The 144179-nt window shown below is 41.0% G+C and overlaps 2 pseudogenes; both read right to left on the bottom strand.

The window, feature by feature from the left end:
- Positions 1–65681: 65681 nt before the first annotated feature.
- On the bottom strand, positions 65682–107894 carry LOC147915918 (uncharacterized; annotated as a pseudogene).
- A 5712-nt stretch (positions 107895–113606) lies between these two features.
- On the bottom strand, positions 113607–116290 carry LOC147915917 (glyceraldehyde-3-phosphate dehydrogenase pseudogene; annotated as a pseudogene).
- Positions 116291–144179: the final 27889 nt, after the last annotated feature.

The raw sequence follows: 144179 nt of genomic DNA, 5'->3' as shown, positions 1-144179 counted from the left end.
GGTTTCCGAAAGGAGAAGGGATAAATGCATGTGGTCAATATGTTGTATTTAACCTGATGTCTCTCTGTTAGGTATTTTAAAAATATTTTCTTCAGTTTGTGGTTTGTCTTTTAATTTTGTTATGCATAACGATGTTTGGGAATTTTTAATTTGATGTATTTACATCTATTTTTCTTTTGTGCTTTCTTTCATATCAGATATTATGTTAATAGTGTTCACCTAGGGATGTAATAAATATTCTTTTTTTTTATTTTTTTATTTTTTTAATTTTTTGTTTATTGCAGTAACATTGGTTTATAACATTGTAAAAATTTCAGGTGTACATCATTATACTTCTATTTCTGCATAGATTGTAAATATTCATTTCTATTTTATTCTTTTTGTGTGTGTGTGTGTGAGGAAGATCAGCCCTGTGCTAACATCTGCCAATCCTCCTCTTTTTTTTTTTTTTTTTTTGCTGAGGAAGACTGACCCTAAGCTAACATCCGTGCCCATCTTCCTCCACTTTATATGGGATGCCGCCACAGCATGGCTTGCCAAGCGATGCATCAGTGTGCGCCCGGGATCTGAACCGGCGAACCCTGGGCTGCCAAAGCGGAGCATGCGCACTTAACCGCTTGTGCCACCGGGCCGGTGCCCTCTATTTTATTCTTGCTTTTCCATTTTATTCACTAACATATAACTATTTTAAAAGTCTGAGGTTTATTTGGAGTTTCTGTGGATGACAAGGACCTGAAATTAATTTTCCGATGAGATAATCAATTGCTCCACCACATTTTATGAGTTCTTGTTTCTTTTCCTAACTACCAGCTATATGATCTTAACCAAATCACGTAACCTCTCTGAGTCACTTTCCTCATAACAGTTCTTACCTCACAAGGCTGTTGTGGGGATTTAATGAGTGAATATTGTGTTGCTATTTGTACAGTGACTAGCAATAAATAATCTATTAATAAACGTCACCACATGTCTATTTTTTTATTTGTTCCTCCACCATCAAGTGTACATGTAATAGGATGTTAAAATGGAACTTTTCCTTTTTTTGGAGTTTAAACTTACATCTTACACCTGGGAAAAATAGGTATCAATTGCCCCCTCATTCAAAAGCAAGTTAGTTGACGATCTCTGCAGGGCTTGCAGTAGGAAGACACAAAACTAATCCTGCCATCACTAGCTCCTCTCACCGCCCGGCTATATAAGAACAAACCAAGGATTCACCAAGATGTGGAGAGGCAGTCAATGGGCTAGGGTACTGCCCACCCACAGAGGAGGAGAGAAGAGCTCCTCAACAAGTCCAAAGATAAGAGCTTGTCTAACTGCTCGGTCGGCACAGAGAAGAGAGAAGCCTTCCTGACTTCCGCTGGATAAGAGTGTGTGTTTCTGTGGCGCAGATGGGGACTCTGAATTATCCTAGAAGCCAGCAGCTGAATGGGAGTCCTAAACGGCCTGTGGGGGAGGCACTGTGTATAACAGAGAACTGCAAATGGAGGTCTCCAGTTGGGGGGTCTGCAATCCTGGAGGAGCCAAATGAAGAGTTAGTGGGGAGGATGGACAGAAGATCAAGGGAGAGAGAAATAATGAAGGAGCCTCCACAGTCCCTTTCCCTACTGTCGATCTCAGAATCTGATTCAGACCAGAGCTTAGAAAGAAGGGAAGTTTGAGATTGGATAAAAGATTGAAGTTTTGGTATTTGATATTGAAGTTTTGGACTTTTAAATATATGGAAAAGTTCTGGAATTTGCCTGAGATTTCATCTAGTGCCGTAGAAGGAAGATCAGAGAGAGCCAGTTTACCAGGGGACAATAAAAATACTATGGCTTTCTGTTTATATCCTACTTAGTCCAGCTCAGTTATATATATTAGTATTATTGCTTATTTGTGGGTTTTCATTTATGCCCTATTATCTAGCTCTATATCCATGTTCCAGGACTAGACTGTGATATCCGTTGTAACTTTATGCAATGTTTTAATATTTGGTATATAAAAAATAATTTCCATTTGGTAAGGGTCTACTATGCATTAAATATTATCTTTAACAATCTTCACAGCAAGCACGGAAGGTTATTATTTCCACTATTTTAAGGCTGAAGTTTAAGGAATTTGCTCAAGATCACAAAACCATTATGGGGCTCTCAGATTCCAAACCTTCAGTCTTGACGTTGAAGACGAGCCCCTCATTCATCTTTTTGTAAAAACCTTCATAGGTGTTCTTGCCTGTTCATTTCTCCCTAGGAACCTAGGATGATTTTGCCAATGTATTTTTGCTGAATGAATAGTGTACCTGATCAAACACATCCTTTTCCCAGGTTCTCTCTGCTAGAGAAGACGCATCTTCTAAGGGACACAAAGTTTTTTACGTAATAGTCACTCCAGGTAGGCAGATCTTCAACCTATTGTTGAAAATTGCCTTGTGTATTTTCACACCTGGGTGTCTTCATTGGTTCCTTCCTATCTGGGTCATCGTCTCATAACGTTGGCCCTCCAAAGTGTACTATGTTTTTTCCCAACTTTCTGCACTGCTCATATTATTTTTCTCACACTAAACATTTGGAATTAACCACTTCCTTTCTCTCCCACTTTCGCTTCTTCAAATCACCCCTTTCTTTAAAGCACAATTCAAGTTTCAAATGCCCCTCAACGATCCCAGTTGACGGCAGCCATCTTTTAGTCTAAATTTATTGTATGCTGCTTTACAATGTTAGGAACCTTCCTGTGAGTTTACTTTCGCCATTAAAAGCATGGCCCTATCTCAAGGCTTACTGAGAATTCTTAGTTGTCAGGGGGAATGAAAGCTCATTCTATGGGGTGGGGGTGGAAGAGGTGGGATGGAGAGGTCAGCTTGTGTAATAGGCATGACCAGCCAGCTAGCTGTCCAAATGACCAACTCTAAAGGATGCTGCCAACGTGAGTCTGATTCCAGCCGGCATCTATCTCCAGGGGTCCTTGACTCAAGGATGGAGGTATTTAGGCTCTCAGGCATTCAGAAAATAGTATCAAATGGCTATTCTAGCCATGGGAGAAAGAAAAGTAAAGGGTCAGAAGTTTATGATTCACTCATGGACTCATAGATCAAGGAAGTCTTTCTGAGTCAATGCACAGATACAAGGGAGAGTCTAGAGGTGGACTTCTCAACTGAGGGTGATTTTGCCCCCCAGAGACATTTGGCAATGTCTGGAGGAGAAACTTTTGATTGTTATACCTGGGAGGGGAGGGGATAAGATCTAATGGCATCTAGTGACTAGAGGCCAGGATGCTGCTAAAACATCCTACAATGCACAGGACAGCCACGCACAACAAAGAATTATCCTGTCCTAAATGTTGTTAATGCCAAGGTAGAGAAACCAGGCTCTAATGCTAGGACAAAGAGGCTAAGGGCATCAGGCCTCTCAATGACTGGGCCGGGGTTCAGGGCTGAGATCCATTAATAATAGAAGCAGGAACAACCAAGCAAACAAAACAAAAACCTAGGAACTAGGGCAGAAGGCCAATTGGATGAATAGTCCATAAGCAGTGGTATAAGGGAAGGATGTGTCTCCATGCTAATGTAGTCTCATGCAGCTGTCACTCAGGGTAGCCTGGCCGTAGCAAATAATTCTCAGAGCCCTCTTGGGGAAAGGAGTGCCTAATGTGCCTGTCATGGGCTTGGAATGAAGCTATAGGTGGTGGAGAATATTGGTAGAGTGAGGTGGGGTCAATAGGACTGAAAATGGCCTTTCAGTATTTCCTACATAATTTAAGGACAGAGGCCAGTTCTAGGCATATTTAAATCCCCCATAATGCTTAACCCAGTGTTCTATAGTTGTTCGACTAGTGGTTATTAATTGATTAACTGATTGATGATTTCCCTAATTGGTCATGCCATTCGTATCTATCTATGCTCAGCACCACGAGGACAACTTGGACATATCCCGATGTATTGAGGAATTAAATCTCCCACTGAGGACCTTGGCAATCATATCACCATAAGACTGGGATTCAGCTCTGCATTTAAATAGAAATAAAACAAGCACACTCCAACTCTCTGGGTAGCAAGTAGCATAATCTGCTTACTTATGGCTAGGCCCCCATGAGAAATGAAGCTGATAGGCAGTAACTTCAGTGATGAATTACAGAACAGCTTCATTTAGCTCACCATACCTAGACAAAGCCTCCTGCCAGCCTCTGGAGAAATTAATGTACCTAATTTGAATTAGTGGATAATTTCAGGTCAGCTGTTTTACATATCTAGCTGCTGCTTCCTCCCTTCCTAGGCTCTCTCTTCCCCTCAACCTGCCTGTATCTGCTTCCTCCCTTCCTGGGCTCTCTCTTCCCCTCAACCTGCCTGTATCTGGCTCAACAACACGCCTTTGATCCTAGTTCTGGAAGCTAAATATTGAAGCTAAATATTCTGGAAGCTAAATACTGAAGTAGAAATCAGTGGACATGTGTTGTGTCCTTACCCTCCCAACAGAGGGCTAACCTTATTTCTTTCCCACAAAGTCTTGATTTCTGCTTGTTTTCAATATTGTTATGTTAGTTTCTGGGGGAAGTTGTTACCTCCTCCAGGGTAGTTCCATGATAATGCAGGACCCTAAAATTCAGAAAGATTTTGCAATCCAAAGAAAATTACTCTTTAGTGGTAGGATTTTAGGCCCCAAAAAGGCAACATTGACAGAGAAAGCCTCTGAATGCCCCTAAAAATCATACCACTTCTACAAGTAAATAATGATGCCATTGCTTGGCCATTAACTTACTGTGGGACCTTGACGGTGAAACTTCCTCCTTTTGTACCTCTATTTCTTCCTTCTTGATGATACTTGTTTCCGTTTACCAATCCATACTGATGAGGAGACATATTTCAATGTTCTGAGGAATTAAATCTCCCACTGAAGGGAGCCAAATCAGGACCTCTCTCTTTCTCATAGCAGTTCTACACATGGCGGTTCTGAGTTCCTGCCACAGAGCCCTGTTGGATGCTGAGTTGGCTTCACATGATTATGGTGAGCAAGTTTTCTTTCCTCTAATGTTGCTGCTCCTTACTGCTTTGATGACTTCTCTCATGACATGTTTGAAAAGACATTCAGGCAACCTAGTGTTGTGATAAAAAACAGCTAACCTAGTTTTTTGAGTTCAAAACAAGACTTCAGACAACCCTCAGCATCTTAGTAAAACTTTGTTTTCCCATACCGAGAGGATAAATTACTGTAGAAGCTGCCATTTCACTCTCCTCTGTGAAGTAAAACAAAGGTAGAGAGCATTTTCTCATTCTAGGGTAAGTAGACAAAAAGCAATAGTTGTATTCACTTTCTTTTGGAACACTCAGATTGGCCTAAAACCATCAACTATCTAGGTATATTGGTCTCGGAAAGGAAAAACAACCATAGGTGTTCAGAAGAGGAAGTGCCTACTTGCAAAGTGGAGCTAGAGAAGGTTTCACAGAGGAGTCATTTTCCCTGGTCATTGAATGCTGGAAAAGAACTTTCCTAGACATGCTAAGAATAGCAGGATATTACAACCGTCTCCTCAATAAATAGCCAACAAACCTGAATAGCTTAAAATGGCAAAGGTTTATTTCTTGTTCACACTGTATGTCCATTGTGGGTTAACAGGCACACTGTTTATGCTAGTCATCCAGGAACCAGGCTCCACAGTTGCTTGTTGCCATGCTAGAGAGAAAGTAAACACACTGGCTCTGAAAATGACACACACCACCTCCGCTCAACTTTCATCGGACAATCCAAGTCACGTGGCTATGCCTAACTTCAAGTGGGCAAGGAAGTCATTCTTCCATGTTCCAGAGAGTGGGAGTCAGAATGTTTGTGACTAGATTTAATAACTACCAAGAGGCATGTGGATAAGAACAAAGGCATGAAAGAACTCGGCGTGTTTGAGGCACAGTAAAAAGTTCCATAGAAGAGAACATGAAAACATAGGTTGGAAACCACTTACGAAAAACCTTTTATGTCATATTATTTGGAATTTATTCTCATGGTGTGGGACGCTAAAAAGGGATTTTAAGCTAAGGAATGTGTATTATATTTGTTTGAGCATGATAATCAGAGATTAAGATTCATGAAAGTAGCACAACTGTCCTCATTGCTGCCACTTCTAGAGAAATTCACAGATAACCTTCATGGGTTCCTACTTGTGGGCTCTTAAGAAGAAAGAGTGAGCCAGTGTTCACAATAATATAGCACAATTTGCTTTCCTGGTTTCCTAACAGGGAAAGCAAAGAATAGGGCAGTATGAAGTGAGCGCTTTGCATTGTAGCATACTTGTTAAAGTTCCCTCTGGTCCTAGTGGCATGACCATGCATGCCAGGAGCACTGCCCCATGTCCAGTGACCAGAAGTGCTGCTTCCAGGCTCTGGTAGAAAGCAGAGTCAGCAATTTATTTATAATTTACAATCTTAGCTCTTCACCCAGGAGCTGTTAAAACAACCCGAACCTAAGGGTATAATTCCAAAAGACTCAGGGATTTATATTTGAGGCTTTTTGTTCAAGAGCCTTCCCTAATTTGCTACTCTGAGCACAGAAATCCACAGCCTCACTGTCTTAAGGTGTCAGAGGACAAAGGTCAGACTGGCAGAGCAATCAGAAAGTTAGTGGTTTCCTTTGGCTCCTGTAACAAATTACCACAAACTGGGTGGTTTGAAACAACAGAAATTTATTCTTAAACAGTTCTGGAAACCAGAAGTCTGAAATCAAGATGTTGGCAGAGCCATACTCCCTCTGGAGGCTCTAGGGAAAATCTATTCCTTGCCTTTTATAATTTCTTGTGGCTCCAGGCATTCCTTGGCTTGTGGGCACACCACTTCAATCTCTACCTCCATAGTCACATTGTCTCCTCCTCTTCTGTCTGTCTTCTCTTCTGGGTGTCTGTCCCCAAACTCCCCCTGCCTCTTTCTTATAAGGATACATATGATTGCATTTAGGGTCCACCCGGACAATCAAGGATAAGTTCCTCCTTTCAAGGTCCTTAAGTCAATCACATCTTTTGCCATATAAGGTAATATTTACAGGTTCTGGAGATTAGGTTGGGGCATATCTTTTGGGGGGGTCACCATTCAACTCATTATTCCCAGGCTTGCCATTCTTTTATGTATATCTGCATTTCTAGCCCAGCCGCCTCCACTCAAGAGGCCTCCTTATGTGGGTGGCAGTGTTCAGCTGAGACACTCTGCAGGATCCTCTGCCAGGAGTTCCTTATCAAAGGTCCGTGAGGATACTTTTATCCACTCTGACTCAGTCTTTTTCACTCCTAGCCCTTCCTCTTCGCCCTTGCCCTAACCCCTGGGCTCAGAAAATGTCAGGAAACTTTTGTTCCCCAACTGCAGTGATTCACTTGATCCTTGCCTGGTGCAATGATTGGGAGATCCAATACAACTCTTCTCTTTTTGGTCTCTTGCCTATACTATCACAAAAAGTGAATAAAGTCTGAACTGTTACTTTCAGTTTGGCTGATGTCCTAATTGGCCACCTTGACACCTGGTAGCTAGCAACATCTACCATATATAGTTCATAATGTCCAGTTTTCAATAAAAACCATAAGACGTGAAGAAATGTGAAAACGATGGCCACACTGAAGAAGAAGGAGGAGGAGGAGGAGGAAGAGAAAAAATAAACCAATTCTAAGATTACCTAGATGCTGCAATTAGCAGACAAAGATTTTAAAGCAGCTATTATAAATATGTTCAAAGACAGAAGGGAAAATATATGAACAATGAATAAACAAATGGAAAATCTCAGCAGAGAAATAGAAACTATATTAAGAACCAAATATAAACACTAGAGCTGAAAAATAAAATTATTGAAATAAAAAATTTATTGGATTGACCTAACTGTAGTTTGGAAATAGCAGAAGAAAGATTCAGTGAATTTGAAAATAGATTAATAGAAAATATCTAATCTGAAGAACAGAGAGGAAAAAAAAGATTGACTTAAAATAAACAGAGCACCCTCAAGATCTGTGGAAATATTTATTAAGCAGCTTAATATATATACAGTTGGAGTTGGAGAAAAGAGAAAGAATGGAGCAAAAAAAGTACTTAAAGAAATAATGAGTGAAATTTATGAAAGACATCAACTTAGAGGGGCAGGCCCCATGGCCGAGTGGTTGAAGTTTCACGCACTCTGCTTCAGCAGCAGGGGTTCGTGAGTTCCAATCCTGGGCGTGGACCTACTCCACTCAGCAGCCATGCTGTGGAGGCATCCCACATACAAAATAGAGGAAGATCAGCATAGATGTTAGCTCAGGGCTAATCTTCCTCAAGCAAAAAAAGAGGAAGATTGCCAATGGATGTTAGCTCAAGACAAATCTTCCTCACAAAAAAAACAAAAACAATGATGTCAACTTAGAGATCCAAAGTACTCCTCAAACTCCAAGCAGTATAGGGGCTGGCCTGGTGGCATAGCAATTAAGGTCATGCACTTCACTTCAGTGGCCCAGGGTTTGCAGGTTTGGATCCCAGGCACAGACCGATGCACTGCTTGTCAAGCCACACTGTGGTGGTATCCCATATAAAGTAGGGGAAGATGGACACAGATGTTAGCCCAGGGCCAATCTTCTTCAGCAAAAAGAGGAGGATTGGCAACAGGTGTTAGCCTAGGGTTAATCTTGCTCACAAACAAAAAAACCTCCAAGCGGTATAAATGCAAAGAAAATCACTTCAAGGCACATCACAGTCAACTTGATAAAATCTAAAGACAAAGGCAAAATTTTGAAAGCAGTGAGAGAAAAATGATACATTACATATAGTGGAAAAATGATGTAAATCATGGCTGACTTCTTACCAGAAACACTAGGGGATAGAAGACAATAGCTTCCTTCCACTAGCTGAGTCTATGACTCATGTCTCAGTTATATTATAAGCTATAGCTAATAGACAGGAGTCTGTTTTAATCAACCCCACAAACTGTCATCATAGAGAACATATTTCTTACTCATTATGGAAATTTTGGGGCAAATAGGCAGTCTCCTAAAGATGGACAATAAAATATTAGGCTTGAAAAGGGGCATAATAACACCAGACCACTTTTAGGCAGGTAAGTCTAAAGAGGGATGTAATCCAGGGGACCAAATGGAGGAATAAGCTTAGAAATGGAGTGCAGTGATAGAAGAAAAGTCAGACAAATAATGATGACAACGTGTAACCCAGATGTTCTCAGGTCATCTATACTTCTGGGGTCATCCTTCCTTTAATTTTCAAATAAAATAGCTTAAGCCCCTGCCCCATTCTAAGGTTCTTCATTACGTCATGATCACTTTATGTTCCAAACTCCTGCTTTCACTGAATTATTGATATTTAATCACCCCTCCAGTAGCTGCTGTCCTCTCTCTTTCTCTCATAACTTCAAGGGTGGAAACAATCACTTGCTGTTCATTCCCCCAAAGTGACACTAGCTCAAGACTGTTGTAAGAAACAGCTTTACTCACGATAATAGAGAATAAACTTCATACAAACCAGTAAAACTGAATGACAGGTCATGTTCTTAGAAACTCGTTGGTCAATCCCATTGAGAAAGGCATTTCTCACTGGTCTTGTTCTCCCTTAAGCACCTTAATTTTGCCTTGTTGCTCAAGCTTCTCTTCTCTAGATTCTTCATCTTGCATCTAAATTCTCCGAGGTGCCCTCCATGTCTTTGTCTAGAGCTGCCTGGGGCAACATCTGAATTTCTTTATGGTTACTTTATAGCGCAGAATGATCTCATTCTTCCTTTGTTTCACTGTCACTTCCTTTCGAGACTGATTCAGGAGCTTCACTTTTTATAACAATAACAAAAACCATCAAGTCAATTTCCTAAAAACAAAAAGCAAATATTTCCTTGAAAGAATTCTTCCATCCCATAACAGTGTTTTTCAAGATGTGGACCTGGGATATTTTTAAATCAAAGATACAAAGATTATGCATTGCATTTAGTTGTTATGTCTCTAGTCTCCTTTCATCTAGAACAGTGCCTTTGCCTCTTACAATCTTGACATTTTTTGAAGGGTATTGGCCATTTGTTTTGTAGAATGTCCTTCCATTTGGATTTGTCTGCTGGTTTCCCTATGATCAGATTCAGGTTAACATTCTTGGCAGTCACACCACATAGGTGGTATTATGTCCTCTCAGATATCTCTTAGGCATACTCAACATTTGAGAACCACTGCCAACTAGCTCAAACTGCAGCCAGCTTTAAAATGACATTTCTTTCTTTATGCTACAAAAAGTGATTATTAAGCTTCTACAATAAGCAAAGATGTTTTCTAGACACTTTATATGTTGTCTCATTTAAGTTTCACAATAATGCTATAAAGTAGTTACTATTATTTCAGCTTCAAAAATGAAGAAACTGAAGAGAAGTAAGGGAGAATTCCACAAATCATACAGCCATTAAGCAGCAGAGACAGGAGTCAAACTCAAGTCTATAACTCCCAAATCCATGCTTAATCCACTGCTCTACACCAAAGCAAGGTCATCCTGGAAATCCATCTGCAGACAAGGCAGAAGAGGACAGGCAGGAGTCTAACCTTGGGGGAAAGGCTGGAAGGAGTAAAGCAGATACAAAGGTACATAGGTTGGGCAGGGCTCCTTCTCTGGACGTTAGTACACTTGGGACATGGTGAGGTGGGACAGAGATGCTTGAAAGCCCCAAATAGAAGTAAGCAAGCAAGGCCTGGCCTCACTAGGAATATATTCAGGGAGGATGGGTACTAGGCAAGTGTATTGTGGGAGTATCTGGCACTTCTGCACTCAGGCACAGATCAGGAAGAAGACTGTCTATGACCCTCACCAATATATGGGGCAAAAGTCTCAAATATGTTTAACAAGTGGCTTTTCTTTGGTTTCAGGAGAGCAGTGGATCAACCTTTAGATGGCTGGATGAGCCATCAGAGCAGCCAGGTGTAATCAGAACAGAATAGAGTGGGCTGCAACATAAAAGACTAGACTGACCAACACAGGTCTAGTTAGTGTGAGGGTCTATCAAGACCTTCCTTCTAGTAATCAGATACTTGCTTATGAAAAGAAGACTGAGAAATTTGGACCAGCTCTGGCCCAGTTCAAATAGTGGGAAGAATCGGGGAGGACATATGCAGGCTTCCTGGGGTCCTGACTAAAAGATACCATGGTACCAAGGCTGTTAGGAGCAGTTTCAAATTGAAGACCAGAGACATAGCTAAATTGAGTTGTCAAGGCTGTGGACGTAAAAAACCTAAAAACACAGTACCTGCAGTTCACAGCAGGCCTGCTGGCATCTCAACCCAACAGCAAGGCTTGGGCAGGCACATGGGATCAGGATCCGGTTTGTAAGATGAGGACGGCCGGTGTACGGCTGTAACCTCCGGGCTTAGGACCAGAAGTCACCTGAACAAGAGTAGGTGCTCCAACATATTGATTCTTTTCAAGAGGCCAACAATTGGGGGATTCAATTATTCGTTCAACAAATGCTTACTGTGTAAATAGTATATGTCAGGCAGTTCTATATTCTGGGAATATATCAGTAAATAAATCAGATAAATATTGCCCTATGCAGCTTACATTCTAGAGGAAAGAGATAGAAAATACTTATAATAAATAAGTAAATTATATGTTATGTTAGACAGTAGTAAGTGCTATGGGAAAAATAGAGGAAGATCGTGAGTGTTGGAGGGGTGCTGCCATTTTAAATGGGATAGTCAGATTAGGCTTCACTTAGAAGGTGACATTTGAGCAAAGACTTTAATGAAGAGTGAGCCATGTGGCTATCTAGGGAAAGAGCATTGCAGGCAGAGAGAGCAGCCAGTGCAAAGGCCCTGACGCAAGACTGTGCTTAGAAGTGGCTAGAGAGGAGTGAGCCAGAGACACAAAGTAATAGGAAATAAAGTTAGCAGGGAAATGGTTTTCGGCAGGAGTCAGGGAAGGAGTGAAGATTACGTAGGCCTCTGGAGGGTATTGTAAGACATTGGCTTTTACTCTGAGTGAGATGGGAAGTCATTGGGGGGTTTGAGCAGAGTGACATGATGTGATTTACATTTTAAAATGGCATCTAGGTCTATGAGTCGTAGAAGACCACAATGCAGGCTACTTGAGGGGTTAGCACACGGTAGCCAGCTACACAGAGCAATATGTAGCAAACAGGCAAGGGGCATGTTCTGCAACTAGATTTATCGGCTCTCCCAGATGAGGAGATAATGACTCTATAGATGGAGCCCAGATAATTCAGTCCTCCAAGCAAAACATGAAGTACATTACAGGTGTCAAGATAAAGCAGAGTGTGTCCCAGAAAACTGGTATAGTCCCGCTACAGGGAATCAAGGGGAAGCCATACCTAAAGACCCAGGTAGGGAAGTAGAACTTGCCAAGGTCTCGTGTGGGTGGCAGGGCCGTGGGCGTGACGGGAGTTTCCGTGCACAAGCAAGTAGGGCAGCAGTCCTGGGAGGAGCCTTGGGCCGAAGGACCTGGAACGGAGACAAGAGTCCACTTATATGAACTGAGACACATGGGGAGATGAGGCTGTGACAGGTAGGGGACTGGGCATTGGGAAAACTCAGTGCCTAGTGATCAGAAATGGGGCAGCATATCAGATTTGGGCTGAACAAGGGTTAGTTCACGTGAACAAGTAGGAGGATGGAACAGTTTGATGCCTTTCTCTTTGAGATGAGGATTGGTCCTGGGAACCGAAGTTGGGTCAAACCAGCAAGGCAGGAACCAATGTCCAGGACCTGTAAGGGGAAGAGGGGATGCCAAGGCTAAGAGGAACACCGGGCCTGAGAACAGTGGTAGACTGTCATTTCTCGCTCAAATTATTGTCTAGCTTTTCTTTTTTTCTCAGGTCTTTCTGTTTCTCCTGCCTAGTCGACACTTTATTTGAAAGCATCAGATCCACCTTTGCAAACTCTGTAATAATGTACAATGTTTGCACACTACCTTGCTAAAGAAACAATGATGAAATTTTAATTACTTGTTTTTATACCAAAATACTATATATTGAAACAACATTTAAATAGATCAATGTGTTTAGGGAAAGATGCGAAGTGGCTTCATCATAAGAATGGGGGGAATCTGGACTTTGCTTTGGGGTATAACTCCGGTTGCCTGTTTAGCATACCTTAACTCCTAAAAAAAAGGGGCCCCTGCTCACTCTAAGGCCTTGTATATCACAAACACAAAAAATGAATGTGATAAAGAACACATGATGCTTTTATTTTTTTATTTTATTTTTTTTAAAGCAACCAGAAAAATAATTTTATTGTTAAAAAAGGAAATGAGGTTTTTTTTATTGCGGTAACATTAGTTTATAACATTATATAAACTTCAGGTGTACGTCGTTATACTTCCATTTGTGTATAGAGATTACCTCATATTCACCACCCAAAGACTAATTACAATCCATCACCACACACATGTGCCTAATCACCACTTTCGCCCATACTTTTATTAACCAATCAGTGCTGGCTCACCACTACCCATAACTCTAACTGTTCACTCTTGTGATTAACATCGTTCAGGCCTTAAGGAAAGGCTTGCATACATTTCTTGTCCTGTGTGCTCAAAGTAAAAAGTGACTGCTTCCATCAAACTCTGAGGTTTCTGGGTTGTGCTGCTGGTAACACTGGAAACAGACTCTGCTTTGAAGTGCAAGAGAACTTGAGCAGTGAAAGCACTTAGTTAAGAGAAAAGACAGATTATCTGACTTGTCAAATCCTTACTCTCAGCACCAATGCAATGAATTCTTGTGTAACAAAGTGTCTTTTCTCCATAATGCTGAGTGTCTATTTTCTTGCTTCTCTTTGATTTCACATTTTTGGAGTTTCTCACAAACTAGTACAGAATCTCAACAATTGAAAATGGTAGCTGAGGAATATTTCATAATATCAAATAATTCATATCACTCAAATTTGCATAGTATAGATCTAGACATAAGGTTTTCATGTGGTGCATACCAATTCTTTACTTTGGCAACTAGACAGACATGGAATGGTAGAATTGCAAACACTTTTATCTAAGAAAAATTTAATAAGATTTACTTTTATTTTCAAAAAGTAAAATAAAAGTTGATATTCACTATTTATAGTTATATTTTGCCTTTTAATTTTAAGAATTTGCTTGTTTTAGGAGAAAAAACTATTTTGAAAACATAGAATAGTTTATTTGATTTTTTACGTTTACTTTAATTTATACTTTTAATGAAAATGTACACATTTTTGTTGAATTCAAATATAATTACATTTCATTTTTAAATTCTTAGATCATTTTTATCAATAGGACATGTGATTTTGCCAGAATGAGACAAGAAAAACGTATGTAATGAAATAGATACCTAGTGAATTGTGAATTTTATATGCCTTGATATTATTACTTATCTAAACATCACCAGCCCATTATCAGACACCCGGATACGTGCAATAATAATTAAATGTAATCACTTTTGATTTTTGTTGACCTTCAATGATATGAAAACCATACCTTTATACATATTTTTTGATTTTGTCTTTATGAAGATATATTTGTCAAGGTTGGAGGTAACATTGTATTTAATGATTGGCTTATAGCGTCTACATTTAGACAGAATGTATGTGCCTCCATTTAGACTCCTGCCCCACGCCCTCCAAATGCTGAGAGCAGCCTCTTCCTAGCCCTCTATCTACATGGGTCTTTCCAGCATGATGTTATAATTTAAAGTCCAGACCTCCAAAGATAATTTTTGAAGAGCTCATCCACAAACAAGTCATACCCTGGCAGTGAAATACATGTAATTTACATCCTAGAGAAACCGGGTTTGGGAGTTCCTTGTCACCTAGCAGCTCCTTGTTAGAACATGGGCCCTGTAATAGGATGGACCATTGACCTGGAGTTAGAAGACCCAAGTCCATATCCCAGCCTCGTTAGTTTTCCTTTGTGACCTTGGGCAAAGGAATTAATCACCTTGAACCTCAGTTTTTCATCTACACAGTGGGGATGATAATCAAGTGTGAACACTAAATAAGATGACATGTAAAAGCATACAGAACAGAATAAAATGTGGGATTTTGGTAGTTGGGTTAATAGGCTCAGAAGCAATTTGTGGCAAACATCCTGCATATTTGTTCACTTGATGGTATTTTCTGGATCATTGTGCTTTAGGGCTGAGACTGGAAAAAATATTTCAAACAAACACAAAGCATTAAAAATGGTATAATAATGGGGCTGGCCTGGTGGCGTAGTGGTTAAGTTTGTGCACTCTGCTTCGGTGGCCCAGCGTTCGCAGGTTCACAGGTTTGGGTCCCAGGTGCAGACCTAAGCGCTGCTCATCAAGCCATGCAGTAGCAGGGTCCCATATATAACATTTGACACAGATGTTATCTCACTGACAGTCTTCCTCAAGCAAAAAGAGGAGGATTGGCAACAGATGTTAGTTCAGGGCCAATCTTCCTCACCGAAAAAAAAAATAGTATAATAAGTCCTAAATTATCTACCTATGTCCCTTCCTACGCTCCTTTGCCCCCACGGATTATTTTGAAAGAAATTCAAAAGACATCATATCATTGAACTAATAAGCATACTTTTTATTTCCTTCAGGGAGTCTTTTTCTTAGATGGGAATAACATATTCCAGGGTTTGACTTTGGTGTAGATTTTAAGTCTGACGTTTGCCAGTTTTCAAGAGTCTTTATTTCTTCCCTGTCATCAGGTCCTCTAAAAATGGGTTGAGCAGGAAACTAATAGATTATTGCCTATGCCACCTAAACACCGAGTACTCGTGACAACACTCCTTGTGCATTCTGTAATTCCTAGTAATTTTCACTCTAGGGTTATTCTTCCATGGTAAGCATCGTCCAGAGAAACACCAAGAGTCAATTTCCCAGTACTCAAACCTACAAGGATACTAAAATTTTATATGTGGTTGGTCCTCTCTAATTACCAGCAGTAAAACTCATAAAAATGGAAAGTTTATTTGTGTGCCTGTGTGTTTCACCAACTGAAGCGTGCACAGCAAATCAAGACACTTTATCCTGCTTCCCAGAGATCCAGTGTATTAGTGTCCTCCAGCTGCTCTAACAAATTGTCACAAACTCAGAGGCTAAAAACAACACAAATTAAAATCTTACAGTTCTGAAGGTCAGAAGTTTAAAATGTGTTAGCAGGACTGTGTTGCTTCTGGAGGCTCTAGAGGAGAATCTGCCTTTTCTAGAGGCTGCTTGCCAGTCCTTGGTTTGTGGCCCCTTCCTCCATCTTCAAAGCCAGCAGCATAGCATCTCTCTCTGTCTCTGCCTCTCTCTGTTTCTGTGCTTACATTATCACATTGCTTTCTGTTTTTGACCCCTCTGCCCTCCTCTTATAAGGACCCTTAGGATTACATTGGCCCACTCAGATAATCCAGGATAATCTCTCTCTCACACAATCCTTAATTTAATCACATCTGCAAAGCCCCTTGTGTTATGTAAAGTAACATATTCACCGGTTCTGGAGATTAGGACATAGACATTTTTGGGGGACCATTATTCAGCCTACCACACCCGGTCAGCCTCAGGGTAGAAAAAGAGGGAAAAGGAAGGAGAAGCCAGGCAAGGAAAATAGAGGGAGGCAGCTGCTGAAGAGGCGACCATAGGTTTACAGCAGGACAGTTCTCACAAGCAGGAGAAGCATCCCTAGGTGTTTGACTTGTAGGAAGGTGATCTTCAACAGCTGGCAGCTTGATGGCTGGAAATGTGAAAGATGACATGAGTGGAGCAGCCACTCCAGAGGAATTGCCTTGCACATCTTGTTTTCTTTATCTTCCAAACTGGACCAGACCACCAACATTCCAAGAAGTCAGTAAGGACAAGAATATCCTGTTTGTAAGGACTGAAGAAACTAGACTTTGCTGATGACCAAATCGTTAACCAATCAATAAAGTACAAGTCTAGCTTTTTGCCTGGTGACCAAATCTCAAACCAGTCTGTGAAGTACAAACATAGCCTTACCTCATCTAGCACCAACGAACTCTTCTTTAATACAACTTACCTCATCTTCCTCCCTTTTCCCCATAGAAACCCTGAGCCCCTCACCTGTAATCGGAGCATATTTGAGTTTTTAAACTTTTAGCTTCTCTTGCAGTTTATGCCTCTTATTTGTTGACAGAACCGTCTATCTACAACCTGCTGAGGGCTCTAGCAGAGTGGTAAAAATGGCAGAGAAACAGGAATAAGGACTATTTTGGTGTTTTTTGCTGTGGGTACATACATAATTAATATTTATAAACATGTCTTTTTACATGAATCATTCTCATAATGCCTGTTTATTCTGAGTGTATGCATAAGTTTAGACCGTAAGAACCCTAAAATAAAAAGAAAAATATTGGCCAGTGTGATACTGTGATTTATAATAAGAAATATATATTTGGTCTTCCTCCTGTTTCTAATACAGAGCTTCTAAAACCCTTGGAATTTCCAAAATGGTGAGAGAGAGAGAGAAAAAAAGAAAAGGTGACTTTTGTTATGTTAATGAGGTTACTTTTGGAAAGCCTCTCGGTTACCTGAGGATGGCGGCTGGTTGCCTGGGGAACCAACTCTGTGATTAGAGAGTTGGAACGTCCAGTCCAGCCTTCCACCTCTAGGAGGGGAGAAGGGCGGGAGGTTGAATAGATTGCCAATGGCCAATGATCTAATCAATCATGCCTATGTAATGAAGCCTCCATAAAAACACAAAAGGAAAGGGCTGGAGAGCTTCCAGGTTGGTGAACACATGGAGATTTGGGGAGAGTGGTGCACTTTGAGATGGCATAGAAGCTCCGCGTCCCTTCCCATATAGCTTGCCCTGTGCATCTCTTCCATCTGGTTGTTCCTGAGTTATATCTTTTTATAACAAACTAGTAATCTAGTAAGTAAAATGTTTCTCGGAGTTCTGTGAGCTGCTATAGCAAATTAATTGAACCCAAGGAGGGGGTTGTGTGAACCTCCAATTTATAGCCAGTAGGTCAGAAGCACATGTGATAACTTGGACTTGCAACTGGCATCTGAAGTTGAGGGGGCAGTCTCGTGGGACTGAGCCCTTAACCTGTGGGATCTGATGCTATCTCAGGTAGATGGTGTCAGAATTGGGGTGAATTGTAGGACAACCAGCTGGTGTCAGAGAATTGCTTGTTGGTGTGGCGAACCCCCCTGTGTCTCACACACACATTGAAATTGGTGACCAGAACCTTTGGCCAAATATCAGAATATGCCAGATAAGACAATTTCCCAGATACTGCATCTGGTGCTTACCATGTGTATCAGATAGCACTGTAGTAGGTGTGGGGTTGGAAGAGAGGGTCCCCAAAACAGAGCAAATGATAAGGAAAGGGCATAACTCCAAACCAGTTAACAATCCCTCCATGCATAATCTGGCCACTGAACATTTGCCTAGGGCTGACCTGGCCTAAAAATGACAAAGAAAGGCAGATGCCAGGCACATCTTGAACAGTGCAGTATGTGTGTTCATGGTCCTAATGGTTCTGGCTTCAGGGTGCCATGATTTACTTGAGTTAGACCCTAACAGAGTTTCATAGATGGTAGATCAAGCTACACTCCATGCCTCCTCCAATAGGAAGAGGCTGACTCCATTTTATGTTTAATAACATAAACATCATTTATGTTTAATATTTCAAAAACGCCAGCTGGAATCTAAGTTTGAAAATTACAGTGGAGAGCTCTTTCCCCAAGATGTAGGGACCTATGATTGGGGATCACCAAAGACCAGATGAAATGTGTCAAGAGCATGGCAGAGATGACTTCAGTTCTTTAAAAAAAAAAAAAAAATCTATTCTCTATCTATCATCTATCTAAACTTAAAGAGCGGTATCGATGCTGCCAAAATATGGGACAGAAGTTATGTGAACTAGAAGATCTAAATTACCACACTGCCATCCTTCTCCTGATAAAGGGTAATGGGAAGAGGATGTGTTGCCAAGAATTTAATTTGGCCTAAGAGAAAGGCAAGGGTAATTCTAAAACCCAGCCTTTACTGGTTGAGCTGTAGCCAGTAAGAAGTTTAGTATTTGACAAGCAATCACTTAAAAATCATCTTTGAGTAAGAGTGTTCCAAGCAGAAGAGATAGCACAGGTAAAGGTCCTGGGGAGGTAAAAATGCTTAGAATGGTTGAGGAGCAGGAAGAAGAGTTAACTAACTAGAGCATGAGGACAAGAGGGAGGCTGGGGAGAAAAGTGTTGAGTAACAGCCAGGGATAGATCATGTGGGGCTTTGTAGGACATGGTAAGGACTTTGGATTTTATTTTAAGCCAAGAAGTGACAAAATTTTGTATCTGTGCCACTGTGTGGCAGATGGACTGGGGGTGGAAGGGGTAAGAGCAGACGGAAGGAGAGTGGCTAGGAGGCTATTGCATTTGTTCAGGTAGGAGAAGAAGTGGTTTTCACCAGAGTCAGCTGTGCGGTGATAGTAAAGGGCCATATTTGCAATGTATTTTGGAGGGGATCCTGATGGGGCTTACTGCTGATTAGATTTGGGGTGTGAAGAAGAAAAAGGAAGCGAGCTTGTGAAAGAGCCCTAGAGAACCCCAACATTTCAAGCACTGATTAGGTGGAAGATGCCCAAAGGAGACAATAATACAGGTGGCCACCTCCACTGAAGACAGGGCTGAAAACCATGGCCACCGGGCAGATGGTGGAGCAATTAGGAAAATAGTTCTCTTCCCCAATGTGAAATTAGAATGTGTCTTTCTCATTATATTTTAATCTTGAAGAGAAGGAGACTGGCTTTGATGTAAATTGAATTATGTCCCCCATAGCTGTGCAGCAATCGTATAGTTAAGCCCCAGCAAGACATATGACACGATCTCCTCTGATAACCTCATGGATAAAATGGAAAAGTATAGGGTAAATAAAGGGATTTGTAATTTATTGAAAGAATTTGCTCCAAATGGCAAATGGCTCAATTCCAGCGTGGAGGGATGTTTCTTATAACCATAGAAACCTGCCAGTAGCTAAGATAAATAAATAGAGGGCTTGCTCATTAAATTTGTGTATGACATAAAGCTGCAAAGAGACATGAATACATAAACAGAATTAGGATCCAAAACCATTTGCGTTTATATATAACAAGATTAATTTAATGAAGGTTCATGTAAGGTCCTACACATGGGTCCAAAAAGAACAAGTGAATAAATGCAAGTGTGGAGAGTCAGGAGTGGGCAGACACATCTACAGAGAGATATTGAAGTTTTAACATTCAGAGAGATCAATATTAGCCTGCAGTGTGATGTGACTGTCATGATATACTGTCCAGACTGAGATATTAGACCACATTTGGTCTCTTAGAAGTCACAACTTAGGGACATTGACAAATGGAAATAAGAGAGTTTAACCAAGAGAGAGACTAAAAAACCACATCTAAGATATGTACAACCTGAATGAATTATGTTTAATTCATTCAACAAAGATTGGCTCTGTAATAAGTTTGTATCAGGCACTGTCATAGGCACTGGAGCTACAGTAGGAAACAAATCTTTAGTCTTAAGACGATGAGGTCCCAGAAAGGAGTAATAGCTAACAACTGTTGACTAGAAGAGATAGAAGATGTATTCGGAACGGCCCAAAGGAGCAGAGGTTATAACGATTAGGAGCTTTAGGAAACCTGCTTTTCCTCAATATTAAAAAACAAAAAAAAGAAAACAGAACTTCTCGACAGTTTTCTGAAAAGGAGGAAGTGTTTTGACATTAGTAAGTTCTCTGTTACTAGAATTGTTAAGACAAATGGAAAGCTATGCGTACAATTCCTCTTTAAAGGCATCTTACATGCATATTCCAGAAAATTTGAAAAGTGGAGTGTTAAAAAAGAAAGAAAAATTGCCTATAATCCAATAACTTGGTATAGCCCTTTTCTCTAGGTATCTCTCTCTGTTTCCTTACTCACACACACACACACACACACACACACACACATACACACACACACACCACTAATCCTATCTATATATTAGAAAGTTGAGATCTTATTGTAATACAGCTTTATGTCCCTTTTACTGGTGGATAATGGAACAATATTTTATTGTATGGATGTACCATGACGTTTCAAACCATTTCTATGATACCGGAAATTTACGGAAGTTCCTTTTTTTGTTTTGGTCATGAGTGATTCTGTGGTGAGTATCATTGTGTTATCTGTGCTTTCATCTGATCATTTACTTGGGATAGAGTTCTGAAAAAGTGGAATTACTATGCAGAAAGCTATAAGAATTTTTAAGATTTTGGATGTATATTTTAAAATTAATTTCGGGAAGACTGAACTCATATACATGCCTATTAGCATAAGAATACCAATCTCACCTCACTTTTAGCCAATATTATTATTGTTTAAATCTTTTCTAATTTCGTGGGAAAAAATGCTGTTGTGTTTTAATTTGCATTTCTTAGATGACTAATGAGGTTGAACATGTATTTCAGATGCTGACTACTTGTCTTTCTGTAAGTTGGGTTTTATTTTGCTCTACTCAATTTGTCAAAGGTGTTGCACAGATTTCCTTATTGATTTGAACGTGCTCTCTAGACATTAAAAATATCACTTTTTAATATTTAGTATATCTTTATGGCAACTAATTTTTCCTCATTGTCTTTGTTCATTGGTTTTGTTGACTAATTTTATATAGCAGAGAAAAATATTGGTAAATTTGATTATACAATATTAAATTTTATGCATATTATAAAATAATATAAAAATGAAATGCATTAACCTAGGAAATATTTGTGTCAAATATTTCCAACAAGATATTAATCTGCTTAATATTTAACACCTCAAACAAATCCATTAAAAAAATCTAAAAATGCTGTAAATAGGTGCAAAAAAGACAAAAACACACAATAAATCCAAGAAACAGTTTAATCTCACTAGCAATAAAATGAATTGAAATAAAACATCAACGTTTACATTTCATCTATCGTATTAGCAAATGTTAATTAAAGTAAATGATAATGCTACTGTCTGTGTGGTGATACAAATACACACAAACTACTGGAAAGCAATTTGGTAATATGCTATGTATAAAGAATTTGGAAATTTCATATTCTTTGTCCCAGTAAGTCTACTTTTGGAAAATTGTATTGAATTCCTTAGAGATGTGGTCACAGATATAGGCACAAGTATGTTTATTGTCTCATTATCTATAAAAAAAATTTGTAAGCAATCTCAGTGTCCAATGTTAGAAGATTTAAGTAAATTATGTTCTATTCATAGAGTGAAGCATCACACTCCTAATGAGCAGTGCTATCATCTTGGAAATTAAAAATGCAACAGCTAAGAAGACATCCAGTAGAAGGTTCAGAAGACAAAACTGAGGCTGTTTTCTGAAAAACAGAAGACAAAGATGAGAGAGATAAGGCAATCAGAGAACTCATTTGGGAGGGCCAACATCCTATAGTAGGAGTTTCCAAAAGGGAAAATAGGTAAATTAGTGGAAAAGAAAAGGATCAAGGAAAAAAATGCAAGGACATTTTCTAGAACTAAAAGATGCTTGTTTCCAGATTGCACAGTCCAATGAGTGCCCAGCACAATGAATGGGGAAGAACAACACGCACACACCCCCCCCAACATAATCATGAAATTTCAGAACAGTCTGGAGATAAAGAGAGGATTCTATTTGCTTCTAGAGAGGAGAATCAGGTCTCAGACAAAGAACTAGAACAAGAATGGCAGCACACTTTCTCAACAGCAACACTAAAGGCGAGAAGACAAAAATGTCTTACAAAATCTGAAGGAAAATGATGTTCAGCCTTGAGTTCTTTATCCAGCCAAACTGTCGATCAAGTGGAAGAATAGAATAAAAGTATATCTGGCAAGCAAATTCTCAAAAAATATGCCTACATTTATCCTGCTCAAGTCCTCTCAAGAAACTACAGGAGGATGCTTTCTACCAAAGCAAGTAGTTAGAGTGAGAAGGAGAAAAGCATAGGATTAAGTAAGCCAGGGTCTCAGACAAGAGGAAGCCAAGAGAAATCCAAGGATGAGGTCAAGGGAGGCTCTAGGGACAGCTGGACAACAGGTCGAAAGGGAAATCTGTCTTAATAAAACCAGGTGGGCAGCAGACTCTGGTCGGCTATCTCCTCCAGTTTACTATAATCCCTACCACTCTCCTAAATCTCCCAACCCAGAAAGGCTGCCTGATAGATTTGAATGTGTGGGAAATTGTACTGAGGTGTTTTATAGAACTTTTGAAGGGTGTGAAAAAACTAAGAGATTCAAAGAAAATTAAGCAAAAATTTTATTGAGGCAATATTAACTCCAAAGTGAAGAATACATTGAGCAATAATTATAGCTAAATTCATTGAGCACTCCTTATATGTCATTTAATGTTTTAAGGCCTTTTACACATATTAACTCCTTATAATTTTATTCATTTATTTATTTTAATTTTTTCCCCCAAAGCCCCAGTAGATAGTTGTATGTCATAGCTGCACATCCTTCTAATTGCTGTATGTGGGACGCGGCCCCAGCATGGCCAGAGAAGCGGTGCGTCGGTGCACGCCCGGGCTCCGAACCCCGGGGTGCCAGCAGCGGAGCACGCACACCCAACTGCCAAGCCACGGGGCCGGCCCCCATATTAACTCCTTTAATTTTTACAACCAACCTAGCAAGTTGGTACTCTTGATATCTCCATTACACAGTGAGGGAATAATAGAGATGTGATTTGCCTAAGGTGCCAGAGTGGGATCCAAATTCAGCCTGTTAGGCTCTCAACCACCTCTCTAAGAAAGGAGATGCAATCACAGCACTCAGTTTGGCTCAGCAGTGGACAATATTAGCATCATCAAAATCGTAAAACCACTGAATATAGATTGACCCCAAAACTGTCATATAACCATATTGAGAAGATGGAAGAGTGGGAATAAAAAGAAATGTAAAAACAAATAAATAAATGACAAAAAAACTTCACCTGCAATAATAGAAAGTCAGTAAATAGCACCTAAACACATGCACATATGTGTATATCTCTGTATATATACATGCGTGTATATATATGTTTAGATATTTATTAACTTCTTGTTATTGCAGGTGATGTGTGCATGTGTGTATTTGAAATATGGAGGTAAATATCAGAAGAAAAGGAAAAAAAGTTAAGAGTGGTAGCTTTATTAGCCATTTAGTTTTTATTTTTTCGTTTATTTTTTCATTCATATTTTATTAGCATTTAATTTTGAATTCAAAACTATGTTCATGTATTACAGACACACGCACATCTATATCTATAATATATCTCTATCTATGTATATCTGATGCTGACAAAGATTTTTAAAGCTATTGGTCATGGTCGATAGTCTGTGCACACCAGAAATACTTATATATTTCTTAATAGCTGCTATCCAGAGCCTGAGTACCCCTCTGCTTTCCTGCCTGCTCTGGAACCTGTAAGCCCCCGCAAAACCTCCCTACAATGCAGCCACAAAAGGATGGAGGTCTAGCAGAGCAGGTGACTCCAGGACATTACCCCCACCCCACTGCCGGCCAAGCTTTGGCATCATCCTTGTTGGGTCTGGGCCTATGTTCTCTCAGCGGTGAAATACTTTTTAATGTCATCCTTGCTTATGAAATGACCTTAAGTGAAAGAAGAAGATTCAAATTATATATTGGTGAAGTCAATAAAAGTGAGTTTATCTATGTGGGGAATAATGGATTATTTTTCTCTTTATATGTCTGGATTTTTTATATTTCCCATAAAAAGCAGATATTAATTTTAAGACTGACAAAAAAGACATAAGAACATGAACAAATAAAACTCATAGATGGGTACAATCGTAGGTTTATACCACTCCTCGTTACATGTCTGGATCACGTAACCTGGTTCAGGCCAACCTCCACATTCATAAACAACAGCACCTGAAAACATTTGAAAGACAAATGCCTAAGAGTGAAAACATGGACGTAAGCATTATGAAGGGAGTCTTGATCCTAGAGAATTTAAAGTATTTTAAAATCTCTATTTACCATCCTCATGAATACAGGAGAAGCCACCTCCCTTGGGTCCAGGAGGCCACGTGGACAGTGAGTGTCCAGCTGGGCAGGAGGCAAGCACAGACAATCCCAGGCCAGGTCAGCTGGTTGGCCCTCCCCAACCATTAATTCCTTGTCCAGCTGCATTAAATATATGGAGAAGGGATAGGAAGCAGTCTAATTAGTCTCATTTTCCCACTCCTATAGAAAGACACAGTACATCCTAAATTGCTCCTCCCCTGCCAGCATACAAGAGTTCTTCTGATAGGCTGCTTATAACTTCTCCCCACAGCACTTTGACTTTTCCAAAGCTAGGGCAAGGGGAGCCCCAGAGCGTGCTTCAGAGCCTGATGCCCACAGCCCCAAATTCCAAAGTCCCTTTGGCCTGCTGGAGATAGGTTGACCAACTGTTCCAGGTTTCTGGGGAATGAGTCTTCCAGGAAGTGAGACTTTCAGTGCTAAAATGGGGAATGTCTCAGGCAAACCAGGATGAGTTAGTCACCCTAGCTGGAGGTCACCCTAGCTGTAGATCATTTTTGGAGCAGTAGGGGAGGAGATTGATGGGCATCTCTGCTGATAGGCAGAGATTGATAGGCAGGCAAGGGATGACTTGGACACACCTTCATTCCCCCTGGCCTTTCCCTCAGGGACAGTGGCTGGAAGACAGGAATCTCACATAAGAGTGTGAAATCATCTCCTCAAATGAGTTGCAAGAAGAATTCAGCATACGTGAGAGGCAGCTTTGAAATATCATGCATAAGGCCAAAAGCCTTGGGGGTCTGGCAGGTAAAGCAGTGGCTGGGGAATCCAGATGGAGTGGTAGGGACTGTGTGGTACACTAAGAGGCCTCCTTGGGGGCAGCTGATCCCCAGCTCCCACTGAGGTTGCCAGGTGGGATTAGAACCTCATGTGGCCAGATCTTCTCATTTTTCAAGGAAAGCCAAAAACCCAGATTTTTATGTGAAATCTCAATTTTCCAATGTGACAACTAATTCCAAAAATATGTAAACACTGCAATCTTTCAAAACTCATGTCTGTGAGTAGGTATGATGCATGATCTCTGCAAAAGTAAGATGTGTGTCTCTGTGACATTAATTAAGTGTTCACTATGTGGTACAGCAAATGCCTGAGGGGGATCAGAACTTCCACAGGATTCCCCATTCAGCCTCAACTGCTTTGTAATCTGGATCTCTCTCTCTTTTTCTCTCTCCAGATGTGCAGATAACCCTACTCTCCACCCAGGTGCCAGACATAGGTGATGGGGGAGACCTCCCTGGTTTGTTTCTTTGCCTGTCCCTCACCTCACACTCCCCCAACCAGGTTTGAACATTGAATTGGCCATTCCTTTCCAAGGTAGCACATGGTCTTAGAGCAGCTAGAAAAGCCCAAACTTATGAGTTGGTTACCAGTATCTTTAGAAATTCCTGCTACAGAGTCAAATTCTCTGGGCTCCTCTTTGGCCTTTAAAACCACTCTCTCATTCAGACACACTGAGGGGGAACATCCTGGGCTGAATCCAGCTAACAGGGAAGGAGAGGTTCCTACAGCAGTGGGTGTCTGATGGAGGGCACGTGCTAGGACTGCTAATTAGCATTTCAGAAATTAATTTTCTTTTTGCAGATTAAGGTTGCCCTTGTAGATTAAAAAAATATAAGCCTTCTGAGATACTAGAGATGGAGAAAATTAACCCACACTGAACTGCCAAGTTTTGGCAGCCCTGAAATCCTCAGATAGTGGGAAAAGTTGGGCCCTATGGACAGTGCTCCTCAAGGTGTCATCTGAAGACCACTTGTATCAAAATCACCTGAGGGTGCTTTAAAATTGGGGATCCAGGGCCCAGCTCGCAACCTACGGAATCAGATTCTATAACGGAGAGGCCTAGGCCTCTGAACTTCAACAAGCTCCCCAGGTCGTTCATACACACAGTTAATTATAAGACCCACCGCCACAGGGCCTTTCTTCCTGCTTTCTAAGTGGACGGGAGGTTAGCCTTGTCTCACCCTTCGATCAGATAAAAGAGCTTAATGAATAGGACAAAAGAGTATGAGGGAGGAGGAACCACTCCTATGAAGACTTGAAAATCACACTTGAAATGAGGGCAATTTTCAAAGAGTCAGTTATGAAAGGAGACAGCCCAGTCTCATGATGGAAAGGATTCCAGGAAGGCGGGTAGGATTTATTTTGAATGTACTTCATGCCAAGTACTGTCATTCATTTCTTCAACATTTACTGAACATCTGTATATTAATCAAACAAGAATTTAAGCACACTCACATCAAATGGAATGCATATGATTATTTAATATTGATAACATGCGTAGGCCACTTGATGGTATAGCAATCATTAAACTTTCTGTGCAAATAGCATACATTGTTAGTAATATAAACATAAACTAAAAGAAAATAGTGAGGTATTTTAACATATCACCAATATGGAAAAACAAGTAGACAAAACTTAATGTTAAAGAATTTTAATAATGCAACTAATAAGTTGAAGTTACTAGATGTATAGCAAAGCATACAACCTAAAACAGATAATCCTTGGGTGCCCTCAAATATCAATGGTGTGCATAGGCACAATTTTTCCAGAGGGCAATTTGGTAATATGCATCAAAATATTTGAAATGTGTATCTTCTTTAATTCTGAAATTTTATACCTAGAAATTTATACTATGGACCAAGCTGTATGTTGCAGAGATGGCGACTGAAGCATATACTTGTCCAAAAAAGGGGGCTAGTTAAATAAACCAGTGCCTTAGGTATATTTTTTGTCAAAGCAGATGTTTCTCCAGATGAAACTGCAAAGCACAATTTGTGAAACTCTCGTCAAATCTGAGTAGTGGCCTCCCAGAGCCTTGCACATTTCTAGGAGAGGTTCTCATTTCCCATGAGGCTCGGCTGGGAGCCCTGGGGCCTGCAGAGGCTCATGACCAGCAGAGGGCGCACCAAAAACTGGCGGGGGCTGGTTGGGAATAGGGACATCTCAAAGTCCTCCATTGTGGAAGGTGGCCTGGCATGAGGATCAGGTGAGATACCTTAGACGCCAGGTATTCAATTGTAAATCAACACTGTACCCCTCCCCCCATCCCCTTACACTGCGCAGGTCTACGCTGAAACCCGATACCACTTTGGCAAAGGAGGGCCAGGGAAAAGTCCCAACTTTAACTGAGTTTATCCAAAAGTAAGTAGATCTAGGAGCACAGGAAAACTAAGAAACATGTGTCACTAAAATCAGAATAGTCCTCACCTCTGGGGAAAGGAAAATTTAATCAGGAAGGATAAAGGGTCTTCAAATGCATTGATAATATTTTACATCTTAAGTCAGAATGATGGTAGGTTCTAGGATGTTTGTTATATTGTTCTTTATACCTCTCTGTGTGTCTAGAATGTTCCATAATATATTTTTAAAAAGACATGTGTTACTCTGCTGGGCTGAAGAAATAAGCTGTGTAGGACTACGACATCTTGGGCCTAAGAGAGAGATGTAAAAGTGCAGAGAGATTTCTTTTTTGTGTTTTTAAATTATTTTTCATGTAAAACAAAAACAAAGCTTTAGAACAAAACCAAACAAAAGTAATATAGCAAGAGAGTAATGGTGAGACTCTCCATAGACACCAGCATGGGTTGGCTGGAAGCAGGGAATGGACTGTCTTTAAGGAGCAAGTTTGGAGTTACCTGTCCCCTGGCTGCGGAGGCAGCAGCTCCCACTGCCACCCAAGAACTCTGCTCTGGGGTTGGTGGTATATGAGCTCTCGTAGCATATGTATGTGTCCCTTAGAGGAGACAGAGACTCCAAAGTAAATAAGTGGATGAATGTTTGATTACCACTCGTCACTCCTGCTGTGTGAGACAGATCCTTTTAGCATTTTCTTACCCTATGACACGTTGGCTCCATGTCCTTGTGGACATGCAAGGGACATGTGGATGTGGACGGGCAAAGAAGAGAAGCACAGTGGGGAACTGGACACTCTGTCCTGCTCTAGTCAGAGGGGATGAAAGTGGGCAAGAGTCCTGATCCATACCGAGGCAGGGCACCCTCATTCCAAGGGGCACTGCTGCACTTTCGCAAGTGCACGCCTCCCAAGGATACACTCAAGGATCAGGGATCAGGATGTAGAGTGGCAGATTGATCTGGGCAATAACAGGGGGCAACAGCATGCGGTATCCAGGCACAGCCACGAGGGTTCCCTGTGTGGCCAAGGCGGAAGTGAGGAGGGGGCTGGGAAATGTGTTCATATGAGCATCACCCTCGTATTGCTGGAGCCAGATGGTAGAGGGTAACAGAAATATGATCATGTCCCAGAGAAGACACCTCACGGCACTGTTGGAAGATCCCAGGTAACCACATGCATTGGTATAACCTTTGTTTCTCCTACCACATGTCCAACCAACATACTGTGTTTAATTTAGTGTCACAATGTAAGAAAGGAAAATATTACCCAGACAGGTAAATTCAAAGGGAACCTTTGCTAAAATTATTATGAGATTAAGATTAATGTCTTTCATACCTTTCTGTCCTGACTGTATGAGTGAGTGAATTAGGAAGAATTAAAATGGCATGCCTGAATGAAACTAAAATTAGGACAAGAGCTAATTTATGCATCAATTTTTACTAAACAATAAAGTCTAAACATGTTATTTATGCTCAGTCATGAATAAAATGCGGCATTCAATTTCTCCATGATTGAGGGATGATTGTTTCCACAGGCCTATTTAATCTTGGCCTGACATGATTTAGTATAATATAATAAACTGAATTGAAATTTCATTTACAGAAATTAATGGGGTCATGGCGCCACACAATATTTTGTAGCCAAGATGCATATTTGTTGAGAAAAGTAAGATTCTCACAGTGTGAACCACCAATAGGCCTGAATCTCTCCTGTTGTGTCAAGAGATCAGATTTGCAATCATTGATGTTAGGACACTTCTAGGAGAGCATTGTTTTATGAAGTTGTACCAAAATGAGATTTTTTCCAAGTTTGTTGTTGAAGAAGTCAAACTAGATTGTTTCCAGCATCAAGATTTGGTTGTAAACAAGTCACATCCCAGAAGCTAAGATAAATTGGATGGAAGCAGGTGAAGACTCTTACATTCAGGGACATCTCATGAGGATGGACAGGCCTAGGGCTGCATAGGCCATCTGTAGAAATTCTATCAGGCAAAAGAAGACATGTGCTTAGCTGGGAGAAGGGCCAAGGTGAAATGGATTATGTGCCAATCAGAAGGGATGAGGCAAAAATATGAATGGCAGAAGCAGTGAGATTTGATGGTTGAGTGAGGCAGCTTAGGATCTAAATTCACAGACTCTAAGCCTGTGACGCATGTTCTTTTTATGTGTGCCCTGGGCTGGAACAGGAGTTGGTCTGAGAGCTGATCCTAGGAACTGGTCCTAAGGAGGCGCTGGTCCTAAGGAGCTAGTCTGAGATTCCCAGAGGTGAGGTAATGTATAGAGTTCTGGCAGACAGATGGCAGATTGAAGCACTAACATCTCTGCCAACTTGCTAATTATAGCACAAGTAGCAGTTTTTTCCTCTAAAAGTCATTCCTGGGGACCCAACCTAAAATCTGCTTCTCTAATCCTTCCAAAAATTTGGAAGCACCTAATTTCCTATATTAAATCCCTTTCTATTCAAGTGCAATGAGACCCTGACTGATATCACAGCTCTCCTATTTGACCAATAACTCTGGCTAATCTTTCTGGTGCCTGGAAGCTCAATACTTTCTAGAGGAGAAGCATATGTTGAGATATTAATAGGGTGCTTTTCCCTGTCCCATGCTCCACCCTCCCTGCTTTATGCTTCAGAGGGAGCTTTCTTTTCAAACTGCACTCTGAGGAAGCAAACACATGGACAATGAAGAGCCATTTTCTTGACTTTTGGGTTCTTAAATAGACGCAAATCTTTGCTTAAGAGCATAGTCTTGAAAGCCAATGCACTGTTGATTTACAAAAGCTGGATGCATGAGAGAGAATTGCCTCAACCTGGAAGTATCTAGCTACCTTGAATTGGCAAGATTAAGTTTTCAACCGTTAGTCGAAATACAGTCCTGATAGCTAACTTAAATTTAGTTAGAAACAAAGAAAAGTATGCATTTGAATTCTGGAATCACTGACTTGAAAAATTTATCCAACTCCATGAATATTTTGGTTTTCCTCCACAATCATCAAGGAAAGCTACAGGGGTAGAGACTATACAGAGGGTTCTCTACGGGAGGTACAAGGAGAACTGGTGGGTTAGGGTGGATCCCTATAAAGGAAGGGAGTTGGAGAGGGCCAGGTATGGAGCCAACTGCCCCAGCTACCCCATATAGTCCCAGGAGCCTGCCCTCCTTGTTGCAGGAAAAGGGCCAGAGCACAGAACTGGTTGTAGATCCCTGTTCATTCATTCAACAGACATCTCCTGGGAGACTCCTGTAAGCTTGGTGCTGAAGATGCAGCAGTGACACAACAAAGCCCCTGCTCTTGTGAAGCTTACACTCTAGCAAAGGAAAGAGAGACAATATTCAAGTAAATTAAAACTGGACATATTAGGTAGGGAAGAACTATGCAGAAAAATAAGGCAGAGAGGGGGAAACGACATACAGGGAGAGGGCACTATTTCACACAGGGGAGCTGGGAAAGTCCTCCCTGAGAAGGTGAAAAATGTGGAGTTATTTGGAGGAATGAGAAAGTTGGCCATGTGGGATCTGGTGGAAGAGCTTCCCAAACAGGTGGAAAAGCAAGTGCAAAAGGCCATGATAGGATCCCGGCTGGACGTCCGGGGAATGGGAAGGAAACCATGAGGCTGCAGTGGAAGGAGGGAAGGAATTCATAGACTGGCCAGAAGCTGGGCCTTGGGACCTGGCGAGGCCTTGGGATTTACTCTCAGTGAGATGAGAAGCCACTGGCGGGTTTAGGGCAGAGGAGTGACTTGGTCAGACTTTGTTTTTAAGTTAATCCCTCCAGCTGTTATGTGGAAAAATGATTGGGAAGGAGGCCAGGGTGGAAGCAGAGAGACCAGGCAGGAGATTACTGAAATAATCTAAAAAATAGATGGTGACTTAAGCTACCACATGGAGGTAGTGAGAAGTGGTCTTATTCTGGATATATTCTGAAGGAAGAGCCAACTGGATTTACCCATGGATTGGATATATGTGTGGGAGAAAGGGCAGAGTTAAAGATAACTCCAAGTTTCTTTATCCTGAGCAATTCTTAAAATGGAATTGCCATTTACTGCAATAGGGAAGACTTGAGAAGCAGCAGATTTGGGTCAAGCAAATCAAGAGTTCAATTTTGGACATATTAATTTTGAAATATCTTTTAGATATCAAAGCAAAATGTCAAGTAAGTAATTGGGTATAAAAGACTTGAGTTCAGGGGAGAGAGATAAAAATTTGAGAAGCATCAATGTGTAAATGGCATTTAAGCCATGGGTCTGGATGGGGTCACTTAGGAGTGAGGATACATAGAAGGAAAAAAAAAAGAGAGTAAGAGAGACCCGAAGGCTGTGTGGCTGGGACATTTGGAAATATAGAGATTGGGGAGATCACAAAGACCGACAAGGGAGTTGAGGGGTGGCCTGCAAGATAGTTCCTCCATTTAAGTGGTACTTTCCCATCAAGAGCTGGGGGCTGGAGGAAGCTTTTAGAACTCTTTGGATTGGAGTATTTCCCATCCGTTTTCCTAGGAGACTTGGGAATCCTCAAAGTGCTGGTTGGAGCTGGGTGCCAAGTGACTTCCATTCTGACTCCAGCCTGACCTATTCTCAAAGCACATACCTACCGTGGCGAATGCAGTGTTGTTCAGAGCGCTCTCTCCAGAAACAACTCCTGCTTTGCCCACCCTGCTCCATTTTCCTTCCTGTCTATGTTGAACACCTGACTCTTAGCTGTTTCCATGTGTCGCCCTTATGTAGACTCTTGCTTTTGCCTTCCTAGATTGACTCTAACTCTTCCCCAAGAGGTCTGGCTTATTTTTCCTACCTCCAATGGCCAAGAATCTCTCACACTGAGTTCTCAGCCCCCATGAGGGAGAGGACTCTGATATAGAGCAGGAAGGGGGGCAAGCAGAGGTAACCAGGTGAGAGGTGGCATCCATCAGGGGTCATAGCTTCCACCGCCTCCCCGGTGTTTCTCTCAGAACTTACACTCCATCTGGTGGGGCCACTTCACACTTGAATGTCCAGGCTAAGTGGTGGAGAAAACCCAGTCCCCAGAAGTGGCAAGGAAATGGGAAACCATAGAGAGAATTAACTTTCAATAAAAGCAAGGAGTTTTCTGTCTGCCTGTTAAACTGAAAGTAACAGTCACTCGCCTCTAGTTTTACACTAAGTAGTTTTCAAGACATCAGCTATCTTTGAAGATAAAGTCCCGATCCAGAGGATTCCACACACCAACTTAGACCAAATGAATATTTATTGGAGATGAGTGTCTGGTGCTGAGGGGCCTGTTAATCACAGGACTGTTCCCAAACAATTCAGCAAGGCAGGACACATTATGTATCAATTCTACATTAATAAACTTTTGAATCTTGATAAACTATAATATTTAAGGTCTAAATTATAATAGTTAGCTAAGAAGTAGTAAAAACTTGAATTATGTCATAATGATATAAGAAGTGTTTAAAGTTTGAGAATCGTATCCAAAAAATGCTCTGAGCCTAGATAATTGTATTCTTTTATCCTTTCAATCCTTTAAGAAATAGGCAATCCCCATGGTGTGTATAAAATATCTGGAACATATACTAAGAGGAAAGCCACTTAATTCATTGTATTATGTTAGGATAACGTCTGCTAGTAGAACTTGAGAAATATAACACACACACACAAGAAAATGCATAAGCCACATCCCCTATGTGAATACATTTTAAAACCTCAATAAAAGTGTGACCTGGTATCGTTAAAGCAGTCTCTACTGGACCAAAGTCGTATCTTCAATCACTGGGTTGAAGGCACCCTAGACCCATGGATACGTTAAGAACACAGATGAGCACGATGGTTACAAAGTTCTTTACAAATGGGGCTGTGCCTCCCAGAATTCTCTGGGCCAACCCAGTCCCACCCCCATTTGCACTTAGTCATTTTCTAGGAGTTGCTGACTGTGGAAAGTTTAATATGATGGTTAGGGAGTAAAGAGTGGGAAGGACAAGAATGCTCGGACCACCTCAAAATCCACATCCATGGGTTACAGACTGGTTCTGAGACCAGGGACAGATAGCAGGGGTGGTACAGAGTGTCTGCTTACCTAACTTCAGGATGTGTCTGTATAGTGAAATGAAGCCTTTTTGTTTTTGCTTTCAATGCCACTAAATGCCACTCATTTAGTGTAAGTTGCCTTATAGTTTGTAAAAATTCCTCCAAGATTATGGCATGAATTTACTTGTTGCTTTGAATTTTCTGGTGTTGTGTATTTCTTTAAATTTCCTTCTTGGGTCTCTCTCTCTCTTTTTTTTTTTTCCTAAGGAAGATTCTCCCTGAGCTAACATCTGTTGCCAATCTTCCTCTATTTTGTGTGTGAGTTGCTGCCACAGCATGGCCACTGACGAATGGTGTAGGTCTGCACCTGGGATCCAAACCCAGGCTTCCAAAGTGGAGCACACTGAACTCAACCACTAGGCCACTGGGGCTGGCCCCTGCTTGGGTCTTTTAATGCAAAGTTTGAAAGAGCCATGGAGGAACTGCTGTTCACCGCCATTTTGAACTAGAAGTTGAGGCCACTAGATTTTTTAACTTAACTGATTCCCCAGTTCATCAAAGCCACTCATTTCTTGGGGCTCAGTCCTGACAGCAAAGGCTGCAAAGGGGACATGAGGTAGCTGGTCGGGTCTGACAGAGTGTGGTTTCCCTCCGGCTTACTGGTCTCTCTCCCTTAATCTTTTCAGGAGCCTGACGCTGCACATTTCCTCTTCTTTCTGACTTGGTCCTGTTTTCTGAGTTCAGCTTATTGAATTAGTTACATTATGTGGGAGATCAAGATTTGGCCACCCTGAAATATATCTCTTTACCTTGATTGTTTTCTCTGATGGACATTTGACCTCCCCCCCACTAACTGCATAAAGAATTTGACATAGTAACTCCTTCCTGGAACAGATCTTCTATCTGATGTCTGTAACATAATGTAAAATAGATGTTACAATAGAAAAGGCACCAACAAACACATCTTATCGGAATTTCTGTCTCTCTGGCCACGTTCTCTGGATGGCCCTGCGAGGAGTTGCCAGACAAACATTTACATTTATAAAGGAAATCTCCATTTGTAAAGGTATCTCCCTTTCTGTATTGGGAAGAGGGGATGACCTCATTTCTAGAAACTTATCAATGTGGAAGGTGAGGCCTTAAATCTGCATAATAACCTTACTCTTGTTTACTGTGCTTTAGTGGTAATCTCCTGTAACTGACTCCTCCCACCTCCAACATCCTCCTTTGTCGTTGGCTAAACGTGATATTTAAGACGAGAATTTCTGCTATTGTGTTGAGAAACGCAGTGTCCCTGGTTTCTCCCATGTATACATGTTATTAAACTTGGTATTATTTTCTCCTGCTAACCTGTCTTGTTAATTATTTGGCCAGCCATAAGAACCTTAAGGGAAAGGGCAGAGGGAGATTCTCCCTCTTCCCCCAACAGTTACTAATTCTCCAAAGGGTATGGCTACTAGCAGAGTTAGAGCTGGAAATGTGTCCTCAAGCAAGAATGTCACAAAGGATCCCTTTGTGTCAACCACAAAATAAATATGCCTCCATCCTGTGAAAAGAGAAAGATGTCAAGGTTTTCCTTTATTTCCTAGGAAGTCCAGAACCCCTGAGGGGGAATGAGCCCCGTTTGGGCAGACATTTTTCATTAGGTAAAAATAATTAGCTGAAGTATGTCTTGTTTCTAAAAGCAAGATTTGGCGGAGATGCCAAGCATCTTAGTAACAGTCTGGATGTAATCCAGAAGAAAGGGAGAAGCCTCCTTATCTTGGGGACGCTGGTTTCCCAGCCTTTGGGGTGTTATCAGGCTGGTAAATACATAAATATGTTACTTCTCAGGTTAGCCTTGGGCAGGAACAGAGCAGAGAAGTGCGACTAAAGAAACCAACAAAGAAGAATTTGCAGCTGCCTAAGCCTAAGGCATTTGCATTTCTTGTAGACAGGGGCTACTGTGCCTGCTATGAGTGGAAGCAGGGAGCTGCCGGCCTCCCTCAGCCTCCCTGAAGCCTTCCTTTGCTCTGCAGCCAGGAAGACCACTCAACAGATAATCAGTAGCAGCTGGCAGGCCTCACGGGTGGTCCTCCAGGCCCTGCAAGCATTTGGCAGCACTAATCAATGCGGCACTCCTGCTAATGACGAGAGGCATCTGCCTTTTATCACCCCAGTCCAGGGTGGCTGTGCTGTCCTGCATGCCACTTATGCCCTAAGAAGCTGGGCTGTGCTTGTTGTGTCTGTGGGTTGCCTCCTTCCTGGCCCTCACCACTCTTGAGTTTTACCTTTTCTTGATTTCTAGAGAAAACCTCTTTGCTGTTCACAGCTTGTTGTCAGATGCCTTTGTACTGAGACAGCACAGAAGGGCTTTGCAAACTGAAAGGCTGCACCATCGTAGGGATCAACGGAATCCCTAACAACGTGCAATCTTGCCTACGGTCCCTCAGTCTGTCTCAGCTGCCTTTTCTTTCCAGATCTCTCTGTTTCCAAGATGCCAGGTCCAATAGGTCAGCTAGTCACCCTAGGTTCTTATTTGAAAGATGAGATCCCAACATGTAGAGAGGAGATGTGGTGTGATATGGGGTACAGCACACACATTTTGGAAGCATCAAACTTGGACTTCAGACCTGGCCCTGCCTGCCACTGACTGGGAAATTGGTAAAGTTATTGAACCTCTCTGAACCTCAGTTCCCTATTTGTAAACTGGGACACAAATCGTTACAATGCAGGATGTATTAGAGATAATGCTTGCAAAATGCCTGCTAACACCTGGCACTTAGTAGGTGCTTAGTAAGTCGTTGCTACCATCATCACCGGCTGATTTGTATTATGTTCCTTTTTGGTGAAAATTAAATGAGGTGTGAAAGTGCTTTGAATAAATTGCTAAATAAATTCTAAAATATTTTCCTACTTTTTACATATAATAATGTCACATGCATTATAGCAGCTTTTAATCTCTCATGGCATTCTGTGTATAACCTCTTTAAATATGATGGCAGATTTACTTAATACGTATTATAGGAGGGTTGCACATTTTTGGGGGTCATTTTGATCTGTCGCTAGTTACAGAATTCAAGGTTATATTACATGATACTTTTCTTTTGGTTGCAAGTGAAGGAAACTAAACTCATATATATAAGATATATTAATTAATTATAATTATATATAGAATTCTATGTATAATATATGTATAATTATATATATTCATATACATAGAATTTATATATATATACACACACACACATATGTATGTATTTATAAAGATACAGAGGTAGCTCACAAAAACTTTGGAAGAACTATGGAAACTAGGAACAAGGCCCTCAGGATCTGAAACTGGGTACCGAGCACCACTAGTATTGTCATTGTCCAGTTGTCGTCTCTCCTCCATGTTGTGGGACCATGGTCACTGGCTGTGACCAGCAAGCCACCATCAGCGGGGAAAGCTTATTCCTCCCTGTGTCTTGGGTCATGTGACCGCACCAGAACAAATCACTTCACAGGGCAATGGGGGCTCATGATTGGCCAGAATTGGTCTTGCTGGCGACTCTGGTGGCCACAGGAGCAGAAGATCTTAATAGTAGGAGAAAGGGAAGTTTGCAGGGCAGATAAATGCAGCTGCCATAGTCTGTTACATTCCACCTCATGCTGCCCAGGGCTTCCACTAACCTTTATTCCCATACTCAGAATTCCAGAATTCCCAGTGAAATGCAACTGTCCGTGTGAAGTCACATATGCATTCACCACACCCCCTGAAAAGGAGATCACCCAAAACCACATTCAGGGACCTCATCTAGCTCCAAGGCCAGGACCCCTGGGTGATGGGTATATCTGGTTATGGCTTCTTTTAGTCTGTCAATTTATGGCTAATTGATAAATTTAACCACCCCAACATGCTGAATAACCAATAGTGGAGGGAAAACAGGAAAACCACAACAGGAGCTCCCATCTATAAAGGGGGAAACTGAGAATGCATGAGACATGCTATACTGTCTACAGCATAGCCTCTGCTTCTGTGCCTGCTTGGCAGTCTGGCTTCCCGACTCTCATCTTGGTGAGGCTGCCCATATCTGTTGGCCTCCAGGACTGTGACTATGAAGCGTGTAGGGAGAGTTCCTCTTCAGGGAGCTGCTTTAGCAGTCCCCTTCCTGTTGATTTTGGAGGCTAGAAATTGTTTTAGGAGTTGAGTATCATGGGCTTTTTTCTAAGCTGAGTTTTCCTTGTCAGTTTACCTTCCTTAAAACTCTACTAAGCTGCCAGTGGATTCAGTTCCTGGGAAAACTTATAGCTAGTAACCAAAGCAATAAATTTTAAAATCATGGTCTTTAACTCTGGACCATACCCCATTCCCTTGCAGTTTCCATCTCTTAGCAACAGGCCTGGGGACTCTGCCCACTGGACCAAACTTCAACCTGCTGCTGGCATGACACAGCCTAAACAAATAGGCAGAGCAGGGAGGCAGAGCCAATCTCCTCCCATCCGGTTGTGCAACCCAGTGGGGGGTATTTAGCAGCAGGGAAATTATCACCTCTGATAGGCATAACGTGCACAGCAGGAAATGTTGAGGGGGTTGGGATTAATTGAGGTCCCTCGTTTCTGTAGAGCAGCCAGATTCTAATCTTATATCAAGTATCTGAAAGAAAAGGCATGGCAAGAGCCTTAGTGGTGGGAGAGGGGCCAGGGACCAGGCCTTCCCCATCTCTGAGAACAGTCCTGTGCTCCTTCATGTACACCCTGTTTCCATCATTACCCTGCTTTTACTCAGCCAGAGAATGTGACTTTCACCCTCACGGGTCCTGGATTATTGGTTGCAGGAGAAAGGTCACCTGCATTCTGCCCTTTTCTGTTTCTATCAAATGGGCCAACTTGGATAAGAGTTTGTTTCTTGCAGGATCTTCCTGAACGCCTGAAGTGGTCTTTAACCATTTTCCCTGCAGGACCAAAACTATTGTTAAAACACTGAAAGAGCTGCAGCCTTAAGCCTCTTTCCAGTCCCTTCACCACCCTCCACCCTTCCTGCTGCCCCGGCCTTTACCCAGGACCTCCTAGACGACATCACGACCAACAACTAAAGGGTCAGCAGAGCCTCAGGGTCCAGCTCCACACGCAGCATCCATTCTGATTGGTTGGCCCAGGGGTGTACCAGTTGTTAACCATATTTTGAGTATCACTCTTGCAGAAAGCCACAAGAGGTAGCTGATATCCTTTAATAATCTGACACTTCTACCAAGTCCCCTGAAGTGCCATGTGAGGTATATGTATTGAATCCCAGCAAACAGTTAACAGTTTAACCATTTTTTTCTGTAGTACATAAAATGGATCTGAGCCAGAACAGAATGAACCGCAGTGCATGCTTCCACACCTCGAGTAAGCCGAGTTTTATATTTAAGATCACATTTTAAGGTCTGTTATTTGAACACTTTCCTTCAGGTTCCAAATTTGGTATTTTTTTTCTTTTTTCTTTTTTTTTAATTTATTTTTTATTGCAGTGATTTTGGTTTGTAACATTGTATAAATTTCAGGCATACATCATTATACTTCTATTTCTGCGTTGATTACAACTTGTTCACCACCCAGATACTAATTACAATCCGTCACCACACATGTGCCTAATCATCCAAATTTTATATGAATTAGTGCTTTTGATTGTAAGTAAGATAAACCAACTCTGTCTAATTTAGGCATAAAACAATATTTATTGAAAAGATACTGAGAGTTCTCAGGGAGTAAAAGCATAAGAAAATGACTCTAAGTTTTTAATAACGTGCCAGAAAATTTGTATTCAAAAGAATGTTGCATTTTAAAGTGGTCACTTTGAAAAGCTTTGCATTTATTCCAACCACACCATCATTGCTCAGACTTTATTTTTGGACTAACTTTGAATTGCTTTCAGAACCTACATCACATTCTTTTGAATATCAAAATTATGCCAAATTTTTTTTATTGATGTTTTAATAGTTTTTAACATTGTGAAATTTTTGGTCGTACATTTTTGTTTGTCCATCAGCATGTATATGACTCCCTTCACCCCTTGTGCCCACCCCCCACCTCCATTGCCCCTGGTAAGCACAATACAGTTTTCTCTGTCCATGTGTTGGTTTATATTCCACATATGAGTGAGATCATACAGTGTTTGTCTTTCTCCTTCTGGCTTACTTCACTTAACATAATACCCTCCAGGCCCATCCACGTTGTTGCAAATGGGACAATTTTGTCTTTTTTAATGGCTGAGTAGTATTACATTGTATATATATACCACATTTTCTTGATCCAGTCGTCAGTCGAGGGACACTTAGGTTGCTTCCACTTCTTGGCTATAGTGAATAATGCTGCAATGAACATAGGGGTGCATAAGCCTCTTTGGATTGTTGATTTCAGGTTCGTTGGATAGATCCCCAGTAGTGGGATGGCGGGATCATAGGGCATCTCTATTTTTAATTCTTTGAGGAATCGCCATACCGTTTTCCATAGAGGCTGCACCAGTTTGCATTCCCACCAGCTGTGTATGAGGGTTCCTGTTTCTCCACATCCTCTCCAACATTTGTTATTTTTTGTCTTGGTGATTACAGCCATTCTAATGGGTGTGAGGTGATATCTTAGTGTTGTTTTGATTTGCATTTCTCTGATGATGAATGATGTTTAACATCTTTTCATGTGCCTATTGTATGCCAAATTTTTGCACTTTGAAGGTGGATTTGATTTTCTTAGAAAATCATTTGAAATCACATCTAGTGAATGAGGTGACTTATCAAGGTGAGTAATACTGGTTTGGGTAATGATTTTTTTAAAGTTTCTTTTGTGACGGAGACCGGAAAGTAGGGACAAATTGTTCTCTCTTTAATGTTATCTAAGTTGTTTCCTCTCCTTGCCTGGTGAATTGCTAATGAGTTGATGATAATTCGTTAATAATTGTCTGGCAATTACCAGCCAATTGTGACTGGCACAAAAGAGAGAATGTGTACGAAGAAAAAAAGTGAATTTCAGAGTCCAGGCTCAAATAGGCACAGCAAACTGACCCTGACCGAAGGGAATTGGGAAGGGAGTTGTTACGAGAAATAACTCAGGACTGTAATTCCGCCTAAGAGACTGATTTAACCAGAAGATAGGCAAGTTGCAGGGAAAACAATGGACTCCTAGGAGTGTGTTGTTTTGAGAGAGTGTGATTACGGCAGAAAAGGCTATGGAATAAAGTAGACATGAGTTCAAATCCTGGCTTCTCCATGTGACCTTGAGCAAGTACATTATCCTCCTGAGAGCCAGTTGCCCAATCCACAAAGTGGGGATTTTCAGACCTACCTTGTGAGTTGTTGAGAGAATTACATGTGCATCTTTATTTTAAAAGCCTAGTTCAATGCTTAATACATAATAAAGAAATAATAATACTATTGTCTCACCCTCAATGCCAGAAATGAGTGTGTGTTAATTTACTCTTAAATCCATGCTTGAGCAAAAGACAGAAGGCTTGAGGAAATGCTACTCTACATTCCAATGTTATAGAATAAAGAATCCCCAGATAGGAAACCATACAAAAACAAATTCAGGAAGTTTAATCTTCTGTGCAATCCAAGGTCATTAAAAATGTGTCAAAAGTGTGACAAGTGTTAGGAGATAAGAAAAGAAATTTGCTTCCTGGGTAAACACTTCGTCCTCTTTTACCCTCCCTGGCTCCCTGCAGCTGCATCTGACTTGCCTGATGGCCGCTGCCTTCTCTCTGCCAGCCTCCTGAGTAGGCAGGTCCAACTCACGAGAGCCCAGCGGGGGCCTCTGGGTTCCCACAGAGAGTTAAAACGACGTGGTGTTAAGAGACTGAGCATAGTGTTCAACCTCTGACCCCCAGGAGCTTCTGGTTTGTCAATGAACGCTCAAACAGATGTCTTTTATTTTTAATTCTGTTTCCTATAGCAACTAATTTGCAAATATTTACTGTCTCTGAGTCTTCAAGTAATTCTTTTTACCTGAATTTTTCCCTAGGCCTTTGTCTGCTAATTTTATTATATTATTATTATTTATTTTATTATTATTATTATTATTTTTTTTTTTTGAGGAAGATTAGCCCTGAGCTAACATCCCTTGTCAATCTTCCTCTTTTTTGCTGAGGAAGATTGACTCTGGGCTAACATCCATGCCCATCCTCCTCTACTTTATATGGGACGCCGCCACAGCATGACTTGATAAGTGGTGCGTAGGTCCGCGCCTGGGATCTGACCCTGCGAACCCTGGGCCGCCGAAGCAGAGCGCGCAAACTCAATAGCTGCACCATTGGGCCGACCCCTATCTAATGCTTTAGGGAGGAGCTATCCAGGCCTGATATTTATCCACAGAATTTTAGGGGGTATTGTTTGGGGGGTACCTAGCTACCAGGTGCTGGCAGCTCCCCTCTTCCAACATGGACTTAGAGGTGATTTCGACGAGTACTGCTCCTTGCCCAAATTCTTGGGCTTGGCCTGAAGTCTCTTAAAGTAGTCTGCTGGACTGAGATGGGCCTTCTCCCCTTCTGCCTCACAAGTTCTCTGAAGAGGGAAGAAAGCACCAATCTGCAGCTCTTCTTTTTCTGTGTGTGACACATGAATCTTCATGGTTGCCAGCCTTCTCCTGAGATGACTGCATATCCCAGAACACAATATGGCACGGCCACTTCTCCCCTCTGTGCCCCTTTCTCACAGTTGGGTCTGAACAGACATAGACATGCTGCCGTGTGGTGGGTGCAGGGGAGTGGCAGGGCCCCGACTTCGCAGAAGAAAGTTCCATTGTGTGGTCAGTGGGGGGGGCTCTCTGGGTATCTGTCCATAGGGGCAGCTGGTGGGGATGAGGTAAGGGAGGGTGTGTGCGGTTCAATATTGCATTTCTCAGTCTAATACCCACTGATAAGGTAGTCATTACAGATTCTCCAGACTGTGTCATAAAGGTTTCTCCTGTCTCTGGATTCAGTGCCTTTGCTGGGTTTTTTCCTTCTTCTATATCTCCTTGAGTATTAAAATACAATGGTGAGAGAAGGCAAAGAAAGCAGTATTATTAGTCTACCACCATGTTACAATTCAAGACTTGAATTTAAAATTTGTTTCCCTTGATTGGTCTGGAGTTTCTATATCACCATCCACTAAACATTGATATCAAGTTCAGCCAATCTGTTATCCATTTTATGTTTTAGATCTTTCCATTCAGAAAACCTTTGCACTCACATCAAATTTGTTGTTAAAATAAAGGTACATGGTATATTATATATATTGAAATGATTCCTGTCCCTTGATTCGTGTCCACTAGACCCACCACCGGATGTCAATATTTGAGAGCTGTCTTGTTCCTCTGAAACCAGACACACACTGGTTTGTAGATGCTAAAGAAATTGTTTTTTTCACACGGGCATTCTGCTACCGTCTCCCCACTAACCTCCTAACCTCTGCCTGAGCATTAGGCACCACACCACAGTAATTACAAAGAGCCTTGGGCTCATCACAGTCTCTTCTGACATGACCCAGGCTTCAGCTGCCTGAATATTTCTTAGAAATACCTTTTGTTTATGCACTAATACATGGTTGAAAACGAAGGCCGTTCATTACACAGAGGATGTTCTGCTCTGGATAATTACAGAGCACAGACAAATTGGGATGTTTATCAGCCATGAGACCTTTACAATTGGTCTATTATGATGCATTTTGGATGGATGGTTTTTAAAAACTTGTTTCCATAAACTCGTGATAAAATGGTTCCAGGCCTGTTATCACAAATTTGCTGGATTTTCCTGTCATCCATGCTCACTTTAAACTTACATAATCCTTAGTATGAGGTTTTCTTCTGGTATAGCTCTCTTAGATTTCATTATGCACCAGCTTATTCTCTAAGCAAAAATGAGCCAAGCATCCAAGGATCTGTTAAGCACCTTCACATTGGTCCATTCAAACTTGCAAGCTTTCAGGCATTAACGCATCCCCACAACAGTCTTCCTGAACAAGCTCATCAAATGCCTGGCAAGAGGAGGAAGCCATCTGGTGAAGGGTGAATTGTGATTATAACCCATCCAAATTTGCCTCCTCATCAACAACAACACTATCATCTCCCTCACGCTTGTAATCAGTCATGAAACCCTAGAGAAGAAAGACGAAAAATAAACAGATCTGACCACCGAGTTTTGGGGGGCTCTTTTTGGTAGGTTTGTTTTTTTTTTAAAGTTGTTAGCACCCAATAACACTCACCTCTGAGGTAAAAACAAATTTACCTTACGGAAATTCCCTTGGTCATTGAAGACCAAAATCTCTCATGTCACAGTTTCCCAGCTGCTGGGCACGTGGGATATTCTGGGCCACCAGGACAGCTGCCCCTCAGCAGGAAGCCCCTCCAAGCTGAAGACAAAGTGGTTTAACAGGAATTCCATGGAACCACCCCTCCTCGGTGCATTTGGTGGACTTCCAGGTATCCTAATGCCCACAGGAAATTGCAGGAACCACAAAGCCATGCTGAGGAGTGCGTGACATATCGGCCGATTTCCCCAGAGCTCTAATTGGATTGCTTGTGCTAACATTCCTGTAAAAACACTGCTCTAGTCATGGGGCTGAGCAGTACGCAGATGAACCAGGGTTCTCAACCTTGGCTGTGCATTGAGATCGCCTGATGCTGGGTCTCACTCCTAAAGCTGTTTCCCCATTCAGTTCTACTGTGCAGCCAACCTTGACTGCTCCAAGTGTAGTCAGCAGTCTAGCAACAGAAGCATCATATGGGAGCTTGTTCAACATGTGGAATCTTGTCCTTACCCCAGACCTCATGAATCAGAATCTGCCTTTTTACCAGATCCCCAGGGGATTTGTATGCTTGTCACTGTTTGAGAATAACATGGGTAGGGTACTGCTACCCGTCAGAATCACTGGGGGAGCCCCGAATTACAACATCAGAATCTCCAAGGATGGAGGCTGCAAATCTCTATTTATAATAAGCTTTCTAGGTGCTTTATATTCTGCCAACCTGGCACGGGCCTGTGGACGGCAGCATAGTCCAGTGTCTCCCAAATGTCCTTGATAAGGGTCACCTGGAGGAGGGGCTTATTTTTTTTAAAAATATTCCCAGCCACTTCCCGGAGGTACTGTTTCAGTTGGGGCTTGTCCCACTCCAAAAGGGACATGAGAACCTGCGTCCTCTCCCCACACACATACACACACAAGTGATTCTTGCAAATTTGGGAAACGTAGAAGTGGTCTACAGTAGTGGCTCTGAAATGTTTGTGTGCAACAGAGCGTGCTGAAAATATTGATTCCTGGAACCTGTGAAAATAAAGACCATCCAAATAAGAACAAGCAAAGGCTATTTATTCAGAGCTTGCTATAGCAAGGGAGTCAGCCACCATCACTTGCATCAGAAACGCAACAGCAGGCAGGGCAGTGTGAAAGGTTATAGGGAAAAAGGGAAGGACTCTGGTGTGCCCTGATTGGAGGTCGTTGGCGTGGGGAAGCTGGAGGCCAACTAACTAGAAGCAGGGCATCCTATGAGATTAGTTCGGAGAGCATATATAGCTTTTCCCGGTTAATGCTCAGTTGGAAGCAAGGACAAAAATTAGGGACGCTGGCAGTTAATTGATCAAATCCTGGCTGTTTTGGGCTGATTGCCACAGAGGTTGTGGTTCAGCTTCCTGAAGTGATTACTGCAGAAGTTGTGGGTCAGAGCTCTGTTTTTACGTATGATCTGGCCCCTGGTGGTTTGTCGATTTGAGTCCCTCAATACCTACCCCAGAATTGCTAGATAGAAACAATGAAATAAGGCCTGGACATCAATATTTTAATAAGCTACTCAGGCTCTCAAATCTGTGAACCACCCATCTAGAGATATCCTGACTTCTAGCTAACGGTCCTAACACATTTTCAAAGGTTTCGGGTAGTTTTTACCCCATCTCTGACTCCCACACACATTTGAAGCAAGAACGTCACAGTCAGAAGGGGTCTCTTGGCAGCTTCTCACCATTTACACACGCACCTTTCGCCCTGGTGTAAGTGGTGGGCATGATGCCTGCAGCCTAGGGTTGTTGGGCATTTTGCTTTGGGATGGGACAGGGGAGAGAAATTGGAATAAAGACATCAGGATGCCTTTCAATAGATATCATCTCAAGACCAGATATGGGGTTCTCCACCACATAATTATATCAGAATTTCCTAGACAGCTTCCACAATCAGATGAAGCCTCCAGAGGGGCATGCATCCCAGAATTGTCCATGTGGAAGAATGTGTACTTTGAAAAAGCCACCTGATGCTTCTGATACTACTCTCCACCCCTTTGTTGAGAACCACTGATGTGGAGAATGTAATAATTCAGGGGTTGCAAACTACAGTGCCTACATGGGACCGTGAAGGTAACACAGATTAGGATGGCTGGGTACCTAAAGTAGTCTTCTTTTGACACAGACCTAACTTGTTTGCTTATTAAACACAAGGATTTTTTTTTTCACTTGCTCATATAAACATGGTCTGTCATTTATCTTGGGGAAAAAAACAGTTCTCAGCCTGCCTTTCATTTTCCCACTTCCCAGATACGATATTTCACTATTACTAGGAAAAACAGCAGTGTGAGCATGATGCCAAATGGCAAATGAAACTCAATGTCAAGGAAAGAGCTGTGAATGATGGGGTTAGGACAGACTAGAGGGCAGATAGTTGCTACTCAGCTCTAGGCAATTAGAGTTTGTGAGAAATACAGATGATTGTTATCTGATTTTATCACATTCTGATTTTTCAAGAAAGCCAGAAATGAGAGTTTTATATGAAATTATCTGATGTTTAAAGGTTGTCTCAATTTTCCTTTTAAGACTGTAAAGGGCAAACAAGTAAGTCTCATGGGCTGGACACAGAACCCAAGCCACCAAGTTTGCAAGCTTGGCATTACAGCGTCACTTATAAACAAGATGTTAGCATAGAACCCAGTTCTTGCTAAGGGCACCAAAATGTTCCCCAAACAAACACACACCAAGAGTGGGACCACATCAACCCTACTCAACCCCATGTCCACGCACACCTTATCATTTTCATAGTAGAACTCAACTTTGCTCAACATGTCGTTAGAAAGTAAAGATGTCTACCAGATCCGCTCATAGCATTCTTTTCAATGATAAGCTGAATCTCTCTTTCCGTTCCCTTTTTTTCTCTTTAACTCATAAAACCCAGTGTTTAGACAGCCTAAGCAGGGAAAGTACGGTAGTGAGAAATGACTGGTCCCTTGTCAGTACTCACTGAGGTAGCTAAGTTGCTTATATCTTAAATTTAGTTTAAAATGGATGTAGAATCAACAGCTTCTAATTCCACTCTGGGTTGAAGAAAACAGTGTTTACATTTCCAAGAGTTTTCAGCTTTATTTGGAATCAATGGACTCATATTTGGGTCAGGATTGTTGTTGATTTGGGGAGTCAGAAAGGAAGGTGGAGAAATTTTCAAATATTTTTCTGAAGTCTTTCTGCAAGAAATGTTGAAATGGCTGAAGATTTCTAGTCTTTTCAGAATCAGAGTCAAGCAAAAGTTCACTGGAAGAGGTGGAGGTGGGTGGCTTAATGAGACTAATATTTTTTGGTGGAGTGCTTGATTAAAATTAATATTTTGGGTAAAACAGTTGATTGCCTTAAGCAATACTTTAACAGGTAATATCTTTTTAAAAAAATCACTGATGCTAGTCTGAATAATGGTGTCAATTAATTCAGATTCCCAAGTAGTGAAATATAAATTGAGATCTCTCTCAACCAACCTTCATGGAAATTTTTGGAAAAGTGTTCCTCACCAGCAACTTCTCATGTTTTTCTCATCTGTTTCTGTAAAGCAGGTATGCAAGTTGCGTGTTGCAACCCAAGGCTGGACCACTAGCCCTGAGGCCAGTGAACCCAGCAGTCAGGTGAGCTACAATTCTGAAACTAAGTGATGCACAACAAAAGGCTGATTACCTGACAAAGGTGATAAGTTGTATTAGCTAAAACTGTAACTGATTTAATATGCTTCACCTAGGAGTTGTCTGGTTTGAAAAATGACGTGTAATAAATTCCTTATTTTCAAAATAAAAAATGGGGTATAAAACCTTTATTAGTAATAAATTAGTTTATTCTCATCTTCACCAAAAAAAATTGAATGAATACCTGTGTATAGGAAGTGCTTTGGTATGCTTCCTCAAAGTTTAGTTGGGCATGGTTTAACGTGATCACTGGGGCCAATAATCATGCAGGCTTCGGACACTCACACCTCTTCATTACTAAGCATGGAAAACAGTGAGCCAGCGAAGAAGAGGATGTGGCGATTTTTAGAACTAAATATGTTTATGAGCATTGATTTACCAAAACAAAGGCTTAAAACTTAATAGGTCTAAAAATGAAAAGAGTGTGTTTAAGAACTTTTAGAAACTGTGAGGGAAAGATGCTAATGAAACTGTAGAGCAAAGACCAAATAGATTAGAATAAAATGACGCTCTAATCTAACTAAGATGTACTAAGACACTAAATAACAATTGGAACTGAGAAGAATCACCAAATGCATTGGATCTAGTCATAAACAGAGCCAGATATGAGTAATCAGCAAGCTGTAATCAACACGGAATAGCAAGCCCTGAGGTGAACTTGGAGAATGTTCACATCTCAAAATCTGATGCAAATATGTTTGTCTTATTTCAAAGAACATCCTATCTGCTCAGCTTTTTCAGTGATCATCAAGTCATGAAGGCAGACTTTTGAATGAATTTGCTGAAATCTATAATTAGCTCTCCACTCTGTGGTCCTTTTTCAAGAGTTGTCAGTGGCTTCCTTGGGAGTTGTAACTGATAAAAACAAGGAGGCTATCCGAGCGTACAGTGAAATTATATATATAAACTTAAGTGTAATTTGTTGACGTGTTATCAATAGCTACTAAGTTCAGCCAGAATGGATTATGTCACCTCACGGAGAGCTAATGCAAGCATATTCCTTTGAAGGGGTGCCACGTTATTAGCCCGTTTGGAGGACCCCATGAATTATCTCACTGTGGTCTGGACTAACTTTCCTCCCAAGTTTTCCCTCCTTGTGTTCATCTCCTTCCATCCCAATTCTACTGGGTTCCGAAACTTTAGACCCCATTCTCTGTGTGCTTTCTCCTCACTTCTGTGTCACTGTTTTGCCTGAGTTCCCTCCATCTCTAACAAGCACTGGGACTATTAACCCAATGTCCTACTTCCTGCTTCCTGAAGTAGATTCTGTTGCAGGTGGATGGGAGGGAGGAGCAAGAGAAGAAGAAAAAAACTTTGAACACAAGTCTCTTTTGTGTCTCTGAGGAGCTCTATGATACAAGAGGTTTGGATACTTGTGAAACTAGGATATTAGGTGTTTATTATTGATTTCTTATTTAAACTGATGTTTTCCTTATTTAGTTAAGTTTTTTTTTTCCTTATTAAGTTGCCTGCAAGGATGGGATGAGAGTGAAGAGGACATACTGGAATGGAAAGTTCTGTCAGAGCTAGTTTCCCATGTCTCTGGGCTGGGACAGGAGTTAAGTACAAATTCCTAAAATGACAGGGCCCCAAGGTATCTCTGACCAAAGGTCACAGACATTTTGTCTGCCATCTTCAGTGAAGAAAGCCAGGAATCTTGTTAGATGAAGGTACGGCACACGTCCATAGAGTCCTAGAAGATGCCACAGGGAACTGGACCACCAGCAGATCAGACGTCAGGTCATCACATGGAACTATTGGACATAAAAACAAGCCCTTTTAACATTAGCAAACCTTTAGAAATTAAAAAAAAAAAAAAAGATATTATGATGCTTTAACTCAATCACAGGCTGCCTCGTGCTTTTTCTTATAATGCAAGCATGTTTCTAAGCATCTGTGTTTGCCCTTTTGAATTTCTGAGAAGCCATTAAAAAACAGCAGGCTGATCTGTTGTGGAAGCTTCTTTTTTTATTCTGATTAGTATTCCATATAGGACATAACATTCAAGATGAAGCTGTTGTCTTTCATTTTCCAGTAGCTTCCAGCAGCTTGGTATTTGTGACTTTTTATGGAGGTTTGCAGCATTTTCAGTAGAATAAACTAATTTTTTCAACCTTAAGGAGAGCCATTAATGGTAATAAAACTCCATACTTAAATAGACATTTTTCAGGAGTTTGGGAATGGATTCCAAACTTGCACTTTGGTTCTTTGCTCTTGGTTGTACAGATGGGACTCATTACTCCCTCTAGCTATAAGAGGAGCAAATTTCCCTTTACTCCCCAAACACTTCTCCTTCAAGTTAGGTTTGAAATTGCAGATTCTGCCAGCTGCTGTAACTTCAAGCCACTTTTCCACTGATACGGGGAAATACAAGACGTAGGGATAATACAAAAAGCAGCCTACCTCCCTGTGTCCGTTTATTCCATATAAAGGATTAGCCCAAAACAAAATGGTTAAAGAATCATGCTTGTCTTTGAGGTCCTGCCCAATTGCTGCCTTCTACTCTTGTCTCTTTCCTAGAAACCTACCACTAGGTGATTTCTTATACTTCTCTGTGCTGAGGATCCTGCCCAGATCTGCTTCCCCAGCCAGATCTCCATATGTCAAGTCTAGTTCTCCTTCTACCCTTTGTGGGGGGACTATTCCAAAAATAAATTTATCAGATATTGCAATTATTTATAAGATGTTGATGCCTGAAGTATCGCAATGGGATTTCAATTTTAACAAAGATCTCCTTACTCCAAAGGAGTTTGAGGTCACTTGAGGAAGTACTCTTTTCAGGGAGGCAGAGGGACTCTTTACGATATTTTCTAATAACCCCACGCAATTGAGAGTGTGTTCCACTTACACCAATTCTTTAGTCAATTCCCTTTCATCTAGAGTAGATATAAAGCCCGCCTTGTGCACCCCAGGCCACCCTCAGAGGCTTCCTTCTCTGACCCTCTCTTCCCAACGATTGGGACCCTTTCTTCAGCAGGGAGGTGCCCCTGTCCGTGTTCATTCACTCACACACGCACTCCCATTTTCTGATCGCCCACTTCATGTCACGACCATGTAAGTCACTAGGAATGGAATATGAATAAAAATAGTTTCTGTTTCCAAGGAGCTCACTGTCTAGTGAATGAGCAAGTGTGCAAACATATAATCACTGCAGTGTCCTAAGTATCATAATAGGGCTTGGACAAGGGCTTGGTTCCGCCTGGGGAGGTCGGGGATGTCTTCCCTGAGGACCTTTCATTGCCTGCTTCATCATGACTTGCTTTGTTTATGTCAAATAGATTATAAACAGATTATAAACTGTTTTGTCCCTCATAGTCCCTAGCACAACACTTCATATGCACTAGGCACTCTAAATGTTTGTCGACTTATCAAATAACCTTAACTAAACATATCTTTACCCAACTTTTCATTAATCACCTCTTGAGAATCGAAGTACAGCAATGGAGAGCATCACCCGAGGGGCAGAGTCCAGCTATGACTTCCAACCCAGCCTTCGCTCATTTAGTGCTTCCATTTTGATGATTCCCTAAGCTGTCCCACACGATCCACCACACAGACCCACAGACAATGCGCATACACTGTTCTGACACGCTGGAATGCTGAGAGATCTGAAAAAGAGGAAATTGCATCTCAAGACTAAGCAAATAAAACAAGCTCTTATCAGCTTGTCTTCCCCTCTGCGATTCCCCCAGGGGGTGGCTTTCCAGCATTTGTCATAAACAGAATGGAGGTCATTAAAGCCTGGCAAAACCTAACAACATATCTAATTATAGGTTTGAGATCGCAGAGCCAAGCAGTAATGACAGGGCATGCTGAGTTTAGTTACTTCTGAACACACTTTATTGCTTTGCTGGGTAAATCATTCCCCGTACTTCAAAGAAGGGGTTTGTTGCATCGTCTCCAAAGGGGCAGTCGGTAGGACAGCATCCTCGGGCAGAAATAAAGAGTTTTTGAAGTTTTCTAAATGGACTCTTTAACACAGTTGAATGGACAATTTCCATTTATCTCAGAAATCTAACCCCTTCTTCAAGTTCTTACCAGCCATGAGAGTTTTCAATGTTTCTTTAAATTGCTGGGGGAAACTGAATAATTTGGCCAGCAGAAAAAAATGAATAATGTCATCATTGTGGTTTCTGTTTGTACTTTGTTTATGGAAAAAAATTATATAATATGTGTATATATATGTACACATATATTACATTTGTTTTGTTCTACGCCTTTTTAAAGTAGTTCAGATAATATAAACATACACATGCATATTATATCTATGTTTTGTTCTAAGCCTTTTTAAAGTAGTTCAGATAAAAATGCATATATATTATATCCGTGTTTTGTTCTATGCTTTTTTAATGTAGTTCAGATATAATATATATACATTTATACATGTATATCTATATATGGTATATCTATATTTTGTTCTATGCCTTTTCAAAGTAGTTTAGAACATAATAATCTTGTAACAGTGCCTGTGTTGCTGTTATAAAATATAAGATGTGAAAATTTAAACACATTTTCAAGATTTATTGATTGGCCTTTTTTTTTAAATTAATAAAATAAGAACATGCCACTTAAAGCAATCAGACTGATATAAATACAAAAATGTATAATTTGCTATTTTTTATATCAGAATAGGATTTGATGATCTTTCCTATAGTGCGCATACATTACTGGTAAATTAAAAATATTTTTAAAATCCATAAAATAAAAATAAATATTTTCAAAAGGATTTTTATCTTGTAAGAAAAATCATTTTATTAATCATCCTTTCAAAATGTTATCAGATATTCTTGCCCTTTATTCCTTCAGAAACATCTAAGTATACATGTCGGATTTCTAAAATCTCTAGAATTTTGACTGAAAAATATTATAGGTATAAATTAATTTGGGGGACTCCGTCAACTTTATAAAACTAAATCTTTTTCATCCACTTCTATGCTGTGCGTGTTTAATTCCAAGTCTTTTGTGCTTTTGTTTATTTGTATAGGTTCTTCACAATTCTAATTATATTTATTTCTAAGAATTATGATTTTCATATTTGAATTACTCTTTAACTTAATAGTCATTCCACTAGTATGGGACCGCCAGCATCGCTTAGGAGAAACAAGAACCGTGGTGAATGAATTCTTGCTGCTCCTTTCCTGGGAGCACATTACACAGGGATGGCCTGTTTGACCACAAATTAGGGCCTGTAGTTTGGAAAGTTTCCCCTGTAAGTTCTGATTCGGAGCATTTATTTGATTGGTTGTTTTCCTGTGTCTGTGCATTTTGCTCCTCTATCCCTGTCATTTTGTTATCCATGATATTTTTCTCCTACTTGACATTCACATATGCCTCCCATGCATCTTTTTTGGCTTTTATAGAAAACACTGCCCATCTCTTTGAGATGCCTTCTTGGGACACCCGAACAAATGTTTATGCCTTACAGCCTGTTTATAATCAGACAACCCAAACACAGCCTCCAAATTCGTGGAAATCCAACAGTCCTTTTTCATGAGCTATAATCATAAACATATTTTATTCATAGTTTATTTAACATATACTCATAAATAAGATTTTTTTGTGATTTTCTTTTTTGCCACCTATAGGTTTTGTTCTCAAATAATACTTTTTTCTCAATATAGACTGAACACATTGCTGTCATTTTCTGAACTCTGAACCCGTAGTGTGGTTGATATTAAGCCCTTGGAAGTTTGAACTGACACTTATGAAAAGTCACCTAAATGTACTCCGACACCTGTTCCAATTCTTCTCTGTTCATTCACTCAATTTGTTGAATGTCTGCTCTCTGCCAGAAACTGCAGTAGGTATATTTGGGTTTCTACTTATTCTTGATTCATTTTGGAGTAATTATTTTGTCCCAGAGATTCATCAATTTCCTTGAGATATTCAAATTAGTAGAGGTTGTGCAAAATCTTTTATAATTTTTGAATCTCCTTTAATTTCAATTTTATAATTGTGTTTTCTCTCTTTTCTTTTTGATTAGACTTTTCATGTTTGTATATGCTATTACTTATATTTAAAGAATTTGTCCTGAATATCTCAATTCTGCTTTTTTTCCTATTTTAAAGTATATTAGCTTCTGATCTCATTATTTACATTTTCTTGTATCTTTAGACTTTTGTTTTTATTTGTTAATTCATATTAATCCTTTTCTTTAATAATAAAAGTATAGCAATGAGTTTATCTTTGTTGCTCTGGATGCATCCCCATATATGTTTATACATAATGTTAGATATTTTTATTTTATAAAAAGTCTATAATTGTGGTTTTTGTTATATTTTTATTACGAACTTAATATATATTCAGTCATTTTACATTTCTCAAAAAAAACACACATTTAAGCAAGCATACTCTTCATGCAGAGCTTGCTTTTCTTCTGGCTTTGAATAATAACAGTGATCATAATAATTTCAAATATTAAAAAACTCATCTGATTAAAATTAAGGTGCAGATATTTATTAATGGACTACATCCAACCTAAATTTCATTTTTAAGAATCCTATCCTCTTGCATTGATTTTTTTTTTTTTGGCCTAATTGTGTAATCTATGAGTGGGGTTCAGGACATGCTACCCCAAAATATGGCACTTTGGCATATTGAATATTTTAAGCTGAAGGAGTTTGAGAACACAGCAGAAGCAGGATGATCACTCTGACCTCCCCCCACACCTCCCCTGAAGTAGTTCATAAAACCCTCATGTGAGAGGTGCCCTCCGTCTACCGGGAAGAAAGGAGCATCCTTATCTCTGAAGACAGAGGAACGCCTAGAAGAATCTGAATAAACGGGCCTTGAGAAGTTCCCCCTGTTGACCACACCTACCTCACACTCTGACGCATCATATTCTCCACGGCTGTTCACGCTTCATCGGAGCTAGCATAAAATACTCAAGTTTAACTGTTTCTCCAGGTCTTCCTTTCCTTATGAAGGTTCCTGTGTCACAAAAAACTTGTATTAAATCAATTCATATGATTTTCTCCCGTTAATCTGTGATAGTTTAATTTTCAGATCCAGCCAGGGACCCCAAGAGGGTCGAGGAAAACATTTTCTTCCTCTACACTATGAGGCAAAAAATTAAACTTTATTCATCTTTTTTATTCTCCAAGACTTGCATAGTTACAGGCATATAAGTTTAAATAAATTTTAATTAAACATTAAGAAGCAGCCAATAGACAATATAGTCGTCAACTTCAGGACCCGAAGTAACCTTTGGAAACCTCAGTGTTATATCGGTCAGAGCAGTTGCTCTTACAAGTAATAGAAACTGAACTTAAATTGGTTTGAGAAAATAGCGGGAGGTTTGGGGTAGAGTCTGTGGGTTGAGTGGGTCATGGGCAAACACCAGGATCACAACGATGTCATCAGGACCCTGTCACTCTTGTCTCTTGTTCCATCACTCGAACATGCTTTCTTGTACGTTGGCTTTGTTCTTCTTTTTTTTTTTTTTTTTTAATTTTTTGTTTATTGCAGTAACATTGGTTTATAACATTGTAAATATTTCAGGTGTACATCATTGTACTTCTATTTCTGCATGGACTACACCATGTTCACCACCAAAATACTAATTACAACCCATCACCACACACATGTACCGAATTATCCCTTTCACCCTCCTCCCTCCCCCCTTCCCCTCTGGTAACCACCAATCCAATCTCTGTCTCTATGTGTTTGTTTATTGTTGTTATTATCTACTACTTAATGAAGGAAATCATACGGTATTTGACCTTCTCCCTCTGACTTATTTCACTTTGCATTATACCCTCAATGTCCATCCATGTTGTCACAAATGCCTGGATTTCATCGTTTCACACAATGGAATACTACTCAGCCATAAGAAACGATGAAATCCAGGCTTTGTTCTTCTTAAGGCTTCTCTCCATTTGGGGAAAGATGCCGGTGGCAGCTGTAAGCATACGGGACCTACCAGCTGGCACTCCCAGGAGAGAAACAAAGACTTACTCCCAAGGAAAGCCCCCAGAAAGGCTCAGGTCAGCCCATTTCTCACTCAGTTCCTGAGGCTGGGAGGATGAAATGTGCTGAGATTCCAGAGCCAGGCCAAGTTCACACCCTGGTGATCAGGGTGAAGGCGGAGAAGCTGCCCTCGACCATCGCCTGGGTTCGAGCCCAACAGGTAGGAGAGTGTTTCAGAAGAAAAGGGAATGAATACTGGGGCAGGAAAAAGGTATAATATATTCTTAAATCATCTCTTTTATGCTTTTGAATGCCCTGTAATTTCAGTTGTGACATATTTGCCTGACATTAGTCCACGGCTCTGAGCTCCCTGGTCCTGAATTCTCTTTACTCTTTCTTTAGCCAAGAGCTTCAGCTGGATTTCCGCTCAAGTTATGCAGCTTCTCTTTTTCTCTTTCTGTCAGTGGGCCAGGGGAATTATATTCAACTCCAGACAGCTTGGGAAAAGTTAGAAGCAAACGACAGATCTGAACACTGTCTGATAGTCCATTTTTAATCAGAAGAGAGCAATTTTCTCCTCTCAAAGGAGGACTCTTCACATCAGGTATTTGGCTTTGAGGTGCTTGCTGATTAATTACTTACATTTACATAACATTAATCTCCTTTCTAACAATTTAGCCGGCTTCCAGCCGTTCCCCTCCACCCCATCAGTCTGGCAGAACACCCTTGCTCTTAAAAGGGCCAGATGTACTTTTCTAATGCATGGATTCTGTAAACATGCTTAAATGAACCAGAATCAAGGTCTTATGCAAAGCTATAAATCATTATTTTATCTCTTCCATGTATATTAGGAAAATATCTGAGTGAAATGCTTAATCTATGCAATTTGTTTTGAGTAGTGTATATAGAAAATGTATTTTCTTCTGCTCGGAACTCCCTTTCCTGAATTTTTTTCCAGAATCCTATTCATTCCTCAAAGCTCGGCTCTAATAACACACCTTTCTGAAGACCTCTCAGGCCTCCTGGTCATTAGACATCTTTCATTACAATTCCATGTCACCAGGTAGAACCACTATTTGGGATTACATTCATTCATTCATTCAACAGACGCTCATTGAGCTCTTCCAGTGCTAAGTCCTGTGTAGATGTTGAGGACACAAATGTGGTTACAAAATAGTCCCTGTTCCCACAGAGCCCACAGTCCAGAGGTGTGTCCAGGGTATAGTGATGGTGCAAAGAAAGGGATTCAGTCAGGAGGACATGCTTGTGCTAGGTTTTGAGGAATAAGCACAAGTTCACCACACAAGCAAAGAAGGGGGTTGGCAGTACTGTCCTTAGATGGGGTAGAGGGGGCCCTGCTTGGTGTCCCATGCTTTCATGGTCCTGCTGTGGCCTTTCTCCAGCTCTGCACTGCCCCACAACTCCCCCTGCCCTAATCTGGACCAAGTTGTAAGCGCCCAGTACTTAGAATTCTTTGCCTAAACATCCCCAACCCCACTTCCAGGCTTGTGCTGGCCTCTTCCCCAAGTCCAGCCTCTTGAAGGCAGCATGTGCTGACAGTGCTTCCAGTCGTAGGCCCAGGGGGTGGCCAGAGGTAACTCTGGAGAGTGTGGCCAGAGCTTCGACCTGCAGACTAAGCTGTCCCTACATGTGTACGTGGAGCCCCTTGTTGTACAGGTTGGGGGAGACGAGGGTTGGGCAGAGGTCCAGGGCCCAGGGATAGCAGTTGGCTCTTCTACACCTCTAGGTTCCAGCAGGGAAATCCAAGGAGTCTGAAAATTCTAAATTTGAGCCTGGCCTTCAGGTCATTATGAAGACACATTTGTCAAGGCAGGAAGGCAGAATACATCTTATATAACAGTTTGTTGGCTTGATTTATAACTTTTAAATGTGTACACGTATGGTAGGTGTGCCTCCATTTACACTCTTGCCCTGGGCTGCAGAAATGTTAGAACAGACCTGGGAGTTGGAGAGGCTGCGGAGGCCATTCTGAGCAAGGATAGAAGAGAGACACAAAGGCCTAAAGGTGTGATTCAGGGAACCCAACCACAAGTAGGCTGGTGTGACCACAGAATGACTTGGAGAATAGTTAGTTATGCATGTGTCCCTCTTTTCCACCAGATTATAAACTCTTAGAAGTCAAATTACATAGAACATTCATTCTCGTGTTTGGCAGAGTAATTTGCACAGACTAAACTCTCAATTTGTGGTAGAAGAATTCACGTTGAATGAATGAGGTAATATCCATCACTTAGAGGGAAACCACAAATACTCTTCTCACCATTTACTTATCATTAAGACAACTGTAGATAAATGGATAGTAAAGTCTTAATTTGCATCAAGTGAAGCATAAGTGGACCAGTTTTATGCTATCTTTATTTAATCTCAAATAACTGGTAATACAAAGAAAAATGAGAAAAACAAAAATGGCTAGCATAAAACTGCTATACCTCAATTTACTTTTCTAAAACATGGAGGCCTGCTGTATTAACCTGGGCCACCAGTGGCAGGAATGAAGGAATGCACTGAGCACTCTGAGGGGCAGGCAGTAGATGCAATGGATCACCAATGACAGTTGGGCACAACTGACCCTCTGACTTATCCCCAAGGCCTGAGCACGTTCACTATTGAGTGCAGAGTCTTTCCAAGGCAGTTTAGAATGGTTTGCAAATATACATTTTTAAAAGTTTTAATGGCATTTTTTTAAGGCACAAGGCAGCCAAAAAGGATGAGCTGATGGCCTCTGCAGTCTGCCCACAGCTCCTCACACAATCTTACTCACTGTCATAGGAGAGTAAGACATCTCGGAAAGATACTCATAGATGAACAGAGAGCTTTGTGGTCCAAATGACTGACAAGAGTCCATTCCTTGGGTGCCCAGTGGGAAAGGCACTTCCTTGCACCTGCCTCTCCAAATGGCCACATCTCACTCACCTCTCCAGTCCCATAACAATGCTCAGGGAAGCAACCTTTGGCCCTCCAACTCTGGGTAGTTACCCCCTCGTCAGTTCTCAGAGTTCCCTATATGTTTCCTGCTGTAGCATTATTGTGTGATATTGTAAATGTCTGCTTACTTACCTGTATCTTCCACTAGACTGCAGGCTCTGTGAAGGTAAGGAACTGTGTCCTCACAGCCTCGCTTATGTCCTCCATAGATATTTGTCCATTCATTGAAGGAAGGATTCAATGAATGAATACAGTCCAAGTTGGCAGGTAGGCTTATGGTGGAGCCTAAAGTTTACATTTCTTTCTTCAAGTGAAAGCTGAGCCAGCAGCCTGGGGCAGGTAGAGCCACATTTCAGACAAATGTAGGGAGAAGATGAATTAGGCACAAGTCTGTAAAAAATGAGGGCCTGTTGTGTTAACATGGGCCAGCATGGGCAAGACTGTAGGAGCGCACTGAGCACTCTGCAAAGGGTAAGAGTATTTTTAATGACCCAGCTGTATAAATAATGACTCTCATCCTGGGAAAATGAGGCATACTCACATCTATGAATATCTACTATGTGATAAGCACTGTACCAATCATTTATACGAATAATATTATTAAATCCTCATAACAACTCCACAGAAGCATTTACTTATATCTCCATTTTACCCATGAGGACACTGAGGCCCAGAGACATTAAGCAATTTGCCCAAGGTCCCACAGCCAGTTGATTTTGGATCTAGGATTTAAATCTAAGTCTGCCTCTTACCACTTTATCATGCTGCTTCTGGACATAGAGGGAGTCATCTTAAAAGCACCTTATGACTTCTGACACTTGAAGGCCCATTGTCAAATTCCAGGTGGGAGATGATGAGGGTAGGAACCAAAGTGCTGTGGGGAGGTGGGGAGAAGAGGAGGAGATAGGTTTAAGAGCTATCTGTGAGGCAAGAACTGGACTGGTGAAGCTAACACAATATTTATTCACTTACTTATTCATTTCACATTCACTGAGCTTTATTATATGCCAGACACCATGTTTAGTTGGCCCAGGGAATACAAATATGAGTAAGACTTGGTCTCTGCATTCAGTGAACTCAGATTCTAAAGGAAGCAGTAGCTAAAAACAAATAATGATGCTACAGTGTCACCATGTCCATTAGATTCTATCTTGTTAATATCTCTATTCATTTCTTCTTTTTCAACCTTACTGACATGTGGTTCACAAACCTCATCATTTCTCACCTTGTTGCTGTAGCAGTGTCCTACCTGGTCTTCCTACCTGGTCTTCCCGTCTTACATGTAACACTAACTAGAGTTTAAAGCCATTTCATAATTTTCCACCAGGAACTGCTTTCTCAGTTCATTGGCAACACAAACACAGCTTCAATTGCTTAACTTAAAAGTTTATGCATGAACACTAAAATATTAATAGTTATTTATTCAGCATCCATTTTTTGAACACCTGCTATATGTCAGGCTCTTGAGCAGGCACCAAGTAGGTCACTGTGAGTACAATAGATGTGGCCTGTCTTTGAGATTCCATTTAGAGGGAGCTACAGACCAGTAAATAGGCAAATACAGTACGGTGTTTTAAGTATGTGTGTACAAAACAGTATAATGGGGTATGAGGTGGTAGAATATAGGAGAGGCACTTCATTCAACCTAAAGGAGTCAGATGGAGGAAGTGGCATTCAAACAAAAAATGAGAGAAATATGTATGTCTGGAGAGTCTATACAAAACAGAACCTTTGCCCTACTCAAAAGAATTGTTTTGAATGTATCTTTTGAGGTATAGGGAGCTAGAAACATTAAAGAAAAAATTGGGTTATTTTTCCTGGAACTTAAAAAAAATAAATTGAAATGGAGAATGTTCTCTCACGAATAACTTTGATCAAAAACTCAAAATCTCCATGTCATCTTTAATACTCAAAGGCATGTTATGAGGGCAACGACTAAAGTATGTCTTTCTAATCTTTTTCTCCGTCATCTTTTATCCTTCCCATTGCTTCTGTTGAAAGAATTGTCAAAGCTCCATTTCCCTGCCCTGGAATTTAAGTTGATAAATGAAAAGATTATTTCCACTGGGAATATTGACAGGCTCCAGGCCTTGACTCTTGGGTTTTGAAAGAGGATGCTGCTTTTGTTAATGGAAATTCACGAGTATTTGGAACACACTGATGCAATAGTTCCTGAGTCTGGGGTCAAAAAGGGCCTATATTTGTTTACAGAGGGCATTCATTCAAATCAAATCAGCAGTAACCTTAAGACCATCAGAGAAAAAGAAGCTTTTAAAGTGGTGCCATTTCAAAGGTTGATACATAGCTATAAGGATGCTGCCGCTGGAAATTGCAGGATCTCTCTGCACTGCTTTTGTTGGCTCTGCTTTCCCCATCTAAACTGACCTGCAGACAACCTAAGCCCGATCATGTTTCCAGTTCCCTAATGGGACCAATGCCAAGGACTCCAGACCACTGAGACAGAGCCCTGACTCTTACCCGACCTCCCACAACCTTTGTGGGTTTGGAGGAATGCATATAATAGTCAGTTTGAAAGGAAAAAGGGCAAGGAAGAGATCTATAAACACACATATTCTCTTTCTCTGTCTCCCCCTCTCTCTCAACAGACTTGAAAACCTAGCTCATTTTCATGATGATGAAACCATTCTGGAGAGTGACATTTTATTTTAAATACATCTTATGAAAAGTGCGTTAGACATATGTGACCTTGTCATCTCACAGCTCCTTCCATGATGTAGCATGGAATCAACATTTCTCATAATCATGACTATAAAGAAAGCATTAAAATACCCATAAGAAAAAATAACATAAAGTAATAATCACAACCCAAAAGCCCACAAGGTATTATTTTAAGAAGCACTTTATAAGTTTTTAGATTTTTCCCTGATAATGTAATCAGGAAAAAATTGAAAGTGGCCTATCCCAAAACCAGCTGCCGAAGGCTTGTACTAAACTTGCTCTGGGCTCCTGGACTGAATTTGCACGGAATGGGATGGAGCTCCACTGAGGCAGAAGGCTGAGCTAGTTGCTGCTGATTTAATGAGCACCCATGGGGAAGGCCACTGGGGATCACCCCAATACAACAGCTGTAGCAAAGGCAGGCAGAAAAAGGGAGTCAGACTGCTGCCTTTAAAACAAGGATCAGGCAGCATGACAATGAGGCAGGCTTTTCTGTACTAGAATTTTCACATGAGATGAGGGCTGGCCTGACCTCGGCTTCACTGGTAAAGTTTATGTGTTAGTACCACTCTTCTCTCTAGGACCCCTTTGGCTGTCCCTTCTCTTAAGTAGGTAGATATATGCAAAAAGCATCTAGTGCTCCAAGTGCTGCAGTCTTATGAGGTTTGTTCTCATAGCATCCCCAAAGCCTCCAATTCCAAGATCTTCCCCTTTACTCTTTCCTACATCAAAACTTTCTTGTCCTGCTGTATTGAGAACAGTGTTATATCAGTGAATGGATGTGGCACACATTCTGCAATGCATGTACAAGAAGTGTTTAAGAATACTTTTAATAAAGATGTTTCCAAGAATGTTACTTGCATGCAGTGTTGAGAACAGTGTTATATCAGTGAATGGAAGTGATACCCATTGTGCAATGCACATAGAGAAATGTTTAAGAAGACTTGTAATAAAGAAGTTTCTAAGAAAAAAAAAAAAAACTTTCTTGTCCTGGATGACATTTTTCTCTCAGCTTAGGAAGTCACTTCAGCATGATGGTTAAGAGCATGAGCTTTAAATATAGACATGTCTGTGTTCAATCCTGCCCCACATGTACTAACTGTATAACAGAGTTAAGTTCCTCCATCTCTCTGGGCCTCTCTCTACTCACCCATCAAATGTCAGGGATATACTAGCCAACGTGCTGAGCCTGGCACATTGTAAATTCTCGATAAATGGCAGCCATAGTTGGTGGTGGTATTGTTAAGGAACCACAACTTCCTTTATCAAGGGATAATGAAGCATTGAGTCACAATTGTCAGGCATTTTGTAAAACTTGACCAGGCAGTTTCTAAGGCTCATCTTGGGGTTAGCTGGGACTCCCAGTGGGGGAAAAAGACCATCTCCTTCAGCTTCTCATCAACATTTCTCTCACTGGTGTCGCTGCTGGGCTGCACATCACACATTCCCTCTCATGTCCTTGCACCAACCCATGATGTCAAGGCTTCGAAGAGATATAGATTTTCTCTTCCTCACGAAGAGGTTGGGAAATCTCTTCCCAAATTCCTTCACTTTCTACCAGGAGCTCCCTCCCCCACAGCCTTGCGTTTAGCTGTGGGATTCTAATCCAAGAAGACAAATACTTATTGAGCTCCTGACCCTTATTTTGAATAGTGGATGCTCTTGCTGATGGCTGCCCAGTGTTTGTGTATTCCCTACTGCAGGGCTTTTTCTTTTTCTTTCTTTTCTTCTTCAAAACTGGCTGTTTCTGGTTGACCTTCTAGTTCTTGGCCTTTTGGGATTAGGCCATTCCACCCACAATTGAGACCTGGTCCAAAGTGAGCTCATTTTTTTAACCGAATTTATACCAATAATAGCTTCCTGAGTGGCCCCTCCAAAGAATGGCTACCTTTAAACACAGAATTCAAAAGAATTTTACTACTGGTGGAATTCCAGTTACCATGGCAGATTGTGAAGGGATATGTTTAGGTCAGAGAATCCTCCCACTACCCCCAACTCCTCCACTACATCTCCCCATACACATAGCAAGCGCTCATGAAGGGAAGCTGAACGTGGAATAAACTGGCTGAAAATAGCCCTCATTTTTTAAGGAAACTGGAACTCTTTTAGAATCTTATTTTCCTCCTTTGCTCAACTCTCGTGCTTCTAATCACTGTGGGAATTTGGCATTTAAAATCAAACAACCAATCTATCTCTTATTCTAGAATAAACACTGTCCAGCTATACCAGATAATCAACAAAATTTAACTCTTGATTTTTTAAACACAGAAGAAATTTATTTGAAGGGCTTCTGGAACCCCACAAAATTGACAGGAAGGCTAAAGCACCAGACATGGAAAATGCACAGGAGTGAAGAGGTTGGGCAACTGAGTGCACAGCTGAAGCCAGGCCCCAAGAGCAGTCGGAATGGGAAACCACTTGGCTCTGCTGCCACTAGCGTGAGAAATCTCCAATTGTTTCAGGTTTCCAATTTTTTCTTGGGTCATGAGCTCAAGGTTCAAGTCCCAGGTGGGGACATCCAGTTGGCTGAACCTGAGTCATCCTCACAGTCAGGGAGGAAGGAAAGGGAATACATTCTCTCTTCAGCTTCTTTAATGGGAAGTAGGGTCCTGCCACCCACCTAATTTGTGACTACTTTCAAGTAGCAGAAGTGTTCATATGCCAACTGCCCCCCCCAAAAAGGGGAAAAAAAGTCAAATATTTACTCTATCAGAGATCCAATAAATCTTATCTTATCGATGTGGTTTTATCCAATAGCTTAAGCCAAACCATTGTCTTTTTCTTCTTAGAATAGCTTGGGAAACAGATTTGTTCATCATTTTGCCTCTTAATTCACTTTGATTTTTCATTTTATATGAATAATCTTAGAAAACTGTATCTCTCCTCATAAACTTATTTGGGTAAATAAATTATTTTCATCGTTTTTTCATTTTCATTATCATCTGTGAGAGTGCGCTTCCGCAAGAAAATGTGTCTCTTTGATTCTGTTGGAATCCCTCTTACTTCACATTTTGAAACTGATGCTGGGTTGGCAACAATGTTTATGCTCTTCTGTGGAATGTTCCCCTATTTCTGGACTCTCCTTAGCTCTCATTGGCACTCAGTGGAAAATTAGATAAGACAACACTAAATCTGGTCCAGCTCTAATCCTCCGTATTTACATAATAAGAACAGATCTTGGTTTGTAGCTGTCCATGTCTTCGCAGGCATCATCAGCCTCAACACCAACATCATCATCATGATGAATTGAGCACTTACTGTATGCCAAGCACTAAGAGCCCCATAAGCCTTATCTAATATATTTGTTACAACCTTCATTCTCAGAGCCCCACATGTGCTTCTCTCCTTCATGTAGCCTTCTGGGATCAACAGAAGACTCAATGAACCTCTGGAGTGAGATATAAGAAGAGAAAGGACACCTATATGTTATATATGGGGCACTGCATTGGGCACTTCTCTTTCATTTATATGATTATAAAAGGTAATAATTTTAGATATTAACCTGGATATTCTTCTCTTCTTTACACCTCCAACTAACTCTTCCATTTGCTCTTTGAAACATGGTGCTCCATGAATCCAAGGATCACTTGTCATCAACGCCAGCAGATAGTATGCATAACCTCTCCACAGAAAATTCAAAACATTCTGAGAAAAATTTAAAATGACCTCAGTAAATAGAAGTATATACCATATGTGTTATTTAGGGTTCTCCAGAGAAACATAACCAATAGAGAGGGAGCATGAGAGAGATTTATTATACGAATTGGCTCATGTAATTATGGAGGCCAAGAAGTCTCATGATCTGCTGAAAATACGCAAGCTGGAAAACCAGGAAAGCCCATGGTGTAATTCAGTCCAAGTCAAAGGGCCTGAGAATCAAGGGGCTGATGGTGTAAGTCTCAGTCTGAATCCGAATGCCCAAAAACCAGGAGCAACAATGTCTGAGGGTGGGAGAAGATGGATATCTCAGCTCAAGCGGAGAGAGTGAATTTACCCTTCCTCTGCCTTTTTGTTCTATTCAAGCCTTCAGTGGATTGGATGATGCCCACTCACATCTTTTCTGGAGACAGCCTCACAGACACACCCAGAAGCAATGTTTTACCAATTATTTAGGCATTCCTTACCTCAGTTAAGTTGACACATAAAATTAACCATCACAAGTCCACCCCTTGTCAAATTGGCACCCATACATTTCTCATTAAACCATAATTAATCTCAATCATTCAATGTTGGTCTTTGCTCTTGGCATATTGGGCACTCAGTGGTGGCCACAGCCTGATCAGCCTTGGTGAGTGGAAGTCTATGTTGCTGAACCCATACTTACTCTCTACTCCTGCCATGATGGCCACTTTGTTCATGAGCCCATTGGGCAACGACAGGGGTGGCTGGAAAAAAGACAGCCTGACTGGTATGCACAGAACGGGTCATTCTAGCCACTTGATTATCAAAATCCTCCTCTGCTGAGATCACCCTGTGGTGAGCATTCACATGGGACACAAATACCCGTATGTTTTTTGACCATTCAAAGAGGCCTATCCACATATCTCTTCCTCAAATTTCCTTGTCACCAATTTTCCAATCATGTTCCTTCTGAGTCCCTGACCATCCAGCCAAACCATTGGCCACAGCCCATGAATCAGTATACAGTCGTGCACAGCATAATGACGGACCACATATCACGGTGATCCCATGAGATTAGCACCATACAGCCTAGGTGTGCAGTAAGCTATACTGTCCAGGTTTGTGTAAGTACACTCTATGGTGATCACACAACAATGAAAATGCCTAACGACGCATTTCTCAGAATGTATCCCTGTCGTTAAGCGATGCATAACTGTATAACTGCCCATCTGACCGTTTCTCCTTCTAAGCAAAGTGCACAACCAGGGGCAATGCCCAAAGTTATGCCCACCGGGAGGATTTCCCTTCACTCTTTCCTTCAGGGATGACCCAGAGAGGGACTGTAGTGCTGCAGCTGTTCACTTTCAGGTGGTGTCTGCATATAGTGCAGAACCATCCGTAAACCAGGCCGAGTCTTCTCTTTCTTTGTCAATCAGTCATGAGGAACTTGTCATGAGGCCATAGGTGCAGGCTGGGAGAGAGAAGGTGGGAATGGGGATCATTGGCACTTGGGTTACTTCTTCATGTATCGTACTTGTGCCTTCAGAGCCTGCTCAGGCACGATCACATATACCACTTCCATTTGATGATGGAGTGTTGCTGTGCACACCCAACTTTAAGGTTTGGTGGGTCAGATAACACCCAATTCATGATGGGCAGCTCAGGACACCTAGTAACTTAGCAGCCCATGGTCAAGTGTTCAATCTCTACTAAGGCCCAGGAGCAGGCCAAGAGCCGTTTCTCAAAAGGAGAGTAGTTATCTGCAGACGATGGCAGGGCTTTGCTCCAAAATCCTAAAGGCTTACACTGAAATTCACCTATAGGGTCTTGACAAAGGCTCCTAACAGCATTCCTATCTGCCACTGCCACTTCAAGCCCCATTGGATCTGCTAGATCTTATGGTCCAAGTGGCAGAGCAGCCCTCGCAGCAGCCTGGACCTGCTGCAGAGTCTTCTCTTGTTATGGGCCCCACTCAAAACTAGCAGCTTTTCAGATCGTTCAGTAAATGGTCCACAGTAACACATCCAGATGAGGAATATGTTGCTTGCAAAATCCAAAGAGTCAAACTAGATGTTGTGCCTCTTCTTGGTTGTAGGAGTGACCAGATGCAACAACTGATCCTTCACCTCGGCAAGGTTATCTCTACATACCCCACACCAATGGACCCTTAGAAGTTTCACTGAGGTAGAAGACCCCCGAATTTTAGTGGGATTTATTTTCCACCTTCTGGCATGCAAATGTCTTACCAATAAGTCTAGAGTAGCTGCTACTTGTTGCTCACTATGTCCAATGAGCATAATATCATCTGTGTAATAGAACAATGTGATATCTTGTGGAAAGGAAAGGCAATCAAGATCCCTGTGAACTGAATTATGACACAGGGCTGGAGAGTTGATATAGCCCTGAGGTAGGACAGTGAAGGTGTATTGCTGGCCTTGGAAGCTGAAAGCAACTTTCTTCTGGTGGGCCTTATGGACAGGTAGGGAGAAAAAGGCACTTGCCAGATCAAGAGCTGCATACAAGGTACCAGGAGATGTGTTAATTTGCTCAAGCAATGAAACCACAGCTGGTACAGCAGCTGCAATTGGAGTCACCACCTGCTTGTGATAATCCACTGTCATTCTCCAAGATCCATCCATCTTCTGCACAGGCCAAATAGGCGAGTTGAATGAGGGTGTGATGGGAATCACCACCCTTGAATATTTCAAGTCCTTGATGGTGGCACTAATCTCTGCAATTCCTCCAGGGATGCAGTATTGCTTTTTGTTGGCTATTTTCCTAAGTGGAGGCAGTTCTAGTGGCTGCCAGTTGGCTTTTCCCACCATAATAACCTTCACTCCACAGGTCAGGGAACCAGTGTTGGGATTCTGCCAGCTGTTAAGTATGTCTAGTCCAATAATACATTCTGAAACTGGAGAAACACCACAGAATGGTTTCGGGGACCTACTGGACCCACTGTGAGATGGACCTGAGCTAAAACTCCATTGATCACCTGACCTCCGTAAGCCCCTACTCTGACAGCAGGGCCACAGTGATGTTTTGGGTCTCCCGGAATTAGTGTCAATTCAGAGCTAGTGTCCAGTAGCCTCTGAAAGTTCTGATTATTTCCTTTCCCCAATGTGCAGTTACTCTGGTAAAGGCCATAGGTCCCTTTGGGGAAGGCTGGGAGAAAGATTAACAGTATAAATTTCAGTAGTGTATCCAGTTCCTTCCTCAAGGGGACCCAGCCTGCTAACTATAAATAAGAAAAAAGACAGGCAATTCAATTAAAAAAAAAAAAACCAGGCAAAAGACTTAAACAGACACTTTACAAAAGAGGACATCCAAATATCCAATACACAAATGAAAGGTGCTAAATATCATCAGATAAATACAAATTAAAGCCATAATGAGATATCTCAATGCATTCACTGGAATGAATAAAATTAAAAAGACTGATCATACAATAGACGTGCATACATACATATGTGTACCAAAAGATATATACAAGAGCATTCACAATAGAAACACTGGAATATTCAAAAATTAGAAACAACTCAAATGATTTAAAAAATAAAACTGGTAAATAAAATACGGTAAATTGCTTAGAATGAAATACTATACAGCAATGAAAAAGAACCAGCTACTGCTATGTACAACAATATGGATGAATCTCACAGATATTTTGTTAAGGAAAAGAAGGCAGATATAAAGGAGTACATACTGTAAGATTACTTTTATTTAAAGTTCAAAAACAGGCAAAATTACTCTATAGTGATGAACATTTAAAAATAGTACTTAATTTTATGAAGGTGTAATGACTGTGAGGCACCATGAAGGAGTTTCTGATGTGGTGTTAATGTTCTGGTTAATGAAATGGTTACAAGGGTGTGTTCATTTTGTAAAATTCGTGAAGCTATACACTTACACATTTTACATTTTACTCTCTATGTATGTTATACTTCAATTAAAATTTTGCTTGTAGAAAAATGTGGGGAATATGTATAGGAATGAATTCTAAGAGTATTAGGACAAACAGGAAGTCATTTAATTTTAGACTGGGTTGATTTTATCAATATAGGTACCATTACTATAGAGTTTGGATTTAATGTGCTAACTTGAGCAAGTGGAACAAGTTTAAATTGTTTGCTCAACAAGTTAATGTTGAAATCTATACTCAATAATGGCCTACATTAAATATGGGATTTAATAAATTCATTTTGTAATTGCAATGTGGAATTAGCTGGGGAATTTTAAAAAGTACTTACGTATTTATGCCTGGGTCTCACTTCCAGAAAGTCTTGGACAGAGACGTAGCCTGGGCAACAGGATTTTTAAGAACCCCCTGCCTGATTCTAATGAACAGCCACCGTTGAGGTGTAGAGAAAGTAATCCAATAACTTATAAAGATAGAAGTGTAGGATAAGCGAGATTCATCCCCTAACTATAGCCTCCTCCCTCCCAAGAGGTCCCAGAAGAGCCTCACTTCATAAGTGCCTAGAGAAATACATTGATGAAAAGAGCACCAGCATTAAACGAAACAAACAAACAAAAAAACTCCGGTGACTGTTTCCTGTTGATCAAGGATGTGTTAGGAGATGCCAGTATTGAAACAGGCTCCATAACCTCAATGAGGATGATGAGATCCTGGAGTAAAAAGAGGCCAAGTAGCACTTACCCACCCAAGACAAGATGGAAATGGTTATCATAATAGGTTCCTGTGCTGAAGTTGATAACCAAATAATTGAATCCACACAGATCTCTGGTAGTACTTAATTAATCATGAGGCCATAAAACTAAACTAGATGAACAGTTTACTAAGGTACTAATTTATCTGTATAATCAAAAAAACCCTCTAGGTCTGGCCAACAGAGGTCTAACTTGACCCATGATAATAGTGAAATATAGTTCTTCACTGAATTCTCAGCCCTGTGTCAGCTCAGACACCCAGAGTCCTTTGACTGAATGGAAGCCTGATATGCTTGAGGTAATAACACAGTTTCTTTCATAATTTTCCTCTGTCCTTCCCTAAAGGACATGTGGCCATTTGCCAGGGTTCCTGTACATTGGGAAAAGGAAAATACAAAAATTTTGAGAATTTTTGAACCCTGACTTTGAGCTGGCTGCTTGATTCCTAGGGACCCAGAATGCCACTCTGGTTTAAGAGTTATATAAGTCAGATGATAAATGTTTAAGTTTTGTCCAGGGTCCATATCGTAGTGTGAATCCATTTGTCTCCTGAGTATTTACTCAGGAAGAGATTTACTCAGTAATTGGCAGAAGTGCTATATTAGCTCCCTGATCCATGCCAAAATTATAAACCAAAAGTCATAATATATCCCTGGGAGAACAAAGGAATTTGTGATGCTGTCAATGGTCTGAAAGATTTAATGGTGCTGATTCTTATCACATCTCTATTTAATCTGGACTTGCTGAATCAGAAACTCTGGAGGAATTATCTAGAAGCCTGTGCTTTAATGAGCCCTCTAGGTGATTCTGACATACGTTTAAAGTTAGAGAATCACAGATGTAAAGAATGTGCTTATTACTCTATCCCAGAAAGGAGAGAACACCAGAAGAACATTGCTTTAACCTGGAAGGGACAGGAGTACACTCACCACCCAGCCTGAGAGCTACAGCGGTTATTCAGCTGTGTACCACTATTTAATCCCAGATACCCTGTTCATCTCAACATCACCACAGGATGTCAACTGGTCCCTAGATTGATGACATCATGCTTGTAGAAACTACAGCAAGATATAATGGTATTCTAGGCAATGTTATGAGCTACATGGGTATCAGAAGATAGGAGATATTCCCATGAAAATATAGACTTGAACTGCTACAGTGAGATTTGTAGGAATCAGTGGTCTGGGACATTGTGGGACATCTGATCCAAATTGAAAGACAACTTGCTGTACTCTTTATCCTGCCCTTCTCAAATCCCAAATATAAAGATATATTGTTACTGGGTCTCTGGGTTTTGAAGTTAGCAATGTAACTGTGTGTGCTGTTCCAACCTATTTACCAAGGCTCAGAGGAAGAGGCTCCAACTGATCTAAGCGGATATTTGGTGCTTAGGACCCAGCAGATAATCTACGGAAGATCAGTGTGTTAAATGGAGTCTGTAGCAAGCCAAAATAGAAAAAGAGAAGCAGAGTTTCCTGATGGGTTAGGGTATGCCTTCTTAGACAAATAACTATACTCTTTTTGAGAAACAGCTACTGGCTTACTACTGAGCCCTTGGAGACTGAATGCTTAACCATGAAATACTTGGTGATCATACAATCTGAGCTTCCCATAACGTGCAGGGTTTTATGTAGTTCATCAAGTCATAAAATTGTTCATGTCCAACAAAACCCCATGGATAAGTGGAGCTGTTTTATAAAGATTTTGCTTAAGCAAATCCTGAAGTCTCAAGTAAGTTACATAAACAGGTGGATCACAAACCAATGTGCCTCCTCCTGCCACACTGCTCTCTCTTCCTCAATCCAAATCAAGAGTCTTCCAGAGAATTTCTTATGATTACTTAAGAGAGAAGAAAATACTTTAAGCCTGGTTTACAAATACCTCTGAATGGTATACTGTGGTGATATAGATCCACTCAGAACATTGGCTAAAGACCAATGTCTCCCAGGAGGTAGAATTTCATCCATAAAAAGAGAGATGGTTTGAAGTATGCATCTATAGTGATTCATGGGAAGTGACTGATGGCTTGGCTAGATTTCAGAGATATTAAAGGAAAAAGATTGAAGATCAGGCAAGGAAATTTGGAGATGAGTTATGTGAATAAAACTCTCAGAATTGGCCCTCATTGAATCCCATGTGAATGTACAAGAGAAGGTCCCACTGTGCTGGAGATTATCAGTAATCAGGTGGATAAAATCACTGTCTTGAGGATGCCAGTCAGCCTCTTTCCCCAGTTCTCTCAGTGCTTGTTCATTGCACTCAATAACAAAACATCCAACATGCAGGAATGGATACTAAGCATGGGCTCAGTCACAAGGACTTTCCCTCACCAAGGCTGACCTGGCCATCACCACAGCTGAGTCCTCATCATGCCAGCAGCAATGACCAACCCTTAGACTTTGATAGGCTGCCACAGCGTGGGGGATCAGCCAGCCACCCACTAGTAAGTTGATTGCATTGGACTCTTTCCATCATGAGATGGAAAATGATTTTCCCTCACTGGAATAAACATTCATTCTTGATATTTATTTTTTTCTGCCTGCCAATCTTGTATGCCAGCTACACCATCTGTGGACTTGCTGATCATCTTATTCATCACTGTGAGATTCCACACAACATTACTTCTAATAAGAGAACTCACTTTACAATCAGGAAGAAAGTTTGTGGCCTGATGTCCATGAGATTCACTGATTTTACCATTTACCCCCATCACCAAACAGCTGATCTTAACAAATAGTGGAATGGTCTGTCAAAGACTCAAAGTGCCCATGGGAGACCACACTCAATGAGGTTGGCATGCTGTTCTATATAGAATTTCTTCTCCCATAGTCAGAAAATGTGGTTCCAGGGACACAGAGGAGGAAGTGGGAGTGAAGCAGTACCTCTCACTATTATACTGAATGAATCACTTACAAAGATTTTCTTCTCACTCTCCCTATGACTCTGGGCCACAGAGGTCTTAGCACCCAAGAAAGGAGACCCAAAATGGTAACCCACTATGCCTTCAGGCTATTCTGGGATTTTCATGTCATTAGGCAAAAAGGTAAAAGAAAGGGGGAAGTAATCCTGGCTATTACTAAAGAGGCCGGGAAGAATATGCATGGAACCCTTGGAGATACTCTAAAACATAAATTTTGAATGGTCAAAAGACTTGAAAAGATGCTTCACATAAGGAGACATTTTAAAAATAATCAACAAGCAGATAAAATTTTGTTCTCCATCTTTAGTCATATAATGTAAATGACAACTACAATGAGATACTACATACTCACTAAAATGGTTAGAGTTACAAAAAAATTACCAATACTAAGTGTTGATGAGGTTTTGGATCAACTGGAACTCTCATACATTGTTGATAAGAATGTCATATAGTACAACAACCTTGGGAAATAGTCTAGCAGTTTCTTATAAAGTCGAACACACACTTACCATATGACCTAGCAATTCCACTCCCAGGTAATTATCCAAGACATGTGGAAACATATGTGCATGCAAAGAATTGTACATGATCATCCAAGAAACTTTATTCATAATAGCCCAAAACCCAAATGTCCATTAACAGGTGAATAGATAAACAAATTATGGCATAGTCATAAAATGGAATACTAATCAGCAGTAGATATGAACTACTAAAATATACAACATAAATGAATCTCAAAAACATGTTGATCCAGGGAAGCTAAGCACAAAAGAGTGCACACTATGATACCATTTATGTGAAGTTCTAGAACAGGCAGAACTAATCAGATAGTAATCGGATCAGTGATTGCCTGAGGGAGGGCATGGGAGTTGATTATGATGGAAGGAGCCCAAGGGAACTTCCTAGGGTAGTGGATATGTTTGATAGTCTCCTGACTGAGGTTTATATTAGTCAAACCTCATTAAACTGTTCACTTAAAATGTGTGATAAATAAATAATAAAAATGTGCATTTTATTATATGTGTTATACATTAGTTGATTTGAAAACTCAAAAACAGAATATTTTTTCCTTTCCCTTTGCCCCACAATTTTATATTTTTGGGGAATATGTTAGTAGTGGTTAATACTGTGGTTCATAGCTTATGAAATATTAAGGCAAGGATTGTGACAAACCTAGAGAAGTATTAACACAACCAGAGATTCTGGAGTTGAAACCTAATGCAGTATCTGGGTTAACCCCATTGGGGGAAGTGGTAAGTGATTTTTTTTAATGTAGTGAGAGATTGTTGCATTATGCTAGATGGTAGCATTTTTTTTAGCATAAGAATAAGAAGAAAAATACAGATTGTTGTTAGAAAGCCAAATAAATGAAATGTGCAAACATTTTAAAAAGCCTTTTTGACCACTCAGCATTTGAACCCCTCTTTTATGTTTGGGGAATTCTACTAGCTTATAAATGTGGAATACGCTAATTTTCAAGCATGCTTTGCAGCTAGGACATCGACATATGACTTAGGCTCCTCCAATGAGTTGCATTCTGCTCAAGCTTGGGATATGGAGGTGATGCTGAGAAGGAGAGAGTGACACAAGAATTTTCTCTGGGGCAGGGACAATAGTGAGTGTGGGAATATTGAGTCCCCTTGCCAGTGGTGGCAGAGGTGCTAATGATGGATACTGTGTCCAGCAGCAGTGGATCCGGCAGTGCCATCTCCAACATCTGGCCCCTTACAGCATGCTATAGGATGGTCTCCCCCCCAAATTCATATATTGAAGCCCTAACCCCCAACATGATGGTATTTGGAAATGAATCCTTTGGGAAATAATTAGGTTTAGGTAAAGTCATAAGAATGGGGCTCTCATGATGATCCCTTATAAGAAGAGATAGCAGAGAGCTTACTCTTTCTCCACCACGTGGGGACACAGTGAGAAGGTGGTCATCTGTAATCCAGAGAGTCCTCACCAGAAACCAAATCGGTGGCACCTTGCTCTTGGACTTCCCAGCCTCCAGAGTTGTGAGAATAAATGTCTGTGGTTTCAGCCACCAAGTCTATGGCCTTTTGATGGCAGTGTGGGCAGACTAGGACACTGCAGCAGCAGTGTTTTCTTCACAGGACCAGTTTTGTGTTTTTTCCCTATTGTTCCTGACTGTGTAGCCCTGAGTCTGATTTTCTCAGAATCCTGGAAATTTCATAAGACCCAAATATTCATTAAATAAATTTTCTTCTTAAATAAATCTCATTTGATTTCCATCGATTGCATCCAAAACTCTGACTGATAAAAAGGGATTTGGGGAGGTACACTAGAGAAGGTAAGAAACAGCCTGCACTGTGTCTGAAAAATATCAAATTTGCAAAGAAAATAGGAGACAAAGTGCAGAAAAGGATGCTAGGTGAGAAGAATAGCGAGCATTTGGGTGTGGATGGAACATGAATTTAAAAGTAGAGAGTCATCAAAGTTTAAGCTGGAGGGATCGGCAGGAGACAGATAATGTAGGATCTTACATGTTATATTAAGAAGCTTGAACTTTATTCCATAGCTGATGGAATGCCATTAAATGGTTTTCAGCAGGGGATGACATGGTCTTATTTGCACTTTAAATAGATCACACTGGCAGCTGTGTGGAGAATGGATTTTACTGGGATATAATTGGAAGCAGCAAGAGCTGTGAGCAGGTTCTTTTAGTAGTCCACATGAGAGATGATGAGGGCCTCAACACAGCAATGTTCATCTGGATAGGAATGAGGAGACACATTTAAGAACTCTTTACCAGGGCCGGCCCCCTGGCTTAGCGGTTAAGTGCGTGCACTCCGCTACTGGCGGCCCAGGTTAGGATCCCAGATGCGCACCGAGGCACTGCTTGCTCAGCCATGCTGAGGCGGCTTCCCACATACAGCAACTAGAAGGATGTGCAACTATGACGTACAACTATCTACTGGGGCTTTGGGGAGAAAAGGGGGAAAAAAAAAAAAGGAGGATTGGCAAGAGATGTTAGCTCAAGGCTGGTCTTCCTCAACAAAAAGAGGAGGATTGCATGGATGTTAGCTCAGGGCTGATCTTCCTCAAAAAATAAAAAAGAAAGATCTTTACAGGATAAAATCACCAAAACTAAGTATTTGAAGGTGAGAGAGTCAAGAATATGGAGAAATAAGGGAAAAGCGCAAGTTTCCCCAGTTGGCTATTCATAATATCAACTGAAATAACGTATGAGAGGAGAGCTCCATTTAGGAGAAAAGATGATCAAGTCTTTTGAGTCATGTTGAGACTAAGGTATCTGTGTGCATCAAGGTGTAAATGTCCAACAATTATCTGAATAGATGGATCTGAATGCAAGATAGATGCTTGAACTTGATCTGCTGACATAAGAACAGTGAGCGGATATAAAGTAATTCAACCCATAATGGCAGATTAAATCACAAAGAGAAGCACATAGGGAGTAGGGACACCACATATGGTCATGCAGGTTGTGCATTCAACTGTATCAGGTGGTTCTGGTGGTAAAAATACCTGTGGGCTGAGGACAAAATGCTATGACACCCACATTTAAAAGATAGACATATTAGAGCTCTCAAAAAACGAAAGAAATGGTCTGAGAGGCATGGGGACAATAAGAAAATTGAAATGTTTTACCCAATGGATTAGAGAAATGTTTATGTTATTTGCATTTGATTGTAAATAATAGTAAAATCTGCTACAATAGCTTAAATAGATAGGAGTTTATTGATCCCATGCAACAAGAAGTCTAGGGGAAGGCAGTTCCAAGCTGACACAGCATCCCTCTACTCTCTTTATTATGGGGCTTTTGTCTTTATGGTCATAACATGGTTGCTACATTTTTAGGCATCACGTTCTTAGTCTAATCAGGAAAAGGGAGGAAATTGAAAGAAAGGGGGCTGAAAAGTACATGCCAGCTCTGGTAGATTGGTTGTAAAAAACGTCCCCAATTACTTACCACTCTCTGAATCCATACCCTTATAATATGACTGTGACTTTGCAAATCCTCCCGTTAAAAGGTGGAGTCTATTTCCCTTCCTCTTGAATCTATCTGGCTTTGTAAGTTGCTTTGGACAACAGAATGCAGTGGAATTGGTGACATGCCAGTTCCCAGCCTAAGCCTCAGGAGATTCACGTGCTTCCATGCACTCTTTTGGAACTCTGCCACTGCCATACGTGTAAGCCCAGACTAGCCTCCGGAGGATGAGACCGCATGCCTCAGCCAATAGCCAGCCAACTCCTAGGAGCAGAGCCATCTAGTTGACCCTAAGATGACATAAAGGAGCCCAACCATGACCAGAAGAACCACTCAGCTGAGCCCAGCCTAAATTGCTGACCTATAGAATTACAAGCTAAATAAATGGTTGTTGTTTTAAGCCACTAAGTTATGGGGTGGTTTATTTTACTCCAAATGATACTTGATATATAAGCTGGGTTGAATTCCTTTAGAAATCTTTCTGAGGAAACTTCCAGGTGAAGATGGTGGATTGAACATATACATGAAAATGATTTCATTTCCTCCTACATCCCCAGGAAACTTAGAGTAAATAAAAATTTTAGAAGGGCATAAATCCACAGAGATAAGAAGAATGGGCAAGATGCAAAAGTTTGGATGCTGGAAAGCAAATAGTGTAGGAGGTTAAATTGAATCTCAAACCAGAATCAGGGAAACTTGAGAATCACCCTTTTTTTGTGTGTGGGGAAGATTAGCCCTGAGCTAACATCTGTCACCAATCCTCCTCTTTTTGCTGAGGAAGACTGGCCCTGAGCTAACCTCCATGCCCATCTTCCTCCACTTTATACGGGACGCCACCACAGCACGGCTTGACAAGCGGTGCGTCGGTGTGCGCCTGGGATCTGAACCCGGGCTGCCGCAGCGGAGCACGTGCTCTTAACCGCTGTGCCACCCACTGGGCCCCAAATCACCCATTTTTTTAACCACAAGATTCCCCAAAAGGCTCAGAAATTTGTGGTACAAGGTACCTCTGAAAGTGAGAAGGAAGAGTAGGAGTTAAAGCAAGAATTAGTTTAAAATCAAATTTAGGAAGCAAGAAGATTCCCACATTTCCCTTCCTAGCCTATCAAGAGACTTATTTTTAGTTTTTGACTTTTGTGTCATGTTACTAAAAGCTTTGTCAAATCTAAGATTATATAGTTTTCTATACAGTATAGAAACTCTCATAGTTTCTTCTAGTAGTTTTATGATTTATTTTTTAACATTTAACTTTTAAATGATCCTCATCCATAGGTTTTGGAGTAAGAAATGAGGTGGGAAATTAACTTTGTTTCTAGATGGCTACCTTTATCCCAACACCATTTACCAAATAACACATCTTTTCTCCATTATCAAATACTGCATTGCTGTAAATATATGGGTCTATTTTTGAACTCTCTGATCTGGTCCACTGATCTCTTATTGTACCTGTGTGCTAGTACCACCCTGTTTCAAGTTCTGAAGCTTGCTCCACTTTATTTTTTAAATAACTTTTATTATTTGGCATTATGCACTATTATATACATATTTATATTGTTATTATATTTAGAATACATAAATATTAATTTATGTATTTATTATCTGTCTTCCTGAATAGAGATCCATTAGTGCAAGAGATGTTCTAACCACTCTATGCCTATAACAAAGCCTGGTACTTAGAAGGTACTCAAATATTTGCTAAATAAAAAAAAATTTTTTTTTAATATGGTAGAGTGCTTATCATCCCTCATTATGCACTATTTATAACTCTATATAGTCATTCTTATACATTTGTTTTCTTCCCATAACTTTAGAATCAACTTCTCTACTTTAAAAACCCTATTGGTATATTATTGGGCTTTCTTTAATTCATAATTTAATTTAGAGAAACTTGACATCTCTATGACATTAAATATTTCTATCCAAAAATCTATGTGACTTGGCATTTCTTCAGTTTTTTTCAATAGATCTCAGCAGTTTTAAAGTTTGTTTCACATAGATTTTGCACATTTCTTTAATGCTTTTATAAATGGGTTTTTTACGGCTAGTTATTTTCCTTTCAAACACAGTAGAAATTTGTTTCTTGCTTATTTAACTGTTTAATGAAGAAATTTCAGGTTACTGAGGGGAAGGAGAAGGGACTCTCTCGCTGAGGGACCTGGGCTGGCAGCACCTCTGCCATCTTCAACATATGATTTCCAAGGTTTCTCTGCTGGGTATCCCAGTTAGATGGAAAGTGAAAAAAGGCCATAATGTTCCACAGCTAGCTGATATTAGAATATGGGAAGGCTATTGACCTTGGAATATTAATTTTGTGCCCAACCACCTTAACATCTACATTGTTTTTTGGTTGATTTCTAGATTTGCAATTATATTAGCTATAAATAATGATTATTTTATCTCTTCCTTTCTAGCTTTTATACTTCTTGTTTCATACTTTCCAATTGTTTAGCGTAGTATCTCCAGAACTATGTGAAGTAATAGAGAAGAGTCATAGAACTAGAAAGAATTTATGATTGATTAAAAAGAAGCAGAAGGAAACTTTTGGGGGCTGTGATTACACAAGTGTATATATTTTTCAAACCTTATCAAACTGTAAATTTAAAATACAAGCATTTTATTGCGTGTAAATTCTCTCTCATCTACATTGATTTAAAAAGAAAGAATAGTGGCGATATTGAAAATTCTTTTCCTATTCCTATCTACAATAGGAATTCTTTCATTGTTTTCCCTTTAAACATGATGCTGACTTTTGTTTTGAGATAAACAGATTTGGCTATCTTAAGGAAATATTTATTTATTTCTATTTAGTAAAGAGTGTAAGTTGAATTTTATAAAACATGTTTTCAACATTGCTATGGACTGAATTATGTCTCCCCCAAATTTCACATGTTGAAGCCCTAACCCCAGTGTGATGGTATTTGGAGGTGGGGCCTTTGGGAGATAATTACATTTAGATGAGGCCATCAAGGTGGGATTAGTGCCCTAATAAGAAGAGACACCAGAGAGCTTGCTCTCTCTCCCCTCTAATCCATCCCTGCCATGTGAGAACACAGGGAGGAAGTGGCTGTCTACAAGCCAGGAAGAGAACCCTCACCTGAAACCGACCATGCTGGCACCCTGATCTTGGACTTCTAGCTTTCAGAACTGTGAGAAAATAAACTCCTGTTGTTTAAGCCACCTAGTCTATGGCATTTTGTTATAGCAGCTTGAGCTGACTAAGACAAACATCCTTTGATCAATTAATCCAATATATTCATATATTTCCCCAAAATGAACTGTCCCTGACTTCTTTGTATGAGGCCCACTGAACCACAGTATACCGTGCTTTAAATGTGCCACTGGATTCCATTTTCCAATATTTTATTTTGTATTTTTACTGTTAAACTCCTTGATGAGATTTGTATTTTCCTTTTTGTGCTATTTTTGTCACATTTTAATGTCTAATGTTGTACTAAAAAAGAATCCCTTTGCAGCTCTCTGTGAGTCTGGTATGTTAATCAATCTGTTTAATTTTGTAACTTCTTTACAGTCAATTTTTATAATTTATATTTTTTCTTGGAAATATCTACTACATAGGAGTTTTGGGTTTATTTGAATAATATTATATTAAGTAGTCTCATAAGTGTTTTCTCTAAATCTCTTACTCTCTCTTTACTTTTTATTTTGAATATACCTGCTTCCCCCTTGTCTTATTAAATTTATTAAGTCTGTAATCTGCATTATCATCATTAATTATTTTAGCCTTACTTTTTAACTTTCTCATTTGGATGCTTTGCCATTTACTTTTATACTCTCTTGATCAGTAATGTGAAGATTTAAGTCTATGAAATTTTCTTTGAGAACTGCTTTAGCTATATCCCATAGGTTTTGATAAATAGTATTTTATTGTTGTTAATCATATTTATTTTCTTATTTCAATTTTCGATTTACTCTTTGACACCAGAGTTCTTTAAGAGGCTTTTTCCAGTTTCCAATGAGCGTATTGTTGTGCTCTTTTGTTTCTTATTTTGTTATTAATATCTAGTTTTATTGAATTGCAACAATGCTATTTCCAAATTAGGTTGCATCCTGAGGTACTGGGGAGTAAGACTTCAACAAATTTTGGGGAGACACAATTCAGTCTATAACATGATGTATTCAGCTTTATTCTTTGTGCTGCTTCCCATTTAGCCTTAATTTCTATGATATTTTCACTTTTCTCTTCTACTTTCCCACCTGAGCTCTGCCTTCATTTTTAATCTTATTTGGTTGTCTCCTCATTTCTTTCTTGAGCTCTTTTATTTCTGCTTTGAGCTCTTGTTTTAGAAAGATAATATTTCCTTAATATTTTTTACACTTTTGGTCATAATTTTATTTAAAATATGGAGATGTTTTTCCCATGTGTGTTTTCCATTCATCATTCTTTTGTTCCTTTGCTACTATTTTATAATATTTTTGTACAGCTCTGATACTGGTTCACTATTATTATTACTCATCTTTACATGAGGTGATGTGATCCTGGAACAACTGTTAAGAGGTTCATGTGGGAGATAACTAGGGCACTATTTTGGTTTAATTAATAGTCTTGCAGTAAATTTCATGTGATGCTTGGATTGGGGTTGTGTGTTTAGCTTTTGCTTTCCCCGTTGAGTAGAAATTAGCAGCTGCAAAGCATGACATTTCCATTTTTGCTCTATGCTGCCTAACAGTTTGCTCCTTGCATATATGGTATGTATTTATGTCTCCACATTCAGCCAGCTATTCTCTGACATTGTGGGGTAAGGCACATCCATAGAAGCTCCTATAGCTAGACAGCACAGCCTAACTTCCTTAAATTACGGTGTGCTGCTTCTATCCTGCTGACTGTGCCCTTGACTGTGGAGAATTCTGCCCTCTACTGGCTGTTCCTTAGAACTGCAACAACTGTCTCCATACATTGTACTCAGCAGGCTTCCAGGCAAATAGAACTTTAGACCCAGAGAAGTAAATTTCCCAAATTCCTCATGGCTGTCTGAGCACATGAGATGACATAACGAAATAGGATGTGGAACTGTATCTTATGTATTGTATTGCCACACTCCAATTGTTCTGAAACTTTTATTCACATAATAATATATATGAAATTAGACTGTGGAATCTGCAATTGTTATCAGTATTGTGACACGGTTGTCATTGCCTGTGCATGGAGGAACTTGGACATTGTTGTTCGTAATGTCATCAGTTCAGTACAATTATGTGCGTTGTTGATGCTCTATGCATTTAACTTAATTGACATGTAAAATGTCCTCTAAAAGAATACACTCTGGGGGGCCGGCCCAGTGGTGCAGCGGTTAAGTGCACACGCTCTGCTTCAGTGGCCCAGAGTTTGCAAGTTCGGATCCCAGGCATGCGCTGACACACCGCTTGTCAAGCCATCCTGTGGCGGTGTCCCATATAAAGGAGAGGAAGATGGGAACAGATGTCAGCTCAGGGCCAGTCTTCCATGTTAGCTCAGGGCTGATCTTCCTCACACACAAAAAAGAATGCACTCTGATTTGGCACTGAAACAAAATGTTATTGAGTACACAGAAAGGTATGAAAACAGTATATCAGGGCATAAATTTGATATTAGTTAGGTAAATACACATTACTGTAAGAATGACTGCATTTCCATATTTTCTTACAAAACAACAACTAAATGTTTTCTAGGGCCTAAGACACGATGTTCTCCACAAGTAAGTGAGGCTCTGTTATGTTTTATTATTAAGATATATGCAAAAAGATTCCCTATCACTGGCTAAGCAGTGCAGCTGAAGGCAGGAGAAATTGCTTCAGAATAGATGAAAGAAATCTCCAACCAGGGAGAGGCTGTGCGACCCACTCAAGCTTTGTGTAGGACTATCATTAAGGCATCAAATATCAATTTGTTAGAAGCTTCCTACTGTCACATTTGATAGCACAATTTTGCTGTACTAGACACCTAAAGAGCTTCCATCCATCATAAATCTCTCTTCTCTCTCTCTGTCTGTCTCTCTCTGTCACTGTCTCCCTGTCTTTTGAAATATAGGCTCTTTCTCTTTTTTCTAGACTAAAGCATACTTCTAATCTGGGTTATGACTCTTTCTTTTAAGTATGTATCTCTTACAAGCTCTATCTACCAAATTATCTTTCTTCTTCCTTTCTTAAAATCTCCCTTTGTCTTGATTCAAGTTACTTTCCATTGGCTATCCACCCTGCCTTGAGTTTGCCAAATGTTATTCTTAACATATGGTGTAATTATAGAGGATTACTATTAAAATGAAATGTAATTAACTATATAAGCAAGCAGAAAAATGTTAGAATTCCACCCACCCGTTCTCCATTTATTTCCAAGGATTTTAACACCATCTTAAGGCAAAATAATTGGAATGCTTATCTGCATGTAGATTTCCTTTTATGTTTTGCAATTTTTCTGGATAATTGTTTTAGAATACCCCTGTTAATTACCATATCTCTCTTGTGTATTTTTGGCTCCTATGAAATCTCATATCACATTTTATCTTATGGAAAAGTTAAACATATTGGGATCTGTAGAAGGAGTTGGTCATCTTGGCCCCAGAAAAGCTAGAGTGTGTCTTTGAGATTTTGTGTCTATGTAAAATAAACCCAGGTCAAAATGAAATACTTTGAGATGAACTTAAGATCTTTCATTACTGTTTCCTGTGGAGTCTCTTGTCTTTACCATAGCAATATATTTACTAAGTTTCCATAATTAAGCTTTACTTTGTCTTTTTGAACTCACCTAGGATGCTAAAGACATTCCACGTGACAGAAGACGTCTGAGTGTTGTCAAGGTTACTAATTCTTCCTACAGCCCACTCCAGTTGTATTCCATGAGTATGTAATACCCACTCTCACCCATGTGAAGTTTCTTTTCTGAGTCTGGCATTACCTTCTTTTATTCCACTCAAGTCTTCACTAAACACATCTGCCTTTTTGCTCTTACTATCTGGACGTCAGCCTGAACTCACAATAGTGTGGAACCTGTACAAGACGGCTCAGCCTTTTGTGCTGTAGGCATCTTTTCAAAAGGACTCTACAGGCAAAGAGTTAAGTAAACCTACAAACTCTCCCTGCCTCTCAACCATTCATCTCAGTCACTTTCTCATAGCACAGAGAAGACTCTTTCATATTTTAGAAGTTGAATTTGCATAAATGTGCATAACATTTAAGTTGCCGCCTTTTCTCTTCTTCATCTATTTTCTGTACCAATAATTCATTACCATCTGCCTTTTCATCATAAAGAAAGATTCATATTTTGAGAATCATGTGAAAGTGGTTGTACGGTTCGTTACTCTGATGGAAACATCCTGTTAGTGTATGATGGCTCTTCATTCCTTATCTCTGGGCACGGAGAAATTCTTCCCCCTGGCAGTGCTGTGTTCCACACTGCATCCCCTTTCACACATCCTCTTCTATTTTTCTTTCTTTCATTAAATTAATAAGAAAACTGAAACTTCTAACTACATTTAAGTGTACAGAAGAAAGAACTCTGTACAGATGAACATTCTACATGTTTGTAACAAAAATAATAGAAAGTAAATGAGGAGAGCGTTTTGAAGTTGGTTGAAGGGTTTTTTTCTCTTAAAGCCTAGAATAGGTACAAATTTATATGCCTCACTGAACTTTCTAATATTACCTCAACATTTTATGTATCAAAGAACCCCACTCTCTCAGCTACTGTGTTGCATCTGAAAGGAAACTAATGATATGAAATTTTCAAGTCTGCCTGACCTTAGTGGAAGGTACCAGTTGATAAGATGTTGTGACTGACTATAGTACCAATGAAATAAAACGAAAAAATAGCCAACTACAAAAATAGGTTAGAGGTTTGATTTATTTTAACTGTTAAAATACTTGTTATTTATTCTCAAAAAACAGTTTCGATTTCAACATATGTATAGCACAGTAAGATGACACAATGGAATAAAATATGAGAAAAACAAAAAATATACCAACTGAATAAAGCACCCAATGAAATAACCAAACCAAAGTCAGGTATGAGGCACAGTGGGAGTTGGGTGTGTCATAAACAAGAAGTAGTTCCAAGGTCCTATGAAAGTCAAAATAAAAAACCTGTCATTTGGGAGATTTGAGGAGAGCAGGGAGAGGAGGCCTGGCCTTGTAGAAAGAAATACAAATATTTTTAAAGGACTAAGGATTAAGACCTTATACCAGAGCAACAATAAAATCACTCAAGTGTTTTAAGTGGGCCTTTACAAGACAAGGGCTGACTCATAGCAAAAATGTTGCTTCCGCGATGGCATTTTTTAATAAAAAAGAGAGAAAAGAAAATATAGATCATTTAAGGATTTTCTCAAAAGTTTGACAATCATTGGCTCCCCATTCAATTTTAAGAGTAAAGTAGGTGGAGTCGACCAAAATGGTACATAAGAGGCTCCTGAGTTCTCTTCCTCTCCAGATGCACTGAATATACAGCTTCTCACGGAGAAATTCCCTCTGAAAGGAATCCATAAAATAGCTGAGCGACTCCTACACATCAGATGAGTGAGAAAATGCCCACAGTGAAATGGGTAGGAAAGACGGAGACACACTCTTGCCAGCAACCCTACCCCAACAGAGTGCCATACAATCGAGAGGTAACCTCCCGCTCCTAGCTGCTCCATGAGGAGCAAAGAGTTTAGACCCCACATCTAGTGCCCCAACTTTTAAGACTCTTACTGCAGGGACAGGATCCCCAAATATCTACCCAATGGAGCTTGTGTTCACAAGACCTGCAAGACTAGAGTAAACAAAGAAGCAATTCTTAATGGGGTCACAGGCACTCTCTGAGGCTATCCCCCTAGGGCTCAGAGGGAGCAGGCAAAATTGCCCATCTCCCAGTCTTTCCCTGAAAGAGGTTTATCTGCCTACTTTAAAGGCTGCTGCTTGTTTATAATAGCAAGACGTGGAAACAACCTGTGTCCATCTATGGATGAACGGATAAAGAAAATGTTATATATATATAATGGAATATATATAAAATATATATGGAGTATTATTCAGCAATAAAAAACAAGGAAATTTTGCCATTTGCAACAACATGGATGGAATTTGAGGACATTATGCTAAGTGCAATAAATGAGACAGAGAAAGACAAATACTATATGATCTCACTTATATGTGGAATCTAAAAAAAAAAAGAACTCATACAGAAAACAGATTGACTCCAAAGCCTGTTTATGGCAGGGGGGAGGGGGTCAAAATGAGTGAAGGTGGTCAAAAGGTACAAAATTCCAGTTATAAAATAAATAAGTCCTGGGGATGTAATGTGCAGCACGACGCCTATAGTTAATAATACTGTATTGTTTATTTGAAAGTTCCTGACAAAGTAGATGTTAAAAGTTCTCATCACAAGAAAAAAAAATTTGTAACTACGTGTGGTGATGGATGTGCATGAGACTTATTGCAGTGGGTATTTTGCAATATATACAAATATCAAATCATTATGTGTCATACCTGAAACTAATATAATGTTATACATCAATTATATATCAAAAAAAAAAAAGCTGCAGTCTGAGGTCCAGGCTTCTAATTTAGCAGGCATCTGGGGACTGGCTGCCATCTTCCCCAGAGAGTGGAGAAGCTAGTGGACACCTCTCCTGTCTCCCCGCTCCAGCCTGTTTCAATAACAAAATCAAATCACCAACATCTCCCTGGAAGGAGCTTGCACACATCTGGTGCCCCAGCTTTTGTGGCTGCCACCTGAGGGATGGGCCTGCAGACTGCCTGGCTCTAAGAGCCAACGGGGCTTGCCTTCACTAGTCCCACAGTAGTGGAGCAAACAAGGAAGCAGGTCCTAATAGGCACAGGAGAACCCGCCTGCAGCCGCACACCTGGCCCAGCATAGAGGGAGAAAGCAAAACACCCATCACCCAGTTTCTCCCTGGAAGGAGCTTAACTATATTCTATCCCAGTGGCTGCCTAAGGGTCCAGCTTGTAATCAGCCTGCATCTAGATGCTGACTGAAAGCCCCCCTTTGGGAGACTGATGGGTCTTGTCACGCCCTCAACTACTGGGAGCCACTAAGAACAAAGAAGGAGCTTGGACAGTCCCCAAGGTTTGCGAGACAACTAGGAGCTCGGGTCAGGCTGCTGAATAAGGTTCATCTCCTGCATGAGACTATACTGTCAAGACTGGGAGCGGTGGCTGTTTTTTCCAATCTACAGAAACCTACACAGAGAGTCAAGGAAAAAGAAGAAACAAAGGAATATGTTCCAAGCAAGATAAAACTCCAGAAGCAGATCTTAATGAAATGGAAATAAGTGACTTACCTGATAGAAAGTCCAAAATAATGGTCATAAAGATGCTCATCAAAGGGCCGGCCCGGTGACGCAAGCGGTTAAGTGTGCACTCCGCTGCGGCAGCCCAGGGTTCGCCGGTTCGCAACCCGGGCGCACACTGATACACTGCTCGCTGAGCCATGCTGTGGCGGCGTCCCACATAAAGTGGAGGAAGATGGGCATGGATGTTAGCCCAGGGCCAGTCTTCCTCAGCAAAGAGAGGAGGATTGGCAGATGCTGGCTCAGGGCTGATCTTCCTCACACTAAATTTTTAAAAAATAAAAAATAATAAAAAATAAAATAAAAGATGCTCACCGAGGTCAGGAGGGCAGTGCATGAACAAAGAGAACATTTCAACATCACCCCCTGGATTCCCGCAGACACTCGCTCAGGTGTTCCAATCTGTGGACTAGCCTGGAAGTGAGAGGGAGTTAATACGCCACTGGGCATTGACCAATGACGGATAGAAGTTGGTTGATAAATATTCCTTTCTTGCATCCCTAGAGTGAATAATTCTAAGATGAATTATAAATGGTTCTTCAGATGTTCACAACTGGATAGAGCCCCAGCTGCCTATAGTGATGAAAAGTTTGATAACACGCTTGGATTATTTTTCCTTCCTTCTTTGTCCTTTTTTTCTATCCTTGGGATCATTTCCCCAAATAAACTATCTACATAAAGGATCTTGTCTTAGACTTGACATATTGGGGAAATCTAGAGTAAGACAATCTCTATTAATGAGAGACTTGACCCATTTTTCAGAAAAGGAAATTCAGACATTAATTTAGCTGCTTGTTCTGTTTATAAGGCTAACCGAACTATAGAGGCAACATTGACAGATACACTATTAGTAAGAACTCAGGATTGACTTCTTCCTTTAGCTATGTTCCATTATAGGAACTACATGAATGATGTCAATGCAACTGTGAAGAATGGAGCACTTTTTCACGGCAGAATCTGAGAACACATGACACCATGTCCCTTCGAAATACTTGTAGCACGGGGAAGAAAGTTAGTGGAAGAGCCTAGAAATAAAGCTGATTCAAAGTGGAAAAGAAACTGATCTCATCAGGGAGCCAAGTACTCCCTGAATTTTTAAAAGCAAGAAATCTATTTGTCTTACAAATCTCATATCACAAGCTCTGAGTAATTTATGCAATTATAATATTCTACATTCTAAATGGGATTTCACAGCCCCTCATCCAAGAAAAACAAGCCCTGGAATAATTTTACTCTGAAGTCCCTAAATAACATAAAATTCAATTCACGGAATCACATTATTACTGGGAGAATCAATAATTTATTCAACAAATGAGTTTAACAAAAAGATTTAATTTAATCTCCAAGTTTATGAAGGTAATTCTTGCTTGTTTCCTGCAACTATTACCATGCTTATTTCAGGTTAACTGCATGAATAATATCATCTAAGCAGTTTGTAATGATTGATCTTTGTAATAAAAAAATTCCTGTAGACGCCATTCTTTGGAAGAAATTAAAGAACTTTGCCAGCATTTGTCAAGGTACCGCAAATTGTACATGAAATGCTCAGAGCAGTCAACTCTGGACCCCAGGAGAACACACAGTTTGTACAAAACCCCAACTCTCTCCGGTAGGCCCAGATACAGAGTAGGCAGGATTTCTCGTTAGGACCTTCTCACCTCTCCTTTCCCTACTTGCGGCTCCTCCCGACACCCAATGCTCTCAGGTCTCCCTGGCTAGTCTAGTCTATTTCACCTCTTTCCCCTGACTCCTCCTCCTCTCCTTCTTCCTTCCTCCCCACTCTACACTCTGACAGTACTTGCCTGTACTACACACTGTCCCTTATCAAGCGCTATCGTGTGGGAGGGCAATCTGTTTAAACAAAGACACCAATCTCCTCCTTCCAACGCAGAATTGCTAAGGAGAACGTCTCTGATCCCAAGACCAGCATTTTTGAAGGAGACACTGTTCTTTGGCTAAAAACAAAGTATCAGAATTGTCTGGGAAGTCTTCTTTAGGACTATTTTGTGTGAGTCTGTGGGGTAACCAGTGCACTTAAATTTTTTGTCAGTCTACTCTTGCTTAAGAAGCTGTAGGAGTGCATGGGGGCCCCAGGGAAATTGCAAAGCATGAGGTTATAGATAGCAGAGTTGATGTCTTCCATCATTTACATCTTGACATCACAGCCTATGGCTGTGGAAGAAAAGTGGCTGCATTTTGCAATCTCTCTCTCTCTCTCTATCTCTTTTTCCCTCTGCTAAACATTAACCAAATCAAACACTCTCAGAGCAGAAATAAGAAAACAAGATTCGGGTCTCAAATATTGGGAAGACAAGCCTATTTAACTTGTTTGACTTGATAACTGTCTGACATTACTAAGAGAAAACAATCATTTCTCCTCCTGACAGGTATAAAATCTAGACATTTGGGGACTGGATTGAGTTTCTGTTTCCTTTAGTAGAGATTTCCTGCTCATGGAGATGCTTAAAACTGGACAGTGGTTTGGCAATCTCCAACTCACTTATATGACGGTAAAAGTATATAATCTGATTTTTTATTTTAAAATAAATCTTTCAGGAAACCATCTGCTTGTTTTTCATTCATCTTGGCATCAAAAGATGTGAGGTATAAAATACTCTCAAAAAGACCTAATCAAGCTCACGTTACAGCCAGGAAGACAAAGATCCAGAAAATCCGAGATCCAGCTCACTTGAGCTCTCGTAGCTAGATGTGGACCCTCATGAGAGCACATAGTTTATACAGGTCTCTGTGAGTTTAATGGCATCACCATTAAAATAGGCTGCCTTTCTTCTTGGTAAGAAATCTCAGCAGAAGCATTGGGTACATTTTAATAGCTGTCCATCTGTCAGCAAAGGTCCTTGACATTCGCGTGTCCTTCTCCTTTACTCTTCAAGCCATCCCCTATAAAATCTCTCATTTAGGTCTTTTATTGGGACGTTGGAACAGTAAGAATTGGCTTTTAGATTGTGAGGTGCCCTCTATGGCCCCATTCATTTCTTCATATAATAAAAATTTATAAAGAACAATATGTGCTTGGAGCTGCACTAGAATGTGCAGACAGCGACCTGATGAAATGATCGTCGTTGCTCTTAAGGTACTGCAGGCTAGTGGGGATTACCTACATGCAAACAAATAGTTTTAATTCGGTGCAGTAAGTGTGTAAGAAAGATGTTTACTGGTGCCATGGAATCACAACCTTCTCCCTAGTGGGACTTCTCTACCTTTCTCTTCCTAGGGAGTTGTTGTTACAACTTAGAACTCTGTTCAAAGTTATTGAGCAGAAGCCAGCCAGATTGACTTCTAAGGACATAGGGTTTTTTAAGGGCTAGAGGACTATGTTTTCGACTGATAATCATTAAAGTCATTTCATGATATATTAATAAAATGCTTTGGCTTTGTGAGGCCCGGTTCTAGGTCCTATTTCTGCCCTGTAGCTAATATAGTATGTGAAAACTGCCTAGTTTTTTCCCTTCCTATGGTTTAAATTGTCCCACACTTCCAAAAAAATCTTCCATCAACAATTGCAGAACATAGAAAAATATAAAAAATGATTAAAAACCAAAGAATGTTAGAACCAAAATAATAGCCCAATCTCACTTTCAATAAAACACTAAACAAAGTAGCAGCAATTTAAATTCAAGTAAATTTAAATGATTACATACCTCCATCTAATATTTTACTCCAGTTATATGAGGTACTTTGCTAATAGAATATCTTGAAAAATGAAATATGGTGCAAATAGGTCAAATATGAAAACTTACATGACAATCTCAAGAGATACTGAAAAGCATCTGATAACTTATTTTTTTGGTGAGGAAGGTCAGCTCTGAGCTAACGTCCGTTGCCAATCCTCCTCTTTTTGCTGAGGAAGATTGTTCCTGGGCTAACGTCTGTGCTCATCTTCCTCTACTTTATATGGGACTCTGCCATGGCATTCCTTGACAAGCAGTGTGTCAGTTCGTGCCCGGGATCCGAACCTGCGAGCCCCAGGCCGCCAAAGCGGAGCATGCAAACTTAACCGCTAAGCCACTGGGCCGGACCCCCTGATAACATTTTTTTTTTTCTTGTGAGGAAGATCAGCCCTGAGCTAACATCTGTTGCCAATCCTCCTCTTTTTTGCTGAGGAAGACTGGCCCTGGGCTAACACCCATGCCCATCTTCCTCTACTTTATATGGGATGCCGCCACAGCATGGCTTGACAAGTGGTGCGTTGGTGCATTCCCAGGTTCCGAACCTGTGAACCCCAGGCCTCTGAAGGGGAGCGTGTGCACTTAACCGCCACGCCACCGGGCCAGCCACCACCAGGCCCCCCAAACCCACGCTGCCCCCAATAACTTTTAACATGCATTTTTGAAGAGAAAACATGTTAGAAAACCAGGAATGCATATGTAATTCTTCAACGTGATTTCTAAAAAATCTCTTATTGGTTACACATGAGAAGTAAGTCTATCAAAATTGGGAACAGGAAAATTACACACATCATCACCATTACTAAGGAAAGCTTTTCTAGAAGTTACGGCTAATTCAATAAGACATGATACAAAAACAAAAGTATAAGTGTCTTTCCTTTGTAGCATTCACTACACTTGTAATTAAGTAATGAATTATATGGTCACCTGTTTCTCTCCTGCTAAAATGTAAGCTCCATAAAGCAAGATCTATATTATTTGTGAAGATATCCCCAGAGCTCAGAAAAATACTTTTTATAAGAAAGTATTAAATAGATCTTTATTGGATGAATGAAGCAGAACTTCAGGGTAAAGCTGTGCAAGGAGGTCAGCAAATCTCCTCCTCAAAAAGCAGCTGTAAAGCTGGACAAAAATGACAAAAACAACCATTTCTATGCTTTGGGAGTCTGCCAAAGGCATACCATAATTTGAGAAGAATTCATGTTGGAAAAGCTGCAGATGTTTGAAGACTGGTTGGAGCCTCTGATGCTCTTGACTGGCATGGCTCCCATCCCCCCCAGCTTGGTTGACATGGATGTTGTGATACAGCATGACAGGCTGTGACAACTAGCAGTTTTGCTGCCATAGTCATCTCAGCACACTTGGTTTGGAGAGGTGCGCCACGCCCAGGCAGCACTGCCAGTGGACGTGACAATCTCGTCAGTGGACCAGTGCAGGCAGCCAATGACTCCCGTAGCGTGAGCTCGTGGCTGGGACCAGCATAACATCAGCTGAGACCACACACATCCACAGCAAGACCAGAGAGGGCCCCGGCCCGCCACACGCTCCTGGCCAGCACCGAGGACGCACATGCACAGAAGAGATGCAAAAGAGCCCAGGGGAAAGAAAAATCGAGAGAAGAATTAAAAACAGCTTGAACTTGGAATGTGGTCCCCTCCTCACACAGAGATCCATCAACAGAGAACAGAAATCTTGCTGGCTCAAGACGTTTGAGTGCAGCCTCGGTCCAATCATTGCTGACCGCTCGGCTACCCAGAAGGAAGGGTGATCTCTAGAAAGTCAGGCTTAAAAATAAAAGCAACAACAATTGAAAAAAAAAGAGCAGAGACATAAGCAGCCATCGGGGAGACTAATTTTACAGACTTAGCCACGGCAAGTTACTAAACAAAGCAACAAAAACAAATGTCAGGACAGAAAATCATGACCCAGAGTTGCTACAATATATTACACAATATATTATGAAATTATATATTATAAAATGTCTTATTATAGTATTACAATACAATGTATTATAAAATGTCTAGTTTTCAATAAAAAATTATGAGATATATAAACAAATAGGAAAGTGTAACCCATATTCAGGGGGAAAAGAAGCAGTCAACAGAAACTGTCTCTGCGTGTCTGAGTTGCTCTCTCTGCCTTTCCACTGCTTTTCTCAGGCTGAGCCCTGCAAACTCAGGCTTTCTTGCTACCTGGCTTCAGTATGTTCAGCCAGGGGCAGGTGCCTGTAGGAGGTGGGAGGGGCAGAAGGAGAGGAGAGACCTCCCATTCTCCTCTGCTTTGGACTGTGTCTCTGGCTACATCTCCCATGAGGTTCTAGTCCCACTGGGAAGCCCCAGCGGTTACTGCCATCTTTTCTCTTTGTCCCTTTAGCCCTGGAGATGGTAGTAGTTGCCTGCTGGTGCTTATCCCTAGGTCTTCCTGCCACCCCATTTGCCCTGTATCTCATCCAATACCTTTGTAGCAATTTCCCTGTGTTAAATTCCCTCACAATAGTCAACCAGTCATCCATCAATGGACACTTGTGTTGTTACCAGTCTTTTGCTATTAAAAAAAATGCTGTAAGGGATAGCCTTGTGTATGTATGTTTTTATATTTTTGCCAGTGTATATCTGGGATAGATTCCTAGAATCAGGATTCTTGATTCAAAGGGTAAATGCATATATCTAAGTAGCCAGAAGAAGTATTGTTGTTTCAAGCCAAAGTGTCTTCTCCAAACTTTCATTTTTTTCTTAAAAAAAATTAATTAAAAGAAAGCTTCAAAATACGCAGGACTTTTTAACTGAATTTCTTTGGGGGAAAAAAAATCTTCTTATATTTGTACATGTATAGCATATATACAAAGCCCTTTTGAAGTGCAGGTTGAACCTCCAAGAAAGCTCATTTCCCCTAAATTTCCCCCAATCAGGTTGCAGATTTGATCACGCTTGTGCAAAAAGGCCATTTTATCACCTGCACTCAATTCCCTCCCACTAGGCCAGGTGAGACCGAAAATCAGAGGGCAAGAGAGGACACGTTTGTCCCCTGATCTGCCCAGACCTGGGCAGCAGCTCTGGTACCCACTGCCCCACAGAAGGAGAGGAGAGGCAGACAGCTGGCCATTCTGGATGCATGCGGGGAGGAGAAAAAAGAGAGAACTATTCCCACAGTATTGATGTTAGTGCCTTGGAAGTGCTACCCCTAGAAAACCTGGCCCAGTGGTCAAATGTTTTCAAACCTGACTGTCCAGAGGAGGCTGCCTCCCCATCGAGCTGGAGTGAAGAGAACAGGGAGCAGCCTTGCTCCTGAACCATCCTTAACAACGGGAGTGAGGCAGCGACCTGGGGAGGGATCTAGAGGCCATTTTTGAGAGAAGCAGCCCAAGTGGGGCATTTCACAGTCTTGGCACTGTATATTTAGGGCCACGGTGTGCTTTGGTGCACATTGTATTACCTGGTCTGTAACCTTGGTTGGTCAAGGTAACCGACCCTCAGTCGAGGTGGAAAGAGGAATACTGAGTGAATTCTTACCTACTGTCAGAGGTTGAGTAAAGGTAAGTCATGCCCTCTACTGACCCATTTTTTAAAATGTAGGGATTGATTTCAAAGACTTTGAGCTACTGAAGTGCTCGTGTCATTCGTCTGAGGAGGATATGAAGAGGCAGAGACAAGAATTAAGGAAGGAGCCACACGAGCTAGCAGGATTTCCCTGATTCTCCAGTGACGTCCCCGCACAGGGGCACGGCCACAACCCTGGGGACTACAGTCTTCCCTGTAACATATTTAGGATTAAGCAGAGAAAGAAGAAAAATCAGAGGTTATGTTGGCCTCTCTGGGGAAGACGTGGAAGCTATATTCAGGCTTCTCCTGCTCGTGTCCCTGTCTTCCCAACCCTGAGGGTAAGTCCAGAATAAAGGTTTATCCAGAGGCATTTGGGATCATAATTCTAGCAAGAGGGGCTTTCAAGGAGGTTAAAAGGTCAACTGTATGAAAATATCTGCTTATTTCAGTTCCATCCGCCATACGGTTAATTATTTTCTCACAGTACAAAATTCTAGTTACTTTCTTTCAACACTTAAGATATCATTCTATTATCTTCTCTGCCTTGGAAGCACACCAATGCCTTCAAATGGATGTTTTTTGTATTTTTTCTGGCTTTTCTTGTTCTCTTGGCAGGAGCATTGGTCTTTGGAAAGCTACTCCATCATAACCACAAGTCAAAGTCTCTACTCTTAATTATTGGAAATGTGTATACTTTAATTACCAGGATTATGGATTCCCTGTATGAGAATTGGTTTCGAAATTCTATAAGCTATGACTGTTTATTTACCCACATGAGCTTTAGTATCATGACCTCCATCCTTATGTTACTAATTTCACCAAATGTATGAATTTTTTTGGAGACTTTTATGATGTTGAGTATTCTTCATCCAGAAGTATATCTCTCTTTTACATTGCCTGTTTTTGCTTCTTTCTTGCTTTATTTTAGTAAATCCTGAATATTTCTTATTAAGTTTAATCCTACATATTCTAATTGCTCTTGTCAGTGAGCTTTATTTACAATAATATGTTCTACATTGTTGAATATACACAAAATTTTTAATGCTGTACATACCATTTTTAACTGACCATCTTAGTAAACTTTTATTGGTTCATTTCCCTTGGCTGTCTAGGAAAAATCACATGGCAATTATAACTTTGTTGTGTCATTTCCAATAGTTACCCAACTTAATTCTTTTCCATGGCTTGTTATATTCGCTGAAACTTCCAGAAAAATGTGAAACAATCCTGGTCAAAGTAGCTATCCTCCTTCTGTGCTCACCTTTAATAGGAATCTTCCAGTATTTCACAATAGTGTGTGCATGTTTCTCATGTTAAAAAAAAAAACACCTATTGTCCTATTTCTAAAAAGAGTTCTGTTAGGAATTAATGTTAAATTATATGGATGCCTATTCAACCAAACTGTATTTTTACAGTTCTTATGACCTACTTTTATTTTTGTTCCTACTTTTATTGAGATATAATTGACATATAACATTGTGTAAGTTTAAGGTGTACAAAGTGATGATTTGATACATATATATAGTGCAAAATCATAGCCGCAATAGGGTTAGTTAACACCTCCATTACCTCACACAATTACCATTTTTTTTGCAATGAGAAAATTTAAGATCTACTCTCGTGCAACTTTCAAGTATATAAAACTGTATTGCTAACTGTAGTCACCGTGGTGTACATTAGATTTCCAGAAATTATTCATTTTATAACTGAAAGTTTATACTTGTTGACCAACATCTCCCCATTTTCCCATGGGGGGCTAGCAACATTGCTAGCCCTTGGCAACCACCATTCTACTCTCTATTTCTATGAGCTTGGCTTTTTCAGATACCACATATAAATAATATAGTACAGTATTTATCTTTCTTTGTCAGACTTACTTCACTTAGCGTAATGCCCTCAAAGTTCATCCATGTTGTTGCAAATGGCAGGATTTCCTTCTTTCTCATGGCTGAATAACACTCCATTGTATATACATATACCACATTTTCTTTACCCATTTATCTATCCGTTGACAGCCACTTAGGTTATCTATATCTTGGCTATTGTGAATAATGCTGCAATGAACATGGGAGTGCAGATATCTCTTCAAGATCCTGATTTCATTTCCTTTGGATAAATACCCAGAAGTGAGATTGCTGAATCATATGGTAGTCCTATTTTAATTTTTTGAGGAACCTCCATGCTGTTTTCCATAGTGGCTTCACCAATTTACATTTCCATCAGCAGTGCACAAGGGTTCCCTTTTCTCTAGACCCTTGTCAACACTTGTTATCTCTTGTCTTTTTGAAGATAGCCATTCTCACAGGTATGAAGTGATATCTCATTGTGCTTTTGATTTGCATTTCCCTGATGATTAGTGACGGTGAACACCTCTTCATGTACCTGTTGGCCATCTGTACGTCTTCTTTAGAAAAACGTCTATTCAGTTCCTTTGCCCGTTTTATAACCAGATTGTTTTTTGATATTGAATTGTATGAGTTCTTTATATGTTTTGGATATTAACCCCTTTTCAGGTAGATGGTTTGCAAATATTTTCTCCCATTCCAATAAATTGTCTTTTCATTTTGTTGATTATTTCTGTTGCTGTGCAGAAGCTTTTTAATTTGATGTGGTCCCACTTGTTGATTTTTGCTTTTGTTGCTTGTGCTTTTGGTGTCACGTCCAAAAAATCATTGCCAAGACCAATGTCAAGTTCAGTGTCATTCTTTTGCCTGTGAATATCCAATTTTCCCAACACTATTTATTGAAGAGATTATCCTCTCCCTATTGAGTATTCTTGGCTCCCTTGTCAAATATTATATGTATATGTGTATATGCGTGGGTTTATTTCTTAGCTCTTGATTTTGTTTTATTGGTCTGTGTGTCTGATTTTATGCCAGTACCATATTGTTTTGTTGAACTGTCTTTCTGTGTTTTCTTGCAGCTCATCAAGCTTCTTTAAAACAGCTGTTTTGAATTCTGTATTGGGAAAATCGCAGATCTCCATGTCTTCAGAGTTGGTTACTGGAAAATTACTGTGATCTTTTGGTAGTGTCAGGTTTCCTTGATTTTTCATGTTCCTTGAAGTCTTGTGTTGCTGTCTTCATCACCTCCTCCAGTCTTTACTGACTGAATTCAGGAGAGAAGTACATTCCATTGGCCCTGCTAGGGATTCTGAGGCTTTCACAGACCTTCCGTGGATAGGCCTGCTCCGCATTTCTTGCTCCCTCTGTGGCAGAATTCTTAAGCGTGTATGCCTTCTCTTGATCCTGCAAAGCACCAGGCCAGGTGCTGACAGTGTCTGTTTTGCTTTCCCAAGAGCAGTGCTCAGTGATCAAGTTTGTGGTCTCTCCCAGACCCACAGACTAGGCTGGCCCTCTGCATGTACTCACTGGCCCCTGCAGAAGCTTGCTCTCCCCAGTGTCTGGAGTGTACACAGGGAGCTGGCCATGGCATGGGGAAGGTGTGTGATCGAGGTGCGTGGAGCGCTGGGTGTGCTCGTGTGTCACTTGGGGGGATCCGTGGGCAGGCCTTCTGATGGAGTCTTGAAGCAGTTAGCTGGATCCATGTCCCTTTGACAGTTCATTCCAAGATCTGGCTGCTGTTCTCTCAGCTGCTCACTACCCCCCAGTCATGCAGCTCACTTCTCAGAATGGAATTGAGATAGGATGAGATGAGAGAGAAATGGGCCTCTTTGGCAGCATCCTGCACACTGAGGAAGCTGTGTGATCACTCAAACGCTTTCACTTTCCCCCACAAGAGAAATCACAGGCCACAGAAATCAGAAAGGTGAGAGGTATCTCTTGGCACTGAGCTGTGCTGCTTTGGCAGAGGAGTGATGTAGGTAAAGTCAAACTGTCCCTCTTACCCTCTCCAATGCAACCAATCTTGGATTTTTTGCTCCAACAGAGTGCTGGAACTTCTCCATTGGACTCCTGGACTTCGACCAAGGCTCTTTCATCTGTAGGTGATTGTCTAAGTCAGTGTTCTCCAGGGGCTCCAGGACTGCGGCTGGGAGGGGCTGGAGCCAGTTCCTGGGCCACTTCAGGGTCCATAGCCAGGACCAAGGTCTGTATGCCTATTACCCAACACACAGGTTGAATCCTTTGACGTACGGTGCTGGTGACAGAACCAAGGCCAAACAGGGCTGTAGCTGAGGCCTGAGGGGTATGGAGCTGGTTCTGGGTCCGTAGCTGGGACCACAGTTGGCAAGTCAGCTGCCTGGGTGTGGGCCTGTCTTCTCAAAATGGCCCTTCTTATTCTTAGACTGAACTGGGGTTCCATCTCATTCCTGGATCCCACAGCTCCTACAAAGGCACTTTTGTCCCTGGATGGATGCCAAATTGTGGTTGTTGAGGTGGGGGTTATGAGCAAGGGATGTCTTATTCAGCCTTCTTGCCGACATTGCTCCTCTAAGATTATTCTTCTTTTATCCAGTATGTGACAAAATACACTTATGGATTTTCTTATATTAAGCTATTGTTGCCTTCCTGGGATAAGGCAACTTGCTCATGGTGTGTTATTCCTATACAATACTGCTAAATTTGCTTTATTACAGTGTATCAAGGATTTTTGCTTCTGTATTTACTAGTGAGATAGGTCTAGTGGTATCCTTGTTTATAGATATGTGGCGGACACTGAAGTTTGGATCATTGACTATCCCTTTCAACTCTTTTTCTCTTGCCTTACTCAGTTCTAGAGACTGGAGAGCTAAAACAGTCGACTTCCTCCTTCGCAACTAGAACTGGATATATAACTTGATTGTGATTTTTGACACAAAAGCAAAAGTCTGGGAATGCCTTTGATTTCATGTACTTCTTTTTTTTTAATTTCCTCTTCCTTTTCCTTCTTTTCTTTCACTTTTCTTCTCCTCCCCCACCTGAGAGGACTCCTGCCTAGAATGTGGATGTGAAAGAAAGAACAAAACAGAAAAGTTGATCAATAAAACAAAAGTTGGTTCTTTAAAACAACCAATAATATATATTCAAACTTTTGACAAATATGATCAACATCGATGAAGAGAGAAAAAAACAAATAATATTAGCAGTGGAGGAGAAGATACAATTTCATATTCAAAATATTTCATATAATATTCAATGAATATTAGCAAAAAAAGAATAGGTAACACTTCATACCAATTACCTTAGAAATATGGATGAAAAGATACATTTCTAGGATAATGATTCTCAAACTGGACTGCGCTTCTGAATCTCCCAGAGGACTTGTTAATGCAGATTACTGGGTCCCACTCCCAGAGTTTCTGATTCCGTGGTCTGGGGTTGAGGCCTAAGAATTTGCATTTGTAACAAGTTCCTCGAGGTGCTGATCCTGCTGGTCCAGGAACAATACTTTCAGAACCACTGTCTAGGAAAATATAAACTCTCAAATTCAACTTAGGAATAAGTTGAAAACCAAAAACCTAAATGTAAGTGCTAAAACTATAAAACTCTTAGAAGAAAACATAGAAGTAAATTGCTGTGACATGCAGCATTTCAAACAAAGCATTAGCAAATTGAATTTAAAAAAAAACTCAAGGGATCAGATGAGAAAAAAACCATACAATTATCTGGTTAGATGCTAAAAAAATCATTTGAAACTTTCGAGAGAAAATGATAGGTGAGGATTTGGAGATAGCAAGTGTAAACTGTTTTGCCAACCAGTTTGTTGTTCAAAGAAAGACAGATGGTCTAATAGTTGAAGGAGGATACAGGATCAAGAACAAAGACTGTGTGTGCACGTGTGTGTGAAAGATGAGAGGCTGTTGAACCTTGATAAGTTGATTTGGAAGGAGCCAATAGATAGATGAAGGCTGAATATACCAGAGAGGAGCTATTGATGGGGTAAGATTCTAGAGGAAATTGAAGGGAATAGTATCAAGAATGGAGCTTTGAACAAGAGATGGGCTCACTCCATAGGGAAGAATGTAAGAATGGGTGATTTCAGGATAGTAAGTTGAGAAGTTCAAGCTTGTTCACATATATTTTCCCTATGAAGTAGGACATGAAATCAGATATTACAGAGATCAGGTCAATAAAGGGATGAAAAGTTTGGAGGTTGAATTTAGCCCTTAGGAATTCAACGGTGACCTTTGAGATGAGCTGCCGTGGAGTGATGGTGGCCCAGAATCCAGTGAGCGAAGGAGTCACTGGAGTGGCAGCAAGTGCAGATTTTCCTTTCAAAGATCAAGACTGAAAGGGGAATAGAGAAATAGAGGCAGCTAGATTTCAAAAGAAAACCCTTCAATGTTTAAAACAATTTCTCAGTATCCAAGAATCACCATACACTGTCGGAAAGGATATGTCAGTAGCTGACATGTGAAGCAATTTATTGTTTTGTTTGTTAATGAGACATCAGGCACTGCATTGTAAATGCACAATCGACTACCAATTACCTCTCTCATCCAAAGGAAAGAAAAATTGGCACCAAAACTCCAGCAAGTACATAAATGTAAAAGCTAAGGGTTTCTGAACTTTCTATTCAAATCAAAATTTTTTTCTAAAAAATAAAAGATAAGTACTGAATGAAGTTCCTCATTCTCTATAATAACCACTTTCATTTAGCTCTGTTCTACAATCCATAAAATGGGCTTGTCTGAATAGACAAACATTGAGGGAGAAATCAAAGAGGGCAAAGCAGGCTTTTGAAAGTTACAGCTAGGAGTTTCAATTCGGCAAGTGATAGGGCTAGCAGGCCCAAATGCAGCCTTCTTCAACTTTCCACTTAAAGGCCTATAATGACACAGGGGGAAAAAAAACACAAAATTTCATCAACTAGGATTGAAAATCGATCTATCACAAAGATCTTAGAGGAATAGAATTTGATGGGGCAGCCCACACAAGCTTTGTTATCAGAAATAGAGCAAACTGGCTGGTAACATAAAAAAAAAGAGAGAGAGAGAGGAAAATGTGGCCTCTCTCCCCCACTGTCTGCATCTTGATGGGAAAGCTCCTGGTGAGTATCAGAAAATCCACACTGCTTTATCTCTGCAGAGCTGGGGCTGACTTTTGAGGCACCAGTAATGTTGTATTCCCTCCCACCCCCACAACTGCACCTATCCCCAAACAGTATCTTTCCACTTAGAGTCCCTAATTCCCTGAAAACAACAGGCTAAGTGTATGACAAGGACTAATTATGGTGAATAAGTCCTGAAAGATTGGTCCACAGAAGCCAATTGAAAGGCTACTGAAACATCGAGCAGTACAGAGTTGCAAGACTGTCCCCTAGTCCCATAGAGACCCACCAAGTGGATTAATAATGCTAGGAGCTGACATCTTAAAATGCTCTCCAGTTGTAACTGTTAGAAGGGGTTGCTCTCATCCTGCAAACTGAGCAGAGGAGCAGTGACATCAGAATGTCAGGATTCTGAAATCTCCCTGCCTCCTCAATGCAGTGCTACGGGAAGAGGTGCCATAGAAGACCTGAGGCTTACGAGGAAAGCTCTGTTGTGCTTCGATATGCCATACTTTAGGGTCCTATAAAGAGGATTGTGGGGAAGGGGGCAGAGGTGGGTGGAGAGCCTAAGATGGTACTTCTGCCTGTCTGAAGTGAATGGGCATCTTGAATGGAAAGCTCCGGATCTGAAATTGAAAATGTCTCCCTGCTGCGAAGGAGGCCGTTCTGGAAAAATGCTGGGAACTACACACAAAGCTTGATCTGTGTCCTCCCTAGGTATGTGTGATCCCTAGGGTACCTAGAGACCCTGGCCAATTGTTGCAGGGGCTTTAGCAACATTACCAGGTTATACTGGGGGCATTGCTGATCTTGGAAAACAAAGTAGCTCAGCAGTCTTGGCGGTGAGCCCAGACGAGACTCTGACCCGCCCAAGAGCAGCCCATTCATGCAGGCAGGTGGAGGGAGGTGCTCCCTGTCTTCCCTGAGTCAATGTAGACGTGAGCACTGCCAGGTGGAGCTATTCTGTCTGTTCCACTGTGGACAGCCACTTCCTATTGAGCCTACCGACACTACAAGTAAAACTGAAATGGGCTGATTGCAGTCCTAACCCTTGTTTTAAGTTAACATTATATTTTAACTAAAAATGCACAACCTGCTAAAATTAAAACTTAGGAAACACAGAGAGGAACAAAGAAGCTATGTCTCTGGGAAGCCCCTCCATGGGCCGTCTTTCCATTTGCCATGCTCATGCTTGCCTTCACACCTCCCATCCTACTGGCTTCCAGGGCTGTTGTTCTGTGCTGCTAAAAGGACTTCCATGCCAAGAACTCCCCATCTGCTCCACAATATGCTTTCACCTCCAGCTCTAATCCTTCCAAATTAAGGTATATTAATGGGGCTCTTCTAATGGGCTCTACTTTCTCAAGTAGGAAACTTGAGGAATGATCCTTGGTGTCTCTCAACAACCTCAGCTTGTCTACACTGCAGGTGCTAGAAATTCTTTTACTAGTTACTCATACTAAGGAAGGCCTTCCCCTTTATCTTCTGGAAGCCTGACAGAGAGGAGAGAAAGGGATTTTAAGCAAAAAGAAGGACACAAAGACATGGAGGTATAAAAAACATTGTGTCCTGGGAAATGATGAGTAATTTGGGGTGGAGAGACTATGCGATATATAGAGAATGGAGCAAAGAGAAGGAAATAAGAATTAGGGGGAGGGTTGAAGTCAGATAGTGAACAAACTTGAATGCTACGTGCATTAGTTTCCTCTGGCTGCTGTTACAAATTACCACAAACTTAGTGGCTTAATACAACACAGATTTCTTATTTTCCAATTCTAAAGGTCAGAAATCTAAAATGTGTCTTACAGGCTAAAATCAAGGTGTCAACAGAGCTGTATGCTTCCTGGAGAGTCTAGGGGAGAATCTGTTTCCTTGCCTTTTCCAACCTTTAGAGGCCACCAGCATTCATTGACTCGTGGCCTTTCCCTTCATCTACACAGAGCATCATGCCACCCTCTGCTTCTGTCCACATCTCCTCTCTGACTTTGATCCTCCTCCCTTCATCTTATAAGGACACTTTCGATTATATTGGGCCCACCCAGATAATCCAGGATAATCTCCTCATCTCAAGATTCTTAATCGCATCCCTGAAGTCCCTTTTGCCATGAAAGATAATATATTCACAGGTTCCAGAAATTAGGACATGAACATCTTTTGGGGGCCATTATTCAGCCTCTTATACCATGCCAAGGAATTTGGACTGTATCACGGCAGCCAGGGATCAAAACCTCAACGAGTACAAGGGCCAAGCTGGCAAAGTAGCTAGGTGAGGCAGTCTGGGTACTGGACAATACGGAAGAGTGGAGAAAGTTACAAATTGGAGATTTCATGCTCTGTCTAAAGGGAACACCAGTTACTTGGCTCTGAGTGTCACCCAAATAAATGTAAGCCATGTTGCCCTATCTTCTTGTAGAGAGGCTGGGATCCAGATTTTTATGCAGACTTTACCAATTTTACAAACAATTTTACCAACCTCTGCCAGAATCCTACAAGGATTTTTATGTTGGGTAGTGCTTTTTTTAGAACATTTCTGAAGGCAGTTAGTTCTGAGGGAAAGTGGCTAGAGATTAGAAGAATGGATCAGAAAATCACTGTAATAGTAAAGAATGATGGAGAAAGCCTCAACCATTATGGGTCAGTGTCTACAGAGGAAGAATGGGTTCAAAAAATATTCAGAAGGAGGGGCCGGCCCAGTGGCGTAGTGGTTAAGTTTGCTTTGGTGGCCCAGGGTTCATGGGTTTGGATCCCAGGCATGGACCTACACACAGCTCGTCATGCCATGCTGTGCGGCATCCCACATACAAAATAGAGGAAGATTGGCACAGATGTTAGCTCAGGGCCAATCTTCCTCACACACACACACACACACACACACACACAAAATACTCAGAAGGAAGAATCCACAAGACTTGAAGTTGCACATGGGCTCTGCAGCTTTGATGTAAGAAGGAGCCCAGAGAGGGGTGACATTCCCTAGGGAACCCACACAGAAACAGCTGCCTACACACCTGAGCACAAAACCCTGGGAGCTCTATTTCATATGCTGAAACCCAGGCAGGAAGGTCTGAAAAATATTAGCTAGGGAAGTAAGAAGAGCAGCAATTACAAATTTAAAAAAGCCACAGCATGAGCTCTTTTAAACACAAAGGAGCTCTTTTCGACTTGTTTAGAGAGAGTTTTAAAAATCACATATCACTCATACGTATTTTTCTAACAATAAAAGTAATATGTGTTTATTGTTGAAAAATAAACATTTGGAAAATGCTGAAAAAGTATGATGAAGAGAACTAAAATGACTCATGCTCCTGGAGCAGGGTTTCTCAGTTCCAACCCCAGATGTGTTGGGCTAGTTCATTCTGTGTCGTCCTGTGGGAGGCTGTCCTGTGCGTTGCAGGATGTTAAGCAGCATCCCTGGCCTCTCCCCACTAGATGCCGGTGGCATCCCCACTCCACTTATGATATCCAAAAATGTCTCCAGACATTGTCAAGTGTCCCTGGGGGGTGGGGAGGGAGGCATAATCGCCCCAGTTGAGAACCACCATTCTAGAATATAGAAAGTATCGCTTTTAATACTTTGGAGTTATTTACCACTGGTCTTTATGCTGTTACAATGTAGAATTTAAATTCTATGCTCAGTTCAGGCTCCTGCTTTAATTCCCTGACAGCCCATCAGGAATGTATCCTATATTCTTATGGATATATCACGGTTTATTGAGCCATCTCCCAGTGTTGAAAATTAAAGTTGCTCCCAAATTTTACACCATTATAAATAATGCCATGACGACTATCCTCACACATAAATCATTTTCTGTAACTCTGATGATTTCTGTAGGATAGATATCTCAAAATAGAATTAACAAACCAAACACACTGAGATGTCTTTAAAATGCGTGAGCAGAATGAGCAGGTGAACCACACAGGCTAGGAACACAGTGTCCAGTATATGAATCACTGCCTCTCAAAGCATGCTCCTGAAGACCAATAACATTCCTTGAGCTAAAATTTAAAAAAAAAAAAATCATCCTTTGCCTAACTAATCAAAAATTAAATGGATAGAATTTCACAATTTTAATTTTTTATCCAATAAATATTTCTTAATCTTAGGAACCTGCCTCTGCTTGCTAATAATGAACCCTAGCTGGCATCAAATGAACAGTTGAGAAACTGTTATTCATGGGGGACATAAGAAATGTGTTTTCATTAAATAAGTAAATACACACACATACACACACATTTGGTGAGTCATGACCTTAAATTTATCAAATCTAAAAGAGCATCCTGACTTCCAGGTCTTCCTGACGTTGGAACAGATTAGAAATTATCCATATAAATCTTTTGATTTGTCATCCATTTCCTTGAGGTCATGGTATACACTCATCCAAGCAGTGCTACATCTCACTGAAAAGAAGCCAATACAAGAAACAGACCATTGGGAAGGTCAATACAATTCAAGGAGCCACCTGCACTGGTTGAAGAGGGGAAAATCATATGTCAACGCTACTGTCATGTGATCATCAGCAAATGCTGCCAGTGGGTGAAAGTAGATGGTATATCTAGTATGTTTTTGGTCTTAAATGCAATTTTGGAGATTACAAACAGAATTATTCTTTTTTAAAATGAGACAGAATAGAATCATGCATTGCACATAGGAAAGGTAGGTATTGCTTTTGAAATTTTTTTCCGTGTATATTGTATACATTCACATATATATGGATACACACACACAATTATATATATATACTGTGCAAGATAAAACATTTTTTTCTTACTGTGGGTCCCAGTCAAAGATATTTTAAAGCCACTAATGTAGAAGAAAGTGATGGGGTATGTCAGTCCAGGTTCTCCAAGAAGTAGGCACCAAGCTAGAATTGGATGTGCAGGAGATTTGTTGGTGGCACCAATGGAAGGATAAAGAGGCAGGTAGCAGGAGAAGGCAGAAAGAGCATTCAGACTGTGAGGCTGGTCTGACACTCTCAAAAGAGAGAGGGCAGGAAGGTGGATTGGGCAGAAAGAGCTTCAGACGGCAGTGCAGCTCTGGGTTCGTGTTTGCTAGGCTGATGGGGAAGCCAGAGCAAATTTTGTCCTTTAGAGCTGTCCTGTGTTGGGCAAGAATGGTCCAGGAAAATTACTCCCCTGCCCTGAGAGGACACAGCCTTGGCTTAAAAGCGATGGCAGATTCTGAAATGCAGCTTTGGGGCTGTCCACCAACTACACTTCTTGCAACAAGTTCTCCTGAAGGGAGATCCTTGGCTGTCACATGGAGGTCAAGGGAGAAACATCTCCATATGTAAGATCTCCATACAGGTAGGAGTCTATGGTCTGGAAAGAGACTCCTTGGGTTCAAATCCCAGCTCCAAGGCCAAGACTCAAGTGAGGCAAGTGAGGCCCCTAGGGCACAAAGTTTAAGGAGGCCCTTACTCCCTGAGAGGCACTTGCACTATCCTGAGAGTGAGTGCTTCCTTAAATATTGTGCCCTGGTGGGGCTGGCCCCGTGGCTTAGCAGTTAAGTGTGCGCACTCCGCTACCGGTGGCATGGGTTCAGATCCCAGGCATGCAATGACACACCACTTGTCCGGCCATGCTGAGGCGGCGTCCCACATACAGCAACTAGAGGAACGTGCAACTATGACACACAACTATCTACTGGGGCTTTGGGGGAAAAAAGGAGGAGGATTGGCAATAAATGTTAGCTCAGAGCCGGTCTTCCTCAGCAAAAAGAGGAGGATTGGCATGGATGTTAGCTCAGGGCTGAACTTCCTTACAAGAAAAAACAAAAATATTGTGCCCTGGGACCTCACCCTAGTCCCAGACTTGCCTGGCTGGGTCATTCACCTGCTACGTGACCTTGAGCCAGTTCCTTATCTTCTGTTTCTTCATCTGTATATGAGAATGAGCATAATGCACCCTACTCACAGGACTATTGTGAATATTAAACACGCTAATGAATATGAACCCTTTGGACTGTACTTGCCACCTAGTAATGACTAAGTAAGAGCTGACTGCTTAGATTGTCCTCAATATTACATTTATATTTAAAATTCAGATTTTTAGGCACTATAACCTACCCCAAACCATTTTGACTTAGCAGGTCTGGGGTGGGGTGGAAGAGTGTGTCAGTGTAACATGCTCCCTTAGTTGTTCTTATGCACACCAGGTCTGAGAAGCACTGACCAGCCTGCCCTCGCTGAATACTCCTTTCTTACCACTCAGCCACTTGCCACTCATTTATCTCAATACTGTTCCAAGTACCACAACTTGGGCAATGAAGCCAAACTGCGCCAGGTGTGCTTTCAGCCCAAGCAAAGCTGTGGGGGAAGAACCCAAAAGATGCAGCGTCCAGTCTCATTATGATATGACCTTCACCAGGTCAAAACTACTTCATCTTTAGCCATTAGAAGTAGAAGACCTGAGATCCCTTCCCAACAGACACACCTAAGTTCTGCGTTACTGTAGTCCCATCTGAACTGAACGCTTCTGCCTTCTCCTCATTTACTTCTCACCCTCCCCATCTGACTCTCTGAAACCACCTTGCTAGAACCTTCTCGTGAATGCAATCACTCAGCTATTCATGGTACTCCGGATCACAACAAGGAGGGGTTTTGTGAGCGGCACCTTCCTTTCACGCGTAGAGATGCTTCAGGTACCTGGCAGTGAACGCCTCCAAGCCGACTGGCATCAGGACCCCAACAGTGCCCTCGCCCACAGCTTTGAAGCCTGTTATTCTCAAGATGCGCTCTTGAGAAGTGCACAGGTGCAATTTCAATAGGGGTTTGTGGGGGACAATAGCTTCTGATTGAGATGCAATCCCATCCATGTCAGAAATCGATGCAGCATAATCAACAACTTTGTATTAAAAGACAGCACCGCTCCACAGTTACCTCATGTTCTGAAGGGATCAGTTTAATATGGAAAACACAAGCCAGAAAGCTTGAGAAACTGAAATGTTCTGCCTGACTCTCAAAGAGAGGCTGAAGTCAGAATAAAAGCCATAGTTCCAAACACAGCCTAGGGAGGAAGTCGCTGGGGCAGGGAACACATCTCAACCTGGCCAACAATTCCAGCTGTCAGCCTGCATTCATTACTTATCATGGCATGCCCAGCATGTATGGCCTTGCAGATCACCCAACTCAGTGGGGCAGTGCTGGTCACGGCAGGCAACACTGGTACCACAAGTAGTTGTTGCTACGATATATTGAGTATTGACTATATACTGGGCACAGCACTTTACAAGCACATTATTTCATTTAACTATATGACAGCCTTGTGAGGTGGCTATGTTCATTATGTAGATGTAATTGCTGAGGCACAGAGAGGTTACGTAACATGCCCTAAGTCACAAAGTTAGAAAGTAGAGAGCCAAAGTTTACAGCCAGGTCCATCTGGCTCCCGGACCACTGTTCTGTTTTAAGGAAACTCCTTTGAACAGACTAAAACAAAAAAGTATGACAGGGCTCTGTCCTATATATTATAGTATATAGCTGGAGAAAGCATCAAACATACAAGATACAATTAGGAAAAAATAAGTCAGTTCTGAAAAGGGCAGAGGACAAATTCTGCAGAAGTAGAGAGCATGTCAAAGTGAGGATATAATTTGTACAGATAAGAGTAGGTTGGAGAGAGTGTCTTCTTGCTGATACATCGTGTTATCTAAGCAGGACTGGGAAGACTATGAAACCTAGGACACGATACTCAACCCATCTCAAGGGGTGGGTTGGCTCCAGGGGCCAGACCCAGCTGGGTATTAGCAGGCAGTATGTGGCCTGTGGATGGATGGATCTAAACAGTGTCCACCCCAGAGAGGTGCAACTCAAGGAAGCATAGCGTCCTGGAGGGAGGGAGGAGGCATTCCACGTGAAGGAAATGGAGAAGGGAATGTCTTTGCCACACTGGAGAGGGAGGATAATGAAGTGGATCAGAGGGCAGGCTGGGTTTATCCGAGTTTCTATCAATCATAAGCTGTGTGACCTTGGATAAGTTACCTAGTCCCTGATTCTGTTTCTTCATCTGAACATTAGAGATAATAATGGCTCCTAAGTCATAGAGTTGGAAGGAAGTTTAGAATGATTCATGGAAAACAGTTAGCACAGTGTCTGAAATAGGTTAAGTACTCTATAAGGTGTTATGTTAATCACATCCAGGACATAGTAAAAATGGTCAGAAGGGGGAAGTTATCAGAACTGGAGAGTCAGCAGGGGGAGTGTGAAGTAGATAGGGATGACAGCCTGGAAGAAGTTGGTGGCAGTGGGATGTACCTTGGATGTGGATCACAGGCATGTGGTTGGTGGGGAGTTAAGAAATGCTGTAATAATTGATCCTTTAATATGTGCCAGGCTCTGTTCTAAGCACTACATAACTTAACTCATTGACACCTCACCACAACCTCTATGATGTAGGTTACTATATAGCCCCATTTTACAGATGTGGAAACTGAGGCTTAGAGACAGGAAGTAACTTGCCCAAGGTCATACAGCTAATAAAGGGTGAAATTGGGATTCAAATGAGCCATCAAATGATTGACATATTGTCCTCAGGTTCCTATTAAATCCTTGGTTCAGAATTATTTTGGTGCCTATACCAGATGTTGGGAGGGATTTTGGTCATGTCCAGACCCTATATTAGATTCTCTTTAACCAGTAACAATCCCAGCTACTCAATAAAATAACATTTTGTGTGTTAGGATACATTTGCTCTTATCTCATTAGATTATGAGCACTTTCACACCTTATCCATCCCAAGCATAATTCATTCAGTCCCTCGTTCAACCAATACCCATTGTTAAATTCTTACCTACATTCTAGGTACTATTCAGGCTGTAGAAACTCAAAGATGAATAAAATACAGAAGCAGAAAAACAGGTAAATAGAAAACCTCAGAACATTCTTATAAATGTTATGGTATAAGCATTAAAAGACTTGTGCATATATGAAGGGGGTGGGCATCATAGGGGGTGGTCAGGAGCCCAATAGCTTCACTTAAGAGATGCAGCTCTTGAAACCCAGGAGTAGATTAGCTCCTGGACACTCTGGCTCTTGCCTCCATCTCATCTATCTCTGCCTGCTCCGTGCCCAACTCTGTTTCATCCCCCATGAGTCACATTGACTTCAGCTCCATCCCAGTCCCTGGAATTTTTATGCATTCCTCTAACCACGTAACTTTCAAATTGACTCATCAGTATTGAAGGTGAGATTTTTCCACTTTCCCGAAAGTCAGTTGCTGGGCGATAGAGAGATGGAACAGAACGACTAACTTCTGAGGGGAGAGGAAGGAAGAGAGCTATGACAGAAAAGTCTGTATATCTCATCCTAAGTTAAAGGGGATTTTATGTGTGGGGGGCGTGTTTTGTACTGGTAGCTAGTATTGAATGTAGCTATGAATGGCCTGCTGATCAGGGCACAAGTCTCATGACCACAAAAATCCTTTTTCAATGTCACCACCAGGGTCATTCTAGCCTTCTCTCTTTCGTTACGACCTTTAACTTTTTACCTGATATATTCATGCACATTTGAGATTTTTTTCAGAAGTTTATATTACCTTTATAATTAAATCAATAAAATGAAAGTAAAAGCAAAGGATACTATATTAACAAGTTCAGCACTTCTTGGTCACCTACACTTGGCAAAGCAACAAGATAGATACAAAAGAGAAGGAGACATATACCATTTAAGGAACTTTACAATATTTACAGCATAGGATGAAGCAGAAAGTCAATACTGCCCCAGAGAAGCAACTAAGCAATCTGACAAGATAAGAAGATTTGACAGTTATTTATGGTCCTAATAGCTAATATTCTCAAAGTGCTTTTAAGCTATTCTGATAAGGAGGTCTCAGGAGTTATGAACACTCTCAAGCTGTCTTTTACTGTTTCATTTGATTAGAGCAGTAGATTCTCTGTTATTGGTCATGAAACTTAGCTGCTCTGGAATAGAGAAGAAACAGCAAAGAAGGACTGAAAGCTCTTAGTTTAATTCTCTGAAATGTGGCAAGACAGAACTCACTCTTTGATGTCTTAACGCTTTTTATGACCTGATCAGCAGCAATAAGCCATCTCGTCCTCTGGTGATCAATTTCACACTTGGTGAGACTCTATATCCTAGTAACCAACACAAAAGGATGAGAGGAAGCTGGTGCACACTTACATGACTGAGATGATTCCCCTAGTCGGTTCATACAACCTGTATTCAAAGTTAGGGTGTGAGCTTCTGGTAAGTTTAGGGGATGGGGAGAGACTCCCTCCTTTATGCAAAGGCCTTCTTTATGGGTCTTATAGACAAAGATTGCTTTGCCCTAAATATCATATATCAATATAACAGCTCTCAGAAATTTCACTATTAGCAATTTTTCCTTTATATGCTGCCTTTTCTTCTGTTAAATTCAAGAATTTGAGAGCTGCAGGCAAGAAGTTATAATCAATTGCATTTTAGTCAATAAACATGTATTGAGTGCCTCCTGTAGACCAACACTTTGCTAGGCTTATGATACAAAGCTAAGTAAAATGCATTCCTTGATTGCAGGACCACACAGTCTAAGCAACAATTTCCTAAAGCCAGCCCAAAGGATTGCAAAAGATTGCAACTGAGGTCCTTGTTAAATAGAAATAAAGATTTTCAGTCTTTGTCCCAGAGAATCTGGTTCAATAAAAGTTCTCCGGGTGGTTTTGCTACATAGCCTGAGTTAGGATTCACTAGTCTAGGAAAGAAATGAACACACCCTTAAGATAAATTGTTATAATTCGGTTTTGTAAATTCTATAATAGAAGCATCTATAAAGTGCAATGGGGGCAAGCAATTAATACTGACTGGGAGAATGAAGTGGGAAATCTACAAGTTAGACTCAGTATTTGGACTGGGCAGTGATGGACGAGGGGAGTTCATTTGGTAGACAAGGGTATAGGAGAGAAGGGCATTCCAAGCTGAGAGAAAAGCTTGAGTTCAGATGCTAAAGAAGGAAAGTACTTGGCATGTTCAGCAGGCAATTCACTGCCTGCTGTGATTTCAACATACACAAGTGGGATACGGAGGAGATGTAGGCAACGGGGATAAAGCTACGGGAGAATTAACTAAGAGGTCACAGACAAGTGGGAAAAATGCACTAAACTATTAATTTAAATGTAGATATATTCATGTGTTTTTCCATTCACTTATTCAGTCAGCAAATATTTCTTAAGCACACCCACTGCGCCCACACTGTGCATTTTGTCAGATAAAGACCACAGGACAGAACAGGGGAGCCTTGGAGCATAGGAAGGGAAAGTAGGATGCTCAAGGGTGACCCACTTCCTCATTTTAATGCAAATTACTGAAAATATTGGGATTAGAGAACCAAGATTGGAGCTTCCTGAAATGTGACTAATTTGCATTTGAATATAGGAACTGGAATTAGATAGATAATGTATATGAAAATCATTTGTAACTATATATTGCTATACAAATATTTAGATTGCTACATATTAATACAAAAATAGAGTGATGTGTGAAGTGTGAGGGAAGATTGGTCCCAAGACAGGTCGTTTCCTAAAGGGTTCACTTATTCCTGTCAGGTGGTTTAGAACCATGAACTTGTAGAAGCAGGAGTTGCTAGCACATGCTGTAAGAAAAGGATGAAGCTTCAGGTCTGACTTTTGGTTCCTTAATTTTCTATCATAAAAGTCTTCCATCGGGGGTGCCAAGCTATAGGCACTGATTCTGCTCAGAAAATCTCATTGGCTCCCAACTGAGAGATTTTAGCCGGAGATTTTATGCTGCTAACCATTTACTTTTCTTCCTTTCTTTTTTTTCCCTTTTGTTGTGTTCTGTTTTCTGATTTGAACTGTAATGAGCTACTCTGTTTCTTTTTTGTTGTTGTTTTGCTTTGGTTTTGTTTTGGTTTGTTTCATTTAACTTTTTTTCTTTGTGGGGAGGCACAGTATAGACTTTACTGATGTGACTGATGACCTGTGACAAGGTAGGTCTCTACAAGCCACTTCTCTTCTTCAAGACACCTGGGATGGAAATGCATTGAGGATGAGATTCTCAGGGATTGAGGAATAGAGCTGGGCCACTGTCTTAGGCAGCTTGGGCTACCATAACAAAACACCATAGACTGGGTGGTTTAGACAACAGAACTTTATTTTATTATAGTTCTGGAGGCTGGAAGTCCAAGATCAAGGAGCCAGCATAGTTGGTTTCTGGTGACAGCTCTCCTGCTGCCTTGTAAACAGTTGCCTTCTCTCTGGTGTTTCTTCTTATAAGGGCACGAATTCCATCATGGGGGCCCCACCCTCATGACTTCATATAAATCTAATTACCTCCCAAAGTCCCCTTCTCCAAATACCATCACACTGGGGGTTAGAGCTTCAACATATGACTTAAGGGGACACAATTTATTCTGTAACAGCCAACATATGACTTAGGGGGACACAATTTATTCTGTAACAGCCAGTGACACCCCTCCCCCACCCCTTCCAGAGGCCAGGAACATTTCTCTTCTCATGCTGTTGCTGGGGCTGATGGTCCGGACCAGGGTGCTTATTTCTTAGAGTCCACATGGGCTATGAAGTCCACACACAGACCACACAGACACTATAGCCAAATTCATCATTATACTAGGAAATAAACTTGACAAAGTGGTTGTGAGGGCAGTGACAGATTCAACATCAAAGGTGAAGAAGTGAGTGTCACTGTAAAATCTCACTGTCACCTGCAACACCTCTAAAGGGTCTAATGATGCCTGCTTCACCACTTTTTCAGTGTTGTCATACATTGCAGCTTTCTCCAGAGGTCAGGTCAGATCCATGACAGACACCTTGGGATGGGAACTTGGAAGACCATGCCAATGAGCTTCCTGTTCAGCTCAGGGAGGTCCTTCCCACAGCCTTGGCAGTACCAGTGGACATAGGGCTGATGTTCTGGGAAGCACCCCAGCCATCATGCCAGAGTTCCAGTGGAGCTATCTAAAGCTTCCTATATGGCAGTAATAGCGTGGGTGTGGTTACCAATCTCTCTACAGTGCCAATGCTGTTATGATGACCTGGGCCAGGGAGGCCAAGAGTTGATGCAGGAGGCATTGCTGATAATCTTGAGGGAGTGGTCATACATCTCATGGTTCACTGTCACCACAAACACTAAAACATGGTAGCATCAGCAGAAGGGGTAGAGATGATGACCCTTTGGGGTTTACCCTTTAAGTGAACCTTAGCCTTCTAGAAGGTACTGAAGACACCAGTGGACTCCACGACATATTCAGCATGAACATCATCCCCATTTGGTGTTATAAGCTGGAGATGTACTTCCCAATGATCACAAGCTTCCCAGTCTCAGCTTAGACAATGCCACTAAACTTGCCGTGGACACTAAACCTACAGATCACATGACTGAGGTCAATGAAAGGACCAATGATGGTGATGGTATTGCTTTTCCAGTGTTGAAAGCAGCCCTGCCTGGTGATCAGGCACCCAATATGGCCAAATCTGTTTATTCTGACCTTTATCACCACGTCTTAGGGATGCAGCTTGCACTTCACAAACGGCTCTTGAGTGAGAAGGAGCTTTTTCTTAAGGAGACAAGATGGCAACATGAATCCATGTACCTAATCTCTCCTTCCTCACATTCTCAGTGAAATAAGCAAAGAGGTGTTTGTCTGTATTAGCACTCGAACCAGGGGTGGGTTCCAACACATGCACATGGAGGAATTTCTTGGACGTATTGTGCAGAAGGAACCACTGGAGGCTGACATGAGACCCTCAGAGTGAAATAGTGGAGTGAAAACATGGCTAAAGATGTTCCCAGGGCCAAAGCATGCAGCCCCCTGTGGCTCACAGGAAGGGTGTTTTACTTGTCCACTGAGGCCATTGAAAGGTTTTAACCAAGGGAGTGATGTATTAGATACTATTTTTAACAGATTAAGAGACCAGTTAAGAGACTTGGACCAGGGATATGGCAGTAGAAATGGAATGAAGTGGATGGACTTCCCAAATGCATTGAGGGCACAATTTCAGGATTTAGTGTTGGACTGAGTGTTAAAAGTAGCTGTCTCCGGGTGGTGAGGAATAGGAGGATAATTTTTAGTCACTTTTTTTTTCTTTTGCGCATTTTATAATTTTTTAAATAATTTTTCCTCAATGAACATTGATTATTTCAATAATTTTTTTTAAACTTAAAAACCAAAAAATAAAAAATTCTTTCTCAATACACCAAAAAGGGATAACTAGATTAGGTACAAGGCAGATCCTGGAGAAACAACTTCCAAGTAAGAAAGATCCTTAAAAGAAAACCAAATCAGAAGAAACAGGACCGAGAGCAGCTGCTGGCACGTGTAAGTGGTAGGAAGCCCTGTATCCCCGTGTTTGGCTAGGGCAGTGGTTGTCAGATTTTTTCCAGCATTGGAATTTTTTCTTCAAATAAAATCTGCACAGAGGCGGCCCTGCATATAACAGAGATCACAGGAGCACTGCTCTGGTTGAAGGGATAGGAGGCCCTGAGCCCCACCTTTTCCATTTACGCCTGTGGTCACCCTCCCCTCTCGCTCCCCTTCCCCAGGAATAAAGGCCGAGGCACCTCTGAGAGTGAGATCAGCAATGGTTTGGCCTTTTCTTTTCCGTTTTCTTGGCTTTAGGGATTTAAGCAGAGGCAGCTCTGTTGGATGCATGTGATATGTGGGTGACAGACAAAGCTGAGTGGAAGCCTGGTTTCAATCTTTAGTCCATCCCGGCCATTATTGTGCACTGGCTGGAATAAGTGTATTTTGAAAGCAGTGCAGCACTGATCAGAAAGAAGCCTTAGATGGGAAAACAAGAAAAAGAAGCCTTTTATCTTTCAAGGAAAGAAAAGACAAGCGAGAGATGAGAACATGACTTGCAAGCAAAATGCCTGCCCCAGGTAAGGGTTAAACTATATGTTTCTTTGATCTTCTGTTGGAATCTGGGCCATTGCTAAAGACACCCAATCAAGTCACAGTGTGAAGAGAGCAGGGTGGGTCCAGCGAAGGTGAATGGGCCGGGCCACATGCCCCGTGGGCAATCACTACCCCTTGTCTGTTATCTCTCAGACAATGAAGGAATGTGATTGTTCCTGCCAAACTGTTTATAGCACAGCTCTAAGAGCTTATGAATTAAGGTTGGGGAACCATACGTTTCAGGTCAATTTACCTGGGAAGAGATTTGATGAAGAACAAGTTCATGGGGGAGTAGGTTAAGAACGCATTCTTTTTCCACTCCTGACTCCTCTCCTTCTCCATCCTCGTGGTTCCTATGGCAGTTTCTCTGTTCTTTATGATCTATAACTGCACTCCTGGCCAGAGATGATGCACCACGGCTGAGCCTGGACTCAAGCTGGACCAATCCTAATACCTTAATCACTATCCTAGCTGATTTCTCCAGAGATGGCAATCTAACCCATGCTGGGTCTATGTGTACCTCACAGGCGTTTCTGGATTTGAAAGCAAGAACATCAGTTAATCTTTTTTGGGCAACTAAAGAGATAAGAATTAAAACTTCATCTCATCCTTCAGTAGGTGGATGGATAAACAAACTCTGATACATCCACACAATGGAATACTATACAGCTATAAAAAAGGAAGAAATGATTGATACACACATCAACCCATGGTAATCTCAAAGATATTATGCTGATTGAGGGAAGCCAGTCCCCAAAAGTTAAATACTGTAGATTTTGTTTATATGACATTCTCAAAAAGACAAACTACAGTGATGGAGAACATGTCAGTGGTCACCAGGGACTATGGGTGGGAGGAGAATGTGATTATAAAGGGATAGCACAAGGCAATTTTGGGTGCTATGAAACTGTTCTGTATCCTGATGGTGGTGGTTACACAAATTTATACATGTATTAAAATTTACAAAATTCATCAGTATTTTTCAAAATAAAAAAGTCAATTTGACTGTAAGATACTTTTTAAAATAAAATTTTAAAACTTTTGAAAAGAAAAACTTTCTCACCTGCAAGGGGAGATGGCTGGCTAATCTACAAAAGATAGAAAATGGAGAAGATTACAACCACTGAGGGGTGAGAAGACATGAGAGATGAACCAGAGTCCCCTTGGGCCCAGATGTTCTGGCAGCTGCATTCTCATTCTCAGGTTCCATGAGACAATCTTATACTCTTACAATAAATTCCCCTTTTGTGTTTAAGCTCATTCAGCTAGGCTGTTTCATTAGCAATCCAGAATCCTAACTAATTTGGTAAGGAATTGCTGGTTCAATTTTGCACTAGTTGTTCTGGAGCTGGAGGGTAGCTTTCCTCTCCACAGGCATAAGAGTGAACGGAGAGCTGCTTTATAGATACTGTCACCTCAGCACTTGGAGGTTTTACTACGTGGATGATAAAACCCGCATTCCGAATTGCTGACCCACTAAGTCCTAACTCTTGCCAAGAAGTCTCTCTCTAAGGTTGCCACACAATGCTGTGAGTGCTTATTAAATCTAAGACATTTTTAAATAACATTTATTGTTGTACACAGTTTAGCTGACCATGCAGGAGTAGTTTCCACAAAGTATGCCTGGAAGAGTCCCACGGTACCAGCCTGCTGGTGGAGTTTCCTTCCAGAGTGAGGGTGGGGGCTAGGGAAGTCCAATGTACACAGAGACCAGCCATTCTTCTTTTATAATCCCCAGGAGTGACAAATATCTGGGGTATCCAACCAGCTTATTTTATTCTTCATGGCGTCTATTCTATCCTACCTCTAATTCCGCTAGGGCCAGATGCTGTGAGCAAATCCTTATTCAGGTCTGCGGTTTTCCCCACTAGTACAAGAGATAAAAGGGGGAATTGTGCTAGGGGCATTCGTTCATATGTTTGTTAATTTATACACCAATCACTAATAAATTTGTGTTTCTTCAGTGTGACCAGCACTGTGTAAAGAAACTAAGATGAGTGAAAGAGTGGTCAAGGTGATCACAGCCATACAGGGAAACAGACTTTCCAATAAATATCTGCACTCTGGAGGCAGGCCAAGACTCCAAAATGACACCCAGGAAGGAGTGAAGAACAGAGGCAGCACAGGACGGCTTCCGGATGAAAGGCACAAGGGTTTTAAAGGGTGGGAAGGAGTCTGCCACGCTTCCAAGTGGGGAAGGGCTGTCTAGACTGAGTTGACACACACAGTGCAAGGGAGTGTGAAACCGTGCAGTGGTTTTGGAAAGCTCAAAGCATTCTGGTCCATGCAGGGGGCGCTGGAGAGACCAGCAGGAGAAGGTAAAAAGCCTGGATTTTTCCTGAAGTGGACGAGAACTGGGTGGAATTTTAAACAGATGAATGGCATACGTGAATTTGCTTTGATGTCAATGTGGCTGACTGACGGAAGACGGGCTCAATCTAATGGGAAGAAGGTAAATTAGGAGCCCAAGGCTGTAATCCAGGTGAAGGAATCCAGTGGCGGTGAGGGCAAAGTTGGGAGGATAAATTTAGAAGAGAGAATTGATAACACGTGGTGACCATTAGGGTGTGGGGTTGAAAGAAGAAAGAGACCAGGATGCCGCTCATATTTATGATTTGGGATCACAGGTGGACAGGAGGATGGTGGTGCAAGGAACAGGAGGGCAGACCAAGGAGGAGCAAGGTGGGGCAAGGTCAGGTGGGAATGAGAAATATTGAATTCAAGAGGGAAGCTGTTTCTTTCCTCTGTCAAGATACAACAAATCAGGAGGGAGGTCTGTCATTGGAATAGGAATTTTATTTGTCAACATACCAATGCCCTGCACATCTTGCTTTATCTCTTATAATTCATGTAGAAGAAACAAAGAAAGAGGAGCTCAGAGAGGCAGAATGAGGAACGTAGAGAATTTTTAGGAGACTGGGAAATAAGGCCTTCTCATCTGAAACAGTCCTGGGCAGCCAGCGTGAGAGAGAGAGGTGAAGCCACTCTGATGAGGAGCAGCCCACCAAGTTGAATACAAACTGCTGAAAGAGACCAAATGATGCCGAGCTCAAAGGAGCGATTTTCAAATTCAGCAATCTAATCACCATCTATGCATATGATTAGGTTTGGGAAAAGTTCAAAACATTTCAGAAACTGTGGGAAAGGCAAAGGTCCTCTTAACTATGAAATTCACTCTTAGTCACCAAGACTTGGGGTAACATTAAGATCACTATTTTAGTATGACATTCTATTTTTTATTTGAAAAATATGAAAGCTAGGCTTGTGCACGCCTTATCTCTCCTGTAATAAGCGGAAAGACAAGAGCAGCAATTCTGATAGATGGAGAGGTAAATGCTTTATTTTAAAGTTTGATTTTGCAAAACAGAATTCAGGATTTAAAAACAAATATCACTATATTTATATATATAAAACTTATATTACAGTAGAAGCTGTCTTATACAGTCTCAACTAATTAGCAGACAAACCATTATTCCTCATTCCCTATGTAAAACACTCTGACCCACGTTCAGGCTGCTCTGCTCCTCTGTAAAATTGTGTTACGTGATTACCAGGACTTTTTGCTCATCTGACTCCACTTGTTATTTTATACGCACTGTAATTAAATATTCTGTAATCTGACAAAATGTGATTGCAAAAAGAAAGAGTTGAATGCTTCAGAAAGATTCAAAAATACAAATTGCTAAAAAAAAAAGAATGAATTAGGTTGACTGAGACAGCTACAAATAATCCAAAGGAAAAGTGAACATCTAGAGAGAATATATATAAAGATTTTTTTGAAAGTGTCTTGGTTTTCATTCCAGTTTATAGAAACTGATTCTGGAAATCACAGGTGACACTGTGATCGCCGTACCTAAGTTTTTTAAAAGCAATAAGTTTATATCAAAGATTATCATGTGATGTTTTAAGTTAGTATAAAATGTTCGATAATTTTGCACAAAATGTGTCTTTTTTGTCCTTTACCTTAAGCAACATTTTGATTACCTGTCCACCTGCTGATCCCCACAACAACTGGTGAGACCGCATCTGCTCAAATACTTTGCCCATCCCCTCTATAGCTTCAGTTATCATCAAAATATTGATGTCTCCCAAATCTCCTAACTTAAGACCCATTTATCAGATTGCTTATTGAATACTTCCATTTGGGTATACAAAACTAAACTCAATAACCCAAACCATATTCACTCCCTCTCTCCACCTCAAGCCTGCTCCCCTCCTGCATTTCTTATCTCAGTGCCTTACACCGCCCACATGAAGACTTCATCCCTGATATCTTCTTAGCCCACCATCACTAATCAATTTCTGAAGGATGCATGTGTGTCTGAAAGAGAGAGGAGTCTCATCTCTTAAGAACCCTTCACATTTACGTAGTTCTCTCTAACTACCTGCCTCTCTTCTACTCTAGGCCACTGTCAACTGTCTCCTGGATTATGGCAACAAGCTCCTAATTGATCCCTCTGCTTCAAGCCTGTCCCAGTTCAATCATTCTCCTTCCCACAAAGTGACCTTTCTAAAATATAAGTGTGAGCATGTGAATCCCTCGATGAGTTTCTTGATTAAAATTTGATAGTTTGCCTTTGTTCTTATAATAAAGTCCAAACTCCTTAACATGGTTACAAGCCCCTGCAGGTCTACCCTCTAATTATGGCTTCAGTCTCAGGTATTACCACTCCCGCTTTACACTCTAAACTCCAGCTAGGATAAACTTCTTTCCCTTCTAGGGATGCACTAAGCTTGCCCTCGCTTCCCAGACTTTGAGTAAACTCTTCCTTCTTCTTGGTAGACTCCCCTGCCCACCCCACCCCGTCGCCCAAAAATTGTCTTCTTCTGGATTACTTCCACTCATCCTATAATTCGTTATACAGGTATCACTTCCACAAAACACCTTCAGGACTCCCATCCCACCCTCCTAAGAGTTCCCCAAACACCCTACACCTTCCTTCCATGGCACCTGTCACTCTGCATTGTGATTATCTGCTTATAAGGGCTAGGCAGTGTCTTGTTCGCTGCCGTACTCCCAGCACCTGATAAAAAGTACTTTCTTAATAAAGGCATGCTGAACGAGTGATCAGAGGAAAGTGTCTCCACGAGTAGCCCTGGTCTAACAATGGAACCTCCTTTTCCAGAGGACAAGCTCCCTCATCTTTCTTGAAAACTGTGCCTCCTTTATTGCAATTAGTACTAAGTATTAAAGTACTAAAGTACTTAGTACCCTGGTACTAAGACTATTCCCAAGGACTTGCAAAAGTAGTATATCCAGAAATTTCTTCTCACAATCTACCTTTCCTCCCACATAAAAATAATAGGTTTCAGCACCCTCTCCTGGCATATAATCAAGTCAGCCATGAGCTGAAAATGACAGGTTTTTATTTTACAGCCCTATAATAAAGCCATCTGTCATCAATTATTGGAGGGCATAGGATTTCTAATCCTGTGGGTTAGAAAGTCCAAGGGATTATATTTTCTGTGAGAAGAAGTGAAACATTCTACATTAATTTATTTATTTAGCATGAACTAAGCACCTACCGTGTGCGTAGTCACTGATCCACAGTCAGACAAAAAAGAGGTGCACCATGAACACTAGAATTACTTCTATGGTTGGGAAGGCATATTGAGGATAAGATGAGCAGTTTTTTTTTGCCAGGCTCACTCAGTCCTTATCATTCTGAAAATTTGCCAAAAAGAGATCTAACCAGCTAGTGATGACTCCAGGGACAAAACAGCAGAGATGGGTTAGTTTTCATTGACCCAACTCTAGTCCAGGCCCTCATCACTTGTCTGTCCCAACAGCTTACTAACTTGTCTCACAAGGTAGCCTAAACTGTAGGAGTTTTTAATTAATTGCCAAAATTTTAAAATACAGATTTATTTGGGGAAAAAAATCATTTGCACATGGCAACCATTGGCTGGTAAACTTGTGGTTGTCCCCTTTGAACAGGTCAATTTCTCTCTTGTCCCCACTCAGCTGTTTCAGTCACTTTCAGACCTTCCTATCCCCTGTAGGCTTTTAAGATTGTGATTCTTTTTCTCAGGAAGAAGTCTCAAGTCAGCTTAAAAGACCTATTCAACCTGCACCCAGCTCACCTCTCCAGCATCATTTCTTCTGCATCCCGGCATTCTAGTTACTCTCAATTAATGGAAAACGTTCACAATATACCCTGCTTGTTCCGTTCTCTCAACCCATGAACACGCTGTTCCATCTGCCCAGCCAACACCTGTTTGCTAAGAATGATAAAAAAGAGCTGTGGGAGGAGGGAGAAGTCATGAGAACAAGTTGTAGAAAAGCTACAGAATTTCTCCCGAGACGAGGTCTTAGAAACACTATCTGCATGAGGAAGCCACAGACCTTAGCATGCATCTGTGCTGAACCCATGCATAGCCTGAATCTGCAATCAAATTGGCTTTAGAATAAACTTCTCCATTACAGGACCAAGTTAAGGGCACTTTGGCCCTGCCTGCTGGCTCTGCATCAGTTTTTCACATCACTGCAGTGAAAAAGCTGACAACAGCCAGGTGTTGTTTTGGTTATTACCATGATGGGTCACAGCAGCACACATCCTTTATCTTTTGCTGCTTTGGGCAAAGGATAAAGGAAAGCAGAGAAGGGACAGAGACTTGGTGACAATTCATCCTAGGGCATGATCAACTGTATTGGAAAGACTTTTTTTTTTAACCAAAGATATAAATTATTTTCTTTTTCAATTTATAATGTAAAAACTAGTATCCTTCATTGTAATGTGGGCAGCAGTTGTGTGTCTGCCCAGTAGAGGGAGATCTCTCACCTGCTTACAAAGATAATATTCGTTACAGAGTAATGCTTAGATTTACGGGGAAAAAAATGAGAATAACTCGAAAAATAATTTGATATAAAATCATGCAACAAGGGTTATTGATGCTTTGAAGTGTACCTAAATATAACAGACAGAAAAGCGGAACAGAGCAACACAGCAGTTTAGCTCCTGGAGATCCTTGCAAAGTTCTCTTCAGTCCCAACTACCTGGGTTGCAGAAAGATATTAACACAGCCCAGTCTGAGGGAAGAAGGGCTAGCAAAGGACCCAGGGTCTCCAATGTAAGAAGTTTAAGCTAGTGAGATATAGAGGGTTTCTACCATCAGGGATGGTGGTGGTCAAACGCATTCTTTTACTGTAGAATATATCCTCTGAATAAATATTTTGACTAATAACATCTTGACTAGATCCCAGGATTCTGAACCTACACAACCTACAGAACATCACATCCAATATAAAGAAGAGGTCCAACACACACAGGCTCTTTCTACCCTAATCATATGAAGACTTTAACACTGTCCCAAACCAAGGTTTAGAACAGAAGCCAGCCTAGTGGCTTTCCTAGTCCTTTCCCCCAAAGGGTTTAACCCTGAGGTCGGCCTTCTAGGTCTTGTTTCTTTGACGGTGAATAAAAAGAGAACTGACCGGCAGAACAAACAAGAGGTAAGCCCAAGGAAAAAGCACACCCAGAACAGCGGGGAGGTCGCTGCTCCCTAAAGATGGGGCAGAGCTTGTCTAGACCATTAGGTGCTACAGACACAGTGCCGTGGTCTAATGGACTTTTCAAGGGCTTGTTTTCAAAAGTGCTTGAGAACCAACTAAAAAAATTGTATAGGCTCTGAAATATGAAAAGAAACTACAAAATAAAACTGAAATATTGGCAAACACCTATCTAGTACTTGCTATGCTCCAGGCTCTGTTCTGAGAGCTTCTCTCATGCTAACTCATTTACTCCTTAGCCTCCCTCTGGTACTGTTACTTCCATTTCCATGCTACTGTTGGGGAAACTGAGGCACATAACAGTCAGTCACTCTGCCAGTAAGTGGTAGGGCCAGGATATGAACCCAAGCATCTGGTTCCTGAGTCCTTGATTCTGGATCTGTAAGCCAGGACACCCCTCTAAATGGTGCATCTTTATTTTAAATATCTATGAAATATAACATTCTGTCAACTAGAAAACTGCACTCCAATGCAACTATTATAGTTGCATATAAATTACATCTATTGAGGGATGTAGTACATTTTAGCAAAGTTTGATGTGGTACAGTAGGAGGGGCTAGGGACTGCAAAGGTCTTAAAGTGGCTCTGGCCCGAGGCCCTCAGGACCTGAAGAGCCTCATTGGAGAACTTGAGAAGAAAGCGGCAGAGAGAGTCACAGGAGAGAACTCACTCTCAGACTCAGGGCCTCTGTGAAGGCGCCGTCCCTTACTCCATGGCCCAATAATGTCCTTGCTGATCACTCTAGACTAAGGGTTGGCACACTATTTCTGCAAAGGTCCAAATAGTAAATGTTTTAGACTTTGTGGGCCATACAGGTTCTGCCACAACTACTCAACTCTGCCATTGTGGTGCAAAAGCAACCACAGACAATACATAAATGAATGGGCACGGCTGTGTTCCAATAAAACCTTATTTATGGGTGCTGAAATTTGAATTTCATATAGTTTTCATGTGTTACAAAATATTATTCTTCTTTTGATTTATTTCAACCATTTGAAGTTATACAAACCACTCTCAGTTCACAGGCCACACAAAGACAGGAAAGCAGGATTTGGCCCTGGGGACATGGAATCCTCGGTCCTGTCCTACGCGGAAATCAGGAAGGATAAGGTGGTAGATGGAAAGGGAGGAGCCTGAGCGCCACCTAGAGGCCAGAAAATTTAATGTCGCTTCTAGGAGAATGAACCATTTTGGTAAACTAAACTAACTACTACTGTGGTTCCCAGACCTGGAAGTACAACAGAATTAACCAGGGTACTTGTTAAAAAGATAAATTTTCAGGCTCCATCTCCAGAAATTCTGACTGATTCATACGGTGGGACCAGGAAATTATTATTTTAAAAGCAACACAATGATCTTGACAAGTTTTTCAAATGGGATTTGCACTGCTGGGAAATATATCTATTGAGGTGTGGGGAAAAATAATAGAACTGCTTTCTATATTACTTTTGTTCAAAAAAAAGAAAGAAAGAAGAAAATTAAGCCTTATGAATATTTACCACGTGAATTGATGTTGGCTCCCTCACTCGGTCTGTGTGTTGGTGGTCATGTTTCACAAGCAGTACGTGAAGTTTCCTGAGGAAAAAGCAGAAATTCTACAATGTGGAGGAACGGAAAGAGGCAACTTCTCTCCTTTATTTACCCTCAGTGTGTGTTGCACAATGAAGAGGCAGGGCCAAGAACGGCTGAGACAATTTTGAAGAAGAAAAAACTATGGATATTTATTACCAGATCTCAAAACTCATTATACAGCTATGTTAAATAAGGTTGTGGTAATGGAGCGGGGTAGACAAGTAGATCAACGGGATGAAATGAGTGAAAGACATACCTGGTAAGTGACATAGATAGCCCTGCAGAGCAGTGGGAGGAAGGCTGGACTATTTAGTCCGTGATACCAGGACAGGGCAATTGGTTATCGTCAGGGAAAAAATTAAGTCAGATCCCTAACTTACTTCAGCAATGAAAATCAATTCTGTAAGATATGTAAGGTATGAAGAACAAAGTTTTTTGTTTTTTTTTTTTCTGAGGAAGACCAGTCCTGAGCTAACATCCGTGCCCATCTGCCTCTACTTTATATGGGATGCCGCCACAGCATGGCTTGACAAGCTGTGCGTCTGTTCGCGCCCAGGATCCGAGCCGGTGAACCCCAGGCGGCCGCAGCGGGGCGCACACACTTAACTGCTTGCGCCACGGAGCCCGCCCCTGAAGAACAAACTTTTTAAACTTTTGAAAGAAAATATAAGATAATATCCTTTTGGTCACAAGGTAGGGAAGGATTTCTTAAACAAGACACCAAAAAAGTACAAACTGTAAGGGAAAAGACTGATAAATCTGATTCCACTAAAATAAAAACCTGTATTCAACATGAGACACCATAAACAAAATTAAAATTCAAGCCACAGACTGGGAGATTTACAAAGCATAGAACCAACAAAGGGTTGTATCCAGAATTTGTAAAGAACTACCACAAATCAGCAGGAGCAAACAACCCGGTGAGAAAAACAGGGAAAGAATATGAATGAGTAATTTGTACAAGAGGAACCCTAGATGGCTAATAAATATGTGAAAAGACGTTCAAAATCACTAGTAATCAGAGAAATGCAATTGAAAAGAACAAGATATCATTGCATATACCAGAGTGATGAAATTAATATAGCTGATATCACCATGTGTTCACAAGGATGGGGAGAAGGGAGAACTTTTCCATGCAGATGCTGGGAGTGTAAGCTGATACAATCATTTTAGAGAGGAATTTAGCAGTATCTGCTGACATTGAAGAGGCACAAACCTACGATCCCAAATTCAACTTCTAGGAATATACCCTAGAGAAACTCTCACCTTCCAAAAGAAGATACGTAGAAGAATTTTCACAAGAGCACAATTTTGCTCTTGTTTGTAAGAGCAAAAAATTGGAAAAACATAAATTTACATGACCAGGAGATTTGATAACTAAACTGTGGTCTACTTGAATGGACTTTTATGCAGTGTTTAAAATGAATGAATTAGAGCGACACGTTATCAGTGTGGAGAAATCTCTGAAAAACATAATGTTGGTGAGAAAAGGCAAATTGCAAAATACGTACAGTTTTAAAACAGGGAGAACAACGCCAGGCATTGTTTATGGATTCATGGTAAAGCATAAAGCATGCAAAGGAAGGATACATTCGGGAATGCTAATTCAGGATGGAGATTCTCTGGTGAAGGAAGAAGGAATGTCAAGGGGAAGGGAATACGAGAAGTCCCGCCTGGATCTTAGACATCTGATAGGGTCGGGTGTTACTTGTCATGTAATTCTATATACTTTTCTGTATGAGGGAAATATGTTGTAATAAAGAGGATTTAAGAGAATAGAGTCAGACATAAGGCCACAAACCTTCAATCAAATACCCGAATGTCCAGAGCTTTTGTAGTGAATGGGAGAGGAAGAAGTTTCAGACAGATTTTGTCACTGGTCGACAGATTCAAAGAATAGGGGGCTGCCATGCGGTGGTAGAAGCTTAGTGATAAATAATAGGATCAACATAGCCCAGGTGTGTTTGCCCCAGAAAGTCCCGGTTTATGCCTCTAGCCCAGCATACTTATTAATAGTGGCCACTTCTACTTTCAAAAATGCCCCGATGGTATGGTCACCCTAATAACAAAGCACACTTATCTCCTGTCCCTGGTATACCTGATCCTACTGGGTTTCTAAGAGGGTGGACTGAAAATCAGAGAGAGAAAATTCACCTAAGCTGTAGTGAAACATATTGAGGAATACTAAAAGATATATTTTGCATTTTCTGTTCTTAATTTTTTGGTTTGGTTTGGTTTGGTTTGTACTTTTTTATTTAGTTTGATTTTTCATCTTGAAAAGCATCCTTGGATTTTGCCAAAGGTTGATGGATTTGCTTTTGTATACATTGAGAGATCTCTGAATACAAGGAGAATATGGGTCAGTGGGCAGGTGTGCTGCAGTCAGCAGTGGAAGGTGCACACCACTGGAGCATCAGCTGAGCCTGAGTGACGGCCTTTTGTTTGAATTTTTAATTCATTGCCATTGGATTCTTGAGGATCCAGGTGATGTTGTGTAAGATACATGGACTCCTAGAAATTGTTCTCATCTAATTGTCTAAGTGCAATATCAAGGGTATCTCTATGATGATTTTAGATATTTTGTTTCATTGGATTTTCTCATTTCCTTGTTTGGCTCCTTTTTATCTTTTGAGGTCTGGAGAGTGCTAAACCATAAGTACCTGTGTTTCCCAAAGGCCTCCAAGAAATTAGAGTCAGACTAGAAATCTATCAGGGGACATATCATGTCCTAAGAGAATCCTTTTTTCACTGGCCTGATCCAAGCTGATTGATTGTCTCTTAAAGGTGTGGTCCTCAGCCCTCATTGAGCATCAGAGGGGGTGGGGGACTTTCAAACAAGACTGAGGCCCAACCCCCACCCTGGGCCAATTAAAAGATAATGTCTGGAGAGGGACCCTGGACATGAGTGTTTTTTATAAATTTCCTGGGTATAGGGAGACTAACCGTACTGGTATGCCTGAGACTGAGGGGTTTCAGCAGTAAAAACAGGAGAGTCCTGGGCAAACCTTGGTCACCTTTGACGAAGCTGTGACTCACATTGGGACCACTGCCTAGAGGTTCTCATCGTCTCTCCTACTGCACCCAGTCTTTCTCACTGGTGGGATTCAGAACTCCTGAAGATGGAGATAAAGATCTGGAACCTTCTGATGCTGTTAACCTAACAAAAGGATATAAACAAGATGTTGGAGGATGCAATAAACCTGGCCTAAGGAGATGGAAAAAAGAAAGTGGATCTACACGGCCTACGACAAGAGGGAGAGCAATGGCAAAATGTGTGAGATTATGTGGAAAGAAAAGTGGTAATATTTTTAAAATAACACTTTTTACTTATTCTTATTGCTCCTTATTAAGAGGTTAGGGCCTCCCTTTGCAGATCAGATACTTTGGGTCCCCTTGGTGTTCCTCATCTTGGGAGAGGCAGGTTTGTGTTCCTTCAGGCGTTCTGTCCAGGTGTGTCCGTGTGAGGCAGCCAATGAACACATCAGCTTATGTGGGGGGCGGAGCCAGCACCGTCCCCACACCTGGGATCCATTATTTGTGCCTAACTGTGGATCACTTTGGTCTTCCCTGAAGTCAAGCTGGACTGTTTGGAATTTATGGCACTTCAATGTAAAGGGCATCTGGGGATATAGAAGAGGAAGCCCTAGTCTTTTCATATGAAAACAAAGTGTACAAATGGTAGGTAGATTTACAGAAAATGCAAATGCACTTGGGGTGAAGGTGAGCTGGACTAGATACCTAAATCTAGGGCAAAGCTCCTGCACTTGCTAGCTCACCCCGCCCAGGAGCGCATCCCTCTGCCCTTTAAATAGAGCCTTCACGGGGAGTTAGTTGCCGCGCATGTGCATCACTATCTCCTCTTGTAACTTGGATACATTTTCCTAATATTGGTATTTCTTGGGCATTGTGAGAGGAATCTCTCTGGTACAGAGACATTAGAACTCCCTGGGTCCACCTGGTGGATTTCTCAGTGCTCATGAACAGGTTCTGTATGCCACAAAATGCCAAAATTATACCCTTGTGTAATTGAGAGAGAACAATTCTGAATCAGGGCAAAGACTGCGTTTATAAACATGCTTCCCATTTTCCCTAAAAGTGCCCTTTCTGCTTATTAAGGAATATGAGTTGTTGGAGTGATGGAAAGGTTAAACTGGGAGAGGATTGTGCAATGGAGAGGGAGGTTATAAGCTACACAAACTTTTGTGCAAATTTCCTCTGACCTGGACTTGAGGTGTCACACAGCCTATTTCCATGAGAAATGCAGACATAAAGCTTCCTAGCATTCTGCAAATATGACCCATCACTGCCCTTCATCTTGAAGGTTCTCCATCTAGAAGCCCACACTCCTGGGAGAGGAGAAGGCCTAGAAATGCTAAGAGGATGATAAACAAACTTGATCTTGTATCATATTCCAGACTCTATTCCTATTTTCTTGTGCATTAGCTCATTTGACCCTCATAAGAGCCCCACAAGTAAATGTTATCATCCCCTTTTTACAGAAGGAAGCTGAAGTACAGAGAAGCAAAAAAAAAAATTGCCCGGAGCTACACAGCCGAGCAGTGGAGGGGCCCAGGTGCGGGCCCAGGTGCAGTCCCAGGTGGCTCCTACTTCTGACCTCCACTGGTGCTTGCCATATTCAGGGCCCTCCTTCACAGTACAGCATGAACTCCTCTCCTGAGAGTGAAGTGAGGCAGGTTGACTAATCTGGTAAATGTTTGAAATAGTGAGAGTGGGCGGCTGAGATAGAGAGAGAGAGAGTGCTAACTATTGCCCGTTAAAAAGATTGTGGGGCCGCACTGGAGGGCAGGGGTTTGTAGAAGCACCAGTCTGCACACTTGGGTGATTTTTGTTTTTAATCAGTGGTCTGTATTTTGGAACAAAAAGATAAACAGTTGGGTTTCTCCAGACCAGTACACAGCCAGATGGCGTACACCTCAAAGATGGAGCTTTTACACAAGAGTGGAGAATGGTTTTAAAGAAGCAATGAAGGGCTTGGAGAATGCAGACCTCGCCAGATCCTGCACTTCATGGAACTTGGGGGAGTAGGCAGCCTCCAACCCAGAGGGCTGCACAGAGAAGTGGCCCCCCGGAGAGAAGTCAGGTTTCCATTCCAACAAGATGTGGAGGAAGCTCTTATAATGGGGCTTCCAAAGGGCATAGTAGAAAGGTTTGGAAGTGAGAGAGGAGTGTGTGGGATGGAGAGGCCACGAGAGGAGAGCCCACCAGATGGCTTGCATTACAGGCCCTGGAGGCATTTGGTGGGGAAGGGGGAGGTACCTGCCCTCCCCACCCCCCCGGGACTTTGGAGCATGGGTTCTTATGGGCATCCTCAGATGCTGAGGTAGGGGCTGGCTAGGGCCATGGTGGGGGGATGGTTCTCTCCCTCATTTCCAATGTGTGTTCTTTCCAAGAATCACATGCAGCATTGAGGGTGAGACAGGAAGATGTGTAGGGTAAAGAAAGCCCTAGGGAAAATGGTGCCTTTGGGTCACTTACCCATATGCCTTGAGTTCCAAAGAACGTGCACAGCACAAAAATTGTCATACATGTGGGGGTAGAAAGTAGAAGATTTGAGCCAGAAACTGGTAGGTACACCCTGGCCTCTCAGTGCAGTGTGGCACAGGCCTTTTTCCTCGTCCTTCCAGCCTCCATGGTTATTTATGCCAGCAGAGGCGGCAGTGTGGGTCCAGGTTTTGGTTAACGCCTCAGGGCCAGAGTCCCTGTGGCAATTTAGGGCAGAAGTCAGTCAGAGGCTTTTCACTTGTGATAAAAGACAGCCTTACCTGCTTTCTTTTTTTTTTTTTTTAAACTGTTTCACAACTCGGTGCTCTGTTGAGAATGTCATGTCGCTTTTGACCTGAACGTGGAGCCTGACCCCATTCATCAATATTCTCCTCTCAAGCTTTCCCCCACGAGGAGGTCAGGCAAGATTCCTCCGAGTGTGGTCTGAGGACCACCCACAGGAGAGAGACCCTGCCCCGCGCCTCCTCGGGCTCCCTGGTGCCGGGCTGGGAGTCTACATGCTTGTCAAGTTCCTGACGCTCTCAGGCACATTCCAGTTTGAGAGCCACTATTGGAACGTCCTGACCCCTCTCGTTGCTCCTTAATTGATTGCTCCATATTCCCCCATAACCTTTAGTCATTCACTTACCAAACCCATGAGAATGTAAGATCTACAAGGAAAAGTGGATTTGTCTGTCTTGTTCACTGATAGATCCCAAATTCTTAGAAGAGCACCACTCACATAGTAGCTGCCTAATAAATCTTTGTTAAACAAATGAAATGTTTTTTGAATGCTCTCTTTGTATCAGACCCTGGGCTGAGTGCTGGAGACGTGGCAGCAAAGCAGACAGGCACAAGCCAGCCACCCTCTCAATTCATGGGGGGGAGGCAGGGAGGGAGAAGCAGCAGACAGGGTGGAGACTAAATAAGTAATTATGATATAGTGTAAGGAGCATTAGGATAAAGTGTGGTGAGAATAATATCAGGGTTTGTGGATGTGACTCAGGAGGCCACTGAAGAGAGGGAGAAGTCTGGCACCCCTCTCTTTCTCACTCAGGTGCAGACAGCCCCCCTGCTAGGACAGGCGTGGGAGCTCACAATCTATCAAACTGGAGACGACTCAGCAGAGGGGGAAGGTGAGAGGCAGACTGGGTGCCACCCACGGGAGTAAGAGGGGGATACAATAGGGCATGAAAGAGCTCTACATCATCCATGGAATGCGGAGGTGAAGACAGAAGTCTGGGACCATTTATGTTTCCATGTCAGCAGAAGGCGGGGAAGTTTCCCGATCTCTGTGGCATCTGAAGCCTCACCCAGAGTAACAAACAGTAAAAGCCAGAAAGTAAAAAAGCGGGTGTGCCGTTCAGAGCATAGCAGCAAGGGGGTGTGAGAAGTTTACATTCCCACGGTGCAGACAGCAGCTAGACAAGTGGAAAGAAGACAGACCAAGGGTGAAAGTTTTATAGCCAGAAATAAGCATGCGTGTGGAGCCAGCATCAGAGGAAGAAGAGATCCGAGCAGCAGCCATGGTGTGGTCCCGTCCCTCTCAACCCTCAGTTTCTCCGTTTGCCTTTCAACTTGGCACTCTATCTCTTCCTACAGGCAATTTCTGTTCGGCTATGAAAATTGTCCTTTTTTTTTCCTTGGCTACTAGGAAATTCAGAGCCAAAGTCAATGTCCAGTTAAGATAATCTAATTTTCCTAAGCATTTAGTAAATTTGTTTCCTGTTCTTTCTGCTTGTTTTAAAATGTTTTTTTAATTTCTGTTTTGACAGCTGCACTGCAATTGTTTCTATTCTTGAAAGCTGCCTTAAATTTTTTGGAAGTTTTATGCAGATATAAATTATGAATAAATAGAACACATGTCGCCATTTTCTCCCACCCAGCAATCCCTTAACCCTAGCCTTGACTACAGTCACATTGCCACGTAATCATTGCCTCTTCCTTTGGCCTTTCCTCAATCTCCATAAAAATCCTTTGTTACTATTTACTGCAGGCACCAACATACTCCTATATCCTCTCCATTCCCTTCATTTTCTCCTTAATTTCCACTAGCTGGCCTGGCTTCTGGCTCCCATCCCTGACCCCTAAGTTCTTCTCTGGCTCTGATGCCTCACTCTGTCTCCCAGATCTTGGCCACCGTGACACCCATTCCGTTTGAGTGGGACCAGAGTCAGCTTTCTTTGCACAAAGGATTCCCCCAGGGAAATCAAGCATTCAGTTAGGAGGGACCTAAGTGGCCTTAGTTAGGGATTCTTACACTCTGGCCCCAAACTCCAAGCAATGAAATAACTTAACCAAGGTCTCCCTTTGTGTATTTCTGTCCCGCTGCTTGGTAAATGCGTGCTCACTCCTTCATAACCAAGGCTTTCAAGCCCAGAATCGCTCATCTTGCTGTTTGACAGGTGTGCCTCCCACACGCTTTGAATCTTAAATTAGTGTCACTACAATGTTATGATTCATGGCTCTAACTCTCTCTCAAGATTGTGGTTGTTTCTTTGAAGCGGCTCTTCCGTTAAGGTGGAATAGCCAGTGTGGAACACACACACATGTCGGCCCAAACCCCCAGCTCCGTGGGTGGTCCCAGCCTTGCGTTCCAAACACAGCCTCTGAGAAGGGGAGAAAAGGGAAGTTATGCTTGTTTATCCTTTCCTAAAACTTAACTTCCAACGGATGTCAGTACTTGCACACGTGGGTCGTAAGGATCCTACTCTCCTTTCCTTCCACTAAAAGACAGTAAAAAATTTTGAAAGGGGTGCAACTGTCTGTACAATGTACTATCTCTGAGTTCTCTGGTCTCAAAGATGAGCTATATCTTAGCCCAGTTTGTCTAATACAGAGCATGAAAACCATTCATTCATTCAACAAATGTTTGTTGAGAGGCTCTGTTTTAGGAGCTGGGAATACAGCAGTGGACTCCTTGTAGATCTGATATTCCAGTGAAGAGAAGATAGACAATAAACCATGTAAACATGATGTAATATTGGATTGTGCTAAGTGTTACAAAGAAAAATAAGAAGATAATTTAGATAGAATGATCAAGGAAGCCCCTCTGAGGTGTCATTTGAGCAGAGATCTGAATGAAATTAGAGATCCTTCCCCTTTCCTTTGCCCATGACAGACATCAGTAATCAATCAGAGCCATCAATTCTTTTCCATGAAGCCATACAACCCTCCTCTCAGCACTCCAGGCCATCACTGCCATTTGGTTGGTGTTGACATGCACGATTAGGCCTATTTTCCATCCTGTTCCAAAAATATCTTCCTTTTCTAAAGCAGGGAAGAAAATGTAAAATAGAGAATAAATCTAGGGATCAGCTTTTTTTGTCCATCATTATTTAAGAGCCTGATGATGTAGGATTGATTGTCTTCTTCCCTTCTTTTGTGCTAAACACAAGATGTTTCCATCCCTTTGTGATGTTTACTTTGTATGTTTGAGTTTATAATTCAACTCCAAGTGTTTTATGACCCGTTCACAGTCATGGGGCTCTGCAGGTACCTAGGCTGATTAATCCTAACTACCAGCCTTACATTGTGGAGGTTGTTATGCCAGAGCATATTCTCAGATTTCAACCTGAAGAACATTGTAAATATCATGTTTCCCTGACAAAATCCATTTTCATAAATAAAAACACTCTATACATCAGCCAATTTTCTTTTTAATCATTCATTTATTGAGCACCTACTGGGTGCCAGACACAGAGTATTAAAGATGGATAAGAAATATAATGTCTCATTCAAGTCTTATACAAATGCCAATGGGGGATAAAGTAAAGCACTATACCAGAGGAGCTCCAAATCTTATCCTCTGGTAATAGTTTTTAAGACCCATGACCCTACAAATCACTGCCTCAATGATAGCCAATGACCTCCTGTTCCCAACGTAGTGGCCATCTTCAGTCTACTCGACTTCTACTCAACCCTGAGGACCATTTCTTCTCTCCAATTGCCTCTCTCAGTTCCTATGACTAAGCATTATTCTGTTCTTTGTTCTCTCTCATCTTTCTCTACATTCTTTCTCTTGGGGACCTCAGTCATTCCCAGAGATTTAATATCACTTTTTATACGCAGGTGAGTCTCAAATATATATCCCTGGTTGCAACTTCTCTTCTGGGTTACATTTCACAAAGATATTATCCTGGACCTGAGATTCTATATGTTTCAAGTCAAACACATCATCACTGTATTTACTAGGGTCTCTTGTATTGCAAATGACAGAAATTCAACTTAAAGTAGCTGAAGTGGGGGAAAAGAGAAATTATTTCCCTCTGTAACCATAAGAATCCTGAGCTAGATCCAGGAACTCAAATAATGTTGTCAGGAATTGAGTCTCTTCCCTTCCCTTCCTCTTTCTCTCTCTCTCTCTCATTTGTGTGTGTGTATGTGTTGACTTCCTTCTTTCTGAGTCAGGGTCTCTCTATTATTGTATGTTCATATTATAGCTGCCATAAGCACCAGGCTTACTTTCACTCCCTTAGTAAACCTAGAGAAAGAGAGAACTTCTCTTTCCCGATAGTTCCATCAAAAGTCCTACAATTGAATTTCGTCGGGCTAACTTGGGACACTGGCCATCATATAACCAATCAAATGACTGAAATGCGGGAATATGCTAATTATTGATCTAAGTCCTTGGAAGCTACAGATTAACTTCAATCACAGGAACTGTAGTCCTCTACAGAATAATTGAGAAAAAGGAGAAAGCATGCTGAATAGGTAAAAGCAATAGATGTCAACTATAATCCACCCCCAAAAACAATTTTTCCCCACTGACTCACTTGTTTCTGTTAAACGAGATAACATATGTAAAAATTTCGTGTAAACTAAACTGTATCCCTCACATGTTATTATTCTCACTACACTATTTTAGTGCTATCACAAGCTTAAATAATTCAGACTTCAACCCTCAGATGCTTCTTTGGCTTCATCCTCCTCTCCCTTGTCTCCATCAACACTTAATCAGTTGTCAGATCTTCTTGATTCTGTAACCAAACTATTGCAAAAGGCTTCTACCCAAATCCCTTTCCACAAGATTCTGCGGTTTCCAATCCAGATTAACTTTTTTTTGAAGCACGTGCTGATCATATAACTTTCTGGTTCATAAATCTTTCCTTGCTCTCCATTGCCTAAGGAGAAATGGCCAGTCTTATCAGCCAGTGCTCTAAGTCCAACCCTCCAGAAACTAGACCTAACCTACCTTTCCAGATTTACTCCCTACCACTTCTGTAAATATGTCCCATGCCGCTAGCCAACTGGAACTACTCACTGTCCCTCTTTCTGCCTCTGAAACTTTCTCTGGCTGTTTCGTACAACCAGGAGGCCATCCCTCCCCTTCTCTGTCAGGGTCCTCACCACTCTTTGGGCCCAACTCCAGGACCTCTGTGGATATTTCAAAAAGGGATTGCTATGTAGTCATTTAAAATGATTTTGAATAGACAGAAAGCCTGGATCAGATGGCATTTTCTACTGCTCTTGGATGATAGAGTTCTGTCTTAGAAGATTCTCTCATATATGAGAGCACCTTATTTACCCACAAAGGATTTTGGTAAACAAGAAATAACCCAGTGTGCTAGTGCATGGAGCACCAACAAGACATGGAGGTGAGCATTACCTGTAACTAGAATGTGCTGACAAGGTCGCCCTTCTATGAAAGAAGGCAATCACTTGTGAGCATATGCTGCTCCCCAACTGGCAAGGAGGCATTCTGCTTTAAGAAAAGATGCCTAATGGATGTGTGTGTACTTTGAATGTGTATTTATTTGGCCATGCTGTGTCATTGAGTTTTCATTCTCCCTAAGACTGAACTCTTCAGTAAATGGAAGCAGCTCCATGGCTATTTTTCCCAGCTGCCCCAGTGTTCTCTCCATCCTTCGAAGTTCTATCACTTTGTATCTTTCATTCTTACTCTTATGATATTATACTTTGCAAAGCAACCATTGTATACTTTCTTATATCCTCTGGCAGACTGAGGTAGAGGACACAATTCTTTTGGTGTCTTCAGTATAGTAAGTACTCAGTAAACACGTGTTGGAATGATGCCAGCAGAAAGTCCAGAATGATGCCAAGGAATCTCAGGGGTAAAAAATGTGTGCTTTACAAACGTTCTACTCTTTCATAGGTTTTTCTCATATTAATAGAATCTTCAGCTATAACTAGAGGTTATTTTATTTATTTGTTCATTTTCACCAAAAGAAGACATTGTTCCCCTATTGGCAACTCAAATAGCCTGGGAGAAAATAACTCAGCAGTAATACAATTGGTATTACCGCCCCGTATAGCAATAGCAACAACACCAAAATTCCCTCTGAATTTCAAAAGAGCTTTTGGATGCTAAAACTTAACATTCAGTCATTCATTCAACACATGTGTACTGAGCACATGCTAAGACATGGCATTGTGCTAGAAATACTGAAAAGACAAGTGTATTGACCTCATTGAACTTAGAATCTAGTGGAGGAGACAGACAATTAAACAAGAAACTACCTGCCAAATATCCTTTGAGTGCAGAGTATATAAGAGCAGTTAAACTCAATTAACAAATTGCCTGCCTCTCTATCTACAACATGTCAAGGCTGATCCTCAGGGCTGTTTCACATCCAAGCAGGGAACACCAGCATTCTTACAATTCTTCGCATTTTCAGGGTTAGGCGAAGGGGTAGAGTTGGGCATCCTGCATGTCAAGGAGGACTTCAGCATCACCTGTTGCCTAACTGGTCCCTAGTGTAGTCTTGCCTATGGTCCCCATCACCTAGAAGGAACTGATGACTGTGGGCTGCAGACATCTTGGGAAAAGGGACATTGTGGGTCATTGCACACATACGCAAGTTGGTTCAGAAAGTTCCAAAACTACTCAGATATTTGAAGAGAAGCTCCGAAAGTAGCTTTGGATTTTCATACTTTTGTATTTATATTGTTGATAAATAATTTTGAATCGTAGGGTCTGGTCCACTATGGACCCAAATTTCTGAGAAAGCCTCAGGAATTCCATGTACTGGTATCTCTTCCAAGGCCTGGAATACAAACACGGACTCACTCCAAATTTCATATATTTATTTCAATCTGTGTTTTGCATTCAGTTTTAATGATTTAAGAGGGCACTTCCCAAACTTTTTCTATGGACCCCTAGTTCCAAGGAGTGGTAATTGATGATCTGCAGAACATAATTTGAGAAATGTTGTCTTAGGAGATATTGGTCTGTTTAGCGAATACTTTCTGGAATAAGGACATAATTTTGAACTCTAAAGGCTGTATCTGCAGTAAATGATTGGTTGCCAAGGATACCACTGTGTGCAAATTACAGAAAACATAACGAACAGATGGATTCTTAGTCAGAGAGAAGAAACTTCATCTGAACTTAAGAGGCAGGTGGAGAAAAATATTCTGATTAGAAAGGAAGTCACAGAGTTTATATGAGTGACATAAAAACACATTCTTATAATTTTAAGGGCCTTCTTCCTTTCTGTTCTTCTACCAACGGAAACATTAGATTTCAGATAGATACCTGGGGGGAGGCCATTTGAGACCGGAGGCTGGCTAATGCAACCGTGTCTCATCTCCCAGGTCCTTCAATCATCTATCTCCTCTTGACTTTCAGCCACATTCCTGTCTACAATTCTTCCTCCCCTAACTGATTACAATTGAGCTCTTCCTTGGGTGCCTTTTCCAAATGCTCTCTGAAACCATCAATCTGTAATCAGCTACATGTCCTACACTCTAGACTTCCTCTCACAACTTTACCTCTCCCTCTCATCCAGCTTGCCTAGAGGAACTCACTATGTTTTGCAAGACTCTATGGTGAAGTCTACGATTCTTCTACAACCCAAACAGCACAGGGTTGATAAACAGATTGGTCTCCTGTTGCTACTGTAACAAATTGCCACAAACTTAGTGGCTTAAAACAACACAAATTTATCTTATAGTTCTGGAGTTCAAAAGTCCAGAATGAGTCTTATGTGGCTAAAATCAAGGTGTTGGTAGGGCTGGTTCCATCTGGAGACTGTAAAGGAGAATCTGTTTCCTTGCCTTTTCCAGCTTCTAGAGGCTGCTCGTGTTCCTTGGCTCATGGTCGTATCAATGAAATCTCTGCTTCTGTCATGACATATCCTTGTCTGACTCTGACCCTTCTGCCTCCCTCTTATAAGGACTCTTGTGATTACATTGAGCCCACCCAGATAATCCACAATAATCTCCAATCCTGAGATCCTTAATTTAATCACATTTGTAAAGTCCATTTTCCATGTAAGGTAACATATTCACAGATTCCAAAGATTTAGACTTGAACGTCTTTGGGGAGTCATGCTTCAGCCTACCACAGTTGGGGAGGGGATCAAGTTCTGCACTCATCCTACACTCCATTGATATTTCCAGACCATTACTCTAAAACAAGTGTCAGTAAACTTTTTCCATAAAGGGCTAGATAGTAAATATTTTAGTTTTTGTGGGCCCAGGGGCAAAATCGAGGCTATGATGTAGGTACTTACATAACAATTTTAAATGTAACTATTTTAAGATGTAAAAGCCATTCTTAGCTTGCAAGTGGTACATAGACAGAAGGTGGGCTGAATTTGGCCTATGGGCTCTTGTTAGCCAAATTCTGCTCTGCAGTCTCTTGTAAAATACTTCCTTAGAAGCTCATGCCATTCAGCTAAATTGCCTCTATTTTAACTAGTCTTTGTCACTGACAGATATCCTGGTCACTCTTCAAAACACATTGATGGATCACCCACTTGGAGAAGTATCCAAAAAGATAGGAACAGCCTGAGTCCTGCATGTGCAGAAGTCTAGTTCTGCAAAGTAACGGTAACTCCATAAAAAGAAAATATATTTCTGTTCATGCATTTCTCCTTTCTTTCAAAAGTTCCTGATTCAGAAACGTGTTCTTCCCATTCAAGGAATTCACTCAGGAATATCCAGGTATTGGCACTGAGTGGCAACAGTTTTTCCATCCCAAAGACATACATAAGACTTGGTGTGTAAAATGGTATAAGGCATCAGATACTCTCCATGAAAAGTCCAGAGAGTTTGCTAAAAATGCAAATGAAATTTTTTGCTTCATCATTGGTCTTTTTGACTATGTGGAGCTAGTTGCACAATTCTGAATTTAAATGGACTCCCAACTATGGGGCCTGACCTTGGGCCCAGAGAACTCTTTCTTCTTAGAGCCTCAGAGGTTCCTTGTGTTCCTCAAATGGGAGCTGGAAGTGCAGGTCATTTTTAATTTCATTGTTGCCACCATTAAGCCCAGATCTCTGCCTCCTGCTGAAAGAAAGACAACACAAAGCAACGGATGGCTAGGAAGAGAGACTTTCACACAGCAGTTCCCTCTCTCAGTGAGCAAATGATAGTTTTTCCTATAGAAAAGAGATTTTAAAATGCATCTGAGGGTCAAGTGCCTCAGATCAAGTGAGACCAAGATGATCTTGAAAGCAGGAATAATAATGGATATACGATGTGACTAACTGCTTTGGAGGCACGAGAGGCACACTCCCAGTGGGTAAGCTTTAGAAGTTTTCCATTATTTGTTCAAGCCCGAGGGACTGGAAAATTGGTAATCAACGAGGTTAAGAACAGCCATTGTAATTTCAAGAAGGAACACCCGTGTCTTATAAACCTGTAAGAATTTTGTAAGACTCTCAATGCTGAATTCAATTTGTAAAGGCACTGAAAGCCCTACCACATGGTCACATCTGAGTTAATGTAGAGGAAGAGGGGAGAGACTCTAAAGTTGAAAGAGACAAGGAAATGGCTGACAGCAGAAGAACAAATGAAGGCAGATAAAGCAAACCTTCATAAACTTAAGAAAAACATCTTTGTCATAAACAGTTAAGGCTTTGGGGTTCTGTAGAACAGCACTTTGCAATAGGCCTTATTTCATATTCTCTAAGACGTTATGTGTTACTATATTAATTGAAAAATATTTAAGGAGAAGCTACTATGAGACACGTCCTGCATGCATACTGAGTGAGTAAGGTATGGTGTAGCTGTCAGGGGCTCAAACATTAGGGCACAAAGACAGGTACCAAAAAAATCACATACAGTGTGAGTGTGCAAGGAACAGTGGGTACGCAAAGGAAAATTTGACTCTACCTCAAAAAGTAAGGAAAATATTCTTATCCCAGGGTGAAAGAACAACTCATATCTTTAAAACTTAAGAAAATTTTATGAGTTTTCAAATCTACAATTAGTGATAAAGTGAGGTCATGATGCAGATTTTCAAGAAGACTTGAGGAAACTGTCGCCTTGAAGGATGATACTACTGGTGCTATATTTTTTTAAAGTTAAATCCAATATTTAGGGAAAGGAAATAACGTATCCTGATCCATTAAGACTGATTGGGGCTGGCAAACAATTAGAAGATTGACACCCCTTGTCTGACCACAATTTTCAAGAGGAGTCCATTTTTCAATTTGTGCAATCTCAGCATAGGTTGAGACGATGAGGTAAGACATAAGAAATGAGGCTAAATTTGCTCTGCCCAAAGATGATTAGAAGAGCAAGTTTAGCTGCCTTTATCAGAACTGCCACTCTAATGAGAATGATGCTAAAGCTTTTGTGACAGCTATGACAGGCAGGAAGTATCGCCTGACCCACTTTACTCCAACAAAGTGAACACATGTACATAAAATATTAGGATAAAAAGGGAGAAGTATCATGTGAAACATATAAATAAATTTTAAAATATTTAGCATAAAGAAAGGGAAAGCAAGGAACAAGTTAACTTTGAATCTAACATGAATTATTGTAAAGGGAGATGGATGAATATCCTTGATGAATATAAGGTAAATCCAATTGAAGCATAAGAACTTAAAAGTATCCTTTCATGACAAAAACTCTCAACAAATACATAATAAAGGCCGTACATGACAAGCCCACAGCTAACACCTTACTTAATGGTGAAAAGTTGAAAACTTTTCCTCCCTAAGACCAGGAACAGACAAGGATGAATCCTCTTCAACATAGTATTGGAAGTCCTAGCCAGGACAATTAGACAAGAGGAAAAAAAAGCATTCAAATAAGAAAGGAAGAAGTAAAATTGTCTCTTTTGCAGATTACATAATCTTATATACAAAAAACCCAAAAGATTCCACAAAAAAATTCTTAGAACTAATAAATTCAGTAAAGTTGCATGACACAAAATTAACATACAAAAATCAATTGTGTTTCTATACATTAACAAGGAACTATCTGAAAAAGAAGGAAAGAAAATGATCCCATTTACATTAGAATCAAAAGTGATAAAATATTAGAAATAAATTTAACCGAGGAGATGAAAGATCTGTATGCTGGAAACTGGAAGACTTTGATGAAAGAAATTGAAGAAGACACAAATAAATGGAAAGATATCCTATGTTCATGGATTGGAAGAATTAATATTATTAAAATGTCCATACTACCCAAAACCATCTACAGATTCGATGCAATCCCTATCAAAATTCCAATGACATTTTTCACAGAAATAGAGAAAACAATCCTAAAATTCATACAGAACCACAAAAGACCCTGAATAGCCAAAGCAAGCTTGAGCAAGAACAAAGCTGGAGGCATCACTCTTCTTGGTTTCAAATTACATTACAAAGATATAGTAATCAAAATACTATGCTCCTGGCATGAAAACAGACACATGGACCAATAGAACAGAGTTGAGAGCCCAGAAATAAACCCACACATATACGGTTAAGGACTATTTGACAAGGGAGCCAAGAATACTCAATAGAGAAAGGATAGTTTCTTCAATAAATGGTGTTGGGAGAATTGGATATTCATATGCAAAAGAATGATATTGAACCCCTATCTTACACTGCTCACAAAAATTAAAGACTTAAATGTAAGATCTGAAACCATAAAACTCCCAGAAGAAAACACAGGAGAAAACCTCCTTGACATTGGTCTTGGCAAAGATTTTTTGGCTATGACACCAAAAGCACAAGCAACAAAAGCAAAAATAAGCAAGTGGAACTACATCAAACTAAAAATCTTTTGCACAACAAGAAGAAAAAATCAGTCAACAAAATGAAAAGGCAACCTATGGAAGGGGAGAAAATATTCATAAATCATATATCTGATAAGGGGTTAATTTCCAAAATATCTAAGGAACTCATACAACTTGATAGCAAAAAAACAAAAACAAATATTCTGATTAAAAACTGGACAAAGTACTTGAATAGAATTTTCCAAAGAAGATATACAAATGGCCAACACGTACATGAAAAGATACTCATCATCACTAATCATCAGGGAAATACAAATCAAAACCACAATGAGATACCACCTCACACCTATTAGAATAGCTATTATCAAAAAGACAAGAGACAACAAATGTTGGAAAGAATATGAAGAAAAGTGAAACCTGTGCACTGTTGATGGAAATGTAAATTGGTACAGACACTACGGAAAACAGTATGGAGGTTCCTCAAAAAATTAAAAGTAGAACTACCATAATCCGGCAATTCCAATCCTGGCTATATATCTGAAGGAAATTAAGTCACTGTCTTGAAGAGATGTCTGCACTCCCATGTTCATCGCAGCATTATTCACAATAGCCAAGATATGGAATTAACCTAAGTGTCCATTGATGGATGAATGGATAAAGATACGGTATATATATATATATACACAATGGGATATTATTAGGCCATGAGAAAGAAGGAACTTCTACTGTTTGCAACAGCATGGATAACGCTTGAGGCATTATGCTCTGTGAAATGTCAGACAGAGAAAGACAAATACTGTGTGATATCACTTGTAGTGGAATCTAAAATGCTGAACTCAGAGAAACAGAGAGTAGATTGGTGGTTACTGGGGCTGGGAAGGTGGGGGAAATGGGGAGATGTTGGACAAAGGGTACAAACTTTCAGTTATAAGATGAATAAGTTCTGGGGATCTAACACACAGCATGGTGACTATAGTTAACAATACTGTAGTATATACTTGAAATTTGCAAAGAGAATAGATCTTAAATGTTCTCACCATACACAGACAAAAGATGTAACTATGTGAGGTGATGGATGTGTTAGTTAACCTTATTGTGGTAATCATTTTACAAAATATACATATATCAAATAAAAAAAAAGAAGTTAAAAGTAGTAAAGGGAAATAACTCTCAAAATAAGAGGGTTACTTTGATCTGTAGAATTCCCTCTAAAGTTTTAGGATCAATTTTACTCATGAAGAATGAATTAGGAGTAAGCCGATCTAGAGATAGGGAGTTGGAACCAGAGACTTTCAAGAGTCCTTCTAGCCCTAGATTCAGGAATTTATTTCATCAACCTCTCCCTGCTTACACAAAGCATAATGTGGATGTTTCTGGTCAGTGAGTGGCCTTCTATGTGGTCATTCAAAACCCAGGCTCCTTCTTTTTCATGGTTCCACCAACCCCTAGAGCCTCAGAATTCTTTGCTGATCTAGAGCATCAAGTCAGCAGACAGGGAGAAAGGGAATATAGAGGATCATCTGGAAACTTTTATGAGCCACGCAACATTGAAATGCAAATGTCACTTAGGGAAACCTGGTATATTCCACAGGACAGAACTTAGTCACATGGCCACATCTAATTACAAGGGAGCCTGGCTAATGCAGTCCATCTATGTGCTCAGGAGGCAGAGGAAACAGGGTTTGGTGAATATATCATAGTCTTTACCACAGTTCAATAAA

Source organism: Ceratotherium simum, chromosome 11 (assembly GCF_057802395.1).
Source record: "Ceratotherium simum simum isolate JZ-2026a chromosome 11, ASM5780239v1, whole genome shotgun sequence".
Taxonomy (NCBI): Eukaryota; Metazoa; Chordata; class Mammalia; order Perissodactyla; family Rhinocerotidae; genus Ceratotherium; species Ceratotherium simum.
This window is presented reverse-complemented; position numbering and strand designations above follow the sequence as displayed.